This window comes from Paramisgurnus dabryanus, chromosome 24, assembly GCF_030506205.2.
Source record: "Paramisgurnus dabryanus chromosome 24, PD_genome_1.1, whole genome shotgun sequence".
Lineage (NCBI taxonomy): Eukaryota > Metazoa > Chordata > Actinopteri > Cypriniformes > Cobitidae > Paramisgurnus > Paramisgurnus dabryanus.
This window is the reverse complement of record NC_133360.1, coordinates 3,815,166-3,959,344: the sequence shown is the minus strand read 5'-3', so window position 1 is coordinate 3,959,344 and position 144,179 is coordinate 3,815,166. Positions and strand designations below refer to the sequence as shown.

General features: G+C 37.1%; 5 protein-coding genes and 3 long non-coding RNA genes across 12 annotated transcripts; 6 read left to right on the top strand and 2 right to left on the bottom strand.

Moving 5' to 3' along the window:
• The first annotated feature begins 7,531 nt into the window (after positions 1-7,531).
• On the top strand, positions 7,532-23,353 carry LOC141281632 (uncharacterized). Its single transcript, XR_012336002.1, has 3 exons — positions 7,532-7,583; positions 11,732-11,902; positions 23,264-23,353. It is a non-coding gene; the product is annotated as an uncharacterized lncRNA (long non-coding RNA).
• Positions 23,354-23,442: 89 nt separating this feature from the next.
• On the top strand, positions 23,443-36,787 carry LOC141281631 (uncharacterized). The gene is made up of 3 exons (XR_012336001.1): positions 23,443-23,494; positions 26,494-26,664; positions 36,679-36,787. It is a non-coding gene; the product is annotated as an uncharacterized lncRNA (long non-coding RNA).
• Positions 36,788-69,437: 32,650 nt separating this feature from the next.
• Positions 69,438-70,459, top strand: LOC135748097 (SLAM family member 9-like). The gene is made up of 3 exons (XM_073813636.1): positions 69,438-69,773; positions 70,051-70,340; positions 70,454-70,459. Exons 1-3 carry the CDS (start codon positions 69,479-69,481, stop codon positions 70,457-70,459), a joined length of 591 nt encoding a protein of 196 aa, XP_073669737.1. The 5' UTR covers positions 69,438-69,478.
• Position 70,460: 1 nt separating this feature from the next.
• On the bottom strand, positions 70,461-143,100 carry LOC135721197 (uncharacterized). 5 transcript variants are annotated; one of them, XM_065243384.2, is made up of 12 exons: positions 142,764-143,100; positions 140,928-141,245; positions 139,750-140,070; positions 138,013-138,126; positions 136,219-136,527; positions 123,205-123,528; positions 119,371-119,676; positions 118,402-118,701; positions 116,753-117,067; positions 79,550-79,627; positions 78,275-78,443; positions 70,461-70,538 (listed from the first exon to the last, which is right to left on the bottom strand). In XM_065243384.2, exons 1-10 carry the CDS (start codon positions 142,804-142,806, stop codon positions 79,608-79,610), a joined length of 2,370 nt encoding a protein of 789 aa, XP_065099456.1. In that variant the 5' UTR covers positions 142,807-143,100; the 3' UTR covers positions 70,461-70,538; positions 78,275-78,443; positions 79,550-79,607. The 5 variants fall into 5 exon arrangements, with proteins under 5 accessions (XP_065099456.1, XP_073669673.1, XP_065099455.1 ...); XM_073813572.1 differs by lacking the exons at positions 70,461-70,538; positions 78,275-78,443 and adding an exon at positions 79,304-79,350; XM_065243383.1 differs by lacking the exons at positions 70,461-70,538; positions 78,275-78,443; positions 79,550-79,627 and adding an exon at positions 114,375-115,801.
• On the top strand, positions 70,513-82,491 carry LOC135721212 (uncharacterized). Its single transcript, XR_012336003.1, has 2 exons — positions 70,513-70,570; positions 81,529-82,491. It is a non-coding gene; the product is annotated as an uncharacterized lncRNA (long non-coding RNA).
• On the top strand, positions 78,462-79,447 carry LOC135721281 (SLAM family member 9-like). Its single transcript, XM_065243474.2, has 2 exons — positions 78,462-78,862; positions 79,140-79,447. The coding sequence occupies exons 1-2, from the start codon at positions 78,505-78,507 to the stop codon at positions 79,445-79,447; spliced, it is 666 nt and encodes a 221-aa protein (XP_065099546.2). The 5' UTR covers positions 78,462-78,504.
• LOC135721205 (uncharacterized) lies at positions 84,784-97,397 on the bottom strand. Its single transcript, XM_065243408.2, has 5 exons — positions 97,122-97,397; positions 92,283-92,600; positions 89,086-89,169; positions 88,335-88,455; positions 84,784-86,506 (listed from the first exon to the last, which is right to left on the bottom strand). The coding sequence occupies exons 1-5, from the start codon at positions 97,243-97,245 to the stop codon at positions 86,467-86,469; spliced, it is 687 nt and encodes a 228-aa protein (XP_065099480.1). The 5' UTR covers positions 97,246-97,397; the 3' UTR covers positions 84,784-86,466.
• On the top strand, positions 102,011-109,291 carry LOC135748134 (SLAM family member 5-like). Its single transcript, XM_073813617.1, has 3 exons — positions 102,011-102,023; positions 108,168-108,497; positions 108,780-109,291. Exons 1-3 carry the CDS (start codon positions 102,011-102,013, stop codon positions 109,082-109,084), a joined length of 648 nt encoding a protein of 215 aa, XP_073669718.1. The 3' UTR covers positions 109,085-109,291.
• Positions 143,101-144,179: the final 1,079 nt, after the last annotated feature.

The following is a 144,179-nucleotide window of genomic DNA, read 5'->3' as shown; positions in this document are numbered from 1 at the left end:
AAAAGTTAAATTTTCATGCCGTGGCCCCTTTAAGTAGTTTTTAAAATCTGTAATTTTACTTTTACTGTTTTGTTTAAAGTATTGTATTTCGCTACAATTTAAAATCATACCCTTGGTGAAAAAAAATAATGCAAGGTGATAAAGGCGCGTGACGAATACTGATTGATTGATGGGCGTGGGAACGTGCTACAAGAACCATGGAGATGGACAAGACAGGCACCAGTGATGCAGACCCTGAATTCAATTCTTATGAAAGAAACCCCTGGCCATATTTAATCTGCGCAAACATGTTCCTGTAAGTTAATGATACTCAGGGTCTAAAATGGGGTGGAGGCTGAGCCCAGGCACATAGGCTGAAGGTCTCGCTCTGCTCCGTGCCAGTGTGCCCGCTGGTGTGTGTGCACTGACGCTAAGCAAGTGTTTCATTCCTGTGAAAGGCAGGCTTCACGCTCGTGAACAGAAACTCTGACAACACATGTGAACTTTGTGTATCCTTCATTTCAGATATTTGGTTGGTTTTATAGTTAACAACTACATCACTGATACGGTATCTTATATAAACAGTTAAACACTGACTGAATATTTAGTAAATTACTATCAATATTGAACAGCTGATATTTTATTAAAGTAATTTATCCATTAGTTGTTTTCTCTGTTAGGAGATTCCTAAAATTCATCATCTAGATGTTATAGTTGTGTTTATATTTATATACTGATAGAGAATCTGAAAGATTGAGTTAATAAACAGAAATTCATTTATGAGAATATGAGCTGATGTTTATAATCAGAAAATAAGAAACTTAAAAGATGAAAATCAACTGAATTGATTTTACTGTTTCTGTCTGCTGCTGTTACAGATGAATCAAAACCATTGCAAGCGGATGAGGGAAAATCAAAACCAACACAAGCGTATGGGGGAGAACCAAAACCATTGCAAGCGTATGGGGGAGAACCAAAACCACAGCAAGCGGATGGGGGAGAATCAGACCCAGGAGGAAAAACATCATACAAGAAAGTGTCTGTCAAAGGTGAGAAACTCAAATAATTTAGTGTTAAAATGATTAAATTAACATTTGTACAGTATACTGTAGATGTAAGAGGGATTTATGACTGTTAACTTACAGTGGAGATTTTCAAACTGTGTTTAACTCTGAATTATCTTCTGATTACACCTGATTTTAACTGCAGATAAAACAACTTTTATAATTCAAATTTAAAACTGTTTGAACAAAAACTGTGACAACACACGTAAACTCTGTTCATCCTTCATTTCAGATATTTGTTCAAGTCAATATAATAATACAGTTGACAGGAATGTGCTTTGGAATGCTCACATGTTTCACAGAACCATGAGAACACAATATAACAAAACAAAAAGACAAAAAGGCACAAAAAAGAAATAAATAACAGGAAATAACAACATTAAACATGCCTAGAAAAGTGCATGGTTATAGACAATGCAGCAGTAAGTTCAGTTGTGAAATAAGTGCAAGTTAGGTAGACCAGGTTATGAAGTAAAACCATAAAGTGCTTAGTGCATGTTCAGGTGGCGAATAGCTTGTAGAAAGGTACTGTTCCTAAAGCATGGTGTCTTACATGTGATACTACTGTTCTTTCTCTCACTGCTTCTTTTTATTAGGTTGTATTGAGGATTAGATTATTGTCTACACACCACTGCACCAGCTGTTCAACCTCACTCTGATAGGAACTTTACTCCGATAGGAAGATTCCTCACAGTCGCGTATGAGGCTTATAACAGTGGTGTCGTCTGCAAACTTTGCAGTTTGACAAATGCAGAATTTCATGTACAATTGTTGGTGTAAAAAAAATAACAGAGGTGACAAGACACCCTTGTGGGGCACCAGTGTTCAGAACCCTGGGTGATGACGCATTGTTCTGGATTTTAACATATTGTGTCCTACAAGACAGGAAGTTGGGTAACCACTGACAGAGTGAGGGATTAGCCACCATGGCAGGAGAGAATTGTACCGTTTGACAGGCAGGATGGTGTTGAAAGCTGAGCTAAAATCAATGAACAGTACACAGGCATAGGTGGACTTAGTATCAAGATGTTGTAAAATGAAATGTGTGCAAAGTGAGACGGCATCATCCACTCCCCTATTTGCCCTGTAGGCAAATTTGTGAGGGTCTAGCGTGATGTGTGACAGCTACCTACAGACTAGGTGTTCAAAGATTTTCATGACAACAGAAGTGAGTGCAACAGGCCTATAATCTAAGACAGGTTATGCTGGTTTTTCAATTGTTGGTTTTATTATTGACAACTACATCACTGATATCTTATAACAGTTAAACACTGACTGAATATTATAGTGAATTACTACCATTAATATTGACCAACTGGTATTTTAATAAAGTAATTTACCCATTAGATGAATTTTCACTGTTAGGAGATTCATAAAATTCATCATCTAGATGTTATAGTTGTGTTTATATTTATATACTGATAGAGAATCTGAAACGAGTTAATAAACAGAAATTCATTCATGAGAATATGAGCTGATGTTTATAATCAGTAAATTAGGCACTTAAAGAGTAACTAAACCCCTGGTCAGAGCCTGACTCCACCCACTGCAATATTTGAAAAATGCAAGAAAGTGGGCAGATCCCAACGGAGATAGAGGTGACGAACTAAGTGTGTGGTGAGATCATAACAAGGGCGTGGTGAGCTTGAACCTGCTTACGTCACGAGTTATTTCTTGGACCCAACATCCAATAGGAAAATTCAACTGCAGTAGCCACCGTTCAACCTGAAGAGGGCAGCACTCAGACGTTTTAACACCATATATTGTAGTATTGAAACACTTTATATCCAAATGTCAAAAAACTTACCAAAATCAATGAACAGCACTAATAAAGCATCATTCTTACAGATCATTAACTAAAAAAAGTTGGTTTAGGGTTTAGTTACTCTTTAATAGATGAAAATCACCTGAATTGATTTCATTTCTGTCTTTCTGTGTTTCTGTCTGCTGCTGGTACAGATAAAATAAAAACATTTGAAGTGGATAAGGGAAAATCTGTCGATCTGAAGACTAAGGTTACTGACATACAGAGAGATGAGAAGATAGAGGGGAGATCTGGAGAAACTGAAATCAATCCTGCAAACAATATCTTGAGTACATCTGATGGTGATGATAAAGGTGGATTCAAAGGTAAACTGAAGCTGAATTCTCAAATTTATTATCTAATCATGAAAAACTATATATAATAACTCTTAAGAGTGTAGTTTTCATTTATCATCACCATTTTGGGAAAAGACTGACATAGTGCAAGTTTGTTGCACGATGTGTTTGTTTCACAGACGCATTATGGCTTACGAGCACAGGTGCTAAGCCGATGCACGTCTTAAATTAACTTAAAACTACTTGATACTTATGGCTTCATTAGTGGGTTTACATTATTTATTTTGTGAAATATTTAAATTTTTAAATTTCTATCATTTTATTTATAAAATTAATATGTTATGGCATTCTTTTTATTTACTTAAATACATTTAAGCTGCTATAACAATTTTTCAGTTGAAAGGAGCATTTCACCCGTAGAAACATTAATCTTTATTGAAAGTAGGGCTGTCACTTTTTATTCGATATTCGAATATTCATCCGAACATGACGTAAAATATCCGTATTCGAACTATAAATAAACCATCCGGTTTTTAAAATGCCATGTGTGGCGCATTTTTTACAGTAACACCTCTTAATAGGAAGTAGGCTGAGAGTGAGACCGACGACAGCAACTGTGCGAACGAGAGGAAATCAAATGGGACCAAAATGAACCTAATGTGCATGTCAAGATAGAATTATAGTTTGTATATAAAATGGCATATTGTTTATAGTGTTAAATATTATAGCAGAATAAAAATACGTGTTAATACGTTCGCATTATGAAATTAGCATGTATGAAGATAATTTCATCATTTTTACAATGCAATGTAAACTTTATATTAAAAAACAACAGCATTCGTCTTGTAAACGGATTTGAAATGATGATGTGTTGACTGCCGAGCGTCACATAGACGACAGAGTCAAGTGAGATCTGCTTAACTCATCTAAAATTTTAATTTCATCTCAAGTATCGAAGGGTTTGTGCTCTCTATCATTAAAAACGGTCAAGCAAACAGCACGCGCAGAGATAATGCACTTGTCAATGACGGCTCACAAACGCGCGGGTTATAGGCTGTATGTGTGCTTGTTGTCAATGAGATTTCTTCTCACAAACACGCTCAAGCGCGGGATATGTGTGCTTGTCAATGACGGGCATTAAATCCGTCGAATTCCGCGGAGTTTTCTGCCGAAATCTGCGGGCGCGAATTCCGTTTGGGTCTGCATATACTCCTGCTGCTATTTAAGTTGTCACGTTATTGTTTGTAACTGTTCTGAATCGTTTTTTCTATATATATATATAAGTTTGTTATTCATAAGTTGATAACCTGCTGTTTCAAACATTAAGTAAAAGAGTAATCCAGACAACCCTGTTTATGACTGTCACTGTTAATAATTTTGTGAATCTCATCCAGTAATACATCCAGACAATTACGTATTCGTATTTGTGAACATCGCAGTAACATTAGGACCGGTGATATGCGTAGTCCCATTGCGTCTCATTTTAGGCAAATGGGTCATAATGTCAGTGTGTTAAAGTACATCGGCATAGAAAAGGTAACTAAACCATCAAGAGGTGGAGACTATGAGAAGAAATTATTACAGAGAGAATGTTTTTGGATTTATTCTCTAAATACTTTGTCACCATTAGGGTTGAATGAGGATTTTGATATCAAGCCATTTCTATAATAATTTTTAAATGTTTGTCTTTTTCTTTTCAAGTTATATGATGGTGTATTTTGAGTTCAAGTTATATGATGGTGTATTTTGAGTGTTTGTCATATGATTTGTCTCTGTCACATGATTTGTTTCTGTCACATGACTTCTAAGTGAGGAAGTCTAATTAAGGTGAGCACCTGTTATGTACTTAAAGGTGTTCCTCACTTATTGAGATTGTGCCTGATGAAGACCTGAGGGTCGAAACGTTGTTTTTTAATTAATTAAATAAACTTTTGTATGGAGCAGTATTTTTCAGTGTGCAGACTGCATTTTTGTATTTATTAACGACCCCAAGATGCCAGCACTTTATGCACCCTGTCCCCTGGTAAATCTCACTCCTAGCTGAACTCAAAAGTTGGTAGCCCTGTACAAACTATATGGGTCATTCTACAAAAAAGGTGGAAATGCTTGTCCCTTGCTTTTGCAGACCCCTTAATCATTTAATTTGACCCAATAATCCTATAATGATATATATTTAATAAATATAGACGGTCCTTAACATGATGAGAGAGTTTATGTATGTAATTTTCTTTTTTTTCCTTTTTTAAACTTTTTTTAAATGTCTGGTCCGGAAAATTGCCCTGTCCCTTTGATCATACATGGAAGTTAAACTGTGTACTTATTATTTAAAACCATGTTTTTATAAAACAAATCTAATTTACATTTACCTTTTACCTTTACCACTGAAATGGTAAAAATACACTATTACTATGAATAATATCAAATAAATATTTGTCCACCAAATTTATGTCATTTGGGTTACCCTAACCAAAGCACTTTTATTTTGAAACAATGCATCAGCTCTTTGAAGTTTTTCTTGGGGCAAGAGGTCAGTGGAAGAAGTGCAGTGGAGGAAGGCAAAGGGTTTGTTAGTTTTTTTTTTTAAATATACTACTCAAGTACTGAAAGTAAAAGTACAAGTATTGTGTAATGTAGTTATTAAAGAAAACAGTCAAAAGTTTGAATATAATATTGTTTATATTATTTCAAATGTTTAAGCTAAAGGACACTCACAATTCCTTTGGCTGTAGCAGGAGTACAAGGACATGAATCTTCAGATAATTCAGATTAATTTAACTGATATGGAGATAGAGAATTCAGAATTAATGAAATATTAGTCGATATAATGGTAATAGGTAAAGGTAAAAGGTGTTTCAATGTATTTAGGTTTCCTTCTTTCGCGCACACTCGCCCTTTCTCGCCCATTCTCTCTCTCTCTCTCGGTCTCTCTTGCGCACTTTGGTTCTCTCTTCGCTCCACAACCCCAGCTCATATTTGTGAGTGAGAGGGAGGGAGCGGTCCGCCCTTCACTTTCTCCGATTGGTTTAGACCACGATCTGTGTGTGTTTCTAATGTGTATCACCGATCCGGCAGTGATAATGTGGGTTTGGAATGATTAGTAACATTTGAGTGTAACGAGTAACTATGCAGCACATAAAAAATGTATTGGAGTAAAAGTATTAAACTCATCGAAAATATGTACTGAAGTAAAAGTGGAAGTAGGAGAAAAAAATAATACTTCAGTAGAGTACAGATACTGTCTTTTAGTACTTAAGTACAGTAGTAAAGTAGTTCTACTTCGTTACTATACATCTCTGAGAATACCCAGGGCTCTGTTTACACCTATCACCATTTTAAACCAATTGGAGAATATAAGCCGGCTGGGGGAACTCATATTAACGTTAAAAGTTAAATTTTCATGCCGTGGCCCCTTTAAGTAGTTTTTAAAATCTGTAATTTTACTTTTACTGTTTTGTTTAAAGTATTGTATTTCGCTACAATTTAAAATCATACCCTTGGTGAAAAAAAATAATGCAAGGTGATAAAGGCGCATGACGAATACTGATTGATTGATGGGCGTGGGAACGTGCTACAAGAACCATGGAGATGGACAAGACAGGCACCAGTGATGCAGACCCTGAATTCAATTCTTATGAAAGAAACCCCTGGCCATATTTAATCTGCGCAAACATGTTCCTGTAAGTTAATGATACTTAGGGTCTAAAATGGGGTGGAGGCTGAGCCCAGGCACATAGGCTGAAGGTCTCGCTCTGCTCCGTGCCAGTGTGCCCGCTGGTGTGTGTGCACTGACGCTAAGCAAGTGTTTCATTCCTGTGAAAGGCAGGCTTCACGCTCGTGAACAGAAACTCTGACAACACATGTGAACTTTGTGTATCCTTCATTTCAGATATTTGGTTGGTTTTATAGTTAACAACTACATCACTGATACGGTATCTTATATAAACAGTTAAACACTGACTGAATATTTAGTAAATTACTATCAATATTGAACAGCTGATATTTTATTAAAGTAATTTATCCATTAGTTGTTTTCTCTGTTAGGAGATTCCTAAAATTCATCATCTAGATGTTATAGTTGTGTTTATATTTATATACTGATAGAGAATCTGAAAGATTGAGTTAGTAAACAGAAATTCATTTATGAGAATATGAGCTGATGTTTATAATCAGAAAATAAGAAACTTAAAAGATGAAAATCAACTGAATTGATTTTAGTGTTTCTGTCTGCTGCTGTTACAGATGAATCAAAACCATTGCAAGCGGATGAGGGAAAATCAAAACCAACACAAGCGTATGGGGGAGAACCAAAACCATCACAAGCGTATGGGGGAGAACCAAAACCATCGCGAGCATATGGGGGAGAATCAGAACCACAGCAAGCGGATGGGGGAGAATCAGAACCAGGAGGAAAAACATCATACAAGAAAGTGTCTGTCAAAGGTGAGAAACTCAAATAATTTAGTGTTAAAATGATTAAATTAACATTTGTACAGTATACTGTAGATGTAAGAGGGATTTATGACTGTTAACTTACAGTGGAGATTTTCAAACTGTGCTTAACTCTGAATTATCTTCTGATTACACCTGATTTTAACTGCAGATAAAACAACTTTTATAATTCAAATTTAAAACTGTTTGAACAAAAACTGTGACAACACACGTAAACTCTGTTCATCCTTCATTTCAGATATTTGTTCAAGTCAATATAATAATACAGTTGACAGGAATGTGCTTTGGAATGCTCACATGTTTCACAGAACCATGAGAACACAATATAACAAAACAAAAAGACAAAAAGGCACAAAAAAGAAATAAATAACAGGAAATAACAACATTAAACATGCCTAGAAACGTGCATGGTTATAGACAATGCAGCAGTAAGTTCAGTTGTGAAATAAGTGCAAGTTAGGTAGACCAGGTTATGAAGTAAAACCATAAAGTGCTTAGTGCATGTTCAGGTGGCGAATAGCTTGTAGAAAGGTACTGTTCCTAAAGCATGGTGTCTTACATGTGATACTACTGTTCTTTCTCTCACTGCTTCTTTTATTAGGTTGTATTGAGGATTAGATTATTGTCTACACACCACTGCACCAGCTGTTCAACCTCACTCTGATAGGAACTTTACTCCGATAGGAAGATTCCTCACAGTCGCGTATGAGGCTTATAACATTGGTGTCGTCTGCAAACTTTGCAGTTTGACAAATGCAGAATTTCATGTACAATTGTTGGTGTAAAAAAAATAACAGAGTTGACAAGACACCCTTGTGGGGCACCAGTGTTCAGAACCCTGCGTGATGACGCATTGTTCTGGATTTTAACATATTGTGTCCTACAAGACAGGAAGTTGGGTAACCACTGACAGAGTGAGGGATTAGCCACCATGGCAGGAGAGAATTGTACCGTTTGACAGGCAGGATGGTGTTGAAAGCTGAGCTAAAATCAATGAACAGTACACAGGCATAGGTGGACTTAGTATCAAGATGTTGTAAAATGAAATGTGTGCAAAGTGAGACGGCATCATCCACTCCCCTATTTGCCCTGTAGGCAAATTTGTGAGGGTCTAGCGTGATGTGTGACAGCTACCTACAGACTAGCCGTTCAAAGATTTTCATGACAACAGAAGTGAGTGCAACAGGCCTATAATCTAAGACAGGTTATGCTGGTTTTTCAATTGTTGGTTTTATTATTGACAACTACATCACTGATATCTTATAACAGTTAAACACTGACTGAATATTATAGTGAATTACTACCATTAATATTGACCAACTGGTATTTTAATAAAGTAATTTACCCATTAGATGAATTTTCACTGTTAGGAGATTCATAAAATTCATCATTAGGGGTGGCACGGTCCATGAAAAAAATCCGAACCGTTCGGTTCGCTTGTCTCGGTTCGGAGCGCGTGTGTACCGCACGGTTCAACGGTTCATGGCATGCGCAATGTAGTCTCATGCCCTTTATGTGACCTCAGATAGCGTGTTTCCCTTTCGCGCGAAAGAAGAGGTGACTGGTTTGGAGTATAAGTACTGCGGGTTATGTTACGTGTAGAAATGGCAAGTGGGAGAGAAAAGGAAGTCTGCCCGCAGTTGGAGGATGCACGCTAAATAAATAATCCGTAAAAAAACGGATAATGTCCTTGCAGAAAATTACCGGTACGTTTTCCGTTATTTCACAGACATTTCCGTTTATTCAAAAACAGAACATTCTGTAGATTTATAGAACACTTTCCGTAAATTTACAGAACATTGTCCGTAGGCTTTAGGGACACTTCAATCTGCCTATGAAACGCAACAATGGTGACAATCAACAACAAAGCTTTATGCCGCAATGCATGCTGGGTACTAGGATTGTAGAAAACTCTCTTAACATTTACTCTCACCATTGTTGAGATTTGTAGCTAAAATGTTGATGTCTCTGTGAAGCAAAATAAACAACTGATACATTACCTCAATGTTATTCAATACAGTGTCTTATTAGATCAGCATAGTGTGTCACTCTTATACACTAGAGTTTTTTATTCTTATTTTATCACTTCATATTTAAATGCCAAGCAACATAACATAAAAACAACCAAGCTTATATGACATCATAGATACTTCCCCTTACTCAAACAACCAACAAGTTGTAATTGCTACAAGCAAAAACATTATTGCAATGTTAAAAGAGCAGAGTCAGATTTGGAAGGTCAAGGGACAAAAGCCTAACTAAAGGGAACACTAATCACCATAGTGGTGACTTCAAATGAATCTAAAACAAACACAAACTGTAGATTTAATGTGATAAATGTTATGGTAAATATCCATTTGACTTACACGTCATGTCAGAAAGAAGATTTGTCTACTAAATCACATGTGTGGATGCTGGAATAGTTGAACACTTGTATTTTGTTCTGACAGCATTTGTTTAGAAGTTAAACATCATCCATGTTAGAAAAGAACTCTGCAAGCAAGTTGTAATTTTAGGTTTCAAACAGAGATGGTGATAGAGAGGCAAAAGTGAAAGATTGCAGCAGGAGTTGTTGCACCCATAATGCAACATGTTTTTTTTTAAAAAACGGATAAACGCCTGTAAAACATAAATACGGAAAATTCCTTCAGATTTACACAGTACTTTGTCCGTTTTTTTACGGATTTTTTTTAAGAGTGTGCGCCAGCGTCGTATAAGTTTGGTGTGTGGAAACATATTTTTATTTCATGTTACCTATGATGACAGCGGTAATAAAACAATAGATTGAACTGCAGTCTATGGGTTGAATGTGCTCCAACAGCCACAGGAGATCGCCTTCTCTACGACCATTTGTCTAATCTGAGGTACTGAAAGTTTAACGTCTTTTCGTATTCAGCGCTATTTTTAGCCTTTCATTGATACAATTAAAGCGGCTGATTTCCGCGTAGTTTCATTTTGCTAGCGTGTGAAAGTTGCGCGATCTTATTTCAGAAATTTCCCCTCAAAGTAATCAGGACAGAAGTGGTCAAAAGTGGACAAAAGAGACTTAAAGAGATTTAAATATTACAGGTGCAAAGGTTATGTTTCTCTCTCGTCCACATAAACTCTCTGCAGTATTTAAGCAGCCTCTCAGTGATAAATCTAAGAGCTACACTGAAGTTGGCATTTTAATAAATGCAAGTTATCTTTGTGTGCTAAAAAATGCACATAAAGTTCATGTAGATGGGAATACACATTCTCTTTTTTGCCAAATAAATGAAAAGCATGTTGAAATCATCAATGTCTTCCCTCTTGCTCTATCAAAATCTCATCTGGCTTTCCTCAGGGATGGTCCCAATAATGTGCTTAGTCAAATTCAGTTTGTGCATGATTACATGATATAACTTTTTTTTTTTAATACTGTATCCTAAATTATGGATAATTAATAAGATAAAACATTTCTGGAGTGTTAAAAATGTAATGAAAAAATAACAACAAGAACCGTACTGAACCGTGAACCGTGACCATAGAACCGTGATACGAACCGAACCGAGGGTTTTGTGGACCGTGCCACCCCTATTCATCATCTAGATGTTATAGTTGTGTTTATATTTATATACTGATAGAGAATCTGAAACGAGTTAATAAACAGAAATTCATTCATGAGAATATGAGCTGATGTTTATAATCAGTAAATTAGGCACTTAAAGAGTAACTAAACCCCTGGTCAGAGCCTGACTCCACCCACTGCAATATTTGAAAAATGCAAGAAAGTGGGCAGATCCCAACGGAGATAAAGGTGACGAACTAAGTGTGTGGTGAGATCATAACAAGGGCGTGGTGAGCTTGAACCTGCTTACGTCACGAGTTATTTCTTGGACCCAACATCCAATAGGAAAATTCAACTGCAGTAGCCACCGTTCAACCTGAAGAGGGCAGCACTCAGACGTTTTTACACCATATATTGTAGTATTGAAACACTTTATATCCAAATGTCAAAAAACTTACTAAAATCAATGAACAGCACTAATAAAGCATCATTCTTACAGATCATTAACTAAAAAAAGTTGGTTTAGGGTTTAGTTACTCTTTAATAGATGAAAATCACCTGAATTGATTTCATTTCTGTCTTTCTGTGTTTCTGTCTGCTGCTGGTACAGATAAAATAAAAACATTTGAAGTGGATAAGGGAAAATCTGTCGATCTGAAGACTAAGGTTACTGACATACAGAGAGATGAGAAGATAGAGGGGAGATCTGGAGAAACTGAAATCAATCCTGCAAACAATATCTTGAGTACATCTGATGGTGATGATAAAGGTGGATTCAAAGGTAAACTGAAGCTGAATTCTCAAATTTATTATCTAATCATGAAAAACTATATATAATAACTCTTAAGAGTGTAGTTTTCATTTATCATCACCATTTTGGGAAAAGACTGACATAGTGCAAGTTTGTTGCACGGCGTGTTTGTTTCACATACGCATTATGGCTTACGAGCACAGGTGCTAAGCCGATGCACGTCTTAAATTAACTTAAAACTACTTGATACTTATGGCTTCATTAGTGGGTTTACATTATTTATTTTGTGAAATATTTAAATTCAGTGTTTCCCATACGTTGATTTACTCGTGGCGCACCGCCACAGAATCAGCGCTGGCCGCCACAAATAGATTTTTCATGATCCCCATTTACATTTATATTTTACTGTTTAAAAACGTCTTAATTCATTGTTGCAAGCACTCAGCGCGCTCTCCCTTTCTATGTTGCATGCAGCGCGCGCCTCTCTCTCTCTCTCTCTCTCTCTCTCTCTCAGTGTTCGAATTGAAGGGGGTCTGGGGGGGTCCCGGACCTCCTATAAGCCTTAAGGGACCCCCCATAAAGCACACAAATATAAATTAGGGGGGTCCCCTGGTTTTTATTAAAATTAAAATACTACATAAATTTAAAATCCTCATTTTGCGTGTCACAAAGCGATACTGTCCATTATTTGTCCCAATTTCGCAATAAAATAATTCAAATGACTTCTGTCCGAAATAAAGAAACTCGCAAGTGCGCCTCATGCTGTTTTCTGGAGGAATTGACAGACGAGTGTCTCTATCTGCATGTGGAGTATTTTTTTACCTCAGTTGCGGTGAGAATCTTTAGTAATCTTTAGGTTTAAGGGTTTTTTAAAAAATCTTCTCAAACAATTATTTCATAACAGTGGCAAAGCTATCCACTCAGACTGACGGCTGGTCAACCCAGTCACACAAAATATTTTATTAGGAAAGCAGAAGAAATCACGCTTAAATGATAATAAATGATAGTCTCTTTAATACTTAGCCTATCACTCAACTACGCATCTTTCAGAAATAAATAATTATTTGTAGAAAGTATCTTTTGCATGTGTTTTTTTAAACCTTGGAAAAATGTAACATGCAGGGCCGAAGTGGGACTCATTTTCAGCCCTGGGGTTTCATGTCTTAGACCGGCCCACTTTAGTTCACCACTGACTATATTAAAATAATATAATTAAATCCTCAGTGCACTATTCTTTGCAGCCTTGCAATTAATATATTTTCCAAAAATATCGTTTCCAATTCAATGCAAATAGTCTAAAAACAGCTATGATTTTGCCATAATCATGCAGCCCTACCATAAGGTATTTTAATATTATTCAATTAAACTTATTCAAAAACTGCTGAAAAGGATCAAATGTTTTCCCCTATATTTTTTCCCCTAGAGTTTTGCATGAAATAGATGAAGAATAACTATTAATAGATTAATCATTGTTACATATATAACTTACCGGTAGATATAAAAAATACGACATTTACCTTTTATCAAGTTATCAACTGCTGAAAAGGAACAAATGTTTTCCCCTATATTTTTTCCCCTAGCGTTTGCATGAAATAGATGAAGAATAACTACTAATAGATTAATCATTGTTACATTTATAACTTACCGGTAGATTTTTACCTTTTTTTTACATTTACCTGTTATCAAGGTATCAAGTTGCGCTCAAGTTTATTTTAAATCTAAACGTGCAGCAAGTGCTCAAATAGACGCGTCTAAAACAAAACTCGTGTTCACAGGCGACCGCTTTGAAAAGCAGAAGGCGGCGGCGCGTCATGCGTTGTCCATGCGTTTTAAATGAATATGGACCCTAATTATGATTATGAACGCAAGAATTACTTCGTGGTCGGAAGTTGGGGCACAATCAACTTGGTCATAAAGCGGTGGGGACGTATACCACCCGCAAATTACGCGAATGGGGCTGCTGTGAGTGCTGGGGACAGCAACCTTCAACCTGGTGGCATGATAACTATCTTTAAAATTATGTATCTTTAAAAAGATTAATTATATGTAATTTATACAGTGAAGAAGACAGTGTTATTATTCATTTGATTCTATTTATGTACCTAAATACTACTGTTAGATCTTGCTTTAACTTTGTTCTTTTCTATTTTTATATGCTCATAAGTTTTGCTGATCCGAAAATGATTCAATCTATGACTCAAAAAACGCAATGTAATCATTCATTTTACCACTACTATATAGTAAAATTATGTAATTTAAGAATGAGTCCACCCTATTTCACCCCTTTTCTGTTTTAAAGTTCTGCCCTTGCCAGTGTTTCACACTAATTTGAGGGGTAAACTTTTTTTAGAGTTTGAGTTAAGGGCATAGGTGTCATTTACACTGGGGACGCTGGGGACATGTCCCCACCACTTTTTGAAATGGCTGATTTTGTCCCCACCACTTTTTGAAAGCAATTGATTAAAATGTTCTGAAAAATCAAGCAATACATGTGCGACCTACAATGCAAAAATGACTTTCTTACTTAGTATTGTTGTCTGGTTTTCAGTAGAAATATCTAAAAATTCTTAAATCAAGATGAGCAAAATTTTTCTGATGAGCAAAATTACCTAAGAAAATAGTTTTTAGACAAAAAATATACAATTTAAGTGAATTTGTGATAAAAACAAGCAAAAATATCTGCCGATGGAGTGAGAAAAAAATCTAAAAATAACATGTCTTTTTTCTTAAACACTTAGTGGCAGTTTCCCGGACAGGGATTAGCTTAATCCAGGCCTAGGCCTTAGTTTAATTAGGAAATATGTTTTATGCCTTACTAAAAACATTACCTGTGTGCATTTTGAGGCAAAACAAAGGGCACTGATGTATTTTAAGATATGTCAGTTCAAGTTGTTTTCAGTTTGGACAGCTCTTAAAATTTTTTTAGTCTAGGACTAGTCTAATCCCTGTCGGAGAAACCGCCCCATAATTTATTTTTCTCACCCCATTGGCAGATATTTTTGCTTGTTTTAAGCACAAATTCCCTTAAATTGTATATGTTTTGTCTAAAAACTAGACTTATTTTCTTAGGTCATTTTGCTCATCAAGAAAATACATCTTGATTTAAGAATTTTTAGATATTTCTACTGAAAACAAGACAAAAATACTAAGTAAGAAAGTCAGATTTTCAAGAAAAAAATTCTTAGTATTTTTGTCTTGTTTTCAGTAAAATATCTAAAAATTCTTAAATTAAGATGCTTTTTCTTGATGAGCAAAACAACCCAAGAAAATAAGTCTAGTTTTTAGACCAAAAATATCAAATTCAAGTGATCTTTTGCATAAAACAAGCAAGAAAATCTTCCAATGGGGTAATTTAGTGTTATATAAAAATGTTCAAGATTTTTTTGCTTTCACTATTGGCAGATTTTCATGCTTGTTTTATGCACAAGATCACTTACATTTGATCTTTTTGGTCTAAAACTAGACTTATTTTCTTAGGTCATTTTGCTCATGAAAACAAGACAAAAATACTAAGAACATTTTTTCTTGAAAATAATTTTTTGCATTGTATGACTGGTTTTGTGGTCCAGGGTCACATATGTTGCGTTGTATGCTAATGGTGTGTTTTCTTTTGCATATGTAATGAATTTCATTGTAATCATTGACTTAATGCACTGCTGTTTTCTACGGTATGGTGCTTTGGCACTGTTCGGTTCAGCTGGTGCTGTAGGGACTGTAATATGCGCAGTTGACATTGTTAAGGGTTTTATGCTGAGTATTTTTGTGTTTTTGACCGGCCTACACTATGCCCATTTTTGATGCTCCGTTATTCAATATTTTTCCCGTCCTGCTGTAATGTTTTTTCATCTGATCTTTTGTCCCCACCACTTTTCAACACAAACTGACGCCACTGGTTAAGGGTAATTTGGGGTTTCTTTGATTAAAACCAGGATCAGATGATTGTTGATCAAGGACGATCACATCTTACGTTGTGAAATCACAGCGACCCTATAATAAGGGGGGTGGAGCTTGGCCGGGGGGTGGGGCTTAGCTAGGGGACCCCCCATAAGCTTTGACATAATTCGAACACTGCTCTCTCTCACACATGAGCGTGAAAAGGTGGCGGTGTTTCAATGTCCGTTCCTCCTTTTTCGCGTAAACGTCAACAGTCACAGATTTTACTGACAGAGAAGACGGCGATGACTTGACGAAAGGTTAGCATTAGTGTTTCCCACACACACACACACACACCTGTTCTCTCCCTCTCTATAATGCGATATGCCTGCGCACGTGTTTTGAAGTAACTTTGTGTAACAGTTACTGTGTATTCTCTCATATTTCTGAATTTGCACCCAATTGTCTGCGCTATACGCGACAATAAAACTCGCATTTAAATAAAAAGGGTCTCATAACAAGACATTGATGAGAAGAGCAACAGCAGTAAGACTTCAATGTAAATGTATGGTGATTTATATACCAGCTGTATACATACACGTACGTTTCGTAATTTCCTGTTATTTTGCGGGTTTCTTTCAAATATAAAAGCGCTTAAACTTGTATTCTAGGCGAAAAAAACAAGTCAGTGGCAAGTCAGTTCCTGAATAACACGACACAAACTTTAAAAAGTCAAATTCACTTCTCAGAGGCACAGAACTGTTCCTGAAACCGACGTTCTCCCCAAACTGAAATTAAACACAGTGTTTCGAGTTTTTCTCGTCTGTGTCATGTTGATATCAAGAAGCAACGTGCACATGAGGACGAGAGAGGTGACCTGCTGCACAATCGAGTTACCCCTCCCACTTCTGAATGTTTAACTGAGATTTCTAATCCCGTCCGAATTGACCATCAATATTACAGACGTCCTGTGGTAAAATTACATTACGCCATCTACAACCGTAAAACTAATCCCATCCGAATAGGGCTATAGTCTGCTCATTTTATGTCTGACAACAGAACTGATAATATGTAAATAATAGCAATCAGTTGTGTTAAAATGCAATATAACGTGACAGATCAAAGAGTAGAAGTGAAACATATTTCAGGTGCCAACACTCGATCAAACCGGATCAAACGCAAACACGTGATGACGTCACATATATGCTAATTAGAGTGTGACGTCATCACCGCCACAAGTCTCTCAAAATCCTGTGGGAAACACTGAAATTTTTAAATTTCTATCATTTTATTTATAAAATTAATATGTTATGGCATTCTTTTTATTTACTTAAATACATTTAAGCTGCTATAACAATTTTTCAGTTGAAAGGAGCATTTCACCCGTAGAAACATTAATCTTTATTGAAAGTAGGGCTGTCACTTTTTATTCGATATTCGAATATTCATCCGAACATGACGTAAAATATCCGTATTCGAACTATAAATAAACCATCCGGTTTTTAAAATGCCATGTGTGGCGCATTTTTTACAGTAACACCTCTTAATAGGAAGTAGGCTGAGAGTGAGACCGACGACAGCAACTGTGCGAACGAGAGGAAATCAAATGGGACCAAAATGAACCTAATGTGCATGTCAAGATAGAATTATAGTTTGTATATAAAATGGCATATTGTTTATAGTGTTAAATATTATAGCAGAATAAAAATACGTGTTAATACGTTCGCATTATGAAATTAGCATGTATGAAGATAATTTCATCATTTTTACAATGCAATGTAAACTTTATATTAAACAACAACAGCATTCGTCTTGTAAACGGATTTGAAATGATGATGTGTTGACTGCCGAGCGTCACATAGACGACAGAGTCAAGTGAGATCTGCTTAACTCATCTAAAAGTTTAATTTCATCTCAAGTATCGAAGGGTTTGTGCTCTCTATCATTAAAAACGGTCAAGCAAACAGCACGCGCAGAGATAATGCACTTGTCAATGACGGGCATTAAATCCGTCGAATTCCGCGGAGTTTTCTGCCGAAATCTGCGGGCGCGAATTCCGTTTGGGTCTGCATATACTCCTGCTGCTATTTAAGTTGTCACGTTATTGTTTGTAACTGTTCTGAATCGTTTTTTCTATATATATAAGTTTGTTTTTCATAAGTTGATAACCTGCTGTTTCAAACATTAAGTAAAAGAGTAATCCAGACAACCCTGTTTATGACTGTCACTGTTAATAATTTTGTGATTGAATCTCCATTACGGTGGTTTTTTTTTTGCGCACGGGGGGGGGGGGGGGGGGTTGCTAGATATTCGAATATATTCGGATACATTGCATGATATTCGAAATCCGTTCGAATTTGATTTTTCTCAAAAGTGACAACCCTAATTGAAAGTGTGTCATATTTGTAGTGAAATGTAACATACATATAGAATTTGGTGTCTATTTGACAGAGAAAAGGGGTGTTTGTAGTCTCACTCCCTCAACAAAGACATTGCACTTCCTTCTTTCAATGATGCAAAATGATGATTTTTACATCATTGAAAGAAGGAAGTGCAACACTGAAATCTGTATTTCTCCTCTCTCAGCGGCAACTGAGGAAATGATGCATGACCATTTAAAAACATGACTGGGGTTCTAACTATACAAAGATTAATGCAAATGGGTGAAGTGTCCCTTTAACATTTTCACCTCCAGACACTTCAGTAAAAACCTTAAATTGTCTTCCTTAAAACAAGACCAAGATTAGAGCAAAAAATGCCAGAGTTATATTAATTTGAATGTGCACATCAACTCCCCCCACACTCAAAAGGGGGGGTAACAATTAACAAATTAATTATCAATTAGTAAATAATAATATTGATAAAAACTGAGTAACGACCCCAAGATGCCAGCACTTTATGCACCCTGTCCCCTGGTAAATCTCACTCCTAGCTGAACTCAAAAGTTGGTAGCCCTGTACAAACTATATGGGTCATTCTACAAAAAAGGTGGAAATGCTTGTCCCTTGCTTTTGCAGACCCCTTGATCATTTAATTTGACCCAATAATCCTATAATGATATATATTTAATAAATATAGACGGTCCTTAACATGATGAGAGAGTTTATGTATGTAATTTTCTTTTTTTTCCTTTTTTAAACTTTTTTTAAATGTCTGGTCCGGAAAATTGCCCTGTCCCTTTGATCATACATGGAAGTTAAACTGTGTACTTATTATTTAAAACCATGTTTTTATAAAACAAATCTAATTTACATTTACCTTTTACTTTTACCACTGAAATGGTAAAAATACACTATTACTATGAATAATATCAAATAAATATTTGTCCACCAAATTTATGTCATTTGGGTTACCCTAACCAAAGCACTTTTATTTTGAAACAATGCATCAGCTCTTTGAAGTTTTTCTTGGGGCAAGAGGTCAGTGGAAGAAGTGCAGTGGAGGAAGGCAAAGGGTTTGTTAGTTTTTTTTTTTAAATATACTACTCAAGTACTGAAAGTAAAAGTACAAGTATTGTGTAATGTAGTTATTAAAGAAAACAGTCAAAAGTTTGAATATAATATTGTTTATATTATTTCAAATGTTTAAGCTAAAGGACACTCACAATTCCTTTGGCTGTAGCAGGAGTACAAGGACATGAATCTTCAGATAATTCAGATTAATTTAACTGATATGGAGATAGAGAATTCAGAATTAATGAAATATTAGTCGATATAATGGTAATAGGTAAAGGTAAAAGGTGTTTCAATGTATTTAGGTTTCCTTCTTTCGCGCACACTCGCCCTTTCTCGCCCATTCTCTCTCTCTCTCGGTCTCTCTTGCGCACTTTGGTTCTCTCTTCGCTCCACAACCCCAGCTCATATTTGTGAGTGAGAGGGAGGGAGCGGTCCGCCCTTCACTTTCTCCGATTGGTTTAGACCACGATCTGTGTGTGTTTCTAATGTGTATCACCGATCCGGCAGTGATAATGTGGGTTTGGAATGATTAGTAACATTTGAGTGTAACGAGTAACTATGCAGCACATAAAAAATGTATTGGAGTAAAAGTATTAAACTCATCGAAAATATGTACTGAAGTAAAAGTGGAAGTAGGAGAAAAAAATAATACTTCAGTAGAGTACAGATACTGTCTTTTAGTACTTAAGTACAGTAGTAAAGTAGTTCTACTTCGTTACTATACATCTCTGAGAATACCCAGGGCTCTGTTTACACCTATCACCATTTTAAACCAATTGGAGAATATAAGCCGGCTGGGGGAACTCATATTAACGTTAAAAGTTAAATTTTCATGCCGTGGCCCCTTTAAGTAGTTTTTAAAATCTGTAATTTTACTTTTACTGTTTTGTTTAAAGTATTGTATTTCGCTACAATTTAAAATCATACCCTTGGTGAAAAAAAATAATGCAAGGTGATAAAGGCGCGTGACGAATACTGATTGATTGATGGGCGTGGGAACGTGCTACAAGAACCATGGAGATGGACAAGACAGGCACCAGTGATGCAGACCCTGAATTCAATTCTTATGAAAGAAACCCCTGGCCATATTTAATCTGCGCAAACATGTTCCTGTAAGTTAATGATACTCAGGGTCTAAAATGGGGTGGAGGCTGAGCCCACACTGTAAAAAAAAAATCCGTAGTTTTTACGGTGAAATACTGGCAGCTGTGGTTACCAGAACATTTCTGTAAAAAATACAACGTAAAACCGTAAAAACAACACCACCACAATTGGATGCATTACAGCGAACTTTTGTAAATTTTACAAATCTTACCTGTATACAGAATTTCTTTATTAACTGTTTAGAAACTCTTATTTTTTAATGGTAAAATGCAGATGAGATTGCCAGACAACCACCTTAAAAATTATGAACATGTAAACAACTTTTTGTATTTCATTACCTAATATAATTTTATTCATTTTAATCTAAGTGATGGAAAAGACAGCTGCACAAAGAAACAAAGTTTGTTGTGAAATTATTACAAATTGTTTTCTAATTATCTGCCAACAACTTGAAAATAGACAGTGAACATACACAAAGATTGTATCATACAAACAAATACAAAACAACATCAGGGTAAGTTTTCAATGGCTCAGTGTCTACATGAGTCCATTTTACAAAGTTAAAAAGTGACACTTAAATAATGACATGATGAAATAGAGAGCAGTCAAAACACAAGTACAACTGAACTACAGACCAAATCTTAGATGAACATTAACTGTATAAATATAACATATAAACACATTCAATCGCTCAAGATCTCACCAGATGAGAATTAAACACAAACACCATTAACATCCACACTTAATACAAACCAGTTTGACTTTATTTGGTTTGTTTGAAGTCACCATTATGGAGATCATTGTTTCCTTAAATGGGGCAGTTGGCTCGTAGGTGTTTCGGTTAAGCTTTCTCTGACTGTTAAAATAATGTGTCAATACACATAAGCTATGATCTAAGAAGCTGAAATAAATGAAATCAAGTGATGTTGGTAGAATTTTAATGATGGTCTAGTCATCCTAAAGTTTACCAAGCAGGTGTTCTAAAAAAAACTCTAAATGTGAACATTAAGTTTTTTCTCTTCCCCATACAAATGTTTTCTTGTGGGATGATGTTACAGAGTGCCAATGGATTTAAATAATTAGACTTATAAACAGTAAAAATAATGTCAGACGATTCTGTGACTAAACAAAGTTAGTCTAGACATCAAGAATCAGCATACAAATCACAACAACGGTGACCCAAAACATGAAAGCTGCATGCCGCAATGCATGCTGGGTATTACCATAGTACAAACTTATCTGGCATGCATTGCACTTAATTTGAATTAGTTTTTTGATGGTCACCACTATTGAGCTTTGTAGGTTGAATCTTGATATGAATATGAAGTGTCAAAAAACCTTTTTAACCAGTCCCAAAACCATTACTTTACAAAACTTTTTCTAGCCCAACAGATATATTTGCAGAACCTACAAACACCAGACATTAAACCAATTTCTCTCTTACTATAACTACCAGTCAATCACAACTTTCATGTGGATAAATCAAACCACTTAACAATAAAGAAATGTTCAAGACTTGTTTTTACAACCCCTTTCATCATCAATAAGTGCTCTGTGTATCCCACTAACACAATTGACAAAAAGAAGAAGGAAGTAAGTAACCATTGAGGCTCAAGACCCCAACTAAAACAACCACTGATCACCGTAATGGTGACTTAAAACACAACATTTTTGATAAATCATCATCTAACCCTCTGTTAATTCTCAATAAGAGATTATGTAATTGTATGACAGAAATAAGTCAAACTGGTTTGTAATAAGTGTAGATGTTAATTGTATTTGTGTTTAATTCTCCTATGGGGAGATCTTGTCTCATTTTGCCTGTAGTTCAGTTGTACTTGTGTTTTGACTGCTTTCTATTTCATCATTAATGTTCATTCATCATGTCATTATTTAAGTGTCACTTTTTAACTCTGTAAAATGGACTCATGTAGACACTGAGCCATTGAAAACTTACCCTGATGTTGTTTTGTATTTGTTTGTATGATACAATCTTTGTGTATGTGCACTGTCTCTTTTCAAGTTGTTGGCAAATAATTAGAAAACAATTTGTAATAATTTCACAACAAACTTTGTTTCTTTGTGCAGCTGTCTTTTCCATCACCTGGATTATAGTGGTTTTCTGCATATATTAAAATATGAATAAAAATATATTAATTAATGAAATACAAAAAGTTGTTTACATGTTCATATATTTTTAAGGCGGTTTTCTGGCAATCACATCTGCATTTTACCATTAATAAAGAAGAGTTTCTAAACAGTTAATAAATCAAAGAAATTCTGTATACAGGTAAGATTTGTAAAATTTACAAAAGTTCGCTGTTATGCATACAACTGTGGTGTTGTTGTTTTTACGGTTTTAAGTTGTATTTTTTACAGAATTGTTCTGGTAACCACAGCTGCCGGTATTTCACCGTAAAAACTACGGATTTTTTTTACAGTGCAGGCACATAGGCTGAAGGTCTCGCTCTGCTCCGTGCCAGTGTGCCCGCTGGTGTGTGTGCACTGACGCTAAGCAAGTGTTTCATTCCTGTGAAAGGCAGGCTTCACGCTCGTGAACAGAAACTCTGACAACACATGTGAACTTTGTGTATCCTTCATTTCAGATATTTGGTTGGTTTTATAGTTAACAACTACATCACTGATACGGTATCTTATATAAACAGTTAAACACTGACTGAATATTTAGTAAATTACTATCAATATTGAACAGCTGATATTTTATTAAAGTAATTTATCCATTAGTTGTTTTCTCTGTTAGGAGATTCCTAAAATTCATCATCTAGATGTTATAGTTGTGTTTATATTTATATACTGATAGAGAATCTGAAAGATTGAGTTAATAAACAGAAATTCATTTATGAGAATATGAGCTGATGTTTATAATCAGAAAATAAGAAACTTAAAAGATGAAAATCAACTGAATTGATTTTAGTGTTTCTGTCTGCTACTGTTACAGATGAATCAGAACCATTGCAAGCGGATGAGGGAAAATCAAAACCAACACAAGCGTATGGGGGAGAACCAAAACCATCACAAGCATATGGGGGAGAACCAAAACCATCGCGAGCATATGGGGGAGAACCAAAACCATCGCGAGCATATGGGGGAGAACCAAAACCACAGCAAGCGGATGGGGGAGAATCAGAACCAGGAGGAAAAACATCATACAAGAAAGTGTCTGTCAAAGGTGAGAAACTCAAATAATTTAGTGTTAAAATGATTAAATTAACATTTGTACAGTATACTGTAGATGTAAGAGGGATTTATGACTGTTAACTTACAGTGGAGATTTTCAAACTGTGTTTAACTCTGAATTATCTTCTGATTACACCTGATTTTAACTGCAGATAAAACAACTTTTATAATTCAAATTTAAAACTGTTTGAACAAAAACTGTGACAACACACGTAAACTCTGTTCATCCTTCATTTCAGATATTTGTTCAAGTCAATATAATAATACAGTTGACAGGAATGTGCTTTGGAATGCTCACATGTTTCACAGAACCATGAGAACACAATATAACAAAACAAAAAGACAAAAAGGCACAAAAAAGAAATAAATAACAGGAAATAACAACATTAAACATGCCTAGAAAAGTGCATGGTTATAGACAATGCAGCAGTAAGTTCAGTTGTGAAATAAGTGCAAGTTAGGTAGACCAGGGGCCGGATTCACGAAAACATTCTTAAGACAAAAAATAAGAAAGTTCTTAAGAAAAATTATAAGAAGTGCGTAAGAATGTTCCTAAGTGCAATTCTTGAAAATTTCTTAAGAAGTTCTCAATTTTGTTCTTAAGAATATCTTAAATTTGTGTCTTAAGAATAAAATGACAAGCTTTTAAATGAATTAAGATACCCTACTAATGAGGTAACAATACACTTATCCATTAATCTTTTGACTACCTAGCGATTATTAACGCGATACAAACTAGTGATGCATTACTACATGATGTTATTCGCTGTTGTAACAGAGGCCAGCTAGTAAGGCGGTGCGGTGCGTAAATATAATTCCATAATGTCCCAATCGGTCTGTCATGCGGGTCGAGCACTCTGGCTGTGTGTGCGTGCTTAACTCTCCGTGCCCACGGCTTCGTCTCCCGCGACACACGCTCATGCGTCAAAAGACGGACGTGGAGGGTGAAGCGTCTCACATGACGGAGCGATTACCGGATCGCCTCCAGCTTAGAGGGACTGAGTGGTTAAGTAATTTCACAATGAATGTAGGCTATTACGGAGGAAGTTAAATGTTTGCTAATATTATTAAAACACTAATACATATTTGTGTTTTATGACATATTACTGATTAAGCCATTAAACTTCATTATATGAGTGTGGAATTCCTCTTTAAACTAATCTATGTGAAGTAAACTGATTAAATTTTCATTTCAGACTACAAAATACAACATGTCACATTTAAAACAATCACATTAACATCTTACATTTTGAGATTTAAGACTACTGTAAGGTTATCCTAACTTTAAGATGTTATTTAAGACAGTTTATTTTTCGAGAATTTGAATTCTTCTTAAGTTTTTTCTTAAGAACATAGGAAAAAAATAAGAACTTTCTTAAGAAGCTTTTTTGAGAATACAAAATATTCTTAACTTTTTTGTTAAGCTTGAATTTAAGATAAAAATGGCAGTTAAGAAGATTTTTCTTCTTAAGAATGTTTTGTGAATCCGGCCCCAGGTTATGAAGTAAAACCATAAAGTGCTTAGTGCATGTTCAGGTGGCGAATAGCTTGTAGAAAGGTACTGTTCCTAAAGCATGGTGTCTTACATGTGATACTACTGTTCTTTCTCTCACTGCTTCTTTTTATTAGGTTGTATTGAGGATTAGATTATTGTCTACACACCACTGCACCAGCTGTTCAACCTCACTCTGATAGGAACTTTACTCCGATAGGAAGATTCCTCACAGTCGCGTATGAGGCTTATAACATTGGTGTCGTCTGCAAACTTTGCAGTTTGACAAATGCAGAATTTCATGTACAATTGTTGGTGTAAAAAAATAACAGAGGTGACAAGACACCCTTGTGGGGCACCAGTGTTCAGAACCCTGGGTGATGACGCATTGTTCTGGATTTTAACATATTGTGTCCTACAAGACAGGAAGTTGGGTAACCACTGACAGAGTGAGGGATTAGCCACCATGGCAGGAGAGAATTGTACCGTTTGACAGGCAGGATGGTGTTGAAAGCTGAGCTAAAATCAATGAACAGTACACAGGCATAGGTGGACTTAGTATCAAGATGTTGTAAAATGAAATGTGTGCAAAGTGAGACGGCATCATCCACTCCCCTATTTGCCCTGTAGGCAAATTTGTGAGGGTCTAGCGTGATGTGTGACAGCTACCTACAGACTAGGTGTTCAAAGATTTTCATGACAACAGAAGTGAGTGCAACAGGCCTATAATCTAAGACAGGTTATGCTGGTTTTTCAATTGTTGGTTTTATTATTGACAACTACATCACTGATATCTTATAACAGTTAAACACTGACTGAATATTATAGTGAATTACTACCATTAATATTGACCAACTGGTATTTTAATAAAGTAATTTACCCATTAGATGAATTTTCACTGTTAGGAGATTCATAAAATTCATCATCTAGATGTTATAGTTGTGTTTATATTTATATACTGATAGAGAATCTGAAACGAGTTAATAAACAGAAATTCATTCATGAGAATATGAGCTGATGTTTATAATCAGTAAATTAGGCACTTAAAGAGTAACTAAACCCCTGGTCAGAGCCTGACTCCACCCACTGCAATATTTGAAAAATGCAAGAAAGTGGGCAGATCCCAACGGAGATAAAGGTGACGAACTAAGTGTGTGGTGAGATCATAACAAGGGCGTGGTGAGCTTGAACCTGCTTACGTCACGAGTTATTTCTTGGACCCAACATCCAATAGGAAAATTCAACTGCAGTAGCCACCGTTCAACCTGAAGAGGGCAGCACTCAGACGTTTTAACACCATATATTGTAGTATTGAAACACTTTATATCCAAATGTCAAAAAACTTACCAAAATCAATGAACAGCACTAATAAAGCATCATTCTTACAGATCATTAACTAAAAAAAGTTGGTTTAGGGTTTAGTTACTCTTTAATAGATGAAAATCACCTGAATTGATTTCATTTCTGTCTTTCTGTGTTTCTGTCTGCTGCTGGTACAGATAAAATAAAAACATTTGAAGTGGATAAGGGAAAATCTGTCGATCTGAAGACTAAGGTTACTGACATACAGAGAGATGAGAAGATAGAGGGGAGATCTGGAGAAACTGAAATCAATCCTGCAAACAATATCTTGAGTACATCTGATGGTGATGATAAAGGTGGATTCAAAGGTAAACTGAAGCTGAATTCTCAAATTTATTATCTAATCATGAAAAACTATATATAATAACTCTTAAGAGTGTAGTTTTCATTTATCATCACCATTTTGGGAAAAGACTGACATAGTGCAAGTTTGTTGCACGATGTGTTTGTTTCACAGACGCATTATGGCTTACGAGCACAGGTGCTAAGCCGATGCACGTCTTAAATTAACTTAAAACTACTTGATACTTATGGCTTCATTAGTGGGTTTACATTATTTATTTTGTGAAATATTTAAATTTTTAAATTTCTATCATTTTATTTATAAAATTAATATGTTATGGCATTCTTTTTATTTACTTAAATACATTTAAGCTGCTATAACAATTTTTCAGTTGAAAGGAGCATTTAGAAACATTAATCTTTATTGAAAGTAGGGCTGTCACTTTTTATTCGATATTCGAATATTCATTCGAACATGACGTAAAATATCCGTATTCGAACTATAAATAAACCATCCGGTTTTAAAATGCCATGTGTGGCGCATTTTTTACAGTAACACCTCTTAATAGGAAGTAGGCTGAGAGTGAGACCGACGACAGCAACTGTGCGAACGAGAGGAAATCAAATGGGACCAAAATGAACCTAATGTGCATGTCAAGATAGAATTATAGTTTGTATATAAAATGGCATATTGTTTATAGTGTTAAATATTATAGCAGAATAAAAATACGTGTTAATACGTTCGCATTATGAAATTAGCATGTATGAAGATAATTTCATCATTTTTACAATGCAATGTAAACTTTATATTAAAAAACAACAGCATTCGTCTTGTAAACGGATTTGAAATGATGATGTGTTGACTGCCGAGCGTCACATAGACGACAGAGTCAAGTGAGATCTGCTTAACTCATCTAAAATTTTAATTTCATCTCAAGTATCGAAGGGTTTGTGCTCTCTATCATTAAAAACGGTCAAGCAAACAGCACGCGCAGAGATAATGCACTTGTCAATGACGGCTCACAAACGCGCGGGTTATAGGCTGTATGTGTGCTTGTTGTCAATGAGATTTCTTCTCACAAACACGCTCAAGCGCGGGATATGTGTGCTTGTCAATGACGGGCATTAAATCCGTCGAATTCCGCGGAGTTTTCTGCCGAAATCTGCGGGCGCGAATTCCGTTTGGGTCTGCATATACTCCTGCTGCTATTTAAGTTGTCACGTTATTGTTTGTAACTGTTCTGAATCGTTTTTTCTATATATATATATAAGTTTGTTATTCATAAGTTGATAACCTGCTGTTTCAAACATTAAGTAAAAGAGTAATCCAGACAACCCTGTTTATGACTGTCACTGTTAATAATTTTGTGAATCTCCATTACGGTGGTTTTTTTAAGCGCACGGGGGGGGGGGGGGTTGCTAGATATTCGAATATATTCGGATACATTGCATGATATTCGAAATCCGTTTGAATTTGATTTTTCTCAAAAGTGACAACCCTAATTGAAAGTGTGTCATATTTGTAGTGAAATGTAACATACATATAGAATTTGGTGTCTATTTGACAGAGAAAAGGGGTGTTTGTAGTCTCAGTCCCTCAACAAAGACATTGCACTTCCTTCTTTCAATGATGCAAAATTATGATTTTTACATCATTGAAAGAAGGAAGTGCAACACTGAAATCTGTATTTCTCCTCTCTCAGCGGCAACTGAGGAAATGATGCATGACCATTTAAAAACATGACTTGGGTTCTAACTATACAAAGATTAATGCAAATGGGTGAAGTGTCCCTTTAACATTTTCACCTCCAGACACTTCAGTAAAAACCTTAAATTGTCTTCTTTAAAACAAGACCAAGATTAGAGCAAAAAATGCCAGAGTTATATTAATTTGAATGTGCACATCAACTCCCCCCACACTCAAAAGGGGGGGTAACAATTAACAAATTAATTATCAATTAGTAAATAATAATATTGATAAAAACTGAGTAACGACCCCAAGATGCCAGCACTTTATGCACCCTGTCCCCTGGTAAATCTCACTCCTAGCTGAACTCAAAAGTTGGTAGCCCTGTACAAACTATATGGGTCATTCTACAAAAAAGGTGGAAATGCTTGTCCCTTGCTTTTGCAGACCCCTTAATCATTTAATTTGACCCAATAATCCCATAATGATATATATTTAATAAATATAGACGGTCCTTAACATGATGAGAGAGTTTATGTATGTAATTTTCTTTTTTTTCCTTTTTTAAACTTTTTTTAAATGTCTGGTCCGGAAAATTGCCCTGTCCCTTTGATCATACATGGAAGTTAAACTGTGTACTTATTATTTAAAACCATGTTTTTATAAAACAAATCTAATTTACATTTACCTTTTACCTTTACCACTGAAATGGTAAAAATACACTATTACTATGAATAATATCAAATAAATATTTGTCCACCAAATTTATGTCATTTGGGTTACCCTAACCAAAGCACTTTTATTTTGAAACAATGCATCAGCTCTTTGAAGTTTTTCTTGGGGCAAGAGGTCAGTGGAAGAAGTGCAGTGGAGGAAGGCAAAGGGTTTGTTAGTTTTTTTTTTTTTAAATATACTACTCAAGTACTGAAAGTAAAAGTACAAGTATTGTGTAATGTAGTTATTAAAGAAAACAGTCAAAAGTTTGAATATAATATTGTTTATATTATTTCAAATGTTTAAGCTAAAGGACACTCACAATTCCTTTGGCTGTAGCAGGAGTACAAGGACATGAATCTTCAGATAATTCAGATTAATTTAACTGATATGGAGATAGAGAATTCAGAATTAATGAAATATTAGTCGATATAATGGTAATAGGTAAAGGTAAAAGGTGTTTCAATGTATTTAGGTTTCCTTCTTTCGCGCACACTCGCCCTTTCTCGCCCATTCTCTCTCTCTCTCTCGGTCTCTCTTGCGCACTTTGGTTCTCTCTTCGCTCCACAACCCCAGCTCATATTTGTGAGTGAGAGGGAGGGAGCGGTCCGCCCTTTACTTTCTCCGATTGGTTTAGACCACGATCTGTGTGTGTTTCTAATGTGTATCACCGATCCGGCAGTGATAATGTGGGTTTGGAATGATTAGTAACATTTGAGTGTAACGAGTAACTATGCAGCACATAAAAAATGTATTGGAGTAAAAGTATTAAACTCATCGAAAATATGTACTGAAGTAAAAGTGGAAGTAGGAGAAAAAAATAATACTTCAGTAGAGTACAGATACTGTCTTTTAGTACTTAAGTACAGTAGTAAAGTAGTTCTACTTCGTTACTATACATCTCTGAGAATACCCAGGGCTCTGTTTACACCTATCACCATTTTAAACCAATTGGAGAATATAAGCCGGCTGGGGGAACTCATATTAACGTTAAAAGTTAAATTTTCATGCCGTGGCCCCTTTAAGTAGTTTTTAAAATCTGTAATTTTACTTTTACTGTTTTGTTTAAAGTATTGTATTTCGCTACAATTTAAAATCATACCCTTGGTGAAAAAAAATAATGCAAGGTGATAAAGGCGCGTGACGAATACTGATTGATTGATGGGCGTGGGAACGTGCTACATGAACCATGGAGATGGACAAGACAGGCACCAGTGATGCAGACCCTGAATTCAATTCTTATGAAAGAAACCCCTGGCCATATTTAATCTGCGCAAACATGTTCCTGTAAGTTAATGATACTCAGGGTCTAAAATGGGGTGGAGGCTGAGCCCAGGCACATAGGCTGAAGGTCTCGCTCTGCTCCGTGCCAGTGTGCCCGCTGGTGTGTGTGCACTGACGCTAAGCAAGTGTTTCATTCCTGTGAAAGGCAGGCTTCACGCTCGTGAACAGAAACTCTGACAACACATGTGAACGCTAGTTACGTATGTAACTGTGGTTCTGTGAATTCCGGATGACCGCCAGAGGCGGTGCAAAAGCACTAGTGGATTATCGCAGCGCCAGCTAGATAGGTCGAGAAAATATACCAACAAAGTCACATGGTGACATAGGCTGAGCCCTGAGCAATAAATAGCCAACCAGCTCAGCCTTCTGCCTCATGAACGCCTTTCTCGCGCATTCCGCATGACACAGAACTCTGGCGGTCATCCGGAATTCACAGAACCACAGTTACATACGTAACTAGCGTTCTGTTTCATTCCTCCTGACCGCCAGAGGCGGTGCAAAAGCACTAGTGGATGACTCCTACCAACATAGTCATGAGGAATGCCACCCACCTGAAATCAAGGTTGTCCTCGGAGGACCGCAGAACAGACAGCATGAGGGGCAACAACGTTGATCTTGTAGAAACGGGCAAAGGTACATGGAGAAGTCCAGGTAGCAGCTGTGCAGATATCCGCCATAGATACTCCCCTGAAGGCAGCCCAAGACGTAGACACCGCCCTAGTGGAATGACAAGCGACACTGCCTGGCAAAGTTCTTTGAGCATGCTTGTACGCCATAGTAATAACCTCCACAATCCAATTTGACAATCGTTGTTTCGATATGGCGGCCCCTTTCCGCACGCCGCCATAACAAACAAAGAGCTGATCCGTTTGTCTAAGGTGAACAGTAGCGGACACATAACGTTTAAGGGCCCGCACGGGACATAAAAGATGACCAGACGACCCCTCCGACTGCGGCGTGGGCAGAAAAGACGCCAAAGTGATAGACTGGTTAATGAACTGTGGGAGCAGGACTTTGGGTAGAAAAGAAGGATTCGGCCAGAGAACAACACCGGAATCCTCTGGCAACCAACGCATGCATAAGTCACTAATGGACAAAGCCTGTAACTCACCCACACGCTTAGCAGAGGCCATTGCCAACAAAAAAGCAGTCTTCAAAGATAGCCATCTCAGATCAGCCGTCTGCAGGGGTTCAAACGGTGGCAGACAGATAAAATCCAGAACAAGCTGTAAGTCCCATCCAGGAAAACGGGGACTACGAGCAGGCCTCAGCCGCCTAGCCCCTTTCAGAAAACTACACACAAGGGTGTGGGAACCAAGTGAACAACCATCAACTGGTCCATGATGCGCAGAGATGGCCGCAACATACACCTTCAACGTGGAGGCTGCTTTGCCTGAATCCAGAACGTGTTGTAAAAAACTAAGAACGTTTGGAACATCACAACATACTGGATCAAAACCTCGCTCCTCACACCATGAGGAGAAGAGCTTCCAACGTGCGGCATAAAGCTGACGTGTAGATGCTGCTCTAGCATTAGTAATAGTCTGGACGACAGCAGGTTCCAGATTAGCTAAAAGACAGTCCGACCCAGAGGCCAAACCCAAAGTTGAAGACGGTCTGGATTGGGGTGCCAAACAGCTCCGTCCATTTGAGACAACAGATCCCTCCGAAGTGGAAGCTGCCATGGTCTGCCCACCAGCATGGAGAGAAGCAAAGGGAACCAAGGCCTGGCTGGCCAACGGGGTGCCACAAGCAACACAGTGTGATTTCCCAGCGCTATCCTGTGTAGTGTTTCCCAAAGAAGCGGAAGCGGAGGAAAGGCATAAAGCAGCCGGCTTGGCCACTCCTGGGATAGAGCATCCTGTCCCAATGGGCTGGATGTCTCTACTCTCGCGAACCACCAGCGACAATGAGTGTTCGCCTCTGTTGCAAAAAGATCCACCTCTGCCTCCCCGAAACGCTGCCATATCATCCGCACCACATCCGGGTGGAGCCTCCATTCCCCCGGATGTAGAACGTCCCTGGAGAGAGCATCCGCTACCTGATTTTGCAACCCTGGAAGATGAACCGCCCTTAATGAAGCTATTCGAGGGAGCGCCCAGGTGAGTATCCTGCGGGTAAGATTCAGGGACTCGAGGGACCTCGTCCCACCCTGATGGTTCAAGTGAAACACTGTTGAGGTGTTGTCTGACCGGATGAGGACATGTCGGCCTGCCAGAACTGGTAAGAAATGCTGCAGAGCCAGAAAAACTGCCCGTAGTTCCAGAAGATTTATATGATCCTTGGACCGGGCTGGGGACCAGCGTCCGCATACACCCCTGTGGTTCCACGATGCTCCCCAACCGAGCAGAGAAGCATCGGTTGTGACCACCTCTCGACGGGAAGGAATGACTCCTAGAGGAACACATGACATCAGAAAATCCAGACGATTCCACTGTGTCAATGCCAGCATACAACTGCGTGAGACAACAATCAGACGATGAAGATGTCTGGCAGGGCTCAAACGAAGACTGTTGTTCCACCGTTGGAGAGGTCTGAGGTGGAGCAAGCCGAGTGGGATAACCGGAGTAGCAGCAGTCAGCATCCCCATGAGCTGTAAAACAGTCTTGTATCTTAAGCTCGCTCCCAGCCGGAAACGAGCAAGCAGCTGTAGAATATTGTCCACCCTGGCCTGTGAAAGGGTGGCCGACATTGCGCAGGAATCCAACGTCATTCCAATGTAAGTGATTTTCTGCACTGGACTTAGATGACTCTTCGCCTCGTTGACGACAAGGCCTAGCCTTTGAACATGCATCAGAAGTAGGCTGGTGTCTTGCACAGCCTGCCAGCTTGTGCCTGCACACAGCAGCCAGTCGTCCAAGTAAGGCAGGATTCGCATTCCCCTGGAACCACTTGGGATGTAGGGCTGCAGACATGCATCTCGTAAACACTCGGGGGGCCAGAGACAGGCCAAAAGGAAGGACCCTGAACTGGTAGGCTTGGTTTTTGAAACTGAATCGGAGAAATTTCCTGTGCTGAGGAGCAATCGGCACGTGAAAATAAGCATATTTCAAGTCGATGCTTGTGAACCAATCCCCCCTCCTGACAGACCGAAGAATGTCGGCTGCCCGCAACATTCGAAAGGGCAGACGTTTCAGGAACTTGTTTAGATGTCTCAAGTCCAGAACCGGACGAAAACCACCATCCTTTTTTGCTACGAGCAAGTAGGTTGAATAAAAACCGTCCCTTTGAACACAGGGATGAACTCTTTCTATGGCTCCTTTCTCCAGAAGAGAACAAATTTCCAGAGAGAGGGCCACTGAACGTGCCGGATCCTTTATGACCGTCTGAACGATCCTGGAAAAACGTGGGGGCCGGCGTCGAAACTGCAGAGCATACCCTTTGCTTAACGTGGTCTGAACCCAGGGATCTACAGTCGTCTCCCTCCAGTACGACAGCTGTGTGTCCGAGAAAACGGTCGACCACCGGCCCGATGGTTTCAAGCTTTGTGGGTGCGCCCTTTAACGGCTGTGGGGGGGCGCTGATGTGGACCCCCTGAAAACTGCCGTTGCTGTGGACGAAAACCTCGAGTGTCCTCAGCAGCACGGGGCCTCTGTGCCCCCTGAGGTTGCGGGTTAGAACGCTGGCGGAACCTCTGATCCTGGGTCGGAAAACGATGACGAGCCTGAGGGCCTGGCACTTTAAAAACGGGATTACGCTGCGTCAATTGTCGAGTGGCCTCGGACAGTTTTAACCTCTTTTCCAGAAGCTCTGGAACAGTAGGTCCGAACAGGTGACCAGGAACAATTGGAAGGTCACGTAATGTCTTCTTGCAGTCTTCAGGCAGTCTTGCTTGGGCGAGCCATACCTGTCGACGAGCTGCCAGGAGTGTGGCCGTCAGGGTACCCAGCTCACGGGTAACATGGCCCATAGCCAAAAGGGCAGTTTGAAGGAACTGCGAGACCGAGGGGTCAGGTTTAGACGACTCGAGAGTGTTAGTAGTGGCAAGGAGTAATTGACAAATGGTGTTCTCTGCCCGGGTTATATATGCAGTAGACTCGTATGCCTTCTTAAGAAACGAGTCCGTGCGGCCACACTGGGCACTGGGGCAACGCACATTACCTCGAAGGGCCTCATCGGGTGACACCACTAGGGCAGCGACCGCCTGTTCGATCTCCGGAGCATGGCCAACTCCAATAGTATCTGCCCCAACCATAGATGCCAAAGTACGGGCTGTCCTTGGTCGCCTTTTCGAAGCATTAGAACTCGTAAGGGAGTTGGAAAACTCTGCAATGAAGTCCTTGCAAGGTGGCATAGCGAAGCTGGATCCGGCTGCAGTCTGTCTGAAAAAGACGCTGGACTGTGCTGGCTGGGTTGGCGATTCATCCAGCCCTAGGCGTGCGACTGCCATCTGAAGCACGGCCACAGTGTTATCTGTGGAGGACATAGTCTGTCCTGAATGAGCTGATTCCCCACTAGAACCCCCAGCTACTGAAAAGGCTGCATTCTCCAAGATGGGAGATTGTGCAGTAGCATCTACCACTGCCATATCCTGAAACAGTGCATCAGATGCACTTGTGGAGAGCACATCGAAATCTGAGTGATGTGAAGATGAGCCCAGATGTTCAAGAACCATAGGATTAATGGAATTGGAATCCTCCTCATCCTCCTGTGAAATGGTAGTAGGTGATGCAGGTATCACAGGCTGTAGCGTCTGGAGAAGGCGCTTTATTTCCGACATCTCAGACGAAAGTACAGCAACCGTTTTAGAAAGAGAGGCATCCTCTGGCTGCTCGCTATCTGTAACATTAGCCTTCTTCTTAGCTGGAGGGGCACCGGCAGCCGCCGATGCACTGCGTTTCCCTTTCCGTTTGGCTGACTGCGACTCCTTTTCCCCAAGTCTGACTGCGCATTTAGGGTCCAGTTCGGCCAGCCGAAGCCGTCTCTCTGACATGGGCAGGAGACTACAGTGCAGACACGGGTTCGTGATAGCCTCCTTTAAATGCTGCAATCCCAAACATGACGGACATACATCGTGGCCGTCGTCAGGCAGGAGTGGGTTAGGGCACAGCTTACATGTTAAGGGAATGCCCGTGGCAATAGCGCTATGTGCCATAACTTTCCCAAAAAAGAAAATGAGGGATAAATAATTTTAAGTCAGTGACAAATGTTAGCAGGGAACCGCTAACATAAAAAACGTGACAAAAAAGACCCCTGAAACAACCGAGGTCTTGAAGTAAAAAAAAAAAAATCACCGGGTAATACCGAGAGCTGTAAGGGATTAACGGGAAACCGTAACTATTGAAAACACCGGCTGCCGGATAGCACAGAGAGGCCCGAGCAGTTACAAAACGAAACCAAAAAATTATGGGGAACGTCGGTATAACCGTCCGTAGAAAGAAACTCTTAGCCCCCGGATAGAACCGAGAGGCACGAGCAGTCACACAAATCCGTCTGAAAAAAATAAAAAATGACGGGGAACCGTCACATAAAATCCCGTAGGAAAAAAACAATAGCCACCGGGAGCTAACACCGAGAGGCTCGAAAAACCATATATCCGTCAGATGTAAAGATGTAACGATGACGGGGAACCGTCATAAATAAACGCCCGTAGAACAAGAAAACACTAGCCACCGGACGGCACCGAGAGGCACAAGTGTTGACAGAGACCGAATGTAATAAACCCACGACTCACCGATCGATGCAAAGAAGAAAAAGACTCCAAATAGCGCGCTGTCACAGCTTGCGAGGACGAAAAACAATTCGCTGCTCAGGTAAGCTGCACTTGACGGCGCGAAATTCGAGGAAAAACGACCTATCACAACAAGCGAGAAAGCAAAAGAGGCAGAAGGCTGAGCTGGTTGGCTATTTATTGCTCAGGGCTCAGCCTATGTCACCATGTGACTTTGTTGGTATATTTTCTCGACCTATCTAGCTGGCGCTGCGATAATCCACTAGTGCTTTTGCACCGCCTCTGGCGGTCAGGAGGAATGAAACAGAACTTTGTGTATCCTTCATTTCAGATATTTGGTTGGTTTTATAGTTAACAACTACATCACTGATACGGTATCTTATATAAACAGTTAAACACTGACTGAATATTTAGTAAATTACTATCAATATTGAACAGCTGATATTTTATTAAAGTAATTTATCCATTAGTTGTTTTCTCTGTTAGGAGATTCCTAAAATTCATCATCTAGATGTTATAGTTGTGTTTATATTTATATACTGATAGAGAATCTGAAAGATTGAGTTAGTAAACAGAAATTTATTTATGAGAATATGAGCTGATGTTTATAATCAGAAAATAAGAAACTTAAAAGATGAAAATCAACTGAATTGATTTTAGTGTTTCTGTCTGCTGCTGTTACAGATGAATCAGAACCATTGCAAGCGGATGAGGGAAAATCAAAACCAACACAAGCGTATGGGGGAGAACCAAAACCATCACAAGCATATGGGGGAGAACCAAAACCATTGCAAGCGTATGGGGGAGAACCAAAACCATCGCGAGCATATGGGGGAGAACCAAAACCATCACAAGCATATGGGGGAGAACCAAAACCATTGCAAGCGTATGGGGGAGAACCAAAACCATCGCGAGCATATGGGGGAGAACCAAAACCATCACAAGCATATGGGGGAGAACCAAAACCATTGCAAGCGTATGGGGGAGAACCAAAACCATCGCGAGCAAATGGGGGAGAATCAAAATCACAGCAAGCGGATGGGGGAGAATCAGAACCAGGAGGAAAAACATCATACAAGAAAGTGTCTGTCAAAGGTGAGAAACTCAAATAATTTAGTGTTAAAATGATTAAATTAACATTTGTACAGTATACTGTAGATGTAAGAGGGATTTATGACTGTTAACTTACAGTGGAGATTTTCAAACTGTGTTTAACTCTGAATTATCTTCTGATTACACCTGATTTTAACTGCAGATAAAACAACTTTTATAATTCAAATTTAAAACTGTTTGAACAAAAACTGTGACAACACACGTAAACTCTGTTCATCCTTCATTTCAGATATTTGTTCAAGTCAATATAATAATACAGTTGACAGGAATGTGCTTTGGAATGCTCACATGTTTCACAGAACCATGAGAACACAATATAACAAAACAAAAAGACAAAAAGGCACAAAAAAGAAATAAATAACAGGAAATAACAACATTAAACATGCCTAGAAAAGTGCATGGTTATAGACAATGCAGCAGTAAGTTCAGTTGTGAAATAAGTGCAAGTTAGGTAGACCAGGTTATGAAGTAAAACCATAAAGTGCTTAGTGCATGTTCAGGTGGCGAATAGCTTGTAGAAAGGTACTGTTCCTAAAGCATGGTGTCTTACATGTGATACTACTGTTCTTTCTCTCACTGCTTCTTTTTATTAGGTTGTATTGAGGATTAGATTATTGTCTACACACCACTGCACCAGCTGTTCAACCTCACTCTGATAGGAACTTTACTCCGATAGGAAGATTCCTCACAGTCGCGTATGAGGCTTATAACAGTGGTGTCGTCTGCAAACTTTGCAGTTTGACAAATGCAGAATTTCATGTACAATTGTTGGTGTAAAAAAAATAACAGAGGTGACAAGACACCCTTGTGGGGCACCAGTGTTCAGAACCCTGGGTGATGACGCATTGTTCTGGATTTTAACATATTGTGTCCTACAAGACAGGAAGTTGGGTAACCACTGACAGAGTGAGGGATTAGCCACCATGGCAGGAGAGAATTGTACCGTTTGACAGGCAGGATGGTGTTGAAAGCTGAGCTAAAATCAATGAACAGTACACAGGCATAGGTGGACTTAGTATCAAGATGTTGTAAAATGAAATGTGTGCAAAGTGAGACGGCATCATCCACTCCCCTATTTGCCCTGTAGGCAAATTTGTGAGGGTCTAGCGTGATGTGTGACAGCTACCTACAGACTAGGTGTTCAAAGATTTTCATGACAACAGAAGTGAGTGCAACAGGCCTATAATCTAAGACAGGTTATGCTGGTTTTTCAATTGTTGGTTTTATTATTGACAACTACATCACTGATATCTTATAACAGTTAAACACTGACTGAATATTATAGTGAATTACTACCATTAATATTGACCAACTGGTATTTTAATAAAGTAATTTACCCATTAGATGAATTTTCACTGTTAGGAGATTCATAAAATTCATCATCTAGATGTTATAGTTGTGTTTATATTTATATACTGATAGAGAATCTGAAACGAGTTAATAAACAGAAATTCATTCATGAGAATATGAGCTGATGTTTATAATCAGTAAATTAGGCACTTAAAGAGTAACTAAACCCCTGGTCAGAGCCTGACTCCACCCACTGCAATATTTGAAAAATGCAAGAAAGTGGGCAGATCCCAACGGAGATAGAGGTGACGAACTAAGTGTGTGGTGAGATCATAACAAGGGCGTGGTGAGCTTGAACCTGCTTACGTCACGAGTTATTTCTTGGACCCAACATCCAATAGGAAAATTCAACTGCAGTAGCCACCGTTCAACCTGAAGAGGGCAGCACTCAGACGTTTTAACACCATATATTGTAGTATTGAAACACTTTATATCCAAATGTCAAAAAACTTACCAAAATCAATGAACAGCACTAATAAAGCATCATTCTTACAGATCATTAACTAAAAAAAGTTGGTTTAGGGTTTAGTTACTCTTTAATAGATGAAAATCACCTGAATTGATTTCATTTCTGTCTTTCTGTGTTTCTGTCTGCTGCTGGTACAGATAAAATAAAAACATTTGAAGTGGATAAGGGAAAATCTGTCGATCTGAAGACTAAGGTTACTGACATACAGAGAGATGAGAAGATAGAGGGGAGATCTGGAGAAACTGAAATCAATCCTGCAAACAATATCTTGAGTACATCTGATGGTGATGATAAAGGTGGATTCAAAGGTAAACTGAAGCTGAATTCTCAAATTTATTATCTAATCATGAAAAACTATATATAATAACTCTTAAGAGTGTAGTTTTCATTTATCATCACCATTTTGGGAAAAGACTGACATAGTGCAAGTTTGTTGCACGATGTGTTTGTTTCACAGACGCATTATGGCTTACGAGCACAGGTGCTAAGCCGATGCACGTCTTAAATTAACTTAAAACTACTTGATACTTATGGCTTCATTAGTGGGTTTACATTATTTATTTTGTGAAATATTTAAATTTTTAAATTTCTATCATTTTATTTATAAAATTAATATGTTATGGCATTCTTTTTATTTACTTAAATACATTTAAGCTGCTATAACAATTTTTCAGTTGAAAGGAGCATTTCACCCGTAGAAACATTAATCTTTATTGAAAGTAGGGCTGTCACTTTTTATTCGATATTCGAATATTCATTCGAACATGACGTAAAATATCCGTATTCGAACTCTAAATAAACCATCCGGTTTTTAAAATGCCATGTGTGGCGCATTTTTTACAGTAACACCTCTTAATAGGAAGTAGGCTGAGAGTGAGACCGACGACAGCAACTGTGCGAACGAGAGGAAATCAAATGGGACCAAAATGAACCTAATGTGCATGTCAAGATAGAATTATAGTTTGTATATAAAATGGCATATTGTTTATAGTGTTAAATATTATAGCAGAATAAAAATACGTGTTAATACGTTCGCATTATGAAATTAGCATGTATGAAGATAATTTCATCATTTTTACAATGCAATGTAAACTTTATATTAAACAACAACAGCATTTGTCTTGTAAACGGATTTGAAATGATGATGTGTTGACTGCCGAGCGTCACATAGACGACAGAGTCAAGTGAGATCTGCTTAACTCATCTAAAATTTTAATTGCATCTCAAGTATCGAAGGGTTTGTGCTCTCTATCATTAAAAACGGTCAAGCAAACAGCACGCGCAGAGATAATGCACTTGTCAATGACGGCTCACAAACGCGCGGGTTATAGGCTGTATGTGTGCTTGTTGTCAATGAGATTTCTTCTCACAAACACGCTCAAGCGCGGGATATGTGTGCTTGTCAATGACGGGCATTAAATCCGTCGAATTCCGCTGAGTTTTCTAGATATTCGAATATATTCGGATACATTGCATGATATTCGAAATCCGTTCGAATTTGATTTTTCTCAAAAGTGACAGCCCTAATTGAAAGTGTGTCATATTTGTAGTGAAATGTAACATACATATAGAATTTGGTGTCTATTTGACAGAGAAAAGGGGTGTTTGTAGTCTCAGTCCCTCAACAAAGACATTGCACTTCCTTCTTTCAATGATGCAAAATGATGATTTTTACATCATTGAAAGAAGGAAGTGCAACACTGAAATCTGTATTTCTCCTCTCTCAGCGGCAACTGAGGAAATGATGCATGACCATTTAAAAACATGACTTGGGTTCTAACTATACAAAGATTAATGCAAATGGGTGAAGTGTCCCTTTAACATTTTCACCTCCAGACACTTCAGTAAAAACCTTAAATTGTCTTCCTTAAAACAAGACCAAGATTAGAGCAAAAAATGCCAGAGTTATATTAATTTGAATGTGCACATCAACTCCCCCCACACTCAAAAGGGGGGGTAACAATTAACAAATTAATTATCAATTAGTAAATAATAATATTGATAAAAACTGAGTAACGACCCCAAGATGCCAGCACTTTATGCACCCTGTCCCCTGGTAAATCTCACTCCTAGCTGAACTCAAAAGTTGGTAGCCCTGTACAAACTATATGGGTCATTCTACAAAAAAGGTGGAAATGCTTGTCCCTTGCTTTTGCAGACCCCTTAATCATTTAATTTGACCCAATAATCCCATAATGATATATATTTAATAAATATAGACGGTCCTTAACATGATGAGAGAGTTTATGTATGTAATTTTCTTTTTTTTCCTTTTTTAAACTTTTTTTAAATGTCTGGTCCGGAAAATTGCCCTGTCCCTTTGATCATACATGGAAGTTAAACTGTGTACTTATTATTTAAAACCATGTTTTTATAAAACAAATCTAATTTACATTTACCTTTTACCTTTACCACTGAAATGGTAAAAATACACTATTACTATGAATAATATCAAATAAATATTTGTCCACCAAATTTATGTCATTTGGGTTACCCTAACCAAAGCACTTTTATTTTAAAACAATGCATCAGCTCTTTGAAGTTTTTCTTGGGGCAAGAGGTCAGTGGAAGAAGTGCAGTGGAGGAAGGCAAAGGGTTTGTTAGTTTTTTTTTTTTTTAAATATACTACTCAAGTACTGAAAGTAAAAGTACAAGTATTGTGTAATGTAGTTATTAAAGAAAACAGTCAAAAGTTTGAATATAATATTGTTTATATTATTTCAAATGTTTAAGCTAAAGGACACTCACAATTCCTTTGGCTGTAGCAGGAGTACAAGGACATGAATCTTCAGATAATTCAGATTAATTTAACTGATATGGAGATAGAGAATTCAGAATTAATGAAATATTAGTCGATATAATGGTAATAGGTAAAGGTAAAAGGTGTTTCAATGTATTTAGGTTTCCTTCTTTCGCGCACACTCGCCCTTTCTCGCCCATTCTCTCTCTCTCTCTCGGTCTCTCTTGCGCACTTTGGTTCTCTCTTCGCTCCACAACCCCAGCTCATATTTGTGAGTGAGAGGGAGGGAGCGGTCCGCCCTTCACTTTCTCCGATTGGTTTAGACCACGATCTGTGTGTGTTTCTAATGTGTATCACCGATCCGGCAGTGATAATGTGGGTTTGGAATGATTAGTAACATTTGAGTGTAACGAGTAACTATGCAGCACATAAAAAATGTATTGGAGTAAAAGTATTAAACTCATCGAAAATATGTACTGAAGTAAAAGTGGAAGTAGGAGAAAAAAATAATACTTCAGTAGAGTACAGATACTGTCTTTTAGTACTTAAGTACAGTAGTAAAGTAGTTCTACTTCGTTACTATACATCTCTGAGAATACCCAGGGCTCTGTTTACACCTATCACCATTTTAAACCAATTGGAGAATATAAGCCGGCTGGGGGAACTCATATTAACGTTAAAAGTTAAATTTTCATGCCGTGGCCCCTTTAAGTAGTTTTTAAAATCTGTAATTTTACTTTTACTGTTTTGTTTAAAGTATTGTATTTCGCTACAATTTAAAATCATACCCTTGGTGAAAAAAATAATGCAAGGTGATAAAGGCGCGTGACGAATACTGATTGATTGATGGGCGTGGGAACGTGCTACAAGAACCATGGAGATGGACAAGACAGGCACCAGTGATGCAGACCCTGAATTCAATTCTTATGAAAGAAACCCCTGGCCATATTTAATCTGCGCAAACATGTTCCTGTAAGTTAATGATACTCAGGGTCTAAAATGGGGTGGAGGCTGAGCCCAGGCACATAGGCTGAAGGTCTCGCTCTGCTCCGTGCCAGTGTGCCCGCTGGTGTGTGTGCACTGACGCTAAGCAAGTGTTTCATTCCTGTGAAAGGCAGGCTTCACGCTCGTGAACAGAAACTCTGACAACACATGTGAACTTTGTGTATCCTTCATTTCAGATATTTGGTTGGTTTTATAGTTAACAACTACATCACTGATACGGTATCTTATATAAACAGTTAAACACTGACTGAATATTTAGTAAATTACTATCAATATTGAACAGCTGCTATTTTATTAAAGTAATTTATCCATTAGTTGTTTTCTCTGTTAGGAGATTCCTAAAATTCATCATCTAGATGTTATAGTTGTGTTTATATTTATATACTGATAGAGAATCTGAAAGATTGAGTTAGTAAACAGAAATTTATTTATGAGAATATGAGCTGATGTTTATAATCAGAAAATAAGAAACTTAAAAGATGAAAATCAACTGAATTGATTTTAGTGTTTCTGTCTGCTGCTGTTACAGATGAATCAGAACCATTGCAAACGGATGAGGGAAAATCAAAACCAACACAAGCGTATGGGGGAGAACCAAAACCATCACAAGCATATGGGGGAGAACCAAAACCATCGCGAGCATATGGGGGAGAACCAAAACCATCGCAAGCATATGGGGGAGAACCAAAACCACAGCAAGCGGATGAGGGACAATCAAAACCACAGCAAGCGAATGGGGGACAATCAAAACCACAGCAAGCGGATGGGGGAGAATCAAAACCACAGCAAGCGGATGGGGGACAATCAAAACCACAGCAAGCGGATGGGGGACAATCAAAACCACAGCAAGCGGATGGGGGACAATCAAAACTACAGCAAGCGGATGAGGGAGAATCAAAACCACAGCAAGCGGATGGGGGAGAATCAAAACCACGGCAAGCGGATGGGGGAGAATCAAAACCACGGCAAGCGGATGGGGGAGAATCAAAACCACGGCAAGCGGATGGGGGAGAATCAAAACCACGGCAAGCGGATGAGGGAGAATCAAAACCACGGCAAGCGGATGGGGGAGAATCAAAACCACGGCAAGCGGATGGGGGAGAATCAAAACCACGGCAAGCGGATGGGGGAGAATCAAAACCACGGCAAGCGGATGGGGGAGAATCAAAACCACGGCAAGCGGATGAGGGAGAATCAAAACCACGGCAAGCGGATGAGGGAGAATCAAAACCACAGCAAGCGGATGGGGGACAATCAAAACCACAGCAAGCGGATGGGGGAGAATCAAAACCACAGCAAGCGGATGGGGGAGAATCAAAACCACAGCAAGCGGATGGGGGAGAATCAAAACCACAGCAAGCGGATGAGGGAGAATCAAAACCACGGCAAGCGGATGAGGGAGAATCAAAACCACGGCAAGCGGATGGGGGACAATCAAAACCACGGCAAGCGGATGGGGGAGAATCAAAACCACGGCAAGCGGATGGGGGAGAATCAAAACCACGGCAAGCGGATGGGGGAGAATCAAAACCACGGCAAGCGGATGAGGGAGAATCAAAACCACGGCAAGCGGATGGGGGAAAATCAAAACCACAGCAAGCGGATGGGGGAAAATCAAAACCACAGCAAGCGGATGGGGGAGAATCAAAACCACAGCAAGCGGATGAGGGAGAATCAAAACCACAGCAAGCGGATGGGGGAGAATCAAAACCACGGCAAGCGGATGGGGGAGAATCAAAACCACGGCAAGCGGATGAGGGAGAATCAAAACCACAGCAAGCGGATGGGGGAGAATCAAAACCACGGCAAGCGGATGGGGGAGAATCAAAACCACGGCAAGCGAATGAGGGAGAATCAAAACCACGGCAAGCGGATGGGGGAGAATCAAAACCACAGCAAGCGGATGGGGGAAAATCAAAACCACAGCAAGCGGATGAGGGAGAATCAAAACCACAGCAAGCGGATGGGGGAGAATCAAAACCACGGCAAGCGGATGGGGGAGAATCAAAACCACGACAAGCGGATGGGGGAGAATCAAAACCACAGCAAGCGGATGGGGGAAAATCAAAACCACAGCAAGCGGATGGGGGAGAATCAAAACCACAGCAAGCGGATGGGGGAGAATCAAAACCACAGCAAGCGGATGGGGGAGAATCAAAACCACAGCAAGCGGATGGGGGAAAATCAAAACCACAGCAAGCGGATGGGGGAGAATCAAAACCACAGCAAGCGGATGGGGGAGAATCAAAACCACAGCAAGCGGATGGGGGACAATCAAAACCACAGCAAGCGGATGGGGGACAATCAAAACCACAGCAAGCGGATGAGGGAGAATCAAAACCACAGCAAGCGGATGGGGGACAATCAAAACCACAACAAGCGGATGGGGGAGAATCAAAACCACAGCAAGCGGATGGGGGAGAATCAGAACCAGGAGGAAAAACATCATACAAGAAAGTGTCTGTCAAAGGTGAGAAACTCAAATAATTTAGTGTTAAAATGATTAAATTAACATTTGTACAGTATACTGTAGATGTAAGAGGGATTTATGACTGTTAACTTACAGTGGAGATTTTCAAACTGTGTTTAACTCTGAATTATCTTCTGATTACACCTGATTTTAACTGCAGATAAAACAACTTTTATAATTCAAATTTAAAACTGTTTGAACAAAAACTGTGACAACACACGTAAACTCTGTTCATCCTTCATTTCAGATATTTGTTCAAGTCAATATAATAATACAGTTGACAGGAATGTGCTTTGGAATGCTCACATGTTTCACAGAACCATGAGAACACAATATAACAAAACAAAAAGACAAAAAGGCACAAAAAAGAAATAAATAACAGGAAATAACAACATTAAACATGCCTAGAAACGTGCATGGTTATAGACAATGCAGCAGTAAGTTCAGTTGTGAAATAAGTGCAAGTTAGGTAGACCAGGTTATGAAGTAAAACCATAAAGTGCTTAGTGCATGTTCAGGTGGCGAATAGCTTGTAGAAAGGTACTGTTCCTAAAGCATGGTGTCTTACATGTGATACTACTGTTCTTTCTCTCACTGCTTCTTTTATTAGGTTGTATTGAGGATTAGATTATTGTCTACACACCACTGCACCAGCTGTTCAACCTCACTCTGATAGGAACTTTACTCCGATAGGAAGATTCCTCACAGTCGCGTATGAGGCTTATAACAGTGGTGTCGTCTGCAAACTTTGCAGTTTGACAAATGCAGAATTTCATGTACAATTGTTGGTGTAAAAAAATAACAGAGGTGACAAGACACCCTTGTGGGGCACCAGTGTTCAGAACCCTGGGTGATGACGCATTGTTCTGGATTTTAACATATTGTGTCCTACAAGACAGGAAGTTGGGTAACCACTGACAGAGTGAGGGATTAGCCACCATGGCAGGAGAGAATTGTACCGTTTGACAGGCAGGATGGTGTTGAAAGCTGAGCTAAAATCAATGAACAGTACACAGGCATAGGTGGACTTAGTATCAAGATGTTGTAAAATGAAATGTGTGCAAAGTGAGACGGCATCATCCACTCCCCTATTTGCCCTGTAGGCAAATTTGTGAGGGTCTAGCGTGATGTGTGACAGCTACCTACAGACTAGGTGTTCAAAGATTTTCATGACAACAGAAGTGAGTGCAACAGGCCTATAATCTAAGACAGGTTATGCTGGTTTTTCAATTGTTGGTTTTATTATTGACAACTACATCACTGATATCTTATAACAGTTAAACACTGACTGAATATTATAGTGAATTACTACCATTAATATTGACCAACTGGTATTTTAATAAAGTAATTTACCCATTAGATGAATTTTCACTGTTAGGAGATTCATAAAATTCATCATCTAGATGTTATAGTTGTGTTTATATTTATATACTGATAGAGAATCTGAAACGAGTTAATAAACAGAAATTCATTCATGAGAATATGAGCTGATGTTTATAATCAGTAAATTAGGCACTTAAAGAGTAACTAAACCCCTGGTCAGAGCCTGACTCCACCCACTGCAATATTTGAAAAATGCAAGAAAGTGGGCAGATCCCAACGGAGATAGAGGTGACGAACTAAGTGTGTGGTGAGATCATAACAAGGGCGTGGTGAGCTTGAACCTGCTTACGTCACGAGTTATTTCTTGGACCCAACATCCAATAGGAAAATTCAACTGCAGTAGCCACCGTTCAACCTGAAGAGGGCAGCACTCAGACGTTTTAACACCATATATTGTAGTATTGAAACACTTTATATCCAAATGTCAAAAAACTTACCAAAATCAATGAACAGCACTAATAAAGCATCATTCTTACAGATCATTAACTAAAAAAAGTTGGTTTAGGGTTTAGTTACTCTTTAATAGATGAAAATCACCTGAATTGATTTCATTTCTGTCTTTCTGTCTGCTGCTGGTACAGATAAAATAAAAACATTTGAAGTGGATAAGGGAAAATCTGTCGATCTGAAGACTAAGGTTACTGACATACAGAGAGATGAGAAGATAGAGGGGAGATCTGGAGAAACTGAAATCAATCCTGCAAACAATATCTTGAGTACATCTGATGGTGATGATAAAGGTGGATTCAAAGGTAAACTGAAGCTGAATTCTCAAATTTATTATCTAATCATGAAAAACTATATATAATAACTCTTAAGAGTGTAGTTTTCATTTATCATCACCATTTTGGGAAAAGACTGACATAGTGCAAGTTTGTTGCACGATGTGTTTGTTTCACAGACGCATTATGGCTTACGAGCACAGGTGCTAAGCCGATGCACGTCTTAAATTAACTTAAAACTACTTGATACTTATGGCTTCATTAGTGGGTTTACATTATTTATTTTGTGAAATATTTAAATTTTTAAATTTCTATCATTTTATTTATAAAATTAATATGTTATGGCATTCTTTTTATTTACTTAAATACATTTAAGCTGCTATAACAATTTTTCAGTTGAAAGGAGCATTTAGAAACATTAATCTTTATTGAAAGTAGGGCTGTCACTTTTTATTCGATATTCGAATATTCATTCGAACATGACGTAAAATATCCGTATTCGAACTATAAATAAACCATCCGGTTTTTAAAATGCCATGTGTGGCGCATTTTTTACAGTAACACCTCTTAATAGGAAGTAGGCTGAGAGTGAGACCGACGACAGCAACTGTGCGAACGAGAGGAAATCAAATGGGACCAAAATGAACCTAATGTGCATGTCAAGATAGAATTATAGTTTGTATATAAAATGGCATATTGTTTATAGTGTTAAATATTATAGCAGAATAAAAATACGTGTTAATACGTTCGCATTATGAAATTAGCATGTATGAAGATAATTTCATCATTTTTACAATGCAATGTAAACTTTATATTAAACAACAACAGCATTCGTCTTGTAAACGGATTTGAAATGATGATGTGTTGACTGCCGAGCGTCACATAGACGACAGAGTCAAGTGAGATCTGCTTAACTCATCTAAAATTTTAATTTCATCTCAAGTATCGAAGGGTTTGTGCTCTCTATCATTAAAAACGGTCAAGCAAACAGCACGCGCAGAGATAATGCACTTGTCAATGACGGCTCACAAACGCGCGGGTTATAGGCTGTATGTGTGCTTGTTGTCAATGAGATTTCTTCTCACAAACACGCTCAAGCGCGGGATATGTGTGCTTGTCAATGACGGGCATAAAATCCGTCGAATTCCGCTGAGTTTTCTGCCGAAATCTGCGGGCGCGAATTCCGTTTGGGTCTGCATATACTCCTGCTGCTATTTAAGTTGTCACGTTATTGTTTGTAACTGTTCTGAATCGTTTTTTCTATATATATAAGTTTGTTATTCATAAGTTGATAACCTGCTGTTTCAAACATTAAGTAAAAGAGTAATCCAGACAACCCTGTTTATGACTGTCACTGTTAATAATTTTGTGATTGAATCTCCATTACGGTGGTTTTTTTATGCGCACGGGGGGGGGGGGGGGGGGGGGTGTTGCTAGATATTCGAATATATTCGGATACATTGCATGATATTCGAAATCCGTTCGAATTTGATTTTTCTCAAAAGTGACAGCCCTAATTGAAAGTGTGTCATATTTGTAGTGAAATGTAACATACATATAGAATTTGGTGTCTATTTGACAGAGAAAAGGGGTGTTTGTAGTCTCACTCCCTCAACAAAGACATTGCACTTCCTTCTTTCAATGATGCAAAATGATGATTTTTACATCATTGAAAGAAGGAAGTGCAACACTGAAATCTGTATTTCTCCTCTCTCAGCGGCAACTGAGGAAATGATGCATGACCATTCAAAAACATGACTTGGGTTCTAACTATACAAAGATTAATGCAAATGGGTGAAGTGTCCCTTTAACATTTTCACCTCCAGACACTTCAGTAAAAACCTTAAATTGTCTTCCTTAAAACAAGACCAAGATTAGAGCAAAAAATGCCAGAGTTATATTAATTTGAATGTGCACATCAACTCCCCCCACACTCAAAAGGGGGGGTAACAATTAACAAATTAATTATCAATTAGTAAATAATAATATTGATAAAAACTGAGTAACGACCCCAAGATGCCAGCACTTTATGCACCCTGTCCCCTGGTAAATCTCACTCCTAGCTGAACTCAAAAGTTGGTAGCCCTGTACAAACTATATGGGTCATTCTACAAAAAAGGTGGAAATGCTTGTCCCTTGCTTTTGCAGACCCCTTAATCATTTAATTTGACCCAATAATCCCATAATGATATATATTTAATAAATATAGACGGTCCTTAACATGATGAGAGAGTTTATGTATGTAATTTTCTTTTTTTTCCTTTTTTAAACTTTTTTTAAATGTCTGGTCCGGAAAATTGCCCTGTCCCTTTGATCATACATGGAAGTTAAACTGTGTACTTATTATTTAAAACCATGTTTTTATAAAACAAATCTAATTTACATTTACCTTTTACCTTTACCACTGAAATGGTAAAAATACACTATTACTATGAATAATATCAAATAAATATTTGTCCACCAAATTTATGTCATTTGGGTTACCCTAACCAAAGCACTTTTATTTTGAAACAATGCATCAGCTCTTTGAAGTTTTTCTTGGGGCAAGAGGTCAGTGGAAGAAGTGCAGTGGAGGAAGGCAAAGGGTTTGTGAGATGTCTTACCTTATTTGTCTAAAATATGATGATATATCTAAGAATTTTGAGATAAGATTTTTTTGGATGTTATTAGTGTTACTCTTTTTTTTATAGCTGGGAGTGTTAAGATCTTTACATAAAAATACATTATAGTGAATAAGTATGTGATTGTTACATCTCTGATGAAATAGCACATGGCTAATGCCAGCCATTTTGTTAAAATGTTTGTCTTTTCTGTAAATTGTCATTAGTGTTACCGTCATTGGTGTTATCGTATTCTCTAATGAGTACTTCCTAAGCACTATTCCTTTAACTGACCAACATAAAAGCATACAAACGAAACAAGATGGAAAAATGTTTAATTTTTTAAAGCAACACTATGTAGTTTCCATGTAAGAATGACTTATAGCTCCCCCATGTGGTTGAAAAGCTTAACAGTGCCTGGTATCAGACTCTCTTCTGCAGGCAGGGGGAGGGGCCGGGCTGTGTTTCCTACCCTCCACCGCCACTTTCAGAGTGTGCTTGTAGCAGCTAGGAGGCTGCTCAGGTTGCAGCAACAGTACAATTTGTCCAGTTAAAAGTTGTTCTATCACTGAAATAATTTTAGAGACATTATTTAAAAGTAAAAAAACTACATAGTGTTGCTTTAAGTTTTATCATATTCATTATCTATTATTATATTAAATTTTTGCCAGGTATTGAAGATATAACGTCATGGATTCTTTATTAAAATGTATAAAAAATTAAGCATAGATTAAGCTCCCCGTTTTGCAGATTCATAGATTTGACATGTTAATTAATGCTATTATAGAAGTTTTGGGTGTTTTGAGTTCATTTAAACAGATTTCCATCACCCTGAATATCACCTTTTCTGTAGAATGACCCATATGACGGTTATATAAAGCATTTTGCTTTGAATGCAGTAAACAGATGGCGCTGTGCAGATCGATTTGCGTAAAAACAAATGTACAGTGAGAGCGAATAGAAAGCATGCGGAGCAGTCTGCACAGTTTCAAAGCAAGTTTAAAATGTTAAAATAAAGTTAAGTGCAATGTAAAAAGCCCTCATGTGAAATATATGTATGTGCTACATTTTTGGTAAGAAGGAAACCATAAAGTGCTTAGGGCATGTTCAGGTGGCCAATAGCTTGTATATGGGTACTGCTCCTAAAGCGTGATGCTTTACATGTAATACTACTGTACCTTCTCTTTGATGGTAAAAGTGTGAATAAATGTGCTCGATGGGAGGGGTCAGAGATTATGTTTTTGGCTTTCATGAAATTTCTGATGTTGTACTGTGAGACTATGGTGGGCAGACTACAGACAATGATTTTAGAGGCCCTACATACTACCCTCTCAAGCTGTTGTTTGTCCTGGTTGGTGGCACTACCATACCAAACCAGGATAGAGAAGGTGAGCATGCTTTCGATGGTAGCCCGATAGAAGTGGATCATGCCTGCTTGACTGATCCTAAATTTCCTCAGTTGACGGAGGAAGTGTAATCTCTGATGGGCTTTGAAAATAATGAGACTGGTGTTCAGGTTCCATGTTAGGGACTGATGGATGGTTATGCCCAAGAAATGGAAGGAGTGGACCCACTACTTTACTTGGCCATTAATGGAGCTGGGAAGATGCTGGCCTGCCCTTTTCAACTATGAGTTCTTTGGTTTTGGTTGTATTGAGGATTAGGTTATTGTCTAAACACCACTGCACCAGCTATTCGACCTCACTCCTATAGGAAGATTCCTCACCGTCGCGAATGAGGCCTATAACAGTGGTGTAGTCTGCAAACATCTGCATCAGATCAGGATATGAACGTTTGTGTGGGGAATGGTCCCGGGGAAAAGACGTGCTTTGCGTATGGTTGCGTTTGTTGCACGGCGTGTTTGTTTCACAGACGCATTTCGGATCACGAGCACAGGTGCTAAGCCGATGCACGTCTGTGGAGTAAATATATTGTGCAGTGGACGCGTTTGTGTGCAGTCTTATACCAACTTGGCATGTATGTCCACAGTAGCATGCAGCTAAGCGTTGTTCTGAAATAATGGGAGTAGCTTGCAGAGCTGTGCATTGTGGGAGTTGCTGTCTTTTATACAAGTGTGCCTTAGGGGCTGGACACACCAAAACTTTTAAATGCGGCTGAAAACGCATTGAGGACGCCGAATGCCAGCTGTTTATCAGCTGAGTGCCAGCTTTCTTCAGCTGAGCGTTTGGGAGCTGTGATACTTCAGCTGTGAGCTGGTTGGTTGCTGTGGTAATGTCCCGCCCCTCCTCCACTGTGATTGGGCGGCCGGGTGAGAACTGACATTGACGAGCGGAGCTTTTCTCCCAAAGTTGAATCTCTTTCAACTCTCGACGCTCAGCGCCGAGCGCGGAAAAACCGCCGAGCGCCGGTTTTCAGCGCGGAAAAACCCCGCTAGCTGCTGGCTTATTTGAAAAACGCCGAGCTTCCATTGAAAACAATTGAAAACATGCGCCGGCCGCGGGCGTAAAAGTTTTGGTGTACACAACCCCATAAAGTCATGTTCTGTCTTTTCTCAGTCAAATAGGCACCAAATTCCAAATTAACGTTACAGTTCAAGCACTTTCAATAAAGATTAGTGTTCCAAAGAATGAAGTATTTCCCTTTATATTAAACCTAAATAAATAAAACATTTAACATTATGTACTGTTTAAAAATAGAATACAAACAAAACATTAACATAAACTGATTGCAACAGCAGTCTAACATTTTTTCATTTGAACACTGCAACCGCAATCTAACTGTAGCAACTACCCTGCAAGTAAGCTTACAATGGGCCTGTATGGGCATAGCCTAAGGGCCCCCCACAGGTTTGCTCACTGGCGAAACGTTGGCCCCTTAGCGCTGGCCCTGCATGGGCAGCCCTCACTTAGCCCCCAGGAAGCCCTCACATAGAGAAATCCCCAGAGTTTAATGAATACTGCTGGATGTATATATTGTCCCAATCTTACAGAGTGTTAAAAAGTAACAATGAAGCAGAATTAAAAGCTCTGTTATCCTCTCTCTCACCATCTCTGTCTGAAACCTAAAATTGCATTTTTACATCTTATTGGTAGAGTCATTTTCTTACTTTAAGTTGAGATTTTGTTTCATTTAAAGTCACCACTATTGTGATCAGTGTTTGATTTAGTTAAACTTGACTCGTGACTCTTACATTGTTCAATCGTTTGATTGCTGTAACTGTGTGTGTTTAAGACATGTTTGTTATAGCAGAGTGCGATACTTTGGTTGTGGTCAGTTCAGTAAATTAAGTCTAAATATCATCATATAAAAACGTATGTATTAATTTATTGTTTGCGCACTTATCAGAAGGTTCTTTCTCTGACAATGTGATACTATAGTATGAGATCCAGCTCTCTCTTAGCAGTTTGTCTTTCTGAAGAATTTTGAAACACTGAAAATTAACTGCTTTACAACGTAGACACACAAATATCAAGAATCAGAGTATGAATCACAATGATGGTGACAATAAAATGAAAAGCTTCATGCTGCAATGCATGCTGGGTATCAACAAATTACAAATCTCATCCAGAACTCCCAGAATGCACTGCGGCATGAATAAATAATGACCTTTATTTACCATTTTCTTTGTCACCATTGTTGAGATTCATACTCTGATTCTTGATGTCTGTGCATCTACATCGATCAGCGGTTAATGTTTATGTGCAAACTATCAAAATCCATCAGAATAATAAACTGCTATGAGAGTTCTGGACCTTACACTGTAGTATTTCATTATTAACAGAAAATTATGCTTCTGATAAGGGGGGAAACTATATTAATAAATCTGTTCATTAAATGATTATGTTTGATGTTGTTTATGTATCAACCATCAATATTCAATTACTATTGCCTTTTCTTTCCTATAATATGTGTTTTAAACACACTTAGATATAGCAGCCAGAAAACACTAACAAGCTAACATTCAAGAGTCATTGTCTAATTAAAACAACCACTGATCACAATAATGGTGACTTTAAATGAAACAGCCAACATCTTAACATAAGTTAAGAAAATGACTCTACAAGTAAGATGTGAAATGCAATTTTAGGTTTCAGACAGAGATGTTGAGAAAGAGGATAACAGAGCTTTGAATTCTGCTTCATTGTTACTTTTTAACACTCTGTAAGATGGGACAATATATACATCCAGCAGTGTTCATTTAACTCTGGGGATTTTTCTGTATGAGGGCTTCCTGGGGGCTAAGTGAGGGCTGCCCGCGCAGGGCCAGCGCTAAAGGGCCAACGTTTTGCCAATGAGCAAACCTGCGCGGGGCCCTTAGACTAGCCCAAAGTGGGCCCATAAAGGGCTATGTTAACCCTAACATAATTGCCCCCGCTCTCACGCCACATTTTCTCACGCAGGCACATGCCCACCATTGAGATCCCCATGGTGTGTAATAACAGCTAGTCATGGAAAAATTGCCTTATATGCTCAACTGTAAATACTGTACAACAGCTCTCTCTATTTGGTCTATTTGAGATGTGACAGTCCCTCTTTCAGCTAGTCTAAACATAAAAATCTTGAGAAACTTAGGAAAAGCTCTAAGAGTGTAGTTTTCATATTTCAAAGTCTTCTGATTTTACATGACTCCCCCCCCCATAGGAATGCATATTAATTAGATATATTCATAACCCTATATCCTATTACAAATCTTTTAAAAAAGTTGGCAAACTATATATCATTGGATAGCTCTAAGAATGCAGTTTTCATATTTCAAAACCTTTTTCCATTAATAATAATGCAGTTACAGTAATTTATTAATTTGTGACAAGAGCATGCAGCAAACCATTGACACCTAGTGGCCTTTGTTGGTAAAACTACTAAACGTGTGACATAAGTATGATATAAAGCATTTTGCGGTGAATGCAGTAAGCAGATGCCGCTGTGCAGATCGATTCGCGTAAAAAACATAAAAATACAGAAAGCATGTGGAACAGTCTGCACAGTTTCAAAAGTGCTTAAAGGGATAGTTCACCCAAAAATTAAAAGAACGTAAGGAATGTCGTTCCAAGCTCGGAAGACCTCTGTTCATCTTCGGAACACAGTTTTAGATTTAGTTTGAGAGCTTGTTGACCCTTCAATGAAAATCTATGTATGTTATCCTGTAAATGTCCAGAAAGGTAATAAAAACATCATCAAAGTAGTCCATGTGACATCAGTGTGTCAGTTACAATGTGTTGAAGCATTGAAAATACATTTTGTTCCAAAAATAACAAAAATTACTCATGGCTTCATATTTACATTACATGGACAGTAAACCAAGATGGCCGCCACAGATGATACAGCAGCACAGCATGTTATCAAACAAAGAATTAAACCTGAGATTTACACCACTACTGATGGCAAAACTATAGTGGAAGATGAACTGTTAAGCTTCCTTTTTGTCAAACTGAAGACTGTGCCTCAGGATGATATTATCTTGATGGCTGTAAATCACTTTGGATCTGAGTGGATCGAAAACTCCAAGAAGGTCTTGTTTGAACTGTGTCCTGGCACGGGGCAGCGTTGTGTAGCTCACAAATGACAACTAAAAGATGTCAACAATGTTAAAAGTTGTCTAAAACTACTAAATGAGGTTGGTGAGAATGTTCCTCGCTTTGTTTTATATCACTTGGATGATTTACCATCAGTGACTTTTAATAGCCTTGATGTCTCTTGCCTGGTTAGTAAGATTGATTGCCTAAGTGTGGAGTTGGCCTCCATGAAGAATGCTGTGAGTAAGCAGTCGAATGAATGTGAGTACCTTCATGGAATAACTACAAACATTAACCAACGACTGAATACAACCCATTGCAAGCAGGGGAAATACAGCCACAACTATGGTCAATGAAGAGGTCCAGCTCCAAGGACTAAGTCACAGGGAGCCTGTATCCAGATCTTTGGCGTTGCCTGTCACTGAGGAGTTAGTTGGCGAGGAAATTGAGGTGGCGATGTCCCCTGCATGGAGCCGTGTATTAAAGCATGGCAAGCGCAAGCAACGCTCTGGAAAACAATCCACTACTGCAGTACAGAATAAGAACAATAATCCTCCCAGAGAGAAGAAGACCTATGGAATAGTTGGAACTGGTGCAGTGGAGAACATACATGCAGTGACAACTAAGCTGGTGAGTGTGTTTGTGACAAAGCTTGCTCCTGCCCTAGACACAGAGACTTTGGCTAGTTATCTAAAAGAACAACTTTCCAGAGATGTGATGTGTCAGAAGATTGGTACTGAGTATACGCGCTATAGCTCTTTCAAAGTTACAGCTGAATGCAAGGAAGTAGCAGAGATGTATGCACCGCACCTGTGGCCAGAAGGGACCTATGTAAGGCGCTTCTATGAAAATCGCAAGCCTAGAGTTAAAGCACCTCTTGACACAGGGATGAGTGCGCCCGAGCCAAGGGCGTCCCATGCATGTTAAATGATGATAAACTGTTATGAGAGTTGTGTCTTATAACTCCCATGGTCTGCAACTTGAACAGGGTGCTGGAGCGAGAGCCCAACGCGTTGTTATTGACGAGCTCTTTGAGAATGCTGATGTGGTGTGTTTGCAAGAGACTTTTTTAGCTATTCAAGATTTGGAAAAACGTAACACTGTGCATAATGATTTTCATGGGGCAGGGAAATCCACGACAGACCTAAACACTAGAATTCTGCGTGGCAGGATCCCAGGAGGTGTGGCCATATTCTGGCACAAGAAACTTGACCCTTTGGTCACAGTGATTAGGTTAGATGTGGACTGGTGCATGGGAATTAAGGTGGTGCATAATAAGAATGTTTTTATAATTTTAAATGTATACACTCCATATGAATGTCACAAAAATGAAAATGAGTACTTGAATATGCTTGCTTATATAGGGTCTTACTTAAGGGAAAGTGAATATACATCCATATTTGTTATGGGGGATTTAAATGCTGATATATCAGATACTAATTCACTTTTTGGTCAGCATTTGACACAATTCTGCAAAGATAACAAAGTTATTCTATCCACTAAGGAATTACTGCCAGCTGATAGCTATACACATGTGAGTGAAGCTTGGCATACTACATCCTGGCTGGACCATTGTATATCTACAGCTGATGCACATGATTGCATAGGGGAGGTTGAGATTCTATATGGTTTGGCTATAGCAGGCCATATTCCTGGCTCTATGTTCATAAATGTTAAGGGTCTACCTGAGCTTTTCTTTAGTGACAGCCATAAACCAGGTGAGACATTGGACTGGACAAGGCTTACAGAAGATGACCTGCAATATTACAAGCTAATGATTGATTTGCACTTGAGAAATATTGAGGTACCTGTTGATGCAATTATGTGTGTGGATAGCAACTGTATGAATGTAAGTCATAATAATGACCTATGTGCAATGTATGATAGAATTGTAAAAGTTTTAGTTGATGGAAGTGAACCACTAAGAAGTAAAGTGGTGAAACAACTTATTTCAAGACCAGGTTGGAATGACTATGTTCATATGGAAGCAAGAGATGCATTTAGAAGTTGGGTCTTAGCAGGCAAACCTAGGCATGTCCCAGTCTGTGAGCATGAGGTAAGGTCTAATGCTAGGTATATTCAAATATGCTGTCCGTTTTATAAAAAGAAACGAGCAGACTATGAGGGCGGACTCTATGGCGAGAAAATTGCAAACTAATAATGTTTATGAGTTCTGGAAGGAGGTGAAAGTGGTTAACAACAGCAAAATGCCACTGCCTTCTAGTATTGATGGCATTACTGAACCTGGAAACATTGCAGAGCTTTGGAGGAGACACTATGAGAACATTTTTAACTGTGTGAAGAGTGATGTTTTTAACATGGGCGAGATACCTTACAGTGATGGTGTAGTCATCAGGCCGGAGGAAGTATGTTATGCTATTGACAAGCTTAAAATGAATAAAGCCTGTGGGCAGGATAAAATAACAGCAGAACATTTGAAATATGCTAGCCAAAATATTTCAGTTTTACTTTCTTTATGTTTTTCTGGGTTAATGAAGCATGGCATACCTCCTGGATTCATGTTATCTGTCTTGTTAGTACCTGTAGTTAAAAACAAGACGGGTAAATTAACTAGTATAGATAACTATAGACCTATTGCAATTGCAAGTATACTCTCCAAGGTACTAGAAGGGATTATTATCGATAGGCTTGACACTTAGTGTCGACAGATTTTCAGTTTGGTTTTAAGAACAAGCATGGAACTGATCTGTGTATTTATGCACTTAAAGAAATTGTCCATAGGTACAGATCACGCAATAGCACAGTCTTCATGTGTTTCCTGGATGCCTCAAAGGCTTTTGATCGTATCAATCATGGGAAACTGTTTGGTAAATTATATGATCGTGGTGTCCCCTCTTACTTAATCAGGATTCTGCAGTTCTGGTACTCTCACCCAACGATGCAAGTTAGGTGGGGGATGAGTTTGTCAACACCATTTTATGTCTCCAATGGAGTGCGGCAAGGCGGAATTCTGTCCCCGCTGCTGTTTAATCTGTATATGGATAACCTATCAAGGGAATTGAAGTGCTGTAGAACTGGCTGCTTGGTGGGGGATAGTCTCATTAATCATATGCTTTATGCTGATGATCTGGTGGTACTGTCTCCTTCCAGTGCTGGTCTGCAGCAACTTCTTAGAATATGTTCTCAATATGGACTTATGTTTGATATAAAATTTAACTCTTTGAAGAGTGTGGTACTAATCGCCAGAACTAAGGAGGATATGAAGTGTGCCTATCCCTCTTTTTCATTGGCAGGTGAACCTTTAAAGATTGTAAAGAAAGTTAAATATCTGGGACATGTGATAAGAGATGACCTCTGTGATGATGATGATTTGCAGCGTCAGTGTGGAAAACTGTATGGGCAGGCAAACATGCTGGCACGCAAATTTCACATGTGCACTCCTGATGTTAAAATCTCACTCTTTAAAACTTATTGCACTCCATTGTACACTTCCCACCTGTGGTGTAATTTTAGTGAGTCAAAAATGAAAAAACTCCAAGCACTAAGAATTTTGCTTAAAATTACTAGGTGGAGTAGTGCCAGTGCAATGTTTGTGTCTAATAATGTGCCCACTTTTAAAGCTGTCGTAAGAAATTTATGTATAGATTCATGTGCAGACTAACAGGATCTAAGAATATGATCATTGTGTCCTTAGTTGATGAGTTAGTGACACAATGTATACATCCTGCTTTTGGAAACATTGGACCCGTAGCCTGTATATGTTTTAATGATGCTTCATTTGCATTATTCTTAATGTTTTGTATGTTTTATTTTTGTATAGTGTTGTCTCTATGGACCTTTGTGTCTTGAATAAAGTTGATATATAATAAGATTTTCAATGGAGGGTCAGAAAGCTCTCAGACTAAATCTCAAACATCTTAAACTGTGTTTCCAAAGATGAACGTAGGTCTTATCAGAGGTGGAAAGTAACGAATTACATTTACTCACGTTACTGTAATTGAGTAGTTTTTTTATGTATTTTTACTTTTTTGAGTAGTTTTTAAAATCTGTACTTTTACTTTTACTTAAGTATGTTTTGTTTAAAGTATTGTACTTCGCTACATTTTAAATAATATCCGTTACTGAGTAAAAAAATATTTTAAAAAGCAAGGTGATAAAGACGCGCAACGGATGTAAATGGGCGGGGCCGCGGGGGAACGCGCAAAAAGAACCATGGAGACGGACGAGACAGGCGCGAACTAATGCAGACCCGCCTCAGTTCAAATCTTATGAAAGAAACCCCTGGTCATATTTAAGCGACCACTGACGCGAAGCCAGTGTTTCATTTCTATGAAAGGTAGGATTCATGCTCCTAAGTACGAAATTGCACGACGCGTTTTTAATACCATGCACATTATCTTCCGAGGTCTAGCAGCTTCGCATCAAGTCAAACACAACTTCAAAACGTCCTCGAGAATGCGCAGGTCATTAGACATTGCAGAGAGAGAGAGAGAACGAGAGAGAGAAGAATAAAGGTCATCAGGTACCCAGGTCAGGGAAGTAGGAAGATAATAAACGTGTCAAATGTATATAGCCATGGCACTCATCTCATTATATGCTCATTTAAACTAGATATATAGTTTAATAAAATAATGTATGTTACCAGCAATACATCAATTACAACCTTACTATAGTGATTGTATTTACAAGCTGCTGACCACCTTCAAAAGTGCATAACTCACATGTAAAATCATTAAACAATTCCATAAATGTTTCTTACTTTAAAAAAGCTTTTTATTTTATTAACTTTTTGTTATTGCACTTTAATTGTAAAGATGTTCCTACAATTAAAAACAACTAGTTTGAGATGTATATTCCCTTGTCGTTTTTGAACTATACTAGAATCCTCCACCTCTCCCCGCTGTAAAAAAAGTAACTTTTACTCTGAGTAAAGTTAAAATGACTTACTTTTTACTTTTACTTGAGTAGATTTTTAGACAAGTAACTTTACTTTTACTTAAGTAAAATATTATTAAAGTAACTTTACTTTTACTTGAGTACAATATTTTAGTACTTTTTCCACCTCTGGGTCTTATGAGCTTGGAACGACATGAGGGTGAGTCATTAATTACATTATTTTCATTTTTGGGTGAACTATTCTTTTAAAGAATAGAAAAGACTTTACTTTAGTCAGTGCTCTTAATTGTTAAAAACTTGATTTAACAGTTAACGTGCTTTTTGAATTTAAGTGAAAATTAAAATACAAACAATTAGCTTTGTCACATTACATTAAGCTGAAGTCTATTATTTCAACCCATTCTCATGAAATGCGTATAAATAGCACACATTGTGAAAAGTTGTGCAGTTCATTCGGCAAATTCTGCATGCATACAATATGTGCCAGTCCTAATTATGGCGCATCTTTTTGTGTCGTTTTATATATTGGTTTCTCATAATTTTTTTTGTTTTTAAACCATTGTTGCTTGGGTTTATTATAAATGCATATTTATATAGTTTGTGTTGCTGTCAAAATACAATTATAAATGATAACAATAGCATTTTAATCAAGTTATATTCTCACACATACTATACTGCCCTACAAAGCCAAAGCAGAGTAATTACGCATTTGGTCAAAATTGAGTTAAGGGTTGAAATAGGACACAACTGAACCCAGGAGACTTCACAAAGCCCATTTCAGAGAAACGTGTGTGCCAAAGTTGCAGTAAAATATTTGACTGGTTGGGGTAAAAAACTTTAAGGGCATTTTTCTCAATTTCAGTGTTTGCGTAGTTACCGCACTTAGCCTTTGTAGGGCAGTATAGTTGTGTGTGATTTTGTTATTGTTGTTTTTTAACTAAAGGGGGCACCAGATTAAAAGTCAGCTTAGGGCACCTATTTGGCCAGCAGCGGCCCTGACTTGATCATATCAGTAATGTTATTACAGGAGACATTGAGAGCTTTGATTGTACAAACATTATAGCATTATAATCCAACAAGATGCTTCAAAACATTAGAATGATTGAGTGAGATCATCCTTCATTTAAAGATGTTTATCACTGCTGCTTCCTCTCTAAACAACTTTTGATTTGATCTCTCATCTCTGTTTCTTACAGCTTCCAAAAAAGAGGATTCAGAGATGGATCCATTGTTGAATAATAGCAGTCAGCAGCAGTGATTATCCTCTAATGTAACATCATCATCATCACAAACACATCGGCATCACATCACTTATAACATCACTCAACAAGTTTAAACAATCCAGCTGTATGTGTTCATGAATAAGAGGAAAGATTTCCTTTTGATTTGCCATTTACATTTCAATCATTTAAATACATGGAATTAATAGAAAGATGAGTATATTATAAATATAATTAAAGTCAATATAATTAAAGTTGATTGAACACATCTGTTGTTCACACTGATCTACAGATTAACTCTGATCTTTGTTTAAACCTAAATTAATATTTTAATTTTGTTAATGCTGTGATAATGCAATTGTTTACATTTTTTCTTCATAAATCTACACTACGTGTCCCATTACAAAGTGAAAATAGAATTTTAGAAACTTTTGCAAATGTATGAAAAAAGAAAACTGAAATATCATATTTACATTATACATATTCATACGTTACCAATTACTTTTGTTAAATTTTTAAAGACTAGTATTTTCATCAGTTTCAAAAAATGAGTTTTTACAGCATTTAATGAATAATTCACAAATTACATAAAATTGTCATAAAACTTTTATTTTATTAACCCTTTGCAACTGTTAACCATTTATTGTTGTTTCAATGTTGTATCAACGTTGCACAATCAACTAACATTATTTCAACCAAATTTCAATGTTGAACGTCGGTCACCCTTAGTTTCTCAAGACCTTAAAAATAGGGCACAATGTAAAGACACAGGAACCACAAAGAGGGCACATACAAGCATCCTTACTGAAACATTTAATAACAAAAGAATTACTATGGGCTTGTGAGCTTTACGGACATGCATGATAGTTAAGAGACCAGAAGTGCCTACTACAAAAAACTCTAACATATCTAACATGTAATGGTTTTTCGTGAATGCATTTAGCAGGAAGAGTCACATTATTTTTTAGAAGAAACTGCAATGTAGAGTGCACTCTTAAAAATAAAGGTGCTTTGTGATGTTATAGAAGAACCATTTTGGCTGAATGGTTTCATAATGAAGAACTTTTCTGTTTATTAACGTAAATTAAGGTTAGATTAAAACATGTGTGAAATAAATGGTTTAATTAGACTGAATGGTTCTTTGAGGAACTACAAATAAGAATGAAGATCAACTAAGAAAATGTTGGTGTTGCCTTAACATTTTTTTTAGTTAATTCCACTTAATAAAAGTATTAGTTGATTCAACTTTATTTTTTATTTTTTTTAATTGAAACAACAAATGAAGAGTTTGGTTCCAAAACCAGATAACTCTTTTTTTGGATTGTGCATTCACATTAATATCAATCAAACTGCAGTTGGTTTGTTTTGAGTTAAGCCTTTATAACAAAAAAAAAAACAATACAAACATGATAATAAGCATGTTTTGAAAAAAAAGTTAAAAACATTTATCTCGTTTTGGAACCAAACTCTTCAATATGTTAAACAGTATTTTACAAAAACAAACAAATATGTTTACAGTGTACAACTGAATGATACAGACATCTGTATATGTTGAAAAAACATGTTTGTTTCTCTCTGTGTACTTCAGGCAGTGAATTACTTTAATTTAGGTCTGTGATCTCATATAATCAAATATTACATAACCATTTATGTCCTGTTAAAGAAGATCTAGAAGTTAAATTGTGTTTCTCTCCTAAGATGATATTTGTATAAAAACTCAATTCTGTCATTAATAAAGAAATTGAAATGGACATAAATGTGACATTTTGTTTTAGATTTAATATTTATAAGTAACGGGGTGTAGAAATGTAAGTTTTATAATTCACAGAAGTTTGTGTGCATTTTCCAAACAGAAGTCAGCATATACACTGTCAGAAATAAAGGTACAAAACTATACCTTTTCTGTCACTGGGGGTGTACCCTTTAGCATCATTAGCATCTCAAAGGTACATATTGGTACTAAATGTTTACATATCTGTACCTAATGGTCCATACAATTACCTTCTTAAATGATTCTGCCCCACTGACAGCTAGGGTACATATTTTGACTTTTTTCTAACAATGTAGGTCCTTAAGGTACGGTAATCTACCCAAAATTGTATTCTGTTTTGTATTCCTGTAAAGGTACCAAAGAGAAACTTAGGGTACAGCCCCAGTTACAGAAAAGGTACAGTTTTGTACCTTTATTTCTAACAGTGTATGGCCTACTCCTTTCGAAGGGCAGAGCCCTTAAAGTGAGATTTTTGAAGGGTGTAGGGGATTTATGTCTGCGTTTTAATCTCCCTTAGCGAAGTGACTGACAGACCTTACATTGAAAATGCTGCCGGTATGCATGGAATCTAGGATTCAACTGTTGCATATACATTTTTTTTTTAAATTTCTTGTCAAATGTATTTTAAAGGTGGCTCTTCACGCATTTTAGGCCATAATTTTTTTTGTTTCATACAGTAAACATCTCCTTACTCCATCTGCTTACTGCTGGTCCCCTGAACACACTGTAAAAGAATAGCACAGACACGCTTTACACCGCAAGCGGGCACGCGCGCCACACGGCCAAATGAGAGAAAGACGTGATCCGTCACTGTCTGGAGGATAAGTAGTAGCCAGTTGATAAAACATCTTGTAGAATAGCGCGGACGCACTTCACACCGCAAGCGTGCACGTGCGCCACACAGACGAAATGGTCCGTAAACTGTCTGGAGGTTAACTAGTTGATAAAACGCATGTCCTTGATAACTGCTGACTGAATCTCTTGACCTACATATCCCTGATAGCCACTGGATGCTGTAACGGAACAGGACCGCACCCGCAAAACGATAGAGCCGGAGTCGTTCCTGAGTCCAAACGCACATCGGGCCGAAGCCGTTTCTGATCTGTTTTTCGGGGTTGTTGCGGACAGAGGTGTAAAATGTGCCATGAGTAAAAGTCCTCTCCAGTATTTTGTTCCAATCTATTTGCTAATTAGCACCGTTTTTCAGCAGGAGGTGACCACCTGACTCGTTGGTGTTTTAAGCCCTCAGCGAAGCCTTCAAGGCAGCGCTGCCTGGAAGGCACTCCCCGTGCCCCGAGCGTTTCAGCCAATCACAGCACTGGTGCTGCATATCGAGCCTTCAGCCAGCTTCTGGAAGTTTGAGCTTACTGTTGGTCAGGTGAGTAGCGCAGATATGGTAAGATAGGAATGTGACGGTATTGAATTCAGCTCGAAACGTTTCGAGCATTAAAGTGACGTGTTTCTGCGTTTTCACGTGTCCGTGGCAAGACTTTCTTTTTGTGCCAGTTCACGTGTTGGTTAATCATTTTTATTTAATTATCTTACAATTGTCGCTTGGGATTAGAACAACTTTCTGTTACATAAAATGACATCCACACCCCAAGCGAAAAGAGTTTTAAATTCTGACAAAAAAAACATAACCAATGCTTAAAATGATGTCCACATTATGCCAAACACAATTTTATCCTCACGCGAAAATTGTTTAAAAATCAGACGAAAACCACAAATCCAACCCCATCCCATGCAATGGTTTGAAAAAGAAAAAAATGGAGGAACCAATACTGACGCTGTGTTCGAAACCGCCTACTTCCATACTATATAGTAGACAAAGTAGTGATTTTTGTATACTTTATTGTATGGTAGGAGGCAATTTCGGACGCAGCATGAAACTGGCACGAAAGTGGCGCTGCGAACATGTGAAAACGCAGAAACACGTCACTTAAACGCTTGAAACATTTCGAGCGGATTTCATTATCCATCACATTTCTATCTTACCATATCTGCACTACTCACCTGACCAATGGTGAGCTCGAACTTCCAGAAGCAGGCGGAAGGCTCGATATCTAGCACCAGTGCTGTGATTGGCTGAAACGCTCGGGGCACAGGGAGTGCCTTCCAGGCAGCGCTGCCTTGAAGGCTTCGTTGAGGGCTTAAAACACCAACGAGCCAGGAGGTCACCTCCTGCTGAAAAATTGTGCTAATTAGCAGATCCTGGAACAAAATACTGGAAAGGACATTTACTCTTGGCACATGGATTTTACACCTCTGGTTGCGGATATGTGCCAGCGCCGATCCAGCACCGCCTGATCGTCAGTATCGGCTCAGATTCGTATTGCCGATCTGGACCAAATCAGTGTCAGACACAGCTAACGTCTTTCGGTTACCTGTGCGAAAAGTGATCTGGGCCAGATCTGTAAAATGATATAAATACTGAACTGATGTTTGAGCTGAAACCTCTATCTGGCACGGATCTGTTTCACAATCAGAAAACGTCTCTGAGATAGAAACGGAGGCAAGGGGCTTAAAACGGATCCGGGCCGAATGTAATTGCTATCTGGGATGTACCCTCTGTTTTGCAACAAGACGTCTGCTAGAAAGATAAGGAACTGTCTATTCAAAGCATGTCTTACAGTTAAACAACCATCAAAAACATTTTAGAACTATTTTGAGTAAAATAGCAAATTAATGTGCAAACAAACAAAAAAGTGCAATAAATGAATAATAAAAATTCCAGAATAAGAATGTGAAACACAAAAGGGACCGTGCTATATGATTCAAGTTCACAGTCTGGTGACTGTCATGAACAAAATCCCTGCCATCTACATCAATATTATTTTTAAAAGACAAAAATAAATTCTTACATATCAAGGATCATAACTGCATGATAACTTTCGGACAGGGGCGTGTCTGCTTAAATTTCACTTACTTTATATTGTAATAATTATCAATATTATTCCAATAATGATCAAGCATATTTTAAAATATAATGATGGTCTGACAGTAGGCCAAAAGTGTTAGTGACATCTGGAAATCTAATCTTGCTATCTGGGCTTTTGCTCAGTTTGGGTCCCTCCACTTTGAAAACGTCTCCTGCACCCCTGTAGATATTACTTCTTTGTGAAGATGCAATTGTGAAACAATTGTGAAATGTGCTTAAATTGAATAAAACTAAATTGACTTGAATTAATCCTTCGCTGCCTTCAAGAGACCCTTTAGTAATGGCAATAGTTAGCTGCCTAACATGTGCAGAACTTACATCAGCAACAATTAAACTGATACGGAACAACCCTTCTATACCAGTTCACCATGAGAAGACATTTAATACAATAACATCCTCTACTGGTCATCTTAAATATAACACTAGCATTCACTACAGATATCAAACTTTTATAATGTTTATAAAAAACATATGTTACATGTTACTTTAGTCTCGCTCACTGGAGCCTACAGACAAAAACATTTTACTTAAAGGTGCAGTGTGTAATTTTTAGAAGGATCTCTTGACAGAAATGCAAAATGATATACAAAACTATATTATCAGGGGTGTATAAAGACCTTTCATAATGAACCGGTATGTGTTTATTACCTTAGAACAAGACCTTTTTATCTACATACACCGAGGGTCCCCTTACAGGAAGTCACCATTTTGTGCCGCCATTTTTCTACAGAAGCCCTTAACGGACAAACTTTTTTACTAAGTTGTCTCCAACGATGACATGTTTGTCTGGTGGCGGCTGCCGTAGCTTCTCTATGTGTTTCAAAAGCGAGGGGTGAGCAGTGGACTAAGCCATTGGTTGCAATTCGTGACCTCACCACTAGATGCCGCTAAAATGTACACACTGCACCTTTAAAACATACAACTAGGACAAAACAATGTGACTGTTTGCTTTGTAATTATATTTATTGATGTGAGATAAAAATTACTCTACATTATGTAAGGTAATCCTGTGCTCTTCACACACATGTATAATAGAGTCCATACAACAGTCTGTGAGGTTTGATATAAACACAACATGTGATGATGTCACACAAGTTCAATGGAAACATCAGTGAGAAAAAAACACATAGGTGTTATGAAGCATACGAAGAGTAAGTGAGAGCTTGTGTTCATTTCATTCACTGTAGAAGACAAAACAACAACTCACGCCAGTTGAACAAAGCTGGATTTCAGTGGTTACCCAGGTAAGTTTGGGTTTAGTTTAAGCAAACTCTGTGTTTCAGGCTTATGAAAGTGGATGGGTTTAAAGCGCTTTTCATCAGCAAAGTAACTTCACTATATGACTAACACGCTCTGGAGCAAGTTTTATTCTGGGTAAGAGATCGCAAATCCAAACTTGGCCAATCAGCTATGAATATAAATGACGTAAGTCTGACACATGGAATAGTTAACCCATTAGAATTAGCAAGAAAGGCACTGCCGCAGGAAAGGCATAATCTAGTCTCCCATGGAAGCTCTGAATGGCCATGGACCGCCCAACAGGCCATATGACTGACACGGCTTTAAGATGTCACCACAATAACAGGCCGGTGCAGCCATCATTCACGAACATCTGTATAGCAAATACGTTAAGATTCACTGCATACATTTAAAACTGCAGTGTTTATCCGATTTTGATGAAGCCTATTTACCAATGTAAACATGAAAGTTTTCTTCTTCAATCAGATAGCTTTGTGTTGCTTCTGGGCAGCATGTGCATCTCCCAGAAATCCTGTATAAATCAACCAATCAGAGGACAACTTCAAAATCCGCTGTATTGTTTTCAGAAAAGTGAACTGTATGAATCAGACGTTCAGCCTATGGTGGACATGATGTCTAAGACTGAGATTAGATATAATCATTTTACTTTACCAATGCACACAAGGACAATAAAGACAACACTAAAATTCCTCAAAATTTTAAATATTGTTTAAAAATGTATGCATTTTATTTAAATCTGCCAGCCAACTTTTTTGTTTTGGGTTACATATGATTCAAGTATTTAAAAAAAAAAAAAGGAATATGAAGTCTTTTTAAATTATAATAATTTTTAATTTGATATAATTTAATAAAAATGTAATGATTTTTAAATATTCCATATCTTGACTTCATTAATCCTGTACTGTATTATTTTTACACATTTATTTTAGTTAATATTGAACGTTTTATTTTATTTACATGAAATATGTTGGTTATGAGTTTTCAGTCGGTTTTATTCTCATTGTGAAATTATGAAAATGTACTGTAAAACTTTAATTAGCTTAATTTAAAGCAAACTTGTTCCTTCTGTAGTGTGCATATGCTTATAATAAACTACCCATATTAGCACATATAACTTTCTTCAAAGGAGAAATACGCACACCTACTTTTTCATGAGGAACCAGTAAACCCTCCCCCCTCTCCATGTGTGGAACGCCATTGGCTGTTCACTGAAAACATCAGCCTATCATGTGGACGCACATTATGAATAATCATAAATTCAGGGTTTAAACCAGAGTTTTGAGAGAAGGTTGATAACTAGCATCATGAGACAGATTCAGATACCCTGAATTAACCTGGGTTGGATTTGTCGGGTTTTGTCAATTTAAAACTTTCTCTGCAACTCTGAGTTTGTTCAGCTTGCTTCGTGCAACAGGCCATCTATGAAGAAAATGTTTGTCATGTTTGTTTATCTCTCTTTGTGTTTCTGCTGTCTGATGGGTGAGTTATAAACATATTTTCATATCCTATTTAGGAGCAGTTAATCCAGTATAATAATATGTTACTCAGTAGATCTGCACTTGTTCTGTCTGGTTTAATACAATGTGATTTTTTGTATAGATTTTATTGATAGAGAAAATTAATATTTGTTAAATCAATTTCTCATCAAAAGTTATATGTACAGTATTGTTTGTAAGTAAATAAAATGTATGCATTTAACTAAGACATCGTTTTTAGTGCTGTTTATTAAAGGTTACAAAATTAGTAAAATCTTATTTTGTAATTGTTTACTACTGCTAATTTTCTAACCTTTGAAATATCAACTTTGGTAGCACGGTTACCTCATAGCAAGAAGGTCCCGAGTTCAAGCCCTGGCTGGGTCGGGTGGCCTTTGAGTTTGCATTCTCTCCGGGTGTCAACATGGGTTTATTCCGGTTTCCTCCCACAGGCCAAAGACATCAATTGGACATTTCAAATTGCCCCTCACTCATGAATATAGCCATAGAAGCTGGAATGGATAAATAGATTAAATAAATAAAAGACAAACTTAAATTGACTAAAGATCTTTAATGTGTGTGAATGTGTTTGTGTGTTTCAGGTGTGTTTGGCGATGAAGTGAAGTCGGTGTCAGTGATGGAGGGAGATTCTCTTACTCTATATACTGATATTACTGAACTACAGACAGAGCAGCAGATAGTGTGGAGGTTTGGACCTAATGAGATTCGTATAGCTCAAATCAACAAAGAAGCCCATACAGTCTCAATAAATGCTGATGTTCTTGATGGGAGATTCAGAGACAGACTGCAGGTGAATAATCAGACTGGAGATCTCACCATCACAAACATCACAACACAACACACTGGACTTTATAATTTAACCATCAAAGGCAACAGGGACCTCTCATACAGATTCAATGTTACTGTTTATGGTGAGAAAAGTATTTTTGTAACATATGAACCAAATATTATCTTAGCTATGTAAACTAATTTATTTAGGTTTGGGATTGAATATAAATACTTTTATGCATCTCATTTCTTTCACACTGTTTTAAAATTTGTTTCTCAACCTTAAAACAATTAATTCCATTTTATTCATGAATTCATATGACAAAAAAACCCTGTTCAATAGATCAGACCTCTTGACTAATATGTACTTATAATATGTGCTTTGATTCTTATTTTTGTTTATACTCTTATGTTATTCAGCTCATCTGCCCATTCCTGTCATCACCACACAAAACTCATCATCATCATCATCAGGCTCAAATTGTTTATTATTGTGTTCAGTGTTGAATGTGAGAGATGTGAGTCTGTCCTGGTACAAAGGAAACAGTTTATTGTCCAGCATCAGTGTGTCTGATCTCAACATCAGCATCTCTCTTCATCTGGAGTGTCTGAATGATTCTTACAGCTGTGTGGTCAACAATCCCATCAGTAATCAAACTCAACATCTCAACATCACTCATCTCTGTCAGCCATGTTCAGATACAACAGGTGTAATTACTAGTGCTGATTTACTGAGCAGTCCAACAGATTCAGTTGGTGTAATGATATTCACTGTTTTAGGATCTGATTCAGTTACAACAATGTCTGTTATTATTCATTACAGGTCTAACCTTAGATCATATAGTTGTGATCTGTTGTGTTGCTGTTGGATGTCTGATGATTGTCGCTTTAGTTCTGATCTTCTGCATCTACAGGAAACACAGAAACACACATCAACAGGGTAAATGTTAATAATCTAATGATACTTAACAATACCCTTTGTTAACAGATCAAGATGAGAGTTTTGGTTTGTAATGTGTCTGTGTTGTTGAAACAGTTCAGACCGGTGAAGAGGAAATCACTTACAAAGAAACAACTTTCCAAAAAAGACAAACACATAAACAAGTAAGATCAATCTTTATTGTTTATATCATTGCCTAAAATCCGTGTCCGACAAGAGGGTTAGTGATAAGGACTGACCACGATGTTTAAAGCTCTACTGTGTACTTTATTGAGTTAATTCTTAACAAAAACCCATGTTTTCTTTTAAAAGTATGTGCTCATTCATGTGTAATTACTTCCCACCCACTAATGAAAGTATTCTCGTAAGTGTAGAATCTGCTATTTAAAATGCATACCGTCGAAGCGCTCTCTGGCTGAATCCATGTTGTGCCTCCATCTTTGAAATACATTCGCTGACGAGGGACATTCCTGAAATTCAAATACCGCCTTTCGCGCTTTCACTCTACACTCACGCTGCCCGATAGCTGAAGCCTCCAGAGGTTGCATGTGTAGGCGGTATACGTCATCAATACAGTCTTATTTCAGAATATTAACAATTATAAAGCTGACAATTATTCTTAGTTAATTGTAAATTGATGTAATATGCGTATGACTTGCGAATGTAATGCTCAGTTAATTTAAATAAACCAGGCTTGATGACGTATCCAGCCTGTGACCTGCGTAGCTTGAATCCTTCGGATTTTACAACAACCGCACACCGTGATGAACCTGCGATCTAATGCTTTGATTTGAAAGCCTGTTGAAGACATATTCTCGAGGACATTAAAACAAATCGCCAAGGATGCGAAATGGGGATTTTAAACGACAACGTGACAGGAAAAACATCAAGACCAAAGTCACTATTGGAGTTAGTTTTCCAAGATGGGCTCAAGGGACACTGAGAAGTTGCACTTTCTATATTCTCCACAGGTAATTCAGCATATTCGTTTACATCTATACAGTCCATGTTGTAAACTTGAAGTTGTATAGTTCCTTGGCTAACTTTAGCATGATTATGCATAACGCTTGTTAGTGTAAACATGCATGTGGTTTAATGTGTTCAACAGACACACGCCATCTATCCGCCCATTTATGTAATCTGAGGTACTGAGATAAATGTTTTTCATCTTTTCTGACCTCTAGCACAAACACACGGTGACAGCGCTATTTTTAGCCTTTCATTGATAAAAGCGTCTGATCTGCGCGTCTTTCGTTTCATTTTACAAGCGTGTGAATGTTGCGCGATCTTTTTTCACCAAAATGAGAGAAAGCTCTTACATATACACGGACATGTAACGTTTACTTAAAACATAAGCATTGTACTCTGACATAATGTCTGACATAATACTCTGATAAAGTGAAAGTTGCGCGATCTTTTTTCACCAATCTGAGAGAAAGCTCTTACATATACACGGACATGTAACGTTTACTTAAAACATAAGCATTGTACTTTGACATAATATTAGTTCGCGTCCATTTAAACCCGTCATGGTTGCTTTTTGTATGTGATTTTAAGCGGACATATCATGACAATCAGACTTTTTTCATGTTAAACATAAATCTGTGTGCTTTGATGGATCACAGGCAAAGGACATTGCAAATTGTTCATTTTTTCTCATTGCTTTTGCTTTGTAGCTACTGGAAGCCATGTTAACCTCGGCATGACACGGCCGGGCCACCGTACGAGTTAAAACGCGTTCCGAATGGGGAGGGCTAGAAAGTAATAATCAGTTGCTTGTCATATAGACTTTCACCGCTAGATGGGAGTAGATCTTACACAGTGGAGCTTTAAAGCAACACTATGTAGTTTTTATGTAAAAATGACTTACAGCTCCCCCATGTGGTTGAAAAGCGCAACAGTGCCTGGTATCAGACACTCTTCTGCAGGCAGGGGGAGGGGCGGGGCTGTGTTTCCTACCCTCCACCGCCACTTTCAGAGTGTGCTTGTAGCAGCTAGGAGGCTGCTCAGGTTGCAGCAGCAGTAGAATTTGTCCAGTAAAAAGTTGTTCTATCACTAAAATGATTTTAGAGACATTATTTAAAGGTAAAAAACTACATAGTGTTGCTTTAACGCTGGAGCATTAGTGTTTCTGTGGTCAAGCCAGCTGCGATTTAGATTCTGGTGCGCTTACTGTGTTGTTTACGGTAATTTCTAGGCCCGCCACATTTGAAGATTTGTTGTTTGCTACTTTACCAATACGCATTGTCAATTATGTGTATCATGTCTTGCACATAGTACATTTTACGGCTCAAACATATATGGGTTTATCCCTCTGGTGGCCATTTTTCCACATCAGAAGTTTTAAAAACAATTTCCCACATGTAATGACGCAGGATTGAAAGCTAGTTTACAAAAAAAACTGTTATCAAATCATAGCATCAAAACACAGAGATTCTCGAGCCAGCCTCAAAACCAGGGTACAAAATAGCCATTACTTATTGCTTTTGATGTTTCTATATGTAAAAACCGCACAAACATTATAGGTACACCTCAGACAACAGTATAAAACCATATGAACGCCAGAGTCACCCCACCTTTAAACCGCAATAAAACAACATGTTTACAAAAATACTTAACAGAGCACTACATATACACTGAATTGAGTAAAGTACCTCTTTATGCCTGTGGTCTCTGATTAAAACCTTTGTGAATTTTATGCAGTTTTATTATAAAAGTAACATTTAATCACTTCATTCATTTAATAGCTGACCTCGAAATGTTTTAGGACAAAGAAAGTGCATCAGACAACAGCGTCTATAATGACACCGTCAGTATCTCAGTGTTTGTAGCAGGGCTGGGAAGATGCATTGCAATACACACTACCTATCTGAAATTGATTCTAAATAGCAAAGGTGATATTAAGCACAGATCTTTCATATACTACAGCTCATTGATCAGTAGGAAGTCCTTATTAATCTAAAATCACTGAGTTTTAGTCGTTTATAACATGCATTTGAAAAAGCAACACTCATCAATCATAATCATTACAAATATTCTTTAATATAATAAAAATAACTGTAAAGGTTCGATAAACAGAAATACAAATATGCTTATAGGTATTTCCTGGAGCTGCATGTGTAATGGTACTTTTTTAAGGCACATATTGAATTTGCATAGCAAGATAATCACACAATTTATCATCCAAGCCCTAGTTTGTTGCTGTCATTATTATTTCATGTTATATTACTTAAAACCTAGACATAAGAGGACTGACCCAGACCCATCAAACTAAATTAAACAAAAATAGCAACATATGAAATTGATCACTCTTTGCCAGAGTTTTATTTAATACATTAAGAGTTTTTTGCATATTTACATGTTTATGTATTTATTTCAGTTGAAACTGCTTTATAACTCAACAAACAACTAAAAACAAAGACAAATTTAAGCGCATGTGCTTTTTGTCAAGAGAAAGTCTCAGCTAACATATGCATTACACTCAATACCCGTATGATCATAAACACTTGTTTCGTGACACTTCATGATTGTTGCACAGATGCTGAGGTTGACCACACAAGAGTGAGATATGCTAACAACCAGCAGTCACGTTATATTTAACCTCTGAAGTCATAATAATATAATAACATTAATAACATATTAGTGATATCAGATTATTTACAACACTGTCTTTAACGTGTCAATGTATGCATAAGATTCTTACTTTATAGATTTAATAATGATTTAATAACTTAATATTTGTTATTTTTATTAAATGTTTGTGTTTGTCTGTTGTGTACAGAGAACTCCAGAAGACGTTGAAGTGGTGTACTTAGAAGTTTCACGTTAAATCCTGAAAAACTCAACTGTAATAGTAGGCATAATCATTTTACTTGACCAATACACACAAGGACAATAAAGACTACACTAAAATTCCTCATCATTTTAAATATTGTTTAAAAATTAATGCATTTCATTTAAATCTGCCAGACAACTTTTTTGTTTTGGGTTACATATGATTCAAGTATTTAAAAAAAAAAAAAAGGAATATGAAGTCTTTTTAAATTATAATAATTTTTAATTTGATATAATTTAATAAAAATGTAATGATTTTTAAATATTCCATATCTTGACTTCACTCTAAAAAAATAATCCGTAAAAAAACGGATAATGTCCAGGCAGAAAATTACCGGTACGTTTTCCGTTATTTCACAGACATTTCCGTTTATTCAAAAACTGAACATTCTGTAGATTATAGAACACTTTCCATAGATTTACAGACCATTGTCCGTAGGCTTTAGGGACACTTCAATCTGCCTATGAAACGCAACAATGGTGACAATCAACAACAAAGCTTTATGCCGCAATGCATGCTGGGTACCAGGATTGTAGAAAACTCTTTCTTACCATTTACTCTCACCATTGTTGAGATTTGTATCCAAAATGTTGATGTCTCTGTGAAGCAAAATACACAACTGATACCTTACCTCAATCTTATTCAATACAGTGTCTTATTAGATCAGCATAGCGTTTCACTCTCACACATTTGAGTTCTTCATTCTTATTTTATCACTTCATATTTAAATGCTAGGCAGCATAACATGAAAAACCAAGCTCAGATGACATAATAGACATTTTCCCTTACTCAAGCAACAAACAAGTTGTGATTGCTACAAGCAAAAACATTATTGCAATGTTAAAAGAGCAGAGTCAGTTCTGAAGGTCAAGGGACAAAAGCCTAACTAAAGGGAACACTAATCACCATAGTGGTGACTTCAAGTGAATCTAAAACAAACATAAACTGTAGATTTAATTTGATAAATGTTGTGGTAAATATCCATTTGACTTACACGTCACGTCAGAAAGAAGATTTGTCTACAAAATCACATGTGTCGATGCTGGAATAGTTGAACACTTGTATCTTGTTCTGACAGCATTTGTTTAGAAGTTAAACATCATCCATGTTAGAAAAGAACTCTGCAAGCAAGCTGTAATTTTAGGTTTCAAACAGAGATGGTGATAGAGAGGCAAAAGTGAAAGATTGCAGCAGGAGTTGTTGCACCCATAATGCAACATGTTATTAAAAAAAACAGATAAACGCCTGTAAAACATAAATACGGAAAATTCCTTCAGATTTACACAGTACTTTGTCCGTTTTTTTACGGATTTTTTTTGAGTGTTCATTAATCCTGTACTGTATTATTTTTACGCATTTATTTTAGTTAATTTTTGTATTGTTTTATTGGGATCCCCATTAGCGGCCCATTTAATGGCAGCTAATCTTCCTGGGGTCCTCTTTAAAATTATTCACAACATAAAATTACACAAAGCAATAACAACACAAATTACAATCAAAATAATTCAAACATTGCACCAACGTTCAGGGGAAAAAAAGAAAAAAAGAAAGCATTTGAAAGAACATGACAATTTCCAGCTGGCACTAGATCATTTGCAGCAATTCCTTGGTTACTGTCCTCTTAAATTTGTATTTGTTCTGAATTCTGCGTGATGAGACAGAAAGTCGATTCCAAATAGATATTGCTCGATAAAGTGATGTGCGTTTCAGAAAATTTGTTCTAGGAAGCGGAAGTTTTATATCACCACCTAGGGCCTGCCTGGTGGCATATTAGGGCTGTCAAATTTTAATTCGAATTTCGAATATTCGTCGAAAGTAAAAAAAATATGCATATTCGAACTTAAAACTTTGCATTCGAATTTTACCTGTGTCAGGAAGCTCACGCAACGTGACGATGACGTAACTGACGTGGATTGTTATACAGAGCGTTAGCGGCTCAGCCAACTATGCGGAGCAAGCCAGCGTTATTCATTTGAAAAATAGCAAGAAAAGACATTGGGGATTACGAGTCGGACATATTAAAAGGGCTGTGATGCTGCTTTGGTTTTTGGAGCATCAACTGGAATTCAACCGCAAAGTGAAACTAACTGAGATGAATTATTGTCGTCTGCTTCTAAATGCAGTTTTAAAGTTTAAAATAACTGATCAACACGAAAGTGCCATAATACAGCTGCTTGTTTAGCAACATTAAAACCATATGTGCATCTACAGAGTCCACAACGCATATGAGAGAGTTGCAATGTAACGCCGCGGTGGCTTTATTTTAACTGACTGGAAACTTGACTTTCACCTGGACATTTGATAATATGCAAGTTTTTCATCAACATTATCTGCGTGAAATATAAACATGATGATCATCTGCCAACTCGACTGTTTCAGCCCGTCCTTTATGTTAATTACGGAGAGTCTGCTTTATTAACGGCTTCACTCTGCGCGTAAGTTAAACATTTCTGTTCTGTACTTTATTACTCGCATATATTTCTACACATTTTCAACCAAGGAACACACAAAATATAATATAAGTTGTTGTGAATAGCGTTTAAGCTTGACAAAATTTAAATGACTAATGATCTTTCCCACTTATTTTGGCTTAAATAAAGATTAATTCGTTTTCATACTTTATTAGAAACACGTTAATTTATCTACTTATATAAAATGCCCTATATTAATATGCATTGTCTATGTATGGCATTCGTTTTGTACATTTACAGGTGCACAACTATACTGGTTAATTTTGATTTCATTAGTAGTGTTTATAACATTCGTTTTAACAAAAATATGCTGTGCATGATTATATTATTGGGGCTTTGTGCTGCGCCCACTTGTGGGCTTTTAGGAGTATTTTCTCCAAGATAAAGTAGGTCTTTACAATTCGAATAAAATTCGAATTTTATTATTTTTCAAGGACGAATTTCGAATGTACTTGTTCAGCCATTTTGACAGCCCTATGGCATATAGGTGTCCACTTCCTACAAAAACAAGCTGCTCAGTTAATATTTAATGTTTTATTTATTAACATGAAATATGTTGGTTATGAGTTTTCAGTCGGTTTTATTCTCATTGTGAAATTATGAAAATGTACTGTAAAACTTTAATTAGCTTACTTTAAAGCAAACTTGTTCCTTCTGTAGTGTGCATACGCTTATAATAAACTACCCATAATAGCACATATTACTTTCTTCAAAGGAGAAATACACACACCTACTTTATCATGAGGAAACAGTAACCCCCATGTGTGGAACGCCATTGGCTGTTCACTGAAAACATCAGCCTATCATGTGGACGCACATTATGAATAATCATAAATTCAGGGTTTAAACCAGAGTTTTGAGTGAAGGTTGATAACTAGCATCATGAGACAGATTCAGATACCCTGAATTAACCTGGGTTGGATTTGTCGGGTTTTGTCAACTTAAAACTTTCTCTGCAACTCTGAGTTTGTTCAGTTAGCTTCGTGCAACAGGCCATCAATGAAGAAAATGTTTCTCATGTTTGTTTTTCTCTCTTTGTGTTTCTGCTGTCTGATGGGTGAGTTATAAACATATTTTCATATCCTATTTAGGAGCAGTTAATCCAGAATAATAATATGTTACTCAGCAGATCTGCACTTGTTCTGTCTGGTTTAATACAATGTGATTTTTTGTATAGATTTTATTGATAGAGAAAATTAATATTTGTTAAATCAATTTCTCATCAAAAGTTATATGTACAGTATTGTTTGTAAGTAAATAAAATGTATGCATTTAACCAAGACATCGTTTTTCGTGCTGTTTATTAAAGGTTACAAAATTAGTAAAATCTTATTTTGTAATTGTTTACTACTGCTAATTTTCTAACCTTTGAAATATCAACTTTGGTAGCACGGTTACCTCATAGCAAGAAGGTCCCGAGTTCAAGCCCTGGCTGTGTCGGGTGGCCTTTGAGTTTGAGCATTCTCTCCGGGTGTCAACATGGGTTTATTCCGGTTTCCTCCCACAGGCCAAAGACATAAATTGGACATGTCAAATTGCCTCTCACTCATGAATATAGCCATAGAAGCTGGAATGGATAAATAGATTAAATAAATAAAAGACAAACTTAAATTGACTAAAGATCTTTAATGTGTGTGAATGTGTTTGTGTGTGCAGGTGTGTTTGGTGATGAAGTGAAGTCAGTGTCAGTGATGGAGGGAGATTCTGTTACTCTACACACTGATATTACTGAACTACAGACAGATGATCTGATAGACTGGAGGTTTGGACCTGAAGAGACTCTGATGGCTGAAATCAACAAAGCAGCCAATAAAGTCTCAATAAATGCTGATGTTCTTGATGGGAGATTCAGAGACAGACTGCAGGGGAATAATCAGACTGGAGATCTCACCATCATAAACATCACAACACAACACACTGGACTTTATAATATAACCATCAAAGGCAACAGGGACCTCTCATACAGATTCAATGTTACTGTTTATGGTGAGAAAAGTATTTTTGTAACATATGAACCAAATATTATCTTAGCTATGTAAACTAATTTATTTAGGTTTGGGATTGAATATAAATACTTTTATGCATCTCATTTCTTTCACACTGTTTTAAAATTTGTTTCTCAACCTTAAAACAATTAATTCCATTTTATTCATGAATTCATATGACAAAAAAACCCTGTTCAATAGATCAGACCTCTTGACTAATATGTACTTATAATATGTGCTTTGATTCTTATTTTTGTTTATACTCTTATGTTATTCAGCTCATCTGCCCATTCCTGTCATCACCACACAAAACTCATCATCATCATCATCAGGCTCAAATTGTTTATTATTGTGTTCAGTGATGAATGTGAGAGATGTGAGTCTGTCCTGGTACAAAGGAAACAGTTTATTGTCCAGCATCAGTGTGTCTGATCTCAACATCATCAGCAGCATCTCTCTTCATCTGGAGTGTCTGGATGATTCTTACAGCTGTGTACTGAACAATCCCATCAGTAATCAGACTCAACATCTCAACATCACTGATCTCTGTCAGACATGTTCAGATACAACAGGTGTTATTTACTGAGCTGATGTCAGATCAGTCCATCAGATTCAGTTGGTGTAATGATATTCACTGTTTTAGGATCTGATTACAACAATGTCTGTTATTATTCATTACAGGTCTAACCTTAGATCATATAGTTGTGATCTGTTGTGTTGCTGTTGGATGTCTGATGATTGTCGCTTTAGTTCTGATCTTCTGCATCTGCAAGAAACACAGAAACACACAGCAACAGGGTAAATGTTAATAATCTAATGATACTAAACAATACCCTTTGTTAACAGATCAAGATGAGAGTTTTGGTTTGTAATGTGTCTGTGTTGTTGAAACAGTTCAGACCGGTGAAGAGGAAATCACTTACAAAGAAACAACTTTCCAAAAAAGACAAACACATAAACAAGTAAGATCAATCTTTATTGTTTATATCATTGCCTAAAATCCGTGTCCGACAAGAGGGTTAGTGATAAGGACTGACCACGATGTTTAAAGCAACACTATGTAGTTTTTATGTAAAAATGACTTACAGCTCCCCCATGTGGTTGAAAAGCGCAACAGTGCCTGGTATCAGACACTCTTCTGCAGGCAGGGTGAGGGGCGGGGCTGTGTTTCCTACCCTCCACCGCCACTTTCAGAGTGTGCTTGTAGCAGCTAGGAGGCTGCTCAGGTTGCAGCAACAGTAGAATTTGTCCAGTAAAAAGTTGTTCTATCACTAAAATGATTTTAGAGACATTATTTAAAGGTAAAAAAACGACATAGTGTTGCTTTAACGCTGGAGCATTAGTGTTTCTGTGGTCAAGCCAGCTGCGATTTATATTCTGGTGCGCTTACTGTGTTGTTTACGGTAATTTCTAGGCCTGACGCATTTGAAGATTTGTTGTTTGCTACTTTACCAATACGCATTGTCAATTATGTGTATCATTGCACATAGTACATCTTACGGCTCAAACATATATGGGTTTATCCCTCTGGTGGCCATTTTTCCACATCAAAAGTTTTAAAAACAATTTCCCACATGTAATGACGCAGGATTGAAAGCTAGTTTACAAAAAAACTGTTATCAAATCATAGCATCAAAACACAGCGATTCTCGAGCCAGCCTCAAAACCAGGGTACAAAATAGCCATTACTTATTGCTTTTGATGTTTCTATATGTAAAAACTGCACAAACATTATAGGTACACCTCAGACAACAGTATAAAACCATATGAACGCCAGAGTCACCCCACCTTTAAACCGCAATAAAACAACATGTTTACAAAAATACTTAACAGAGCACTACATATACACTGAATTGAGTAAAGTACCTCTTTATGCCTGTGGTCTCTGATTAAAACCTTTGTGAATTTTATGCAGTTTTATTATAAAAGTAACATTTAATCACTTCATTCATTTAATAGCTGACCTCGAAATGTTTTAGGACAAAGAAAGTGCATCAGACAACAGCGTCTATAATGACACCGTCAGTATCTCAGTGTTTGTCGCAGGGCTGGGAAGATGCATTGCAATACACACTACCTATCTGAAATTGATTCTAAATAGCAAAGGTGATATTAAGCACAGATCTTTCATATACTACAGCTCATTGATCAGTAGGAAGTCCTTATTAATCTAAAATCACTGAGTTTGAGTCGTTTATAACATGCATTTGAAAAAGCAACACTCGTCAATCATAATCATTACAAATATTCTTTAATATAATAAAAATAACTGTAAAGGTTCGATAAACAGCTAAAAACAAAGACAAATTTAAGCGCATGTGCTTTTTGTCAAGAGAAAGTCTCAGCTAACATATGCATTACACTCAACACCCGTATGATCATAAACAATTGTTTCGTGACACTTCATGATCGTTGCTCAGATGCTGAGGTTGACCACACAAGAGTGAGATATGCTAACAACCAGCAGTCACGTTATATTTAACCTCTGAAGTCATAATAATATAATAACATTAATAACATATTAGTGATATCAGATTATTTACAACACTGTCTTTAACGTGTCAATGTATGCATAAGATTCTTACTTTGTATATAGATTTAATAATGATTTAATAACTTAATATTTGTTATTTTTATTAAATGTTTGTGTTTGTCTGTTGTGTACAGAGAACTCCAGAAGACGTTGAAGTGGTGTACTTAGAAGTCACGTTAAATCCTGAAAAACTCAACTGTAATATATCATTTTAAAATACATTGGGCCTCATTTATCAATCTAACACACACACACACACACATATATAAAAATCACACACACGCACACCCATACAATCACATTTGCAAGTTGTTAAAGTAAACGAAAACACTATTTTAGGTTTTTCTCATTATTCCTTTTCAAACAGCAAACGGCTAAACATACATTCTTCACGCTAACTCAAAACTTGCATAAATAATGTGAAACATGACGTGAGATTTGAATGTAGCCACCACTCAAATCCATATTGATGAATTTCAAGTCTTAACGAGCCAAGAAACGACCATACGCACAGTTTTCTGTCGTACGCTCGTGTCATAAATGAGGCCCAAAGTATGTTAAATGTTTTATGTTTGTTACTGAATGCTTCATTTCTTTGTTGACGTTAAACATGGTGTGAAAAGAAATGTGGTTATGTTCTGTTGTTGCAAATGAGATATGTGTTTGACTATTGGCTGTTTGTGGTGTGTAAACGGGGAGCTACGTGTATATGTAAGAGGTGTTAACAGCATGTGCATGTTTGTGTGAGTATTGTGTCTTTCTTTTGCTGTCTTGCACGCTACACAAAACAGCTTTACAATTAATTATTGAATTCATCAATGTAACAGTTAGCAAATATAATATGTTTTTAATCAAACAGTGTTATTACTGTGAAATCTTACTCTGTGAATGTAAAATAATGAGATTTATGACTCTTGCTATCATTATTATTATTTATATCATGCTGTTCCTGTAGCTCAGTTGGTAAAGCATTGCATTAACAATAGTAACCAAAAGTTCATGCTTCCCAGAAAACATACTGTACATACTGACACAATGCACATCTTAAAAGTCACTTGCTAAATGCATGAATATAAATGTATTTCTCATGCAAACAATACTAACTTTAGTCAAGTTTTTTTACAGGCTTAGCAAGAGACTTCTTTATTTCATGGCCTCACACCTCTTCGTCTCACATCTTAGCCACATGTGCCATTTTTTTACCCTTTTTTAAAAGACCACGTCCTGTTTTTGTCAATGTCAGGGACAAATACAAATGAAAAAATGTTGAAGAAAAAATGCATTGATGTACTGAATGCTGCAGTATTTCTGGCATCATGATACTTTGAGATTATCACTGATACTCTGAAAAGATCTGTCATCAGCATTGATCAAGGTGTTTTAAAACTGATCAGAACTAGCTTTATTAAGCCAGATCCTATATTTTACGTGCAGTGTTGTACTGAAATTTTACTGCCCCTAAAATTTTGCCTCCCTGATTGGTTCATACATAGGACGGCTGCTACCTGATTGATCCCTATATGTAAAACCCACACCTAATCCTAATATTAGGGAGTCAACTAACAGCAAATATGTCGATCTTCCTGAATAAAAACACTAGACTTATAAACGTGAGAGTTAAATTGTGCTTTAGCACTGCTTTTGTAAAGCTCACACATGCAGGGTGAGAGTTGTAACATCAGTGCTAAAACATTTGCATTGCATCATGTATGCATTGTGTGAAACTGAATTTAAACAGTTTTGCATTTGATATCATCTAGCACCTACATACATCGCATTCGCCGTCCACAATTACTGACACTCTTGATTAAAATGTGTTAAAAGCCATAAAATAAATAATAAATATAATTACAAATATAACTTTTAAGTGAATTTTAAAAGAATAAAAAAAACATTGTTTTTTCATAAAATCACCTGTTCAAAAATTATTGGCACCGCTGACTACCCTTATAAAATAGATGTTATTGAAGCATTTTAATGCAGTTTTTACTGCAAGGCGCCATCCAGCTCGTTGAGCACCTCGACGCTTGCTCAGGTGGAGCCGGATTGAACCGCAACCTTCCGGTTTGTAGACAACCTTACATTAACCACTGAGCCACTGCCCCATTTTGTGTTGACATTATACATTTTTACATGTTTATGGACTTCTATTGTAAACATCGACCTGTAACTGTTGTGTTTGTTAAAAAGTTAAACTGATGATACTTGAGGAAAGGTCAAAGGTGAAAGCTGAAGTGACCAAAAAAAATAATGTTTTAACGTAAACCTCTCACCTTTATAAGAGATCTTTGATAATGACTACGGACACAAACTGATGAAGATATCTGACCTCTGAAACCTCCATCTGAGGAAGATGAAACTCTGATCAATAATCTACTACTGAGGAACAAATAACGTTACATTAAAAAAAGACATTTAATTTTATAGTTCTTACTTTATAGTCGGATTAATATCGACTTCGGTTGACTTTAATTTCAGTAGATAATCGCTTATTTCCCTCAGTTTTACCTCAGTTTCCTCGACTAATGAATTCATGCTGCATGATGTTGTGCTCCCGATGATGAAATGACGCCGATTCGCGGTTGTGGCTAGAAGGGAAACCGCTGCGGCCAAAATCTCGCCGGATGAGTTCTGTTTTCATCCTAATCCTACTTTCAAACCTAACCATAAACCAACATTTTTATTGGGTTTAGGTGGTAAATGTATTACATCTAGCCAGAACCGATGTTTCATCCAAATTAATCATACACCCGAACCCTAAAGGTAAACCCAAAATCTCGCGAGATGCGTCTGCTGTATCCCATCAAGCCAGAACCCTGATTTGTGGAGACGCTTCTGCTTGTTCAACAAAAAAAATTGACATTGATATTAAGTAAAAGTAAACTACATTCACAACATAATAACACATAAGCGAGTTTTGACAGTAAATTAAAACAGAGTTTAAAGACTGTGTAGAGTTTACTTACACATATAACCGTAGTAGAGCGCCATCTTGTGTTCACAGAAGATATTCACCACTACAAGAACAGCTGAAAATGACGGTTCATTTTCGAAGAGATCCCATAAATGTTGTTTGAGTAGAAACCAACAGCTTATAATGTCAACACAAAATGATTTTTAAAAATCATGATAACGAGAAAAGAAGCTCATTACTTGTAGATTTTACTCTAAAATTACTGATATGCTGTAGTAACTAATGCACTGTCCTTTTCTGCATCAATAAATTCACAGTAGGCCTATGTGAAATTTTTTTTTTATCTTCATATATTAATAAATATATATCGCAATCATGACATCGCACGTGTGAGCAGTGAATTCAGTTGACTTGTGCGCTATTTAGTGTCAGCAGAATGTTTGTATAAAATGGCTCATGGAAATAAACCAAACCGTGACTTTTAGCAGTGGCTTTTATTTCACAACAAATATAATATAAGAATACAACAAATTGATGCCATAACAATACACTGCTAAAACAATTACACACCGAGACTATAGCAGAGATTAAAGTGAGTTAACACAGTGGTTCTCAAACTGGGGGCCGCAAGATGGTGCCAGGGGGGGCCCCAGTTTTATGACATTTTAAAAAAATTAATTAATTCATCATAAATTCTGTGTTACTAAACCTAAAAAAAAAGCTACTAACAAACAGCACTACTTTTTATAATTTAATATGTTTTGTTTAATTAAAATGTTGCATTTTAGAACACATTTGTCATTACTTTTCCTTTAGGGGGGCCACGACGGAAAGCTCCGTACCCACAGGGGCGTTGAAAAACACACGCACGTTGAAAAAGTTTGAGAACCAGCATTGAGTTAAGTGCTCTCAGGGGATATACAGTATATCATGCACAGTAACACACAAAAATGGCTGGGTTATTTTTGACCCATGTTGGGTAAATATTGAACAAAACACATGCTGGGTTAAAAATTACCCAATGTTGGGTTGTCATTATGCAACTGGTTATGACAACCCAACAGTTGGGTTAAAACAACCCAGCAGTGTGACAGTGCCCGTCTAATATTTACCCAAAATAAGTCAAAAAGTTATTTTTAGAGTAAATAAAAAGACAGAAAATATTTTCTATTCAATTTCACAGAAAGTTTTCCTGAGAGCAAAAACAATATAACAGTGCACTTTAGTGTTGTGTAAAACCTCAACTGTAGCTAAACAATAAAAATAAGATGCAGAATATACAACATGAACATACACAAATGACAAAGGATTTAAAGAATAAAAATATATAAATCAATGCTGTTTTAGTGTATAAGATGTAGTGTAACTCCAGATTATCAAAGCTTATTTTTTTTTTAAATAATGTTAAGGCATTTAATACACAGATTCTCCCTTAAGTTACATTTAACTATATATTTAGGCAATGTATTATATTTACAATTAAACAATATAACATTCATTAGGTGTGCACATAAAAAAGGAAATATTATAGATATGCTGATACACATCAAGATATTTTAAGCAAAAAAAAGGAGGGTTTTTATTATTGTTATTTCACAGTTGAGACACAGTGTTAAGTTATCATAAAGATAGTGTTCATAAAAATGCTATAAAGTATAAACATATGTGTGGTAGTGAAAGAAAGAAATACAGGAAACACACACTGATGGCAAACTGTTCAGTTTTGTTTTTGCATCATTCCATGTAAATATAAAACTAAATCAAATTATACGTAAATCCTGAAAAAAAATATTTATAGGACTTTATATTAAAACGTGCGCGGGTAAATAGTGCTATAGTTTCTCTTTATTTCTTCTGATGATGTGAAGTACTCTGCTTTGCTTATGATTTGCATAAAGTTAAACCTTGGTTTGGTTACAACACATTAATACCAGAAAACTATAAAATTGAGATGTGCCTTTTATGGGAACATAAACATGTTGATTATGGGATCGTTCCCATAGAAAGAACCTAGCAACATTGCCGGAACACGAACACGTCATAAAAAATCATGCATGTGCATATTTCAAGAAAATCATTGGTAGTGTTAATGAAACAAAATGAAACAAACCTCAGACAATGATCATATTACACTTAAGGAAGATCACTGCTGTTGCTTTCAGTCCTGAAAGGTTTCGTCATCTTTGCTGACTCTTTGCCTGTGATGGACACAGATGAGAGATCAAATTAGAAGATGAACAGAAGATAAACATCTACAAATGCAATCCTGTAGCTCAGTTGGTTAAGCATTATGTTAGCAGTTCAAAGGTCATGAGTTTGAATCTCAGGGATTTACTTTATTTCCATTCTGAATTTAAAACTAAATATAAGATTTGTGTTTACAATGTTGTGTGTTTTAGGGATGTGCATTTATGTCATTTTTTCATTTCGATTAATCCATAGGTCTGAAGAACGAGTACTCGATTAACTGGGGGCGGGGCAATCAAAGGGGCGGGGCTTACACGTCATGGTGAAAATGAAAATATTTTTATTAAAAACACTCAAATAAAACTTAATTTCGAAGAAACTATGACAGAACAATGAACACATACTAGAGTTTTAATGAATTAAATGTTTTTAACAGAAACCTCTAACAGGAAAAGCTGCGTGATGGAATGAAACTAAAGGGTTAACAAACACAAACCGAAGCGCTTTCTATATGACGCACTCTGCATAATATTAAGCCTTTATACAACATAAATGCACCACGTCCATCTATCTGCATAAATGCAAGACTTCAACTAAGTTTTCAACTAAGTTATCTAAAAAAAAGAAAGTTTAACTCCCTTTGTGAATGTGCATCATAAACAGCGCACTTTTAAACACGTCCAGTCAAAGCACAAGCTTCATAACATTAAGCAGCTTTAAGTATTTTGCTATCATTTTAGCATTTAGCTGTGTCGTGTCGTCCTCTTACCTCAGTCAAGATGTAATGTAAATGCTCGTATGGCTCTCTGGTATCTCTTGACATTTGATGTTTAAATATGAGATGATAACCCATTGAACTTTTGACAGCGCTGTACATTTTGCAACTGACTGACTGTATTTCCGAAGATCACGGCATCCTTTTAAACCATAGTGCCTCAGTGATGTGAGGTGTGACCGGCTTCGCGGGCTGCCGCGTATTACGCAGACCGGCGGGTTGCTGATGCGCGGTCGCGCGGAATCTGTTTGTTTTTGAATCACGCATGGTAATGCTACTGATGTCATACGTCGGTCTGCGTAGCTCGACACGACGTCAAACACGCATCTCCAGACCCAGTCTTTACTACCACATGCGCTCGTAACGCTAACCAGACACCCAAATGCCGCCATATCCACAATAAATAAATAAATAAACCCACATGATCATCGTTTTCGTGATCGATCATCGATGCCACGTTCAAGTACTCGAGCAATCGAGTACTCGTGCCCATCCCTAGTGTGTTTTGTGTTATCTGACTGAATCTGAAACACACGATGTGTGTGTACAATAAACATCACCATTACCTGTCTCTTCCTCATTTATCATAATGTCTGCCCGGTTATTTCTAGGTTTAAAATGTCTTGATAAAATTAGATTTGTGCATATGTATAATTACGAATCTACGAATTTTATCATGAGTGCTATTAGATTTTGATTCCTGTGTTTGTATTTCCGGTGTTTTGCTGTAGTTTATATTTTTTCTTTAAGTTGTATAAGTGAAAAGGGTGATAGTTGCTGCATATAAACTATTACTTTAATACAAACTATAAATTACAAAAACATCTGAAGTCATTTCAAACAACAACTCTAATATGAATGTATTAAAAGCACTATTTTTCAGTGTAAATCAGTATAATGATATGTGTAATATGTGAATAAAAGGCCAAACCAACAAAAAATATTCAAAACATTTGAACCCTGAATATAAACAAACATTTTTACAAATTTAAATTCAATCTGTACTGTAGCAAAATAAAGACAATCACTATATAAATCTTGTATTAGCTGAAGATATTTCTTACCTAGTAGTCCTTGAGAGACGTCGGTAAAGAAAGATAGCGAGAGCAAGAGCAAAAACAAGAACAAGAAGAAAAACACAGAGTCCTGCTACAACACCTGAAGACTTACTAGAAGATTGATCATCTGAGAGAGAGAGAGGGAGAGAGAGAGAGAGAGAGAGAGAGAGAGAGAGAGAGAGAGAGAGAGAGAGAGAGACATACAAAGTTTAATAAATCACATTTGAGTGTTGTTGTAAGATGAGATTTGCGTACATTTTATACAACAGTTCTTTCTTGTTTTGAAAACTGTTTACATTCTACTAGTATAGTAACAGTAACCCTTTACTATTTAGTATCGTTTACGTATCATTCAACCACTGATCATGAATGACTAAGGAAGACACTTGAGCTGTACAGTTGCACTGGAAAAAACTGCAAAGAAAGCGTCATACATTAAGCTGCACAAACACTGTTTTAAAGACTTTCAATCAGTTCCCTAGCTCCCTAGGTCGTTGCAACAAAAAAAATACATATGAATAAAATAAACAAATAATAGATTCACGAGACCAAACACTGTTGGTTTGATCCATCCAAAACAAATAAAATCTCATTCTTGACCATCAGACACAGATACCTCAGAGCCAGTGTCAAATAGTAGTGTCAGAGAGAGCGATATTGGTTAAAATATATAAATTTGTTTTAGTATAATGTTTCATCAAAACTACATTGCTAATTTTGATAAATTATCTTTATTATTTTGAAGCGATCTACTTACCATTGACTTTTACATTGGTAACATTATTATGTGGAATGACAGAATCTTCCAACGTCTTTCCTTTTCCTGTATCTACAGACACATCTAAAACATTAACAAAAGGTTATAAAAAAAGATGAATAGAGACGTCACATTCAATCTTAAAATCAGTCTCAAGTGATCCAAACACAAGCAAACACCACTGAAAACAGGGACATGTTCTTTATTCACTTCCGCCATATTTGTGTCCGTCTTGGCAGTGACCACAGCATATCTAATGCATTAAATGGTCACATTTATTAGTTTAATTGAGGGCTTAACAGAGACAAAATACTGATTTTACAATCTGGAGTTATATGTCAGCTGCCAGTCAGTCCCTTCAGTTGTTCGCGATCGTGGAAGAACGCAAAATCAACAAAATGTCGAATTTTTGGTATCCTGCATTATTTGTCATATTCTGTATTAAATATTTCCAGAAATTAAAAATGTCTCATAAAAATAAATTAAATATAATATCTCTGTCATTATAAATAGACAACTTGGTGAATATTTTGGGCTATAATTTACTAACGCGAATTAACATAGTACGCTCAGGGCGCGCAGCTGTGACCGGACACAAAAAACGTGGTCCGGATGAATATGTCAGCAGGATTTGATTGTTGATGATTTGGCTTCTTTTCAAAAACCCATTCATTGTCTCTGCTTAAATGTAGCTATAAATTAAATGTTAACTGAAAACACGTATTATCCTATAGCTGTATATTTTTGCCATGTGGACACTCATTAGAATACTTCCTAATTATAACATTGACACATGTTTTCTGAAAAGCCCAAATATATTAAGAGATGCAGAACATCTAAATCTGTTAAATCTATTGCATGGTTAGTCAAGACTAAATGGAAATTTAAAACGTAAAGGTGAAGTAAAGAGATTAAGAACACATTAATGAGTACGTTCACATGCACAGAATAAGCGGATAACTATCAAAAATCTGCTTATTATAGAAAACTGTTTTCATGCGTTTACATGCAAATCAACAAGCCGGCTATGCAGTCAACTGCGTTTACATGGGACTTGGAGAATTATCAGTTTTCTCGCAGGCAGTGACGTCACCACCTATAGTACATAATAGTCGATCAAAAAGCCAACGGCATATCTGTCTTAAGCTGTACTGTTGTATCTCTTCTCGTGTCTACAGCACCTGTAAATGTAACATGTGCTTCTATTTTCAGTTTCTCTGCCAACTGCTTTAGTCCAGCGGAGACTTTTATGCGTTACTTTGCGCTTACTTCCGCGTGTGACGTTTATCTTTCATACGCGGAGACATGCGCACATGGACAAAACCATGAGAAACCCGGTTAAGGTGTTTACATGCCACGCGAAATCGGTGTAATGAGCAAAAAACTACCTGTGCCGATCGGTTTTTGCTTACGCCGTTTATGGGCTTTCCCTGATTAAAGAAAACCGATTTACGCGTTTACATGACCCCACACATTATCAGTTTATTAAGCATAATCGGCGTAAGACTGTGCATGTAAACGCACTCAATGGCACCTCTGTCTTTTCTGCTCGAGACAGATAGCTTTAAATTATATCCATATCTCAGGACGCTTGTTTATACATGTATCAACTGCATGTGGTGCTTCACAGACCGACTGACAAATAAAATAAAATTATTGTGAGATCGGAGCAGACTGCTTGTTATGCTTTCGAAAGGCTCTTGCAGCAGAGTGATGTCACACATGTATGCATGTATAGTATTTGTTGTATATTTAGAAGTAGAGTAGAAATCCATTTAGAGCTGCAACTATCGACTATTTTTTCAACCGATTAATCTATCGATTATTTTTTCGATTAATCGAATAGTCTAATGATTTTTTTATACATATAATTCCCCAACAAATAATAAATGTAACATCTGCCATTAACGCCAACATTTTATTTAAGCATTTTCTTAATTAAACAAACACACAAACCAAAATTTTCAACATGAAAAATAAAGTGGCAGTGCCACTTTAAAAGAGGCATTATTCACCTTAAACAATAAAATAGGCATATATTAATATTTTAAACATTAGTTTATTATTAGTACATGCATTAACTCAGCATTAGTTCAGACTGAAGTAAAAATAAGTTCATTGTGATTCATGAACCCTTATATAAGATGTAATGGTTATATTATTACTGTTAATATTATTACTATTAGTAGTACTGCATTCTCATTTAACTTTAACATTTAACTTTTCTTAAGTTCCGGGTAAAAAACAAGTTCAGTTAGTATGATCTTCTAATATTTTATAAACAGCGTTTACGCTGCTGTTACTTTAAATAAACGCATGTCAGGAATACCTTACAAGACGAGCTTCTGTAATATCTGCGCACATATTCGCAAAAAAGATGTTCATTGGGAACTCCAGACTGCCAGCTGGCTTTCAGTGCACGCGGGCACATGCCTATCAGTTCTCAATGTGACAGTAACTTATTATTTCAAAACTTCTTAATATAAAAACATGTCCTGCTCTTTATTTACTGTTTCAACATACTGCCCAGAAGCGATGCAATGTCGCGTCTGTCAGGCGTCTCGCAGCTCGTATTAAACGAAGATGTAAACGCAGCTGTATTAAGCACAATATGTATTGATTCTATTGTTTATAGAGTAAGTATAAAAACTTACTGTAATAGTTCAAATTCTTACGCTGACGTCTCGTCATTTTGAGGTCGGAGAGCCCCAGGTTTTCTTTTAAGATGATCATACACAGGTGTTGCGCTGCTGTGGTATGCCATTTCAGTTTTACACAGTATGTGTTTTATTTGGTCTCTGCTTAAAGTATTCCCACACTTTTGATCGCATTCTGTCTGTTTGGTATAACACTTGTATCACCCGGTCGGAGCTGAAGCCGCCTTCATTTCAAAATGTAAACAGTGCGACGCATCGACGCATTTCCGGCAAATCGACGTAATTACGTAATCGACGTAATCGACTACGTCGACGCGTCGTTCCAGCCCTAAATCCATTTACTAAAAAAATTTAACTTGTCTGACTGCTTCATTTCCACTTTAACTGTACTGATGAGATCATTTTACCACAATGTTTTAACATTAAACAAAACATTAATATCACATTTACAATTATTTGTTACTGTAAATTTTATTTATCATGCTGAATAATGATGTCGATATTATAAATAATTAATAAAGTAAAGCTTGAGATACTCACTAACGCTGAATATCTTTGTTGTAATCTTCTCTCTGTTGCTGATGTCTAGTTTATAAAGTCCAGTGTGTTGAGTTGTGATGTTTGTGATGGTGAGATCTCCATTCTCAGTGTTCAGCTTCAGTCTGTCTCTGAATCTCCCATCAAGTACATTATCATATATTCTAATAAAATCAGCCTCCCTGTTGATTTGAGCTATGCGATCCAGTTGATCACCAAACCTCCATTCTATCAGATCATCTCTCTGTATGTTAGTAAGATCAGTGTGTAGAGTAACAGGATCTCCCTCATACGCTGACACTGACTCATCTGTAACAACACCTGTAGATCCAAACAGAAAGATTCAGAGATTAAACTCACTTCTATAACACTCTCAGTACAAAGATTAAGTAACTAGTAAATCTTTATTTACTATTATTATTTTAGGAAATATCTAAACGTGTATCATAAAGTCTATTCACAAATCCAAAATCATCAGTTTTTTAGACTGTGCATGTGCATCTCACTCAGAACTTGAGAATGTGCAGGGTCATTAGACACTCGGTTTCTGCTAATCCCATTTTAATCTGGAGTAGAGGTCGACCAATGTTTCATTCTCTGACCGATGCCGATATTTCAAAATCAGGGCAGCCGATGGCCTATATATGATGACGATTTTCTTGGCCGATATGTTTAGCCGAATTTCTATTTGTACATAATAATCAAAATGTCCTCATCATTAGCAGGACATTAGGGCAGCGCATGCATACACAAACAACATGGCAAAAACAGCCGGAGAAAGAGAGCAGGAAAAAAATGCCCTTCGACTTAAGTCGTGTGTAGTTGGTTTGGATTTACCTACATTTCATGTTGATGCTTTTTAATTAAATATAATAAAAATATATATACAGTCTGAAATTATTTTGTTTTAAATGGGGGCGAGGAAAAATCGAATCGAAAATCAAGTTTTTTATAAATCACAGATTTTTTTAGGGGGACAAATCGCCCAGCCCTACTTTGTAGGATAAAGTCCTTCTTTGGTAGACCTGATAAATTATTTAATCATCATAAAGTTAACATTGTAAACATCTAAGTTTTTTTAGTTTAGACTGTTATGTAGGGCAAATCTTTCTAAACACATTTACTTTCTCATTTCTGAGGTGCTATGAGTGACTGATTGTGCTGACAGTCACGTCTTGTGAGATCAGTGTTGGACAGATCTGTTGTTTCAACCGTTCATTCAGACGAATCTGTTCAAAGGAGTCAGTTCGCGAATCGGACGCATTGTGTTCTAATCCAGGCTGAGCAGCGCAAAACTGTAACCAAAGTGTTAAGGGCGATTTATAGTCGTGCGTAGGTTCGTAGCTCTGCGTAGCCTGATGCGCACCTTACAAAAAATTTAACAGCGCGTCAGATCTACGCGGACCGCAAGCGCTGTGATTGGTCGACCAGAAACCCTCCCGTCAGGTAAAAAAACTGCATCATAGGTATTTCCGTTTGTGACGGTGAAAACAAAGATGAGCCAAGTTGAGGAGTGATTTACCTCAAACTGCAACAAAAGTCGCTGTTTATTTACTTCCATCATTGCTGGTCTTCTCAAATCATACACAACAAGTTGCTATTTCTTCTTCGTTTGTGGGTTAACTTGCCAAGCTTCTTCTCTGACGGTCGAGCTGCTACTGTGGTTACACGCGTGGATACTGCCTACCAGCAGTTTGCGGGTGTGTTTGCACGTCGACGCGGAGGACGACGCAAAAGTATAAATGAAAACCGACGCGGAACCTACGCCGTATCGGTTACGCCGTAGGACCTACGCACGACTATAACGAGCCCTTTACTGTAACAAAACACAAAAAAACATTTCCTCATTTCCTGGATATGATTTGGTTTTCCGACCTTTCGCCATCGTGTCAGTTTTGTTTTGAGTATGAGTGAGGGAGAGAGCAGAGAGACAGTTTAAAGCAGGAAAATAAGTTTAAAGACAGAAAGGGTGCTTGCTCTGTTCACTTTGTCACACAAACAAAGATCATCACTCATTAATCATATGAAATGAGCCCAATCTTTGTGACCGCATGGACGGTGCACAGCGAGACATAAGCCCGTCACGCCGTTGTACTGGCTGCTTAATTCGCGCGATCCCTGCATTGTTTACTAAAGCTGTTTGTTAACAAGGCATGGCTGCAGAGTCTCACACACACAGCGCCAGCAAGCTGCAGCAAGAGGCGGCAAGAGGCGGCGTCACGAGTTCTACAAAAATGCTTAGGTGCCCGCAGATGCGCCTGCCTATTACTCGACCTCATTTTGCAGCAAAATCGGCCAAAGCGGGGGTTTTTTAAATACGCCAAAAATCGGCCAAATTATCGGCCCGGCCGATAAATCAGTCGACTTCTTATCTGACGTACCTACAGAGTGGTATTACATCCTTCATATCTCTGAAGAGTCTTAAGTTTAATCAGATGGAAGGAAGCGACGTTGCGTCGTCCATTTTTTTACACTCTATGGCACAGCACAAATACACACAGTATTTCGTCACCACACCCCAAACGCTTATGCATCTGACTTGTTTCCTTGCTGGCTCACAAGGCAATGACTTCGACAGCATGACGGCAGCTCTGGGAAATGCATTCTGACAGACTTTATAGGCAGCATAACAGAATTCTGTTTAAAATAAACGGAGAGAACCTTTGCGATAACTAATCACATTTTTTCAAACTACAATACTAATTTCTCATTAGAAATGCAATCAAAAGGTGTAAAAAAAAGTGTAAATAAAATGTAACTTACACTAAATTTGTGCTACAGCCACTTTCTTGGCCGCCATTTTATTTTTTTGAACTCAAACTTCGAAACACCACACACGCCGGCGACACCTTCTGGTCAAAATAGTGTAAAAGCAGTTCTGGCCAAACAATTTACACTTTTTTACAACTCCCCTAGTGGTGAATCATCGTATTTTGCTGGGCTATGAACCAGATTTTTTCCCCAATTGGTTCGTTCCGAACAGAAACAGTATTTTAATGTTTCTGGTTTTCGGTTCAACCCTAAAACTGACCTTCCTAAACCGGTCAAAACCACAAATGAAGTTCCCGAACTGATAAATATCGTTCCATGTCAGCTGTGGGATATACAAATGAGTAGGCTGATCATTAGAACATTAAACTTAAATGACTAGTCTACATAATTTTCCTTAAAGGTGACATAGAATGATTGAACCGGGTATTAATCCTTGTTCTGTGATGTGACATGTAGACAAAAAATGTTTGTTTGGGTCTGTAATGCCTTAGAAGCTTCCTAAAAACCTCTCTCAGATAGCTCTATTAGGGTGGGGGATTTTAAACAAGTGGTTTTGCACCTATTTGGCTCCCCCTACTGGATTAACTTGCAATCTCATTCATGATTGGCTGACTTTGCTGCCACTCAAAAAATGTAGCCAATTATTTTAAAGTGGAGGGGCAGTTAGATGCCTGTGATGTCATAAGCATCAGTTTTTCAGATTGGGCCGTTTTCTGGCTGACATTTCTAAAAGAGGAATTACTATGAGACTGAGATGTTTAGCATGTCTAGAACTTTTTGTATGTTTGTGAATGTGGGTAGACTACCATTATTCAACAAAGACAAGGTAAAAATGGTTTTTCATTCTCTGTCCCCTTTAAAGCTCTATCTAGTCAGCAAACATTAAAAAAGGCTACAATGTGTAAGCGGCATAACTGTAATTCTGACCTGCCTACATTTGTTTCAGCATTATACATGAATTAAGACAAGGACAATTTCTGCCATGTCGTTTATTGGCAAACAACTTAAATAAATGTTTTTATTATAAAAAGAATACTGTGGTATTTCGAGATCATTTTGTGTGTATGTGTCCTGTCAAGAACAGAAAGATTGTTTGCTTGCTATTTGAAGCGCATCTCTCCATGTATGCACTTTTCAGTGCACTTAGACCTTCGCGCACACACAGACGGAGGACGAATTCCAAACGGTGCTTCTGGAAGAAGATGCAGCATAAACAGTAGCTCCACATAAAGTGAAATTTACGTTGTTTTTCAGTGCTTTATTTGCCAAATGCATGTTAATGTACTACAGCAGCGTAACTCTCTCTCAAGTTTATACTTCAAGAGTTTAGATCTTTGAAGGGCATAGGGATAATCACATTTGATTGGAGTTAGACCGGACACATTCAACCGCATGTGCGTCTGTGCCAAGCGTGACGATGTGCGACGTTTTGTCGGGGCTGAACGCAACCCAGGGCTGCGTTCAGCCCCGACAGAACGTTGCACAACGTTTATTAAACTGAAACGGTGATGCATTGAACACCCTGTTTTGATGACGCAAAAGTTGCAACTACGGTAGCTGAGAGGCCATGCTTTGTGTTCTTTTTTAAATGTTTCTGAAGCCTGATGAAATCGTTATAAATGTGTGTTTAATACTGTAAAATACCCTCGATGTTACAGTCACTGACCTTCCCGTCCAGAATGAAAGACAACATTCCAACTTGAACCCATTGAGAGAGCTGTCTCTTTACTATCGCGTGGTTTTATACATCTTGCCGCTGATTGGGCTGACATTTCTGACACACCCACCAAACAAGAGAAAACGCTTCTAAAACCTGTTGGATTCCGTTGCACACCGTTTCAAGGAAACATGTCGTTCAACCCGGAAACCGTAGCAAAACGTTGCGCACCGGTGTGAGATTGAACGTGCCCCAGGTGTTATTTTTGATTTGGACAGTCTACAACCCTTCCTCATTCCTTATAATATAGCCCGCCTATTACTAAAAATATGAACGTCTTTTAAATTATGATTGCCTGTAACTTACATGCCTAGATCCAGTCCATTTAAAAAAAAAATGAGAAACTAACTTACCATTGATTAATAAAGAGATAATAAGTAAAGTCGTCTTCAATTTGCTGTAAGTTTGATGTTTGAGTTCCGTGTCTGATATCGGAATATCCGGCTGGTTTCCATCGGTTTTGCGCTTTTGCCACATGATAAAAACTATGAAATTACGGCGTTTTCATTAACCGACGTTATGCGACTAACGTAACGTTAACGTATTTTTCGTAACGTTACTCGTTCGAAAAATCCTGGCAGGTGACTCTGTTCCCAGTTCTTGTTGTTGTTGATGATAGGCCTTTATCTTACTGTCACGAACCGACTTCCGGTCATTTTTTTTTAAATTAAAATTGTATTCTGTATTAACACCAAATAATGTTATTTGTACATTTATAATAGCCGTTTAAATATTGTTTACAATGTATGAATAATTGTCTTAATAAAAAATAACCGACATCTAGTCTGTAACAATGTTGGAAAGTTCCTGCACAACCGGAGGCTGCAGTTTCAGGACCGCAGCTATAGGACCCAACTTGTTTGTGACAGCGCCACCTACCGAACTGGAAGATATAGCAGCGGCTGCAGTTTAGTTTTAGGACCATGGTGATTTAGTTTGTAGTAATGTTTGTTCATAGTATCAAGATATTAAACTCAGTTGAATTGATTTATAAATGGGATTTATGAATGCATTTTCAAAATGCATCAGAAAAGTGCTTTAAGTCACAATTTTAAATTAAATGAATTTACAGATAAAATATAAATGTATAAATTCATATCAATCTTTAAACAACTAAAAAAATGGAATACCTTAAAAGTCTTAATGTCTTGAATTATACTGTATATTGTAAATGTGCATTTATTAAATCACCTCAATATCATGCCCAGTCTTTTCAGTCCAGCTCCCAGTATCTATTTTATGTGCAAGATTTCTACAAATCATTAAAAAAAGGATAAGAACATAGCCAAATATCAGTACAGGCTATATGAACATGTCAAACAGTATGCCTGGCCATGCAGAACATGACAGAAACTAACACATGATAACCATGGACTGTATGTGGTGTAGGCCTGCAGATCAGGCCAAATTGCAACAAACTATTAAAACAGCCAAACGTCTAAATGTACTTATTATAGTCATGAACAAGGATTTATGAAATCATGGCCACGAATTAAGAATGTTGTATATAATTTATAACTAGCACACAAATTCTTAATTCGTGGGAATTCATTATTAATTCATAGTTAGCGGGTCTTGCTATGTAAACTTTGAATCGTTTAAACGTTTTAACTCAGTTCTCACAGTGACTGCTATCCATTTTTTCCATCTTAAATTCAAATTAATAGATTTTGTCTCATGCTCCCCCTGTATGTGCCAAACACACAAAGTATGGCATCTCTTATAAGGGGTTTATAAGGCATGTCACATAACCGTATAGTTGACCTACTGTTAGAATGTAAATTCTAATGAGGTCTAGGAATATGATTTTGTAGTCTGAGGTAAGATGACGAGGTCTGAGCCGAGCAGCAGAGAGTTCTGATACATATCAGGGGCTATGAATGACACAGACACTAAATGCCATTCAAACACAGACCAAAGTTTATTAGAGAGAATACCCATATAGGTACAGAAAGGAAGTACTAGTAACCTGCTTGATGTGAGTGGGGTAACGTCTAGAGTAATCACGTGAGCACCCTGCAAGTAAGCCTACGATGGCCCTTTATGGGCCCACTTAGGGCTATTCTAAGGGCCCCGCGCAGGTTTGCTCATTGGCAAAACGTTGGCCCTTTAGCGCTGGCCCTGCGCGGGCAGCCCCCAGGAAGCCCTCATACAGAAAAATCCCCAGAGTTAAATGAACACTGCTGGATGTATATATTGTCCCATCTTACAGAGTGTTAAAAAGTAACAATGAAGCAGAATTAAAAGCTGTGTTATCCTCTTTCTCAACATCTCTGTCTGAAACCTTAAATTGCATTTCACATCTTACTTTTAGAGTCATTTTCTTAACTTATGTTAAGATGTTGGCTGTTTCATTTAAAGTCACCATTATTGTGATCAGTGGTTGTTTTAGTTGGACTTTGACTCTTGATCATTGGCTTGATAGTGTTTACTGGCTGCTATATCTAATTGTGTTTAAAACACATGTTATAGCAAAGAAAAGACTATAGTAATTGAATATTGATGGTTGATACATAAACAACATCAAACATAATCATTTAATGAACAGATTTATTAATATAGTTTTCCCCCCTTATCAGAAGCATCATTTTCTGTTAATAATGAAATACTACAGTGTAAGGTCCAGAACTCTCATAGCAGTTTATTATTCTGAAGGATTTTGATAGTTTGCACATAAACATTAACCGCTGAACGATGTAGATGCACAGACATCAAGAATCAGAGTATGAATCTCAACAATGGTGACAAAGAAAATGGTAACTAAAGGTCATTATTTATTCATGCCGCAGTGCATTCTGGGAGTCCTGGATGAGATTTGTAATTTGTTGATACCCAGCATGCATTGCAGCATGAAGCTTTTCATATTATTGTCACCATCATTGTGATTCATACTCTGATTCTTGATATTTGTGTGTCTACGTTGTAAAGCAGTTAATTTTGAGTGTCAGTGTTTCAAACTTCAGAAAGACAAACTGCTAAGAGAGAGCTGGATCTCATACTATAGTATCACATTGTCAGAGAAAGATCCTTCTGATATGTGTGCAAACAATAAATTTTATTTAGACTTTATTTACTGAACTGACCACCACCAAAGTATCGCACTCTGCTATAACAAACATGTCTTAAACTCACAAAGTTATAGCAATCAAACAATTGAACAATGTAAGAGTCACGAGTCAAGTTTAACTAAATCAAACACTGATCACAATAGTGGTGACTTTAAATGAAACAAAATCTCAACCTAAAGTAAGAAAATGACTCTACCAATAAGATGTAAAAATGCAATTTTAGGTTTCAGAGAGAGATGGTGAGAGAGAGGACAACAGCGCTTTTAATTCTGCTTCATTGTTACTTTTTAACACTCTGTAAGATTGGGACTAGGGCTGCACGATTAATCGTATTTTTATCATGATAACGATATGTGCGCCCCACGATTAGTTAAAGACAATCGTCGCGATTAATGTGTAAAGACCCAGCACAAAGCAGACTGTCTAGAATAAAGCAATGTGTTTGCTTCATATGGGCGGAGTCAGAGTAAACGGAGTGGATATTTGCAACGCGGTCTGTGTTATGGTATAATTAAGTTGGCATCACGAGATTTACAGTCATTCATCTTGAACGAACATAATGGCAGAGCAACAAGAAGAAGTGCAGAAAGACAGACGTTAGTTCCCCGAAAAGGGTCATATACTACATTGTTTGGATATTTCGGATTTTAGGAAAGTGATGTTGATTTGGTAAGTTAAGAGTCTTGTGCAAACTGTGCTATTGTTTCGTCGAAACGTGAAATATCAAGATTTTTAAAAGCTGAAGACAAGCCGCAACCATATAAAAAAGCCAGATCATCCACAACATACATATATATATATTAGAGCCCTGCATTTCAGCCTTTTTACCCCCCTCTGGTTGGGTTTCGGGACAATTTTAATTTCTTTTGCAAAATCTATGCAGAATTTTGTGGAATGATTTTAAATGTTTTAAAAAGAGAATGGGAGCTGTGAATATTACAAAACAATAAAAATATTTTATAATATATAAAATATATATAGCCTAATATTATATACATGGCTGTAAAGTGTAAAAAAAATACTGAAGTGAATAGAAGTTCTTCACTTAGAGAATGATCGTGATTTCTAATCGTGATCAAAAGTTTGAGCAAAACAATCGTGATCATCATTTTTCCTGGAATCGTGCAGCCCTAATTGGGACAATATATATAAATCCAGCAGTGTTCATTAAACTCTGGATTTCTCTATGTGAGGGCTTCCTGGGGGCTAAGTGAGGGCTGCCCATGCAGGGCCAGCGCTAAGGGGCCAACGTTTCGCCAGTGAGCAAACCTGTGCGGGGCCCTTAGGCTATGCCCATACAGGCCCATTGTAAGCTTACTTGCAGGGCAGCTTATTGAGCAAACATGTCTGGAGAACAATCACATGTTTGGAAAATGATCGCCTGACCGATACCTGTACAGCCCAGACTACATTACTGGTACTGATACTGGTACATTAACAATTGTTCTTAGACAGTTGTATGGTTCAAACGAGGAAGTGGAGATATGAAAAGGGAAGTTTTGTATAGAGTGACCTACCCATATTAGGCTGCCCATGAACCAAGGAAAGTCACAACATTTTTTCCACTTAGTAAGTGCACGCTCATCAAAAATGATCATTGCCCAGCAGCATAATGTTAGAAAAATAGGATTCAGTATATGTAAATGATAAAAGAGTAAGATTATGGTCTCTAATAACAAGATATATGTATGTAGATCAGTGCTTTAAGTGAGCCGGAACGCGCCGGTACTCAGTACCGCCATTTCTAAATATAGCTCTTGAGCGTACCACCACCTCTCTGTGCGCCCAGAACGTGCTTTTAGCGTACCGGAACGCTCATTTGCACATCTGTTTAAAAGTCAGAGGTTTAATTTAATCCTTTGGCTGCGCTGCCGCTTTTCAGAGCGCCCTTCACAATGTACGCTTCCTAATTCGTCCCACTGAGAGCAGAGACTACATTACCCATACACCTATGCGTTTGCAAGTTAAAAGCGCATGCGTCGCTTTTGCCGCTGACTGTCAGTCAGTGTGGTCTGGACTGGAGAGGTGTGTGTTTGTGTGTGAAACGCGCATCTGCTCGGTTAAAATTAAAATACAATGAACACTTAATATGCCCTCCTTGTTTTAGACTCTGAGTAGTAAAAGAACAAGGTCAGAATCAGAAGACTCGCTGGCTGACATCCCACCAAGCCAGGATGACAGCTACAGGTCAGACGCAAGCTTTATCTAATACCTTTTTGTAGGTACGTGACAATCTCCGCTGTGTCACGGCTGTCAGTTTGGTTCAAGCACCTTCGGATTTTCTCAGGCAATGTGCAGAGTAAAAAAATTCTTGAAATTGTAATATACATTTAGTGTAATTGCTAAACTACAAGTGAACGAAATTTTAATGAATTTGAACAACGACGACCACGGGAGTTTTAACACCCGAAAAATGGAAAACAATGGGACAAAATAAAGTGATGACTTTCTAGATTCAAATCCCTGCTGAAAAAAACAGCATACCAGCAAGACCAGCATATGTTGTGTTTTGGTGCTGGTTTGCTAGTGAACACCAGCTAAACCAGCATCAGCACCAGCATTAGCACCAGCTAAACCAGCATTAGCACCAGCATCCCATGCTGGTCATACCACCATATGTTGTGTTTTGGTGCTGGTATGCTGGTGACCACCAGCTAAACCAGCATAGACCAGCATAATTCCCATGTTGGTCCATGCTGGTTTGATGCTGTTTTTTTCAGCAGGGATGGCCAGTATTTTGTTATTCTTAAACCCATGGACATGGTCTTAGTGTCATTTTAAAGTTTTTTTTTCAAGCTCTTTCTATCTTTAACCATGCTGAAAATTTAACTCCCATATCTACCTTTTGCACATTTTACTTATGTTCAGTAGATATTTCTAGCTCAAGCAAATCCACAAACTTATAAAAGGATTTATTATTTTTTACAAGGTTGTCTGTTGACTGCTGAATATAAAACCCCTTCAATATAGGAGTCGATTCAGCAAAAAAATAAAAAAAATAAAAACACATAGAGTACCGGCACCTCTTTTGGGCAACTTAAAGCACTGATGTAGATATAAAAGGTATGCAATAACAGGATATATGTAAGAGCATAATAGGATTTGAATACATGTTCAACTGTGGGTGTGCGGAAGAACATCATGTAAATTCTAACACTTTTTGTCCGGTGTGTGACCACCTTAACTCTAACTAACAAAAATAACACTATGCCTGCTAAATGCAATATTTGCCTATACTTCTGTTGTCTCGGAGGGTGAACAATTCCTCATTTTGACAATCAGCCTACGGTCCCTTTTAACAAAAAGTTAGACACATTTTTATTGACATTTACCTTAATTTCTGTCAATCAGTTTTCCACAGGATTCTTTGGATCCCAACGCCATCTCCCCGGGATCATCCAAGAGTTAGAGAATTTAACAAGATCTTGGTGAAATGACCAATGATCACAGTAAAATTTTGTCTCAAAGTAGGCTAGAGCTCAATTCTCTATGCAGAACATTTAATACTTCCTCTTTTGTAAACCCACAAACTTTCTAAGAAAACCGTTAACTGAATCTCTTGCACTTCTCTTGATCTAGTTATGCAATCGCTGTTGTGCAAAAAATTGAAGTTTTAGAGGAACGGTCAATCAAAGCCTCTCTTACAGTTAAACAACCATCACATAACACTTATAAACTCTTCTGAGTAAAATAGCAAATCAACAAACACAATACAATAAATAAATAAAAATTCCTGAATAAGAATGTGAAATGCTAAAGGGACCTTAAATAGTATGCTTTTTTAATATGTTATTGGTATATAGAGAATTTAGTGTATTAATATCTCAATGCATTAGGCCGCGTTAAGTGAAACCTTACTCGTTGCCTTCGGATTCTAAGCCAATCGTCCTCATTTGCCTGTTTTTTTATAGGTAATCTTTGCAGATCTGCTTGTTCCAGAGACAGAATTCCTGCCCCTCTGAAATCTAGTTGGCCACCCCAGGTGCGCCCTCCTACAAGACACCACTGGTTTTGTGGGACTCAACTTAATGTGTGCTATATGATTCAAGTTTATTGCTACTCGTCAATGGTGGTGAAAGAGTTCAGTAAAGTATTAATAATACCCAATTCCTTGCCATATAGCAATCTCCGGCCCTGATTACACTTACAATTAACAGTAAAATGTTGCAAAACTTGTTTTCTTACACTTTTACACCTTTTCTATGCACGCAAATTTATTTTATGCTTGCAATGTCACACAAATCTTATCCTGCACATGCAAATCTTTTAGGCTTTATTTTACCTTCATAGCTTCCTTCATGTACAAACGCACCAATGAAACAAGTAAGCTGCCTAAGCTATAGGACACAGCTGTTGTTTATTATCAACATGTGCAGAACTTACATTAGCAACAATAAACTGACCCGGAACAACCATTCTATACCAGTTCACCATGAGAAAACATTCAATACAAGGGCGCCCTCTACTGGTTATCTAAAATATAACAGTAGCATTCACTACAAATATCAAACATTTTTAATGTTTATTGAACAACAATTGTTTCAATCTTAGAAACTGTATGGATTGAACAGGGACTTAATTGATATCAACCACAGCATTAGAAACTTTAGAAACAGGTTCAATAAAGTTTGTCATAAGTATCTGAATACAGCAGGCACATTAATAGATTATGTTTGTAAATGGTGGTGACAATACTGTACTGCAGGGGATTCAAACTTTTTTGAGAGCGAACCCCCTTGACCTAAATTATTTACTTAGAGTACCCCCTGAGACTTAAAACATTTCCATTATTTAATAGCAAGTTTGCCGGTTTAACACAAAAAAAAATTTTTATCCATTTCAAATTTATTATCAGTAGTAATTCACAGAGTTATTGTTATTATTACCATTTTCATCTGGTTATTTTCTATAAAAATGTATCCGTCCACTGTCAACTGAGTTCTCAGTTTTCTGATATTGTGTGTGCTATGGTCACATGGCATGCAGATCAACAAATTATATATATATAATACCGGCCCAACAGTGCTGCATGCATGTTTTGTTAAAAAAAAAAAAAACCTGATCTGATCTTATGTAAACAAGGGAGAATATAGCCTATCAAAACTTCTCATATATATTACTCTAAATCCTTTAACCCTCCTCAAACACACACAATAGAGTCCATACAACAGTCTGTGAGGTTTGAAATAAACACAACATGTGATGATGTCACAAAAGTTCAATAAAACCATCAGTGAGAAAAAAACAGAGGTGTGAAACTGGAAGTATAAAGCAGATGAAGAGTAAGTGAGAGCTCACAGAGTCGTCTTCATCTCATTTACTGTTAAGTCGACTCTCTCTACATGACAACACAACACCTGTGGCCTGTTGCACAAAGCTGGTTTCAGTGGTTACCCAGGTAAGTTTGGGTTTAGTTTAAGCAAACTCTGTTTTTCAGGCTTACGAAAGTGGATTGGTTTAAAGTGGTGTTCATCTGCGTAACTTACGATACATAGCTAACCTGCTCTGGAGCAGGTTTTAATCTGGGTGAGAGATCGCAAATCCAAACTGGGCCAATCAGCTACGAGTATAGGAACGTAAATCTGACACATGAAATAGTTAACCCTTTAGAGTTAACAAGACAGGCACTAAGGCAGGAAAGGCATAATTTAGTCTCGCATAGCCAGACCTTCCTACTGAAGGTCCTACTGAAGGTCTGGGAACCTTGGGAGCTCTGAATGGCCAATGACTTCCCAAGAGGCCATATGACTGACACATAAAGCAACCAATCAAGTTTCGCTTTTGTGCCGCATCAGACCGTACGCAACCATCATTTACAAACGTCTGTACACTGCAAAATCCCGGGAGTTAAATTAACACTGCTCAGTGTTTATATAGGTCCACTCCCCCAGAGTGTTAAAAAACTAACACCGGAGAGAGTTAAAAGCTACAATCTGTGACTTTATCCTCTCTATCACCATCTCTGTTTGAAAACTGTTATTTTCTTAACTTAGGATTAGATGTTGGCTGTTTCATTTAAAGTCACCATTATTGTGATCAGTGGTTGTTTTAATTGGACTCTTGAGTCTTAGTCTTAGCTTTTCAGCTTTTTTGGCTATTATAATTGCATGTGTTAAAAACATGTTTTTTTTTGTGTCCAAAGAGTAGACACTAGTGCATTTCTATGATTATAATGGTTGTTAGGATATGCTTTCAAATAACACTCTTAAAAAATATTTTTTTTAGTGATTTATTACTCGAAGTGTTTATTTCTGTCAATAATATGATACTATAGTATGAGATCCAGCCATCTCACAGCAGTTTTTCATTCTGAACCATTTTTAAACACTGACACTTACAGATTAACTGCAGTCTAATGTAGACACTTAAACATCAAGAATCAGAGTATGAATCACGATGATGGTGACAATAAAATGAAAAGCTTCATGCCGCAATGCATGCTGGGTATTAAAAAATTACAAATCTCATCCAGAACTCCCAGAATGCACTAAGGCATGAATAAATAATGAACTTTTTTACCATATTCTTTGTAACCATTGTTGAGATTCATACTCCGATTCTTGATGTCTTTGTATCTACATCGTTCAGCGGTTAATGTTTTTGTGCACCCTATCAAAACCCTTTAGAATGTCAAACTGCTATGAGAGTTCTGGACCTTGAACTGTTATAATTTATTATTAATAGAAAATGATGCTTCTAAAGAGGGAGGAAAAACTATATTAATAAATCTGTTCATTAGATTATTATGTTTGACATTTTGTTTTAATCATCAATATTCAATCACACAATAACCTTTTCTTTGCAATAACACTGTGTTTTAAACACATTAAAATATAGCATTTAGAAAAAACTAACAAGCTAATAGTCAAGAGTCAAGTCCAACTAAAACAACCACTGATCACAATAATGGCGACTTTAAATGAAACAGCCAACATCTAAACCTAAGATAAGAAAATAACTCAAGTAGGATGTAAAAGTAAGATCTAAAATGCAATTTCAGTTTTCAAACAGAGATGGTGATAGAGAGAATAAAGTCACAGATTGCAGCTTTTAACTCTCTCCGGTGTTAGTTTTTTAACACTCTGGAGAGTGGACCTATATAAACACTGAGCAGTGTTAATTTAACTCCCGGGATTTTGCAGTGTAAAGTTTATAACAGCAATAACAAATACTGTCACCAATATAAACAAAAAATCAGGTCAATTTGACCGTTCAACCATTTGATCATACCGTTGTTTCCAGGCGGATAGCTAAAGGATTGTGACATGTGCATCTTCCAGAAATCATGTATAAATCAACCAGAGGATTACTTCGAAATCCGCTGAAGTGTTTCCAGAAAAGTTTACCAGGGGCTTCAGATGTTCAGCCAAAGGTCCATGTGCATGTCGTCGGAGTTTAGGCATAATCATACATTTTACTTTAATGACACAAGGGCAATAAAGACAACATTGCTATTCCTTAACATTTTAAATGATGTTTAATAATTAATGCATTTCAGCATTAATTACGGCATGTTATTACGGTATTTTTTATTAAAATAAAGTTATATAAAAAATCTTTTTAATTATAAATTTTTATTTAATTTAAAGATATTTAAGTCTTCAATATTTTTGACTAGTCATTATTTCTGTTCTCTATTATTTTTACAAATCTTTGTTTTATTAATATTGAAGGTTTTAATCAATTTAATTAAAAGTGTTCCTTTCTGTAGTGTGCATATGCTTAATAAACTCCTCATATTAGCACATATTACTTTCTTCTAAGAAGAAATACGTGCACACCTACTTTATTCGTGTTGAACACTATTGGCTGTTAACTGAAAATGTCAGCCTATCATGTGCACGCACATGATAAATAATCAAAAACTCAAGGTTTAAACCAGAGTTCAGAGCAAGAAAGAGCGACTAGCGTCATGAGACAGATTACCCTGCATTAACCCAGGTTGGATTTGCCAGGTTTTGTCAACTTAAAAATTTCTTTGCCATTCTGAGTTTGTTCAACTTGCTTTGTGAAACAGGCCATCAATGAAGAAAATGTTTCTCATGTTTGTTTATCTCTCTTTGTGCTTCTGCTGTCTGATGGGTGAGTTATTTACATATTTATATATCATATTTAGGAGCAGTTAATTCAGAATAATAATCATCTGTCACTCAGCACATCTGCACTTGCTTTTATACTTCTGCTCTGTCTCTGATTTAATATTTGTATATAAATTTTTGAAACAGAAACATAGCCATAGATGCTGGAATGGATAAATAGAATAAATAAATATTAGATCAATTTAAACTGACTGAAGATCTTTAATGTGTGTGAATGTGTTTGTGTGTCCAGGTGTGTTTGGTGATGAAGTGAAGTCAGTGTCAGTGATGGAGGGAGATTCTCTTACTCTATACAGTAATATAACTGACATACCGAGAGATGATCACATACAGTGGAGGTTTGGACCTCAAAAGACTCCCATAGCTAAAATCAATAAAGCAGCTAATAAGGCACCAATATATGATGATGTTCTTGATGGGAGATTCAGAGACAGACTGCAGGTGAATAATCAGACTGGAGATCTCATCATCACAAACATCACAACTCAACACACTGGACTTTATAAAATAACCATCAGAGGCAAACAGGAGACCTCATACGGATTCAATGTTTTTGTCTATGGTGGGTAAGAGTTTTGTGACACATGAACTGATAGATTTATCGCTGTGTAAACTCATTTATTAAGGTTTGGAATTGAATATAAATACCTTCATGCACCTTATTTCTTTCAGACTGTTTTAAAATTTGTTTCTCAATCTTGAGACAATCCTTAAAGTTTAAGTCCATTTTATTCATGAATTCATATGACAAAAAAAAAACACCGTCAATAGATCAGACCTCTTGACCAATATTGATAATATGTGCTTTGATTTTTATTTCTGTTTATACTCTTATGTTATTCAGCTCGTCTGCCCATTCCTGTCATCACCACACAAAACTCTTCATCATCAGAAACATCATCATGTGTGTTGTTGTGTTCAGTGTTAAATGTGAGAGATGTGAGTCTGTCCTGGTACAAAGGAAACAGTTTATTGTCCATCATCAGTGTGTCTGATCTCAACATCATCATCAGCATCTCTCTTCATCTGGAGTGTCTGAATGATTCTTACAGCTGTGTGGTGAACAATCCAATCAGTAATCAGACTCAACATCTCAATACGGATCTCTGTCAGACATGTTCAGATACAACAGGTGTGATTATTTACTGAGCTGATGTCAGATCATTCCAACAGATTCAGTTGGTGTAATGATATTCACTGATCTAAGATCAGATTCAATTATAGTAATGATATTCACTGTTTTAGGATCAAATTCAGTTACAACAATGTCTGTTATTATTCATTACAGGTCTAACCTTAGATCATATAGTTGTGATCTGTTGTGTTGCTGTTGGATGTCTGATGATTGTTGCTTTAGTTCTGATCTTCTGGATCTGCAGGAAACACAGAAACACACAGCAACAGGGTAAATGTTAATAACCTAATGATACTAAACAATACTAAAAATGTTTAGAGATCAAGATGAGAGTTTTGGTTTGTAATGTGTCTGTGTTGTTGAAACAGTTCAGACCGGTGAAGAGGAAATCACTTACGTAGAAACAACTTTCCAGAAAAGACAAACACATAAACCAGTAAGATCAATCTTTATTGTATTTATCATTAGTGTCCGACCAGAAAGTTAGTGATTAGGACTTACCACGCTGTTACATGCTGGAGCATTACTGTTTATGTGGTCAAGCCAGCCGCAATTTAGATTCTGGTGCGCTTACGGTGTTATTTACTTTAATATCTAGGCCTGTGGCGTTTTAAAGATTTGTTGTTTGCTACTTCACCCATACGTATTGTTATTTATGTGTATCATCTTGTGCATAACATTTTGCGGCTTGAACATATACACTGTCAAAAATAAAGGTACAAAAGCTGTCACTGGGGCAGTACCAAATGGTACATGCCAAAATGGGACAAAGGTGTACCTTTTGAAAGGGTACTGTGACTGTCCCAGTGACAATTTTTTACCTTTATTTCTGAGAGTGTACAAGTTAATCCCTCTGGCTGCCATTTTTCACCATCGAAAGTTTTCAAAAAAATTCCCCACATGTAATGAAACAGGATTGAAAGCTAGTTTACTGTGAAAAACTGTTATCAAATCATAGCATTTGGGGTTTACTTCCAAGTCTTCAATGTAGCCAGCCCATCAAAACAGCACGATTCTCGAGCAAGCATCAAAACCAGGGTACAAAATAGCCATTACTTATTGCTTTTGATGTTTTTGAATGTAAAAACCACACAAACATCATAGGTAGACCTCAGACAACAGTATAAAACCATACGGCAGTGTCACCGGCCGCACCTTTAATATACAATGGAACAAATTGTTCCATTATGGAACAAATCTCAGGAAATTTGCAAAGATAGTTTCCAACAAAGTTAAGAATTTGAGTCATCCAAATATCCATTATATTTTTAAATCAATTTCAGTGCCTTTTCTGTTGTAATAGACATGTAAATATCAAAGCAAGAGAAATTTATTTGACAGCACTTAGAAATACAAAATATTGTGTTACTTTGTGATAATCAGTTGTTAGTTCATCATGTCATGATCTATGCCTGCGTTTCTAGAAACCTTTGTTAATTTGATGCAGTTTAGTTATAAAAGTAACATTTAATTACTTCATTAATTTAATAGCTGACCTCGAAATGTTTTAGGACAAAGAAAGTGCATCATACTTTCATAATGACACCGTCAGTATCAGTGTTTGCCGTGGGGCTGGGACGATACATCGCAAAACACACTAAAATGTCTGATATTGATTCTGAATTGAGATATTATGAGTTTGATTCGTTTCTAACATGCATTTGAAAAAGCAACACTCGTCAAACATAATCATTATAAATATTCTTTATTATCATGAAAATACCTGAAAAGGTTTGATAACAGTGATATAAATATGCGTATAGGCATTTCCTGGAGCTGCGTGTGTACTTCTTTTCCGGCACATTTGAATTTGCACTGAATTTATCATCCCAGTTCGCATTCATTATTCTTTCATGTTATATGACTTAAAGCTTAGAGGACTGACCCATCAAACTAAATTAAACAGAAATAACAACATATGAAATAGATCACTCTTTGCCAGAGTTTTTTTTGTGCATATTTTTATTTTATTTTAGTTCAAACTGCTTTATAACACAAAACAAAAACAAATGTGAGCACATGTGCTTTGTCTCAAGAGAAAGTCTCAACTAACATGCATGACCCTTAAAACCCATATGATCATAAACACTTGTTTTGTGACAGATCATGATCGTTGTTCAGATGAGGTTGACCACACAAGAGTGAGATATGCTAACAACCAGCATTCACGTTATATTTAACCCCTAAAGTCATAGTAACATTAATAACATATTAGTGATATCAGATTATTTACAACACTGTCTTTAACGTGTCAATATACACTGTAAAAAAATTACAATGTTATTGCAGCTAAGTTGCCGGGAATTTACCGTAGATTTACATTTATGTTATTTACTGGCAAGAGTTTGTTCAAAGTTGAATAAATTTTAAATATTAACAAGTCTTTATCTTTACAGAATAAAACTATACAATAACAGCCTCATGCAAAGCATTCTGGGAACCAGAAATCATCATCACCCTTTTTCTGTTTTTTGCTCCAGATTTTGCTTCCCAGAATGTTTTGCTTGATGCTGTTTTTTTTGTTTTACTCTGTAAAGACAAAGACTTGTAAATATTTAATGTTCATTTAACTTTGAACAAAATGTTGCAAGTAAAAAAACATAAATTAAAATCTACGGTAAGTTACCGGCAACCCAGCTGCAATTTCTACGGAATTTTTTTTTACAGTGTATTGTATGCATAAGATTCTTACTTTGAATATAGATTTAATAATGATTTAATAACTTAATATTTGTTATTTTTATTAAATGTTTGTGTTTGTCTGTTGTGTACAGAGAGCTCAAGAAAAGGATGATGTGGTGTACGCAGGAGTCATGTTAAAGTCAGTTTAAACATCAGACATACAGTTTAAACTGCTGTAAAACTCAACTGAACTGTAAAATATCATTTTACTGTAAAACACAATGGGTCTCATTTATCAATCTCACATACAGTATATATGTAAAAACTGAGAAATCACATTTTCCATTTGTTAAAGTAAACAAAAACACTATTTTAAGTATTTCATTCATTATTCCTTTTCAGACAGGAAACAGCTACGCTAACTCAAAACTTGCATAAATGAGGTGAAACCCGACGTGAGATTTGATCGTAGCCACCGCGTGAGCTCGTTTAGACTTGACTCACGTCCATATTGATAAATGTCTAAATGAGCCAAGAAACGACCAAACGCACAGTTTTCTGTCATACGCACATTTCATAAATGAGGCCCAAAGTATGTTAAATGTTTTATGTTTGTTACTGAATGCTTCATTTCTTTGTTGACGTTAAACATGGTGTGAAAAGAAATGTGGTTATGTTCTGTTGTTGCAAATGAGATATGTGTTTGTGTTTCACGTGTGGATGTGTAGCTGTTTGTGTATATAAGAGGTGTTAACAGCATGTGCATGTTTGTGTGAATGTTGTGTCTTTCTTTTGCTGTCTTTCACGCTACACAAAACGTATTATTGAATTCATCAATGCTAAACAAATAAAAGATGTTTTTAATCAAACAGTGTTATTACTGTGAGCTCTTAGTCTGTGAAAGTAAAATTATGAGATTTATGACTCATGACATGCTATATTTGTTGCTTTAATGCTGTTCCTGTAGCTCAGTTGGTAAAGCGTTGCATTAACAATAGTAACCAAAAGTTCATGCTTCCCAGAAAACGTACTGTACATACTTATACAATGCACATCACTTGCTAAATGCATGAATATAAATGTATTTCTCATGCAAACAATACTAACTTTGGTGGAGATATGTTCCAGTTTCAGCAAGAGACTTCTGTATTTCATGGCCTCACACCTCTTCGTCTCACATCTTAGCCACATGTGCCATTCTTTACCGTTTTTTAAAAGACCACGTCCTGTTTTTGTCAATGTCAGGGACAAATACAAATGAATATGATGTGCTGAAAGAATACTCTGACATTATCACAAAGATCTGTCATCAGCATTGATCAAGGTGATGATCAGAAATAGTTTTATTAAGCCAGATCTTTTGTTTTACATGCAGTGCTGTACTGAAATTTGACTGCCTATAAAAATTTGTATTACCCGATGGTGACTGCTACCTGATTGATCCCTATGTGTAAACCCCACACCTAATCTTAGTCCCAAATTAGGAAGTCCACTAACAGCAAATATGTTGATCTTCCTGAATAAAAACACTAGACTTATAAACGTGAGAGTTCAAATGTGATTTAGCTCTGCTTTTGTAATGCTCACACATGCAGGGTGAGAGCTGTAACCCTTTAACATCAGGGTTAAAACATTTGCATTGCATCACGTTTGCATTGTGTGAAACCAAACTTAGCAGTTTTGTTTATGAAACTGCCATATGTAGCACCTATAAACATCACCATCCACAACTACTGAAACACCTGTTTAAATGTGTTAAAAGCTGTAAAATAAATTTTATTGCAGAAGAAAAGTCACACAAATGTTTTTTACTAATCTAAATTTTAACTCAACTGAGTTTTAAAAGAATAAAAAAATACATAACTAAAAAAAATCATAGTTTTTTGTAATTCAAGACTTCCTTCCTTCATTGGGATATAAATATGATGTGACACACATTTCTCGTATCATTTCTCTTATCATGGGAAAGACAAGAACACGCATTTTATGTGTCAATGTTCAAGTCAGGCAATGGCTAAAAGAAAATAGCCACTCACCTAAACTTGCCCATATCTAAAGTCAGAGGAATCATTAAGAAGTTCAAAAAAAAGTTTATCGTGCCATCAAAACAAATATTTCTCAATGTGAGACTTTTTCTACTAAATAAATGTACATCTTGGAGTGCCAATATGGTCTGAGGTGGTTTGAAAGAGTAGAGGCGGAGACTAATTCACATATTCATATCTATGGTCTGAGCTGTGCGGTTGAGTAGAGGCGGAGACTAATTTGCATATTCATAGATCCCTGTGTACTAAATGAAGCAAGGGTGTAAAGTTAGTGTTTTAAAGTGTGAAAAATTACAGTGACAGGTAAAACTTTTATTTATGCTATTATGATGCTCAAAGATGAGTTTAAGTTGATAAAATTCTTGACTACAGGGAGACTTTAAGATCACTTAGTATTCTGTTGTGTTGAGTAGAGAGTCATCTAGTGTACACTACAGGAATTCACCTCTTTATATTCAGTTCTGACTGTGATCAATATGATTGCAATGGGACACAATATAAAGTAAACAGAAAACGTTACAAATTTTTATATTTATAAAAAACACAACATGTAAACACTTGTATTACATTTGTATAAAGTTATTACCAAGTTGTACACAATTTTGTTTTATTGATATAACTTTATATGAAACAATATATTTTAATGTTTTTGGACTTGTACACTGAAAAAAAATCTTTACTCAAAAAAAAAGAAAAAAAACTAAATTTTGTTTAAATGTAGCTTAAATACATTGATTGCACCCACTTACATAAAAAATAGTTAATTAAATGAATAATTTCTTCAGTGTTTTGTTTACTGTTGTGTTTGTTAAAGAGTTGGACTGATGATACTCGAGGAAAGGTCAATTGTGAAGCCTAGAGTTTAATTTTATAAAGTAAAACCTCACCTTTATAAGATATGTTTGACGGTGACTAACGTTATAGACCAACTGATGAAGATATCTAAAACCTCCATCTGAGGAAGTTCCGGTAAATGTTTTTCTATAAGACTAAGACAGCGTATAAAATGTCTCACATAAATAAATAAAAAAGCAATGTGACTTTATTCAAATGCTTTTATTTAATAATTTGTGTGCAAAATGAGGATTATAACACATTTGTTCAAAGAACAACAAACTAAATTAAAGTAAAAGATGAGACATTTTTTTTGATAAGTGCAAACTTTGAATTACAGGTGCAGTGTGTAATATGTGTTTATTACCTTAGAAAAATACCTTTTTATCCACATACACCTAGGGTCCCTTTACATGGAAGTCGCCGTTTTGTGCCGCCATTTTCCTACAGAAGCCATAACGAACGAATTTTTTTTACCAAGATGTCTCCGATGATGAAATGTTTTTCCAGTGGCGGCCACCGTAGCTTCTCTATGTGTTTCAAAAGCGAGGGGTGAGCAGTGGACTAAGCCGTTGGTTGCAATTTGCAACCTCACCACTAGATGCTGCTGAAATTTACACACTGCACCTTTAAGTTCTATAAATCAATGCATTATAGTCTCACACTAATAAACTGAGCAAAAACACAACAGATTGTATAATGTCCGTACAGATGATCATGTGAATTGAGTCAACATGAAAACAAACTGAATCTGCATTCAAATCAAATTAAAGATCTTAGATTAACACTGTTTGAAAATCTTTCTATGACACAGATAATACTGATATATAATAACAAAATGTGTATTAGTAATTACTTGTTAACAATTGTGGCTATAATAAAAAGGCACATAGTTTAGAATATAAACTTTTGGCAAAGCTTAAAAAAGGCTAAATAATATAAACTTGCTGACCATCATATAACACAGAATTTATAAGTCGATGTAAAACTGAATCATCAAAGTCTGATTTCAAGATTCTTCAACACAAACACTTTCTCTCTTTAGACTGAGACACATGAGCTACATAATCTGTGTACTTTGCAGAGTATTTTCACATAAACTACACGAACACAACACAACTACTAGTTTGTAATGTTGATGATGTTATACTGGAGAAAGATCACTGCTACTATTTGCGTTTACTCAACAGCAGCATCTCTATCTCTACTGAAAAAAATTCTCTCTGGAAGCTGTAAGAAACAGAAATGAGAGATCAAAACATGTTTGAAGAGGAAGCGCAGCAGTCATAAACCTCTTTAAAGGTGGAGTGCATGAACTCTGAAAGCCAATGTTGATATTTGAAATCACCTAAACAAACACGTCCCTACCCCAATAGAATCAGGACCTTCTTTTAATAGACCCGCCCCACACATACGCAACCCAGGGAACGATGTTCAAGTGTGTTTTGGTAGTCGGCCCGACTCCCTTTTCCGAAGCGTTTTTTAAAAATCACGCACCCCACCTTTAAATGAAGGATGATCTGAGTCAATCATTCTGTTGTTTTGAAGCATCTTGTTGGATTATAATGCTACAATGTTTGTCCGATAAAAGCTTTCGATGTCTCCTGTTATAATATAACTGATATGACCACTGATATGATATTGTATCGAATATACATGCATTATATCTAAAGTCAAAAGATGTGACTTCTTATGATGTGACATGAACCAGAGTTAGCTCAAAATCCACACAAAGGGCCCGTTTCAGAAAGGAGGTTAGGTGAAAACTCTAAGTATGTTAACCCTGAAATGAGGGAAACTGGGTTTTCCATTTCAGAATGGGAGGTGGGTTAAACCCGAGACAGCAGGGTAAGTCAAGCCTGTTTCAGAAGGAGAGGTAACTCATAATCAGAGTCTGTTTCCGGCAGTGTTGGGGGGTAACGCATTACAAGGAACGTGCATTACGCAATAACATTACTTTTCTGAAGTGTATTTTTCACGTTTAGAGCCCACAAGCGCCGCAGCACTGTCGCAAAGGAAAATAAGACAACTCTTTAGGTCACAAAGTGTGCCTTCCAGCATGTCATGTGTCATAATATAATTTCATGGGTTTTATTTTCTTCAAATTAGTTTTTTTTTTAAGAAGTGCTATATAAATAAATGTTGATTTGATTATTACACTGAAAGATGTGAGTTACCCACCTGAAATAGACACAATGAATCTACTGAGTGAGGTTTCTCCATCTCTGATGATCTTCAGTTTGTAAACTCCTTCATGTTTCTCTCTGAAGTTTTTGATCTTGAGATCTCCAGTCCGAAGATTCAGCTTCAGTTTACCTCTGAATAGATCATCATTACCATCATATGTACGGGAGATATTGTTGGCAGGATTGATTTCAGCTATGAGAGTTTCATTAAATCTCCACTCTATCACATCATCTCTCTTTATGTCATTAAGATAAGTGTCCAGATCAACAGATTCTCCCTCATTCATGTTCAGTTTTACTTCTCTTTCACCTGTAACACCAGCAGACAGAAACAGAGACACAGAAATTAAATCAGTTCAGTTGATTTTTATCTATTAAGTGTTTTTATTAACTGAGTATAAACATCAGCTCATATTCTCATCAATTAATTTCTGTTGCTCATTTTCCAGCTCCCCTTGAGTTAAACATTTGATTTTTACCGTTTTGGAATCCATTCAGCTGATCTCCGGGTCTGGCGGTAACACTTTTAGCACAATCCATTGAATCTGATTAGACCATTAGCATCGCGCTCAAAAATAGCCAAAGAGTTTTGATATTTTATCTATTTAAAACTTGACGCAATGATATTACGCAACAGTCGAAAATAGTCCCCTTAGTATCATTCAATAGCAGGGGACTATTTTTTATCACTACATAATATCATTGCGACTCCTGCAGCCAGCCTGCAAGTCCTTGATTATTAGATAGAATGAGAATATAGTTCTTAGACATATCTGTCTAGAAAATCGCAACTTTTAATTTTCCGTCTGTTTTAGTACACGATGTAAATACAGAAGAGTCAAGTTTTAAATAGGAAAAATATTGAAACTCTTTGATTATTTTTGAGCACGATGCTAATGATATAATCAGATTCAATGCATTGTGCTAAGCTATGCTAAAAGTGCTAGCGCCAGACCCGGAGATCAGCTGAATGGATTCCAAAACGGTAAGAATCAAATATTTATCTCTAGGGGAGGTGGAAAATGAGCATATTTTTTAAAAAAAGTGTCCCGTTAACTCTTTCGCCACCATTGACGAGATAACTCATCAATTAAGGGAAAACGCTTCCCTGCCAATGACAAGAATTTCCGGCTTTCCGCAATACCGCTATTATCCACCAACTTATACAACCTGGAGTAGCGCCTCACATGAAAGAACTCCGTGTATGTTTTAAAGATCGCTCTGCGTCTTATCTCTATAAAAAGTCACAAAAATGGAATTATCTCAGCTTTTTGCTCAAAATTGGGTGTTTTTGAAGAAACCTACCTATATTTGACAGGTGATAAAAGAAAACAAATGAAGATAGGATGAAACATTCATTTTTGTTTGAAATCAGAGGGTCTGTCCTTCATTTGAGATATTGTTTGGTTATATATTTAAAGAAGACCATTTTCTGAAAGGCATTAAACTTTTGTGAAAATCATGAAAAGTGCTGGCGCTGGCTGGCAACTTTTTTTTAAAACGCTGGCGGGGAAAGAGTTAAAACTGTGAAAATCTCCACTGTAAGTTAATAGTCATAAATCCCTCTTACATCTACAGTATACTGTCAACAGAGTACAGATGTTAATAAAATCATTATTATACTGAAACATTTCAGTTACTCACGTCTGACAGACACCATTAAAATCCTTTCTAAGGTTTTTACATCTCTGATGATCTTCAGTGTATAAATTCCATTAAGTTCCTCTCTAAAGTCACTAATGTTGAGATCTCCAGTCTGATGATTCAGCTTCAGTTTATCTCTGAATAGACCTTTATCATATGTAATGAAGATATTGTTTGCAGGATTGATTTCAGCTATGAGAGTTCCTACAAATCTCCACTCTATTAGATCAACTCTCTGTATGTCTTTAAATTCAGTCTTCAGATTAATAGATTTCCCCTCATCCACTTCCAGCTTTGTCACTGTAACAGCAGCGAACAGAAAGATAGAAATGAAATCAATTCAGGTGATTTTAATCTTTTAAGTGTCTTGATTTACTGATTATAAACATCAGCTCATCAGCAGTTTTATGAATCTCCTTACATTGAGAATTCATCTAATGGGTAAGTGATGGTAATGTGTAATATTGATGGTAATAATTCACAAAATATTCAGTCAATGTGTTTAAATGTTTAAAAATATCAGTTTTGTAGTTGTATGATGAAATCAATGTTATTACAAAAACGACCAAATATCTGAAAAGATGTACAGATTCTTGTCTCAGGTAACCCTTTCAATTAAAGTGTAAAAAGTTTACCAGGTTTAACCCTCATAAGCCCCTATTTTCCTGTATATGTTAGAGTTCCCCTAGGGTAAAAGTGTCCCCAGAAATTAAAAGAGTGATTACAAAAAATATGTTTTAATTTTTAATTATACAAAAATATGTTTACTTCCCATCTAAACATTAATGCTTATTCTCATAAATGAATATCTGTTTATTAACTCAATCTTTCAGATTCTCTATCAGTATATAAATATAAACACAACTATAACATCTACATGATGAATTTGTGAATCTTATAACAGTGAGAATTCATTTAAAGCTGCGGTAGGCAGCTGGAGATCTGCACAGAAACATTTGAATTACTTACCACCGAAAGACACGGTGAATCTCTTGTATGAGGATTGTCCACCTCTGATAATCTTTAGTTTATAACCTCCTTTATGTTCCTCTCTGAAGTCATTGATGGTGAGATCTCCAGTCTGAGGATTCAGCTTCAGTTTATCTCTGAATAGACCTTTATCACCATCATATGTACTGAAGATATTGTTGACAGGATTGATTTTAGCTATGAGACTTTCTCCAAATCTCCACTCTATCACATCATCTCTCTGTATGTCAGTAAGATCAGTCTTCAGATCAGCAGAGAATCCCTTATCCACAAACAGTCTATTCCCTGTAACAGCAGCAGACAGAAACAAAGAAATGAAATCAATTCAGCTTATTTTTTATTTATTAAGTGTCTTACAGTATGTAAGGAAAAATAATATATTAATCCATCCGTTTGGCCCAATGGAGGAAACCAATCCGCAAAAGATAAAATCTCGTTGTTTGTATGACCAGAGGTCCAGATTTATACTCCTCTCACAACGAAAGTCAAACTGTCCTCCACCAAATTCTCTGTTACAGTGTTTACCCTACTTGACTCTGGGTCAGCCGGGAATTTTATCTCTGCCCAGCTTTGCCAGCAGCTTAACATCCAGAAAGAGCGCATTAACCAGAGACTAATGTGCAATCAGTAACTGGGAAACCCATTAATCCTTCATCAGTGCAACACTGAACCAGGGAGATAACTCTGACAGTAGGAATATTACATCAGGAGAGGATTATATTTCTGTTCCTGGAGAATTTCACGCAGATGTGATCCTAGGGAGATGTGATCCCACAATGCTTTCCTAAAATGCCAAAACCCCATCATTGTCCTAAGTCTATAAAGGTATGCAGTACATCTATAGAAAGTCACAAAGATAATGTGTCTGTATCTATCGCCCCAGAATATGCTGACGTCGTCATATTCAGACTTCGCTGTCTTCTGTCCCAAGAAAGCTTCGAAACTTCCACCTCATTGGCCATGGGACTGTGCAATTCACCTTCTTACGGGTGAACTAGTACCTAAAGGAAAGATTTACTCGCTCATCATCCTGGAACAAGATGCTTTGGAGAAATACATTCAAGAAGCACTGGAAAAGGGTACATACGACCATCTACTTTCCCTGCTGCATCACCATTCTTCTTCGTGTCAAAGAAAGATGGAGGTTTACGATCCTGCACCGACTACAGAGGTTTGAATCTCATAACTAAAAAGTTTCGCTATCCTCTTCCCCTCGTCCCAGCGGTGCTTGAACAGCTCTGTGGTGCTAAAAAGCATGATTTACGCATCGCATACAATCTTATCAGGATCTGTGAAAAAAACTGCTTTTGTGACCCCTACCAGTCTTCACCCATGTGTCTATTTCTCCTATAAGTTCAACCCGGAGGAAAAGAATTACGATATTGACAACCATGAACTCCTTGCGACGAATAAAACATTGGCTCGAAGGTGCCGTCACCCCTTTACAGGTCTGACAGACCATAAAAACCTGCAGTACCTGCGAGAGGCGAAATAACTAAACACCCGGCAGACCAGGTGGGTTTTTTTACCATGGTTTGATTTCACCATTTACTACCATAAGTAAAAATTGTGCAGGGCAGTAAAAATTGTAAAGCTGATGAACTGTCCAGAATGTTTTCTCCAGATGGTCCTCATCTGCCCGATTGAATGGAGTGAGGAGGATACCATTTCTGAAACTCAAAATGTTCTGCCAGGTTGTCTTGATGGACACAAGTATGTACCCTTGCAACACAGAACATTGTTTATTACTAAAGCTAATTTTTCTCCAGGCACTGGTCACCCCAGCATCCAACAAACCCTCTCGCTGCTGAAACATCGCTTCTGGTGGCTCAATATGGCAGAGGACATCAGAAGGTTTGTGAGGGGGTGTTAGGAATGTGCCATGGCAAAAACAGCTCAACACTTGCCCAGTGGTAAACTTTGTCCCCTCCTGATTCCTCGTCACCCTGGTCACATCTAGGAGTTGACTTTGCAACAGATCTTCTGGTATCTCATGGTAACACCTCCATATTCATGGTGGTGGATAGTTTAAAAAAATACTCTGATTGAGACCCTTGATACTTAAGGGTCTGCCCCCAACCATGGAAACGCTGAGTTTCTGTTCTAGTTTTTAGATATTTCAGTATCCCTGAAGATATAGTTTCAGATAGAGGTCCCCAATTCATCTCAAGAGTGTAGAAAGCGTTCTTTAAGGTCCTGGATGTAACCATCAGCCTATCTTCTGTATATGAACCTCAGACCAACGGCCAGACTGAATGGAACCTCCAAACCTTCTGCCATAACCACCAGAACTCCTGGAGCCAGGTTCTCCCGTAGGGTGAGTTCGCATGTAAGGTACCCTCTCTTCAGCACTGGTTTCAGGAGAGCGAGCGGGTCTGGGACTCAGCTCACCATCACCTGCAGGCAGCTGTCAGACCCCAGCAGTAGCTGACGGACATTCGTTGTGCCCCGACGCCCACCATCAAAGTCGGGGATCAAGTCTGGCATTTCGACACAGAACATCCGTCTCTGCCTGCCCTGCAAAAAGCTAAGTCCCTAGTACATCGCACCCTTCATCGTCAATAAGGAGGTTGATCCGGTAGTCTTCAAGCCCCGTCACCCCACTCACTATTGGATCCATCCAGTCTCCCAACTCAAACCATATCATTCGCTGTCCCTTCCGTTACTCCCACAGGACCTGGCAAAGAATCCCCCCTCGACAAAAAAAGCCCCCGTCTACAACGTCCGGCAGCTCCTGGAATCCAAGCGTCAGGGTGGGCGGCTGGAGTACCTTGTGGACTGGGGGTTCCTTTGGGGGGGATGCATTCTAATCACCTGCACCTGCCGTAGCCAAACATTACCCTGACTATAAAAGACTCTCACAGGCATATGAACACTGTCCGCTATACATGCTACGTACATGCTGTTTGGACTAACCCAGGGATGGGCAACGTCGGTCCTGGAGGGCCGGTGTCCTGCAGAGTTTAGCTCCAACTTGTCTCAGCACACCTGCCTAAAAGTTTCTAGTATGCCTAGTAAGACCTTAACTCTTTCACCGCCAGCGTTTTAAAAAAAAAGTTGCCAGCCAGCGCCAGCGGTTTTCATGATTTTCACCAAAGTTTAATCCCTTCCAGAAAATGTTCTTCTTTAAATATATAAACATACAATATACCAAATGAAAGAACAGACCCTCTGCTTTCAAACAAAAAAACCCGTTTCATCCTACCTTTAGTGGTTCTTTTGCAATCAGCTTTTGAATATGGGTAGGTTTTTGCAAAAACACCATATTTTGAGCAAAAAGCAGAGATAATTCCATTTTTATGACGGACTTTTCATAGAGATCCCATTCAGAGCGATCTTTAAAACAGACACGGACATGCAGCAGCTTGCCATAGGGCAATACTTCCGGTTTTAAAAAGTTGCGGAAGGGCGCCACCTGGTGGATAATAGCGGTATTGCGGAAAGACGGAAAATCTCGTCATTGGCGGGGAAGCGTTTTCTCTTAATTGACGAGATATCTCGTCAATGGCAGGGAAAGAGTTAATTGGCTGCTTCAGGTGTGTTTAATTATGGTTGGAGCTAAACTCTGCAGGACATATCCGCACTTCTATGGCAGGCCATCTTTTGTCCTGTATTTCAGAGTGAGAAACTTGGAAAAAACAAATATGATGGAATTCAATGGATACCGTCAACTGTGTGCTACCATCATTTATCAAAATATCTTCTTTTGTGTTTATAAGGAAAAAAATTCATACAGGTTTACAACAACATGAGGATGAGAAAATGATGACAGAATTTTCATTTTTGGGTAAACTATCCCTTTAAATTACTCACATGTGACAGCCAAAAGGAAACTTCTGTAGTAGGTTTCTCCATCTGTGATGATCTTCAGTGTATAATGTCCACGGTCTCCCCATGTGATGTCATCGATGATGAGATCTCCAGTTTGTAAATCCAGGTGTAGTCTGTCTTTGAATTTACTATCTTTACATGTACTAAAGATATTGTTGGCAGGATTTATATTAGCTATGACACAGTCTTCAGATAGTAATGTCCACTCTATTACATCATCTGTCTGTATGTCAGTAATTTTAGTCTTCAGATGAACAGATTCTCCCTCATACACCGTCAGTTCTTCTGTTTCACCTGTAACAGCAGCTGACAAAAACAGAAAGACAGAAATGAAATCAATTCAGGTGATTTTCATCTATTAAGTGTCTTATACTGATTATAAACATCAGCTCATATTCTCATAAATGAATTTCTGTTTTTTAACAAATTCTTATAGATTCTCTTCCAGTCTATAATATAAACACAAGTATAACATCTAGATGATGAATTGTATGAATGTCCTAACGGTGAGAATTCATCCAATGGGTTAACTGATTTCGGTAAAATAGAAGCTGGGCAATATTGCTGCTACTGAAGGATCTTAAAAGTTTCTGTGGTGCATCTATTGTGTAAAGCTACTACTTTTCTTTAGTACTTTTCTAACATTCTGCCATAAATTCACTTCTATTTTCTATTCTTTGCATTTTAGCATCTTTTAGTAGTGTTTTTAGTTATTCTTGTTTATTTTATTTTTTTTGTTAATAAATTCTATGTTATTACCTGACAATACCAGTTGACAATACAATTAAAGGGTTCTACAAGCTGGCCAGAATCTCACAAAATCCTTCAGATAAATTAGATCAGGGTAGAAAAAGGGGTGCTGGAGCGCTGCTGGTATCCCTTATATCCTATTGTGCTCTTAGAAGGGTTTATAAAAAAGAATTGGAAAAAAATCCAAGTTCAGGCGCTTGTTAGGATGCAAAAGTTAAAACCACAAGAATAGACTGTAACTCGTTACTCAGGGGATGTTACGCAAATCAGGTAAACAAGCTTCAGCTGGTTTAAAACGCAGCTAAAAAGGGGATCGCACACCGGCCGCGCCGCTCAAAAAAAAAATCAAACACATTGTTTTCTATGAGTATACGCACACCGGCGCCGCCAGGCTGTGACTCAGGAAGTTGCTCAAATCCCTGTCGCGCCACATAGCGGCACTATTAAATAACATCATATTTGTCCCAAATCATTAACGATTAACATTGGCTGCTAATGTATGTTTTGCATTTTGAAGTAGACGCTATATGACGAAGCTCGCGCTATTTAATGTGCACTTCAGGTTTACAATACCTTCTGTGTGCGATCCCCTTAAGAGTGCTTACTCGATCTACGAAGTATGACCATATATGTCATCTTTACACTGGTTACCAGTTTAATATTGCATACATTTAAAATACTGCTAATCACCTATAAAGCCTTAAATGGCCTAGCATTCGTATCTTATACAATCCATCACATACACTGCGGTCGAAAAATTCTGGTTAATTATCCCTAGAGATCCTTTTCCTACTTGGCCCATAAGCTCTGGGTTTGAGTATCAGACACAGTTGATCAATTTAAGTCTAAACTTAAGACATTTCTCTTTAACAAAGTGTTAGATCTGGTCTCCACACCACAGAAAAAATATAACGATCCAGCCCCGGACACCAGATCACGTCAGAAAATATAAGTTTACTTTGTTAAAGTATCTGTCAGATACAAGGCTGATCAATTGTTGCTAGAAGAGAGCATAAACAGAGTCGTGAACAGAGGCGTGAGACGGAGGTTTTAGATGATAAAATAGAACAGAGTTTTATTGATGGACAGTAGTTTCAGTTGCATATGCCTCAATGTTCAAACCTCGTCCACCTCGTCTACCCCGTCTACCCAGGAATACAGCATGCACTTGTTATATCCAAATTTGCTCAGCTGCATCATCCCTTAGACCTTGGGCTTTCATAAACATTCTCTTTATCTATCTTGTTTACACACAGACAGAACAGTTCTATGAAACTTTCCAAATGTGAAACTGAACCACAAAGAGACATATAAAATATAGAAATACAATGAATTAATGAATGATATAATAAAATATAGAAATATAATAATGAATAAATGAATAAAAAACAATAATGTAATAATAAAAATGATAATAATGAAATTGATAATGATAAAATAATATTAAATAATCAAACAATAATTAAATGGATAATAACTAATGATTATAAAATGATTATGATGATTATGTAAATAAATGATAAAACATAAAAAAACACAATAATAAACACATTCTGCACGTGAGGATCTAAGGTAGGATCCTTCACTCCCCCCTCTTAATCATATAAGACAAAATTAAATGATTATAGCAAGCAAACTTTCATAATCTTTATCAAAACACAGCTTTAAAAAGCTTGGATGGCCAGTCCTTACTTTTCCCTTCTACATGCTCTTAAAAGAACAGGTCATTTCTGTGTTTCCGCATACCAGCGTCGGTTGAGGGAGTATGTCTTATACTGAATAATGGCCTTTATGGGCCTGTCACAGTCAAGTGTCTAACAAGTCAAATCAACACTCTTATGACAATGTACAAGATGACAAACACTTCTGAAATTACAACTACCAAAGGTGCCTTCAAATGATTCCAAAGTGGTCCTAATATTGATGTAAACCACGCGTCCCAATCGGATGAGAAAAGACCATGGTCTTCATTTAGTTTAGCTATTTGTTCGTGTAAAACTTTAGCAAGATTATGAACCACTTTCTCGGAAACGTCTGGAATATAAAGGCAACATTCGGACATTCGGCCGCAATTACCTTACATGTGCCCCCCCTTGAGAAGCCCATAGCATGTCAAGCGCCATTTGATTTTGCAAAACAACTTTTCTAATTGCATTTACTTCGTCCGAAATATTAGCAATAGAAATAAGAGTGGCGTTCGCTGTAACCTCAAATGCTTTGTGTAAGGCTTGCACTTCGTTTTGTAAATCAGTTACTTCCCAGAATGGAATAAAGAATAAATCTTCCTAACCATTTCTCGGTATCAGAAATCGAACGTTTAGTATGTCTCATGATTAAGTGCTGCGTCACATAATCCTCTGACACTACTCACATCGCTGATAAAGGTACAAATAACAGGTTACCTCTCAACCCTTAGGAAGTAATGGATAAGTTTTGTTACCATAAACGAAGTGTGTACCATTAGGAGTAATTAGTGTTTCATTTGTCATTATCAGAAGAGCTTTGTCACATCTGGAAAACTGGAAACGCATTTCTAGTTTGTGATGTTTACCCCGTTTCCTTCAATATCAGAAAGAATTCCCTTCAAATTTACATTTAGAACAAATAGATGGCTTGATTCAGTACTGTTGTACACAGGTAAATACCAGGAATTACTTGGATGGGATAACTTTTTGTAGTGGCAAACACTGCTTGTTGAATAGCAGACTGCTTTCTCATGAATAATCGACAACCTTAAAAAAACACATTTGTACGAATTTGACATTATCAGTAGTTCAATAATCATACACGTTGACACCAACTTCGCCTTGTGATTTGGTACAATTAGAATTCCCCCCAAAAAATCATGAAAATATACTCTTTACCACCCCTAAATGCCTATGCTATGGCCATTTTCAACTTTAACAACTCCTGCCATTTTCAGCATCTCTTCCCAGCAATAGGGCATAAGATAAACAAATTGTCTGGTAAGGTTGCAACTTTGATACCAAAACCATCAACTGGTGACTACCAAAACCATCAACTGTGTAAACCATTAACTGTGGATCACTACTTGGAGTGTTTAAAGATGAAATAGAGATGTCGATTATCAAATCAATTAGAATTTTACAAATGTTACCCATGTTACTTTGTTCAATGATGGAGATCAAATCAGATAGCCGTAATATATGTACATACAGATGTAGATTTTTGAAGAAAAGATTGACATTTCCAACAATTGGAAATATTAAACATCTTAGCGTATGTATGAGCTAAAGTTACTGCCGAATTAAGATTACTGTGATTTCTAATCATGGATGGAATAATGGATCTGAATTGTGAATCAGAATAGAAATCAACACAGCAAATAACATTGTGTTTTGTGTTAATTTGGCCCATACACTTCAATGTCATAATTAAAAATGACCCATTTGCCTAGTTTTAATCTGGATAAATTTTGTATAACAGCCAAATGGCTTGAATTTCAAAACAAAACCCCGTACATATGCTGTACATATGTTAATTAATATCCAATACAAATACTGAGTTCATACAGTTAGAGTGAATCCATGAATCATTCTGAACAGATGTGAAACACACATCACATCTTAGACTCTGTGTCATGTCATGAAGACAACACTTGCAACCATGTCAGTTGTAATTCTTGAAACTCAGAATGTCTCTGTTCATGGAATCAACCGGAATCCACGAAGTCTCGCCAGTCCGTCCTTCCTGCAGAATCTCGAAATACAGCGGAGTTCCAACTGCTGTCTGCTGGAGGTTGGCGCCCATGAGACTCGTAAACTTGATAAGCTTAATTTTTCAGCGAATTTCTTGAAGGCCGCCGACATATATCTCTGCAAAAACATAAAAACAAAAGAAAGGAAAACAAGAGAGCTCCATGGCCAAAAAACAACTTTGTATAAACAAATTTGTTAGCAAATATCTTGTTTTGACTATTGCTATAACTAGTTTTGACTCCCATAGAAAATATAGAAAACAACTTGTTTTGATTCTCATTGAAACCTGAGAGTTTGATCCATAATCTGACTTAGCTTGAAAACTTGGATGTTGAACGTCGACCTATGGGCAAGACAATCCAACGCATCCCAGACCTATCTACCTATCCATCGATCTAACTGATGGCTGGCTAGTCTTCGGAGGGTACCAATTAGGAGATAGGAGATCTCCTACCCGGAGTAGCTCCAAAAATAACAAACTAAAATAACAAACAGCACGCCAACCACACAACTGGCGCTAGGAACAGCCATGCTGGTCATGCTCTTACTAACCGGAAAATGCGTTGGACCACCCATGTTTGAATCCTACAGCGTTTCGATTGTTTAGTTAAGATTTGGGAGTATAAGCTAATTTTGCAGACTAATATTTGTCCATCTAGGTTTACCTAGCAACTGCACTGCTGAGTTTTATTGTTGAATTTTATTCTGAATTTTATCGCAGAATTTTATTCGCTGAAGGGGTACCTAGTATGACCGCATAAGGATAATCCCATCTTGGTTTTAGACCTGAGTGATGTAAATTTTTATAAATGATTTGCCCTGGCACAATATTATGTTGTCCATAATTTTTACAGCATCCTGAACCTGATTTTGCTTTTTTTGTACCGCTTCAGTCAAAGCCATACAATATGTAAAAAGAGAATCTGATATTAAAGTTTCTGGCAGCTATGCCATTGAATCCCCAAAAGCCTACAGACTTCCTGACATACCTGACCAGTAAAGTATTTACCCTGATCAGAATCAATAATGTTTCATTTCATCTGGAATGATGTCTCGAACCAGCATATTAGCCATAAAGGCAGCAAAACCTTTCTTTGTGAAAAAACCTTTACACCAAACGAGAAAATTATCAGTTATAGTTGTAATATCTTGACAACCCTCGCATTTAGGTAAGGTTATAAAGTCACTCTGCAATTCACCAAAACAGCCCCGAGGTGTTCTGCTTACAACTGATAGAATTTGGGAATGCCAAATTGTGTTTTTGACAAGTTACTCATCCGCAAACAATTTCTTTTGCATGTTTCCTAAAACCCCTCGCCCACCAATTTGCATTAAAATGTAAACACATTTGAAAAACACGCCTAAGCGTCCGACACTGTATATCTGTGTGACCAAATAAGGAAAAGACTTTTGGATTTACAAACTGGTGTTAAAATGTCCAAATATTGTCATCTGCCAATTTGCAACTATTTTCAAATCATTCTCATTTCTCCTTTTTGGAGCATTGAATTTGAAAATCAGCTTCTCAGCTATGTCTGTGAGCTGTGAGTAGTTTGTCACCATAGATGACACATTTGAGCAGTAAGAGTTCCTCTGCCGTTCATGCGGCTGGCAACCGTAGCTGCCTGGTCAGCAAGGTATTCCCTTAAATCACTAGAATCTCCCTTCAGGTGGGCTTTTACCACAACCTGTTCCCGGGACATCTCAGGAAACCTCTCTGCTGCCAACCTGCTCGAGATTTATGCACAGCTCCACAGGCATAACAAAATATTAAATATAAATGTTAGGTTTTTTGTTACTAGCCAATTCACATGTTTTTGTGATTTTGCCTTTCATTTCCTTTTTGTCCACAAAATATAAACATCATTGTAAATCAAATTGGAATTTGTAAGTGACAAATTGTCTAAGAACACTTAATGTTTGTATAATATCTACACAGTCACAATCATGGCTGTTTGGAATTGCTTCAGACAGACCAAATAGTTTAGCTGGATTTGATGGTGTGCCTATTTCAATGTCATACGAGCAGCTCTCCCTAAAGAGATAATAAAGCATAAACAGAATATGTTTATCAAATAGTTATCTTTTGACCAAGCAAGGCCAAATACACTGCCTGAATCGCTCGTAAACAAGGCCCCAGCTTTGTAAAACAAAGTCAAGTTGAGTTGTTGTGAATAATACCCATACCGTACAGACTTATTTCTATCTTCTTGTATTAAAACAGATGTCATATAACCCCTTTGTTCGTTTACATACAATGTAAAAGACTTTCTGTGATTAATCATGCCAAGTGCAGGAGCTTCGCTTAAGGCTTCTTTTAATCCCTCAAAAGCTATGTTAGCTTCAGGAGTCCAGTTAACTGAGTCTTGGGCCTTTGGATTACCAAATTGTTTAAGGGTTGTGATTTTTCTGCATACCCTTCAAAATAATTACAACTGTAATTACATAAACCCAGAAAAGAAGAGATCTCAGCTCTTGAATAGTTGTTAATAGATTTTTTTATTATTATTACCTCATAGCGACTAGGTGTTATTTTGTCTTTTACCCTGCAATACACTTTGAATTTGGGGTCAAAGATTACTTCTGTTACTTCTTTATTATACAAGAAATCAAATAACCTGACGTCTCTCTCATGTTCAGGTTTGTCTTCTGAACAAATCAAAATATCATCAATATATTGAATGATGACTGATGTTAAATCTAAATCTTTCAAATGTCTTTGAAGTCTTAAATGTCTTTAATGTCTTTAACAAAGACTGCTGGTATCATTTTGACCTTAAATTGTAAAAGCAAATAATGATGGAATTTCTTTTACAATTGGTAGAGACCAAAATCCATTAGTCATATCAAACACTGTAAACCATTTGTGTTGCGGTTTAATCAAGCTTAAAATTGTTGATGAGTCAGACACAAGAGGTCTTATCAATGTATTGGTTTGCTTAGCTACTCTATAATCAACTGTGAGTCTCCATGATCCATAACTGCCATGTTACATTTCAATTCTAAATTGTAAATCTGCATTCAAATTAATCAAAACATCCAAACCCAAACGGCTGAATGATGTCACATACTACACTGCAACAGTGACTACATGTGGGACAAACTGAAAAAATGAGAGGAAGATCTAAACATCATGGATGAGTCCCCATTTATGTTACGAACCCCTGCTCAAAATATGCTTATTGGAAAAGGGTTAAGCAACATAAATGACACGTGACACTCACTCACACATCTCATTTCCCCTATTCTCGACAGGTGATTAAATGTTTAAATTATACTTAAATTTTACTTTAACACAGAGAAACATCAAAATAGAACACAAGTTATCTCGATAGGCCAACATCATCACGCACACAGAATTCACAGCTGCGTACCGCACAGCAAAGCTGCTGCCTAGGCCATAACACCGAGTTTCTCTAAGAAATTTCAAACTTTCTCCTGTTGCTTCTGTAACATGAAGTTTCGTTTCTGATTTTAGAGAAACTTCTGTAAGAAAATCAGATAGAAAGATTGTTATCTCTGATTCTTATCAATGAGAAAATAAAATTTGTACTTAAAATATGGACCCTAACATATAGAGTAGAGTAGGCACATAAGCACTCTCTCTCAAAGCTTTAAAGAGAGAAGAGAAAAGCTTATCGTTGTTTTGTTTTTACTTCAGCAATTGCTGGAAGAACAGATACAGCGCCTCTCAAACCCCCTCCTTCGCTCACACAAATGTTCAGTGATTCTCAACACTTTCATTTATCCTTCATTTACAACTTGCAAATTCATTCCAAACTACTTACTGTTGTACCTTCTTACATCAAACCAAACCTAAAGGATTTATCCAAACATCTCTTTTAGCTCTATCGTCAGTTAAATGTTCACTACTCAAAGTTTCACTTCAAACTTTTTCTGTCTGCTCGTAACAGATTGACTGAAACTATGCTGAACCCATCTCTGACCAATAAAGAAAATTAAATCTCTTTCAGAGCTTCCAAACAGTTAAAACTGATCATGGATTTAACATTCCCTACTTCCTTTGACCATCATAAACTTACTCCACTTACTCCACTTCCTCTAACCTTCATACACTTACTTTGAGCCCTCAACTCTATGAAAAACAGCACACTGTCTTTCACACACACCATTCGTATCTGAACATAAATTTACTGAGCATATTTTATTTAGTTAACAGAATGAGAGTTGAAACACTTTACTTTTATTTTACCCATTAAAAATTTTGAAATAGTCCTTTTATCAGACAGTTGATAGCAGCTGTAATCTTAACTCTAATTTGAAATTTGGAAGAATTCGATCACAAACTTGTCCCTTAACTGTTGTGTTTATACATGGCAAATTTCGAAAAGCAACTTCTTTAAACATTGTACAATTAAATAGCATAGATCATGGTATACCAACTGGCATTTGCAAAGGCAGATCTTCATTGCCAAGCACAGCATAGAAGTAGCAAAACCAAAATACAATACTCATCTGAACTCACGAAGGACATGATTTACCCTTTAACAAACAACATTGTCTGTGTCACAATCTGAAACTGGTTGTATCGATGTCACTACCAGTGTCGCATGCATTTAAAATCTAGTAAAACCGACGTAATTTTCTTTTGATCAACAAAGAGTTGTAACTTAAACATAAGCCATTTTAGATTTTAGTTTATTTTCAAACTGAGCCTTTAACATTTGACTATCTATCTTATAACCCCTTCAGCATTCCCTCCATAACTTCTTTTATCTCTGTTATGTTTGTCTTGATTTTACATTTTCACTTTTCAATTTCTACATTTAGACAAAGTGACAAAAATACAAGGGATACGCTTCAATTCTCGGGTTATAATTTTTTGAATTTTACACATGTTTAACTCTTTATATACGTCTTTAGTATGTCTTTACTTTTACCTTTGTCTTGGGAACCTAAAGACCGCCCAACGTACTTTGATGTTATATTATATTTGATGTTATATTTAGCAACTGAATTTTTCTTTTTCCTCTTGTTTGATCTTAAAGTGCTCTTTCAGCTGTTGTTTTAGCTAGCTTTTTAATTATATCATCTAGCTTGATCTCTGTCTCTGACTTCTCCATTATCAAAGTAATATAATCTGACCAGTAGACAAGCTACCAACACAGTACGTACTGAATTTTCCAAAATGTCAGAACAGAACACACTCACTTTTGCTTTTGCTTAAGTGGATGAGTCAGGAGAGAGGACACCGGACCAGCCGTGGTTAACCCTCCGTCTTCACTCGCGGCTTGGAGTCAGCAGCCAGTGGTCTGGAAACATTTACATCTGGATGTGCGAGAGAAAATCCCGACTCCTCGTTCGGATAGAGACAACAAAAATGTTTAAAAAATGTTATTCTATCCTGCCGACTACGCCATAACTGTTAGATCTGGTCTCCACACCACAGAAAAAATATAACGATCCAGCCCCGGACACCAGATCACGTCAGAAAATATAAGTTTACTTTGTTAAAGTATCTGTCAGATACAAGGCTGATCAATTGTTGCTAGAAGAGAGCATAAACAGAGTCGTGAACAGAGGCGTGAGACGGAGGTTTTAGATGATAAAATAGAACAGAGTTTTATTGATGGACAGTAGTTTCAGTTGCATATGCCTCAATGTTCAAACCTCGTCCACCTCGTCTACCCCGTCTACCCAGGAATACAGCATGCACTTGTTATATCCAAATTTGCTCAGCTGCATCATCCCTTAGACCTTGGGCTTTCATAAACATTCTCTTTATCTATCTTGTTTACACACAGACAGAACAGTTCTATGAAACTTTCCAAATGTGAAACTGAACCACAAAGAGACATATAAAATATAGAAATACAATGAATTAATGAATGATATAATAAAATATAGAAATATAATAATGAATAAATGAATAAAAAACAATAATGTAATAATAAAAATGATAATAATGAAATTGATAATGATAAAATAATATTAAATAATCAAACAATAATTAAATGGATAATAACTAATGATTATAAAATGATTATGATGATTATGTAAATAAATGATAAAACATAAAAAAACACAATAATAAACACATTCTGCACGTGAGGATCTAAGGTAGGATCCTTCAAAAGCATTCACATAACTCATCTGGGTAATATACTTATGCTGCAATAGTTACAGAGGAACTGAGCGGTATTAAACCACAATACCACAATGACACTTAAATACAGCCCCTACATAAATAAAACTGAATTGAATTATTTTCATGTACAATTCTGATGCCATGTTTGATCATTTCTTTAACCTAATAACATATACCTGTATGCTACAGGTAGCTGACGAACCTGATCTTACGAATTACCGTGTTATGGTCACAGAATATTTTGATCTTTTATCCGTGTCATTGTCAAGGACCTCCACAGTTTTTCCATGTCCATACCGCGGGCTTTCTTTTTCAGTTTCATGTATGGGTTACTCAATTGTTTTTCCTATTTTCTTACCATTTTTGCGTGGGTTTGGAATTAGAACGACTTTCTGTAACATAAAATGACATCCTTACCCAAATCCAACTCTAACCCTAACGTCAGGCGACAATTGTTTAAAAAAAACAGGGAAAAAATAGTATAAACCAATAGTTAAAGTGACATCCTAACCCAAACCACAAAAAAACAGTTGAGTAAGCAATACGTGAAAAGAAAGTTTGTGGTATGGACAAGGAAAAATGCGGAGAACCGTGACAATGACACCGATAAATGAGCAAAAGATTCTGTGACTATAACACGGAACTTTATGTCTAGTAAATCGCAATCACCTGATATCAGACAGAGCTGCATTTACTACACAAAGCCCGAGTTCACTGACAATCGGGGCAATTTTGACTTCATTATGGCGGACATATATCGCCTGCAATACTTGCAAATGAATTACTGCTTTGTGTAGTAAATGACGCTTTGAAGAGCATTGCAATTTACTACTTATCAAGGAACCAGCTTTATTGACGCGATGTGCATGAGTAGCGCATGTGATTTTTGTGTAGCCCTAGTTTCTAGTGTTATTTTAGTGTATCATTCCTTCAGTCATTTTGTTTTTAATATTGAAAGAAGGAAAATGAGCATTTAGAACAATTAAAGCAGACATATCATGCTTTTAAATCTGTCCTTTTTACATATAAATCATCTATTTGTGGTCTATGTAAAGCGAAACTGCAATGCTTGGGTCTGAATTCCTCATTATTATAGCCCCACAGGCCCCCTTTCTACCCCTTTTCTGATGTGCATCTGAGAGCAACTCGTTTTGGTACTGTCTTTTTAAATGCACGTCATACCCTGCCCCCCTCCAGGTTGCAGAGATGACACTCGGTTAAACTCCACCCCGTTCGGCCATTTTTGTAGTTTTATAGCAGAGATACGATTATCTAGCTGCACAGAAACTTTTTATTTACTCGTTATTCACAAAATGTCAACAACGGAAGACTTGTCCATCCAGCCTTATATGTTCGCGCCAGAGTCGGAAACGGACTGAGAGGAAAATGAAAACGACGAACCTGCAGAACAAGGTCTTCATATGGAGGTATCGCAATGGTGTGAGGCTGCAGCCTCCGGAGGTCGCATATCTAGGCTGCATTCGTCATCAAGACGGTCTTATTTCAGAATATTAACAATTATAAAGTTTACTATTATTCTTAGTTAATCGTAAGTTGTTGTAATATGCTCATGACTTGCAAATGTAATGCTCAGTTAACTTAAACCAGGCTTGATGCCCAAAAGCGATCTCCGCAGGCTGCAGCCTTCGGAGTGAGAAACAGCACTGCTAAACCATGACCACCGTGTACTTTACTTTTTTACTTTAAGTTATAAACTGCTTACCGAAGTGCTCTGCTCGTCGTCTCCAAAGAAAGAAGTAATTGACCCCTCAATCACACGAAGTCTATCGGCAAATCCTTCTTTATACTGGCGGAGATTGGTGAAGTAGTTATCCTTAAAGTGCCTCGGGCACACAAAAATGACTTTACCCACAGATGTGAGTACATTTCTTACGCTCTCGTAACTTCTGCATCCTTGAGCTTGGACTACAATATCGCAGCGAGAAATATAAAATGGCGGATTGCTCGTAGTGTTGGGCTGGAAGTCGATGTCCTTATTTAGCAGTTCCGCTGCAAATACTGTGACGTAATTGTTCAAAAAACGTAATAGATAATAGAAAAATCAGAACCGGTTGGAAAATATGACCAAAACAGAATATAAAGATATCAACAAAGCACCTGAAGAGACTAATTTCAACTTTTATGTACTTATAAACACTACAAATATACAACAAAATGCATTTAAGAGCCAAGAAAGTGGATTTAGCATATGTCTCCTTTAAAATATAGTACTCTCCTGGCTGGCTATTGATACGGACGTCTCGCACAAAAAAGGAAAATGTGTCACATCTCTTACTTCGTCATTTAAAAATAAAGTGGATAAAATACCAGTAATGTAGTCATGTATGTTATTATAAAACCCATCATATATCTGAAATGATGCACAGAGATTTATGTAAACTGAAATGATTGACTTACATTTGACAAACACACTGAAAAACTTGTGTGAGGTTTCTCCATCTCTGATGATCTTCAGTTTATAACCTCCAGTGTGTTTCTCTCTGATGTCATTGATATTGAGATCTCCAGTCTGAGGATTCAGCTTCAGTTTACCTCTGAATTTATTATTATCACCATCATATGTACTGAAGATATTGTTGGCAGGATTGATTTCAGCTATGAGAGTTTCTTTAAATCTCCACTCTATCAGATCAACTCTCTGTATGTCAGTAAGATCAGTCTTCAGATCAGCAGATTCTTCCTCATTCACTCCAATCAGCTCTAAAACTGCAGCACATATAAACACAGGAAAAAAATGAGATCAATCATTTGCTTTAGACCAGGGGTTTTCAGGGGCCCTTCAGGAGCTTCTATGAGTCCCAAGAAGATTTCAGAGAAAAAAGCCAAAGCAAAACCTTATTACAGTCTCACTTGTTGGGGTTTATAAGGCAGAAATTAACTATAAAACTGCTGTGAAACAAGATTTATACTCAAAGTTGCAGCAAGAAAAATAAACTCACAAGTGAGTTTATGCAAAAATTGTTTGTACGCAGTCACAAGCCATGTTTCTAACCAAGGCTTTTTTTGTGCAAAAAGCTTCTGGGCATCAAAACGTTTACTGATATAGATGATGCAAGACAAATGAAAGCTTGCCAAAAAACGCAGTTCTGTCTCTGAGCTCCTTGGGTAGTTCCTTCAACCTCATGATTCTCATTTGCTCTGACCAAGCGTGCCGCACAAGCCCTGAAAAGTGAAGCCAAAACGTCTTGATCAACCCCCAGGGACTGGTCCCAGTATAGGTCATAAACCCCGCCTCCCCATGTTATTCAATGTGACTTGAGACCAAATAAACAATTTAATTACACTTCAATTATATTTTTTCCAAAGCTGGTTTCTGTCATTTACTGTAGTTTTTATTACGCTGATGTAAAATAAAATGTTTGTTTTTAAAATAAGTTTGTTTTTAGTTAGCTATGTAATGCTATAAAAACTGTGGTGTCACGTCATGATTGACAGCTGTGATATGCGCATTCTGCGAGGGTGGGGCCTTTGCTTCGCGGCTTTACTTCCTGCTCACTACTGCGCAGGACTGGTCCAGAAATCGCTACTGCGCAGACTCAAAACCCAAGATGTCAGCGCCGTATCGGGACCATAGACTGTAAAAAAAGATGGACGACGCGACGTCGCCTCCCACCATTGTAATGAATTGAAGCCAAAAATGTCCGACCACGGTCGCCGGCATGTTACGTAAAAACGTCAGTTTGGAGCCAAGGCATGCGCAGAAGAAATCGTCCGTGGAGCCAGAGGCGGAGCCCCGGTATCAAACTTCCGCCCAAACGCTTGCGTGACCAATTCACAACGCCAATTATAACGACACACCCCGTTTCTATAGCATCAAATTACAAGCTAAAATAAAACTTACCACAATAATGAACACTTGAACATATATCAGCTTGATAACAACTACTTGAAAGGACCAAAACCATCTTTTGCAAACTTTTATTGGAAGTGTAAATAATTTTTTATTTAAAGCAGAGTCCCATTCGTTTGAATAGAGGGGGCAGGGGTTTATGACTTGTACTGCAGCCAGCCACTAGGGGGCGATCAAAGAGCCAGAGGCTTCACTTTTCAAGGCTTATGAGGCACACCCGATCGGGACACTGCCGGCTTCACTTTTCACCAATGGAAGTCAGCGAACGGGCGTCGTCCATGTTTTTTTTTTACAGTCTATGGCTCTGACATGCAATGTGTCACGTTTAGCTATGAGAGTACCTGGCAACTGTGTCACAGCATGTTTCATCTCTGTATATATTTCAATCTTTTTAACTTCCATTAGTTCAGCCTGTATAAAAGCACAGAGTCCTGACACCACTGTCATCTTTTCATCTGTCAAAGTGAAACAGAAAGAAAAATATCAACTCACTCATGAAACAGATTATAAATGATAATGATTAATTATTATTTACTCCACATCAGACACCTGCTGTAAAGCAAAGTGTTTCATCAATATTAAAGGTATTGCGGAGGATTTTCTTTTTCCGGGTGGATCATCAAGACCAGGGGTGTCCGAAGTCAGTCCTGGTGGGCCTGTGTCCTGCAGAGTTTAGCTAAAACTTCCCTCAACACACCTGCCTCAAAGTATCTAGTCTGCCTAGTAAGACCTTGATTATCTGGATCAGGTGTGTTTGATTAGGTTTGGAATAAAACTCTGCAGAGACACCGGCCCTCCAGGAGCAGGAGTGGACACCCCTGATCAAGACTATTGGTCCTCCTAGTTGTCAATCAGGAGGGTTGCGCAATTGCATTTTTTTAAAAAGTGGAGAAGGAGGTTCTTTTCTAAAATTTAAGAAAATACTCTGCTAAACATTTAAGATCAGTAAAATATTTCTGCTGTTTTTCAAGTTTCAGAAGATATCATGGAAATGTAAAACCATAATAATAATAAAACTACTGTACATCCAGCACATATAATTATTAGAGAAATATATTTAATTACCACAGAACCTCATTACAGAATATATAATAACACTGAACTAAAGTCATACAGTCACTCACGTGTTTAATATGAATCTGATCAGTTTTAAAGTGTTGATCTTAAATCAATCTCTTCTTATAACACACATATTGTTTCTTATGCTACGTACACACCAAACCCAAGGCATCGCGTTACTTGCTCTAGATTACTCGCGGGATTTAACTTCGTGTCATGCAAATTTTTCGCTTGAGTTGAATATTTTTAACTTGGGCGAAGAGTGCGTGTTTTCGCGCCAAACGAGCCGCCCATATCGCGTCATTCACATCGCCCCACGCGAGGACGCGTCTGATCCAAGCGTGCCGCACAAGCCCTGAAAAGTGAAGCCAAAACGTCTCGATCGCCCCCCAGTGACTGGTCCCAGTATAGGTCATAAAGTCCGCCTCCCCATGTTATTCAATGGGACTTGAGACCAACTAACAAAATTAATTACACTTCAATTATTTTTTTCCGAAGCTGGTTTCTGTCATTTACTGTAGTTTTTATCACGCTGATGTAAATTCAAATGTTTGTTTTCAAAATAAGTTTGTGTTTAATAGTTATTTAATAATATAAAAACGGTGGTGTCACGTCATGATTGACAGCTGTGATATCGTGTGATATGCGCATTCTGCGAGAGCGAGGGCGGGGTCTTGATTTTGCGGCTTTACTTCCTGCTCACTACTGCGCAGGACTGGTCCGGAAATCGCTACTGCGCAGACTCAAGACCCAAGATGTCAGTGCCATATCGGGACACTGGCGGCTTCACTTTTCACCAATGGAAGAGAGCGAACAGGCGTCGTCCATCTTTTTTACAGTCTATGGTCTGATCGTGTCTTTGCATTTACTATGTAATCTACTCGTGCAAATCGTTGAACTCACGTCTGGTGTGAACCCACAGTTACACTTAAAACTTGGTTTAGTGTAATGTCTCATCTAAACTGAGATTAAGGATTATTAAAATTATCTTTATCTTTTATACAAAGCGATCTACTCACCTTTGACAGGGATACTAAATGATCTGTGTATAGTATATGTGTGACTGCCAACAATGATATCTACTTCAAAAGATCCGGAGTCATCAGTTGTGATGTCTCTGATGATGAGATCTCCAGTATGATCATCCACCTTCAGTCTGTCTCTGAATCTCTCACCATTAACATTATAAGTTAAGACCGTTCCAATTATTTCAGCTACAGGAGAGTTGTTGTGTCGAATCCTTAACACCATTTTCTCATCTCCTGGTTTCTTGGTAACATTATTGACTAGAATCACAGAATCTCCCACCGCTACAGTCTTCACTTTATCACCAGACACATCTGAAAAACAAACAGAAAGAGTCAAACTCATGAACAGATGAACAGAGACGTCACATTCAATATTAAATTAAACAGACAGCACTGAATGCAGGTGTAAACACTCAATCCAGATACAAAAATACTCAAAATACATAACATTTGTACTCTAAACACTAATATTAACAGTGAATGACCACCTATTCAACTACCATCATATTCTGTGATAAAGCAAGAAGTTTTAATCTTTTCTGTTATGTCCGGCTCTACAAGTAAACAACTTTCTGAATGTAAAAGAAAAACTGTTTACATGTGATCAGATTACCTGAAGATGTTCCTTTGAAACTGTAATTTTAAACTGCATTAAAACTGTTACGTGTTGGTGTCCATTAAAAGGAGAAAAATCCTGGAATGTTTTCCTCAAAAAACATAATTTCTTCTCGACTGAACAAAGAAAGACATCAACATTTTGGATGACATGTTGGTCAATAAATTATCTGGATATTTTTAAGAAAATGGACTAATCCTTTAAATGTAATAGTTAAAGATGTGAGTTACAGGACAGTGTTTATTTATCTTACATTAACTGTACTAATGTGATCATTTTAACAATGTTTTAACATCACACAATATATTAACATCACATTTACAAATATCTATTTAAATTTAATTTAATTCAGGTTTATTTTTATAGCACTTTTCACAGTTACACTAGTGAAATGACACAATGTAAAATACATGTACATATCACAAAACAGAAAATTAAAAAGATAATAGACAGTTTATAATTCATCTATTACTACATACTGTATATTTTATTTATAGTGCTGAATAATGATACAGATATGATAAATTAATAAAGTAAAGCTTGATATACTCACTAATGTTGAATGTCTTTTTTGTGATCTTCCCTCTGATGATCTCTAGTTGATAAAGTCCATTATGTTGAGTTGTGATGTTTGTGATGATGAGATCTCCAGTCTGATTATTCACCTGCAGTCTGTCTCTGAATATCCCATCAAGAACATCATCATATATTCTGAGTGAATTATTGTCTGCTCTGTTGATTTTAGCTATAAGATCCTGTTGATCTCCAAACCTCCAGTTTATCAGATGATCTGTCTGTATATCAGTAAGATCAGTGTGTAGAGTAACAGAATCTCCCTCATACACTGACATTGAATCATCTGTAACAACACCTGTAGATACAAACAGAAAGTGTCAGAGATTAAACTCACATATATAACACTGATAGTATGAAGATTAAATTAATATATATTTTGCTGTAGTCTACACTAAATATGAAATCAGGTTATCTGTGTATTAAAGCCAATCTGCCATAAGATTACAGAAAAACAATTTTAAGAAATATCTGAATCTGTATCATGAAGTCTGTACCAAGGAGAATTAGGGCCAAGCTAAAATAAAATAAAATAAAAACATCTCAAGATTAAAGTAATTAAAATGCGAGAATAAAGTCATTATTTAACGAGAAAAATATCAGAATAAATATAATTTCGAGAATAAAGTCATTATTTAACGAGAATAATGTTGTTATTTAACGTGAATAAACGAGAATATGTTGTAATATTTTGATAATAATGTCATATTTTACATTAACGTGTGTGGAGTGATGTGAACAAAGCAGATACCAAATTACACACCTGTCTTATTAATAAAACAATATGAGGGAGATGCACTCACAGAAAGGCAATTTTAAGCAATCTCCTCCCTCATATAAAAGGCAATAACCATTAACCAAGTTTTATTTTATTTAAAATTTTTACAGCGCGTCAGTTCTATGCGGACCGCAAGCGCTGTGATTGGTCCACCAGAACCTCTCCCGTCAGGTAAAAAAAAACTGCGTCATAGGTATTTACGTTTGCGACAGTGAAAACAAAGATGAGCCAAGTTGAGGAGTGATTTAAATAAAACTGCAACAAAAGTCGCTGTTTATTTACGTTACTTCCATCATTGCTGGTCTTCTCAAATCATACACAACAAGTTGCCGTTTCTTCTTCGTTTCTGGGTTTACTTGCCAAGCTTCTTCTTCTCTGACGGTCTCTTTGTGGTTACACGCGTGGATACTGCCTGCCAGCGGTTTGCCCGTGTGTTTGCACGTCGACGCGGACCGACGCGGAACGTTTCAAAACAGTTATGACGTAATGAAGCCTAGTAGTAGGTCCGTAGTAGGACCTACGCACTACCATTGAGATACCATTGAGATACCATTGAGATAAATGCATCGAGTAGTTTTACTTATGTTCTTATGAAAAAGCAACAAAAAGCTTACGTTAAGTGCAGACCCATAAATCCTAAAAGACAACATTGAATGTGGCTTAATGTATCTACACAGTAATATTAAAACACCAAATTCAGCAAACATTTTATTCATAAAAACATTCTGTGTACAAGCAAGCAGAATAGTCTAAACTGAATATATTGACTTCATTCTTGATGTTTCATTAAATAACGACTTTATTCTCGTTTAACAACGACTTTATTCTCGAAATTATATTTATTCGGACTTTTTTCTCGTTAAGTAATGACGTACTTTATTCTCGCATTTTAATGGCTTTAATCTCGAGTTGGTTTTATTTTTTATTTTAGCTTGGCCCATCCTCTTTCGTAGTTTACGAATCCAAACCCAACAAGTTAATATACGCACGTTTTTAAAAAAGTGAAATTGTCGTAGAAATGTTGATAAATGAACTCACCGTTGATGAATAAAGAGATGAGGAAGAGTAAAGTGATCGTCATGTTGCTCTATGTGTTTAAGTTCAAAACAAGAAAGTTTTTAAAACAATTTAGAGTCTAATTTCTGCGTATGATGATGGTTTCCATTCCATTCACAGATTTGGGCAAAATGCGATATTGTTCAAAATGTCGATTAAAACCTATTGCGAAATGCCGATGTTATGCAATAAAACATAAACTTAACCCCTCGCGATAAAACGTTTTGAAAGTTATGTTTCCACCCAGTACTGTTATTTTTCTTCTTCTTTTGGTTTAATGGGGGAGATTTCGAAGCACGCGTATATGAGGCTTCACATTTACAAATCTTTTGTTTCGAATCATTGGTTCGGAGCTTGTTTCAAACTGGTCAAAGCCACGTGGTTTTAGCAAACGAGGCTTCATTACGTCATAACTGTTTTGAAACGTTTCGAAAATCCAACGATTTACCACTAGGGGGGTTGATCACAAATGACCAGTGTAGCTGAACTCGGGTCAGTTTTATAATAAAAGTTCATAAAGTTAATTAAAAATGGAGTTCTTTTTAATGATTTGTTTCCCATAAATAAACACAGAATACACTTTTAATTATATCTTAATTAAATTAAATGCCTTATTTTTCTTAAAAACATATTTATAGAACAATCCTGCTATTATTTTGTAAAAAAGTGTAAAATGTTTGGACATATCTTGCTGCTTTTACACTATTTTGACCAGCAGGTGTCGCCAGCTTTTGTGGTGTTTCGAACGCTTTGAAAATCTGAATCAATTTGCGAATCAATTGGTTCAATTGATTCGAAGCTTCGAAAAGCTTTGTTTCTCCCATCACTATGGTGGGTTGCAGACCAACTTTAAAGGTGTCTACCGGCACCTACTTTGATGGAGTGTGAAAAGAAAGTGGGTACGAAAAGTATTCAGACCCCTTTACATTTTTAAATCACTGTTTGTTTCATTGCAGCCATTTGCTAAAATCAAATCATATTTCTCATTAAAGTACAATTTTCACTCCATCTTCACAGAAAAAAACAGACATGTTTGCAAATTTTTAAAACAAGAAAAACTTCCTGATTTTGGATCATCATTTAATAAGTTGGCTATAGTAAGGTCCTTGCATCCTATTTCTTACAATTCTTCCTTTAAAATCTTTCTTTCTATTTTATATGCCTTACATATCTTCAAAACATGTTCTATAGTTTCTTCTGTTTTTGGCCTGTATTGTGTTTCCTTATATTAATGTGTAATGTATGATTTAGATTTGAATGTCCTGTACGTAGATGTTGATGAAGAAATGAATAATATGCCTTTTTAATATAATAAAACATGGAGTTTCTTGAAATGTTCTTTTCTTTGGCCTTATACGTCAGATTAGACACATTTAATTTTCTGCATTTGTAAATGTA

Bases quoted from the DNA above. Each gene is read 5' to 3' on its own strand.
- LOC135721205 (XM_065243408.2), bottom strand. From the start codon at position 97,245: ATGTGGCAAAAGCGCAAAACCGATGGAAACCAGCCGGATATTCCGATA. The intron at 92,601-97,121 runs GTAAGTTAGTTT...TTGGATCTACAG, and splicing joins TATCTCTTTATTAATCAATG to GTGTTGTTACAGATGAGTCA. The intron at 88,456-89,085 runs GTAAGTAGATCG...TCTCTCTCTCAG, and splicing joins TACCAATGTAAAAGTCAATG to ATGATCAATCTTCTAGTAAG.
- LOC135721197 (XM_065243383.1), bottom strand. From the start codon at position 142,806: ATGACGATCACTTTACTCTTCCTCATCTCTTTATTCATCAACG. The intron at 136,528-138,012 runs GTACTCTCATAG...TATGTGCTGCAG, and splicing joins TGCTGTGACACAGTTGCCAG to TTTTAGAGCTGATTGGAGTG. The intron at 118,702-119,370 runs GTAAGTAATTCA...CTGCTGTTACAG, and splicing joins ATTCACCGTGTCTTTCGGTG to TGACAAAGCTGGAAGTGGAT.
- LOC135748134 (XM_073813617.1), top strand. The intron at 108,498-108,779 runs GTGGGTAAGAGT...TATGTTATTCAG, and splicing joins ATTCAATGTTTTTGTCTATG to CTCGTCTGCCCATTCCTGTC.
- LOC135748097 (XM_073813636.1), top strand. From the start codon at position 69,479: ATGGAGGGAGATTCTCTTACTCTATATACTGATATTACTGAACTACAG. The intron at 69,774-70,050 runs GTGAGAAAAGTA...TATGTTATTCAG, and splicing joins ATTCAATGTTACTGTTTATG to CTCATCTGCCCATTCCTGTC.
- LOC135721281 (XM_065243474.2), top strand. From the start codon at position 78,505: ATGTGTGTGAATGTGTTTGTGTGTGCAGGTGTGTTTGGTGATGAAGTG. The intron at 78,863-79,139 runs GTGAGAAAAGTA...TATGTTATTCAG, and splicing joins ATTCAATGTTACTGTTTATG to CTCATCTGCCCATTCCTGTC.